The sequence below is a fragment of the Lepus europaeus genome, chromosome 13 (assembly GCF_033115175.1).
Source record: "Lepus europaeus isolate LE1 chromosome 13, mLepTim1.pri, whole genome shotgun sequence".
NCBI lineage: Eukaryota > Metazoa > Chordata > Mammalia > Lagomorpha > Leporidae > Lepus > Lepus europaeus.
The window spans coordinates 10,177-121,895 of NC_084839.1; the positions used below are offsets into that span (position 1 = coordinate 10,177).

A 111,719-nucleotide genomic window follows, 5' to 3' on the forward strand; every position below is an offset into this window, starting at 1 on the left:
TCCCATGCGGGTGCCAGAAGTTAAAGCACTTGGGCCATCATCTACTGTTTTCCTAGGTGCATTAGCAGGGATCCAGGTTGCAAGTGGAACAGTGGGACTCAAAGTGCACTCATGTGGAATGCTGGCATTGCAGGCAGTGGCTTAACGTCGTGTACACAATGCTTTACCCTGCAGTTCCGGTTTTGACTTCTCTGAAATCCCTTGTTGCTTATGATCTCTTTAAAAAACAACTTTTGTGCAGTCATAAAAGTATATATTCTTTTTGGAGAGTCTTTAGTAAACATAAAAAAGACCTCCCCGTAACTTAACCACTAAATATCTGGTAATTATCTTGTACTTTTAACTATACATAGACATTGTAGATGATACTGGCTATACAATGGTATTTTTATATGTGAACAAATCACTCACTCATAAGTTTGTTGACCATTTATTTTTAATTTAATTGTGCATTTCCTGAGTTGACTGTGGTAATGTATATATTTATTCCAAATCTGCTATTAGAATTACTGTGAGAGCTGGAGACACATGCATAGTCTGAGAATCTAGGAGAAAACCAAGCTCACGCTCTGGCTCTTGCAAACTCTCACTCAGCCGTGGCCTTCTCCCACAGAGAATGAAGAACAGGCGACTTGCCCATGCCGTTGTTGTAAAGCTCGAAGGAGACACTGCCCATGGGGCTCAGCAGTGTTTGGAAGGTGCTGCAGGCCATGTCCTCCTGCTGTCAGATCCCCAGAGGCCCTTCTTACAGGGGTTCCCTGTGCTGCGTGATTCCTGTTGTTCAGTGAATTCCTCTATCGGTCAGCTTTTCGTTATTACAGTGAAAGACCCAAGGCAGGCCAGTTCATAAAGAAAAGACGCTTACTTTGGCTCCCGATTCTGGACGTGCTGGGTCTGGGGCTTCATGTGATGATGGCCCCTAGGTGGCAGCACTCTGAAGCAGCAGGAGCATCGTATGCAAGAAAGGAGGAGCGCACGTGTTTGTGTCCGTGGGGTCTCTCTGCTTCTTGTGAAGCCACCAGGATTCAATCATGGGCCCACCCCAACACCCTAATCTAAGGATGTCACCTCCCAATGTTTCCACCTATAAACAACATAATTTAAATAAGTCTTCACTCTTAGTATCATTCACATAAGACTTTGGGGGTTAACTGCTTGAGTATGGGGGGACAAGTTATAATCAAACCATAGCATTCCCTACACTCTTTTCTTTGTTGTACGTGCTCACAAATAACGTAGAAATGGTATCATTATGAAATTAAAGGTGAATTTAAGAAGGATAATTTTTATTCTCTCTGAAATTTGTACTCCCAAATCCAGACTGTGAAAGGAGTGAAATGCTTTGGAGTCCAATACGTCACCACAATCCCGTTAGTGTGGGTGGGGACAGCGAAGGCTCAGGGCTCTGTGTATTTGTCTTCTGTAAGCAACTGTTTCTTCTTCAGAGCTCCTTCCTCATTTCAGCTGCTCTGTCCTTTTGGGCGCATTTGAGCTGCTTAGCTACAGCCACCTGGACACCATGTCTGTGCACACTGTAGGTCACTTGATGCCATGGAGCCTGCTGGATTGAGTGCCTCTCTTCCAAGAAACAGTGAGAGACTTCCATTGTCAGGGTCTCTAGGCTCCTGTCAAGTCAGATCATAGTTGAGTGTTGAGTGCTATCCAAGCAACATATCCCCTTCACCCTCCTAATAGATCCCTGAATTTCTCAATCACATGGTCTAGAACATAGGGTTGAGGCTGGTTGGCTCCGTCTCCCCAGCACTATACCCTTTTATTGGCAGAATTACGTATTTCAAGATGAGCACGTAAACTCAGCATCGGTCATGTGCTACACAACACCCCTTGGTCTCCCCAATGGATTTGCAGATGAGAGAGTGACTCAGGTTGTTCCCATTGGAGTGAAATATGAGCCTCACTGGGTGATTGAAATAGAGTGTGCTTGCTTGTGCTCCACCTTCGATAAAGAAGAATGCGGCCTCAGAAATGGCCCAGAGGTTTTGCCTCCACAGAGCGACTCTAACTATGGAATCTCGGAAAGCAGAGCAGAAACTGGGGAAGAAGCTGAGTTCTGAGTAGCATCCGCGAGCCTCGCTGCTCAGACCCATCCTGAAGCCTGACCTTTTCCTGAACTACCCAGGGATTCAATACACTCCCTTCCTTGTAACTAGAGTTTTGGTTTGTTGTTGCTGTTGTTTTTGACAGGCAGAGTTAGACAGTGAGAGAGAGAGAGACAGAGAGAGAGAGGTCTTTTTTTGTTGGTTCACCCCCCAAATGGCTGCCATGGCTGGCGCGCTGCCGCCGGTGTGCCGCGCCAGGAGCCCGGTGCTTCCTCCTGGTCTCCCACGCAGGTGCAGGGCCCAAGCACTTGGGCCATCCTCCACTGCACTCCTGGGCCACAGCAGAGAGCTGGCCTGGAAGAGGGGCAACCAGGACAGAATCCAGCGCCCCAACTGGGACTAGAACCCAGGGTGCTGGCACCGCAGGCAGAGGATTAGCCAAGTGAGCCGCGGCACCGGCTGGAGCTAGAGTTTTAATTATTTGCATCTGAAGGCATCCTGGGAAATTGATGTTCATGACTTTGAATTTGAGAATATTTACACAGTGTTTCTTTCATGGTTGGTTTAATCAGCTTAAGGACGCTTTAAGAGTCACAGGAAGGATCAATTGTGAAGAAACTGACAGGACTTCAGGACATCTCAGTTGGTAGGGAGTTTTAATTTAATGGGGCACTGTAAAAGGCAGACAGAACTGATGGTGGTAGTGACCTAAGGCAGTTGGGGAAATCTTCACTTTTGTTTTCTTCTTTTAATGATTTACTGATTTATTTGAAAGTCAGAGTCACAGAGGGAGAGGGAGAGACAGAGAGAGATCCATCTACTGGTTCACTCCCCAGATGACTGCAGTGACAGGGTTGGGCCAGGCCAAAGCCAGGAGCCAAGAGCTTCTTCCAGGTCTCCCTTTTAGGTAGCAGGGGCCCAAGCACTTGGGCCATCTTGCACTGCTTTTCCCAGGCCATGAGCAAGGAGCTGGCTCTGAAGTGGAGTAGCAGGGACATGAACTGGTGCCTAGATGGGAATGCTGGCACTGCGGGTGGCAACTTTACCTGCTAAGCCTAGCACTGGCCCCAAAACGTTCATTCTTAATGCAGAAACTGAAACTTGGGTGATAAGCAATACATAAGGAGGAGGGGATACAAGGATTAGGCTGGGAAGGACACAGGAAGAAAATGAAACATGAGGACCAGGAACACACCCCATTCCTTAGCTCAGAACTCACCTAGGACATAGAGTCAAGAGGAGCTTTGACTGATAGCAGAGAGGTTAGATGACAATGCAGACTGCGAAGCGCACCACTGATCACTGCAGATGCTCTTAGTAAGTATCCATGGGCCGTGGGAAACTACGTACACCTCGAGGCATACCTGGGAGGAAAGATTTTTTTCTCTATCCTTTTAGGTTCTTTGGTAAAGCATAGGATTAAACTGGCTCAAAGCAGCTTAACAGGAGAAACACATGAAAGTTTTATTTCATGTTAAAATTTTTGTACATACATAGACTTTCATGTAGAAAAAATAAATACCCAAGAAGTAGATAGACTGACAGCTTATATATAATAAATTCTGGAGATGTGATGCGATGAAGTGAAAAGAAGGTTTGGGTCAGAGTGAAAAGTTGTGGGAAAGTAATGAGAGAATGAATGGAGGAAACAGTGAGAAGTCATTTTAGTGGGTTGGTTTGTGCAGACTCACCTCAGCATCGCATTCTCTTCTCTCTTGAGAAGAATGCTCATCTATTTCTGGTACAAGGAGGGACTTTTCTCACAGGAAATGTATGCCCCCGTTTAGATAGAAAGGGAGAGGTCAGAGAGCCCCTCCTACATCTGTTCTTTCTCAAGTGCCTTCAGCTCAAAATACTCAGTACGACAAAGCAGCGAATTTGGAGACGTTCTATTCTGATCTCACTTCAAGGAAGGAGGGAGTTGCAGCAGTGGTCACTCCTGAAGGTGAAGGGTGATAGGATGATGTGCCTTTATCTGAGCCACACAGCTCAGAGAGACAGTTCTCTCTCTCTCTCTCTCTCTCTCTCTCTCTCTCTCTGTCTCTCTCTCCTCTCTCCCTCCCTCCCTCCCTCTATCTTTCTCTTTCATTCTCTCTCTCTCATTCTGGAAGACGCAAAGACACATTTCCTGTAAAATAACACTGAATAGTAGCCTGAGTTAGCAGCTAAAATTTAAAGGCAGAATGGAAAGAAAAAAAGATAGAAACATAGGAGTAGGGTAAGAGAGACAATAGAAAAATGTAAATGACTGAATGCAAAAAATGAAAAGGCGACAGTTTTATGGTTAGGACCAAAGAACCCTGGGAAAGCAGTAGGCCAGTGGCCTCGAGAATATATTTAACCTAAGGAAAGTGGGGTGGCTCGTGGACCACAATGGATAATGCCCTTTTCTCCCCAGGTGTGTGGGAGATTGCCACCCGGCCTGGCACTGAGTTAAGGAGAAACTCAGGGTGGCCCACAGTTCAAGGGGCCTTGCTGGCCACAGGTGTTTGGAGCAGACTCTCTCGTGCCCAAATGAGGGCAGCCTCACAGTAAAGCTGTGAGGCCCTACCCCTGCTGCAACACTTCACAAAGCAGCTGGCTCCCATGCGCCTGACCACACAGTGAGCCTGCAGTAGTGAAGACAGTTGGGAGGAACCGCTGAGTAGGGAGCTTAGGAATACAGTATGACCCCGGACTGGAGCCTATGCAGGACGATTTAGGCCCTGACCTGCATTAGTAGTAACTGATAGGAGAAAGGAATTGACATCCTCCAGCGTTCATGTCCTTGCAGGTGAGCTGACTTGTGGCAACCCTGAACGTTTATCTCTCTGCCTCTGTGTATTCACTGGTGGTAATATTAGTCAGCTTGAACTAGAAGAGACCCTCTTTCTGGATTTGTTAGGAGGGTGCCACGTTTTGCCATAGATAAGGGAGGCTGTTCCTGCAAAACTTGTGTGCATGAGGACCATGGGCACATGCACCTCCACTGCACCCCAAGACCACAACCTCTAGATTACAATGTCTTAAAGATGGTGGGAAAATGAAATCAAAGCATGAGACTGTGGGAGGCATGTGTACCCACCATCCAGTGGATTCAAGCCTGAGGCTGTCTATTTTTCGGTAACTCAATTACCCTGAGTTGTGGGTACCCCAAAGTTAGAATAGGCCTAGAAATAGATCTTCCTCATCATATTTCCTAGAGTAAATAAAAACCTAACAGCTGATGATGGGACTCTGGTGAATATTTTTAAGAGGCAAAGATATAAATGATTATTTCATGAATCATTTGCAGTTTGATATTCTCTCACAAAATTATTTCCCCAGTAAAGGATGTGCACTCACTCCTGGGGAAAACATTTTGAAGCCAGATTAACACTCAGGAGCCTGTGATGTAGCTCAAGGAGTCTTCTGAATTACACTGTAGACCTAAACATCTGCTGGTGATGCCCAGAGATTACCTGTGCTGCTTTTGGGGCCCTTTGTATGGAAGGGGAGTGACTTCACCCCTTGGGGAGCAGCCTCTGCACTTTCAGCTGCAGGCCAATATGGAGACCTGGACTTCTGGTTGTCTGGCCTTCTGTGGGGTCAGGCGCTGGTGATGTGAGTCTTCAAGGGAGATGTCAACTCCTAGAATATGGTAGGGATGAACGACCAGCTTGTGCCTCACACAGTGAGGCTGGAGGGCACCTTGAGTCCTAGAGACAGCTGTGTCCTTCTGGGTAATCAGCCATTCCAAGTTGTTGAGATAATTCTGGGAAAGCCAGAGCAGGTGGCCTGCCCTGGAGCATAACTGTCCACCTGCAGGATTCAGCTCAACCAGAATGTCCATCAAGTCTCTACTCTCAGTGCTGCACTTGTATGTGTGTGTACCTTGGTGTTTCCAGCCCCACACAATTTGAATAAAGACTACATTATCTCTGTCCAACTTAGTATCGTAGCAAAGACACTCAAAAGAAGTGCTGAGTCCTTGAAACCCTACTTCAGTGCAGGCCCTGCTGGCACACAGCCAGTGTCTCCAAGGAAGTGGGAGGCACCAACCCCAGAATTTCAGCTCGATATTAGTAGGTTAAGGCATAATGGAGCCACTTGAACTCCCTTTATTTCCTGAGGAACAACTTTCACATGTCCTCCAGGGGCAATGAAGAGTCCTTAGAGGACCACTGCCAACTGCACTTTATTGCTTAATTACTGTACCTGCCACCCATTAATTACTGGGATCCAGTGTGGGCCTGTTACCGCCCACTGAAAGAGGATGATATGCAACAGCCTGAGCGTCGCTCTCCTGATTACACATAAATTCTTTTCTGATGCTAATTGAGCATGGAGAAGCTAGAGGTGAATTCTTGGCCCTGGGAGTGGGAGTGCTGAGGGGATGGGTAGGGAACCTTGAGTGGCTGCAGGATGGAGCTTGTCCTCGTGACCTCTGCTTCACTCAGCGATGGTACCGTGGGCTCTCGGGACCTCCCACAGAGGGAACAGTTCCGAGTGCAGATCCACCAGAAATGAAATTGAGATTGCAGACATCTGCACTCCCATTTCATCACAGCATTATTCACCATGTCTGTGATCGATAAATGGGTGAAGAAAATGTGGTATTGGAATACCGTTCAGTCTTACTGAACACACTGCAAGAAGCCAGCAGGTCAGGCAGGCACGGACCACTGCTGCAATGTGGACTGTGGTCTGAGGGTTGCCTGTAGCAACAGTCCCTTCCTAGTTAAGGTGACTGCTGCCAGTGCTTACAGGGGAGCTGTGGGCTGGACAGCCAGAGGCTGTCCATTGCAATATGGACTGCAATTCAAGAAACATACTTGTAACTACAATGTTTTCTCCATTAGGGTGATTTTTCTATGGTCCAACAGGTTTTCCCAGATAGAAGATTTTCATTTCTGGGTGGAGCTGGGCAGCTGATATCGCCTTTAGCTTAGAGACTGAACCAAATTACCCGGGGCGCCCTCCATGCCCCCCCTCCCAGTGCATCAACAAAGACAAATCTTTGGTATTTGGGCAAAGGTCTCATCTTCTGTAATTATTTTGCGTTGGGCAGGAGCATTGCATTGACCCTGCCTAAGACTGAAAGTCTGCCAGAGTCCTGGCTGCAGAGACCCCGTGGGTGGTGGAGCCTCAGAGAGATGTCTGCCTGTGCCGTGCAGAGGCCTGCAGGTGGCCACTGTGAGCCCTGAAGCCAGGGTTCTATGCATCCCTGCCAAGGTGACCTGAGGTTCTGCTCAGGAGATGGAAAACACTGGCCCTAGCAGCCTTTGGGTGCTATTTCAAGATAAAAAGTTAATTCTTTTAGGAGTCAGCCTTCCCAGTCAGAACTAAACAAGGACAGCAGAGAACACAAGAGATTTCCCCAGGAAATCAGAACGTGACAAAAGGAGCAGAGCCCACCAGAGATTACCTTACAAATCATGACCGACCGAGGGATCAAGCTGAAGCACAGTATTGCCACTTCTGTTACAAGACCGCCCATTCGCATAGTATATACTGGGGCTAGACCAAGGAAAGCCAGGCATCTCTCTTTTGGGTCTGGGGATTAAGTTGATTCCAATTAAAGCGATTCTGCTGTTCTGAGGGGCAGGGAAAACGGTTCCACTTCGGTGGGGGCGTCCTGCTCACCCCAGGGGAACTACTGGCACTTCCTTGGCTTAAAAGAAGGCCCAATGCTTCCTCAAGAAGGAAGGCCCCTGATGCTGGGGGTCAATTCAGGTCCAGAAGCAAAGAAGACCTGCCTGTGGAGTGCCAGGTCTCAGCCAGGATGGCTCTTGATGAAGCGTCAGCCGGCAAAGGAGGGGGAGCAGTAGGCGTTTGACCTCTGGGAAGGACAAAGGGAGTCAGCAAAGGCTGAAGACGCGGCAGTGCCGACAGACACCAAAGCAGCTTCAGATCTGTGCTGCCTGCCCTGGACTTCCTGGACCTTCCTGTTCTGCAAAGGGAGACACTTAACTAAGACTGTGGCCTGGTGAGCACTGTGTGGGGCAAAGGCGGTACCAATGTGACTTTACCTCTTCTAGCTGATTCTCTCTTAAGGGGAATGAACCAGCATCTCTGAGAGGAAGAGACACAAGCTGTTCTCTGCACAGAAACTTGCTGCCAAACAAAGAGGAGAGCAACCCATAATAACCAGGGGATACTGTCCAAGCACACTGCCCCACTCGTATTGACTTTGTTACCAAGGAGAGAAATGGCTCCCAAAGCAGTTAATCCTTTTTGTTTCCAGAGAAAGGAGGAGACTGAAGCCTAGGGCGTGTACAATGCTGATTATCCTCTGCAAAATGCTTTATGAATCAGGTCTTGTTTTCAGTTGTTCCAGGCAATAAGGAAGCCTCTCAGCCTTGGGAAACCCTCTGCATGAGGCCCAGACGCTGTCCCGAAGTGGTGCCCTGGTATGGCTCCCAGATCCCTTCCCGGGACTCTGATAGTGGGAAATGATGAAATAGAAGGTGAATATCAACATACCAGAGAAATGTAACAGCCAGAAATCAGAGACTCCTGGGAGAATGCATTTGGAATTTCCTGAGTAACTTCTCTAAGACCCCCACTAAGATCCAGGAAACCCAGGCCTTCTACCAACAGCTCTAAGATGACACAGGTTGGCGTTCCTGGGTAGAACAAATTCAGGAATATTTACCAACAATTTTTAAAAACAGAACCGACCAGAACTTGAAGGCTGTGGCTTGGTTTCTTTCTTCACTTCTCAGTGCATGTTATACAAGTTGTGCTGCTAACACAAGACTGAAGGTGGGGCTATCCACCTTCCAGTAAGCATTTGTGGGAGAGAAAGGGGCTCGGAACCAGGGAACAGGGGTCATGAGGGCAGCGGGCAGCACTGCGTGTGGGCACTGCCAGGGAGCCACTGAGTGAGCGGATGTCACGTGTGCTGGACAATGATTCGCAGACCAGTTCTCTCCGACTGGCATGCTGTTTAACCAACTATGTTAATGCTTAATATTTGGAGTATAACAAACGCAGGGAAAGTCACACCATGCCTAGTCTATGTGTGACAGGATAAATTTACAGCCAGCTACGAAATCTCAGAATCAAAGGAAACATTTGCCTTGCAAATGGGTACAGCGTGTAACCCTGAGTAAGGAAGGGCTTTTCAAACATTGGGGTTCCCACTCGCTGGCAGGGGTGACTCCCCACCAAGCCTTCCAGTTTACGTGGTTCTTCTCTTTCCTACACCGAGATTCGGGATCCAGAATTGTCTGAAAACTAAAGAGGCCCAATTTGCCTCAAGTGGAATGACTAGTTTTACAGAAATGTTGTTTATGGATTACAAAATTGTTGAGCAGAGAAAATACTCAAGGTTTCTTCACTTGAGGTGACTGAAGTCCCCTAGACTTTGCTAGGGGATAATGATTCTTGGTTTGGATTATTTCCCATGTCAGAAATTCTGGACAAAACCCACCTGAGATGAAAAGGTTAGGTTAGGGCTGCTACTTCAGCGACTCTTGTTTGGGTGTGAAGCCTCATTGTGATGTTCAAGTAGAGGATTAACCATTTTAGGTTAACCATTAATTAACCATTCAATACGGTTTGTGTGTTGTTGGGAGTTTGACATCATAATGGATTCAGCATCTTGCTTATTTCAGGGCATTTTTTAAAAAGCCTTGCTATCTCTTTTGGGAAGAATTACAGAAAAGTGCCTGCAATTACTATTGTACTATGATTGTACAAAATGAAGCTTGTTGAATTTAAAATGAACCTGAAAACCTGTTTCTTGTTGTAGGACTTACTGTGGAATCTTACATTTATGATAAAATGGGAGTCACTGGGTTTTTGTGTGTTTCAGTATAGCTTTTTTTCAACTTAAAAATTCTATTTTTGATGCTCCTTAGGACAGCCTTAAAATATCATCCTGAAATGGAAATACTTGAAATGCCAATCCAAAATTAAATGAAGAGTACTTCTTAAACACGTAACACAGGACAGGTGCCATGGCGCAATGGGTTAAGCTGCCACTTGAGACACCTGCATTTACTCTCAGAGTCCTGGCTCCTCTGCTTTAGATCCAGATTTCTGCTAATGAGCCTGGGAAGCCAGCAGATGATTTCCCAGGTCTTGGGTCCCTGCCACTAAAATGGGAGACCTGGATGGAGTTCCTGGCTCTTGGCTTTGGCCTGGCCCAGCCCTGGCTGGTGTGGGCATTTGGGGAGTGAACCAGTTTATAGAAACTCTCTCTCCCAGTTTTTGTCTCTTCCTCTCTACCTTTCAAGTAAATAAATCATTTGAAAAAAGTAAGTGTGTAGCACATGTGTGTTAGGCTAAAACAAACAGAAACAACCCACCTTTCTTCTGCATTGGACTTGCGGTAAAAGTCAGTCACTCGCGTCCTGACCATCTACAGGATGTGGCATTACCCTGATGGATTTTTGGGTAGAAAGTGAATTTTTATGCCATAGTTATAACAATGGTGATAATAAGTGCTGTCATTACACTGAAAATTTCAACAAAATCCAAATTTCAACTACAATTTGGGAGCAGGGGGAATTGAGGTTGAATCTCCCAAGAGGGGTGGCAGGAGGCCTGAGGGGAAGGTGTTTCTACAGGAACAATGTCCTTGTAACTTACTGGACACAGAACAAAGCCTTCTGATCATAAATGAAGTGATATTAGAGTAGGAATGAAGTTTTCACTTAACCATGAAATGTTGAACATCATGCAATATTATGTCTTATGATATTTATATTTTGAGACTCTAAATATAAAAATTAGCTTTTGTAAATAAAATAAAAATCAAATATGCAGCCTATATTTTGGGGTTTGGAAGAGTATTAGATAACCTCAGAGGATTAAACAGTTAGATAACCTTGGGAAAGTCAACCCATTTCTCCTGAGTCTGAAGACAAATACAATTACAACTACTCTCCCTGTGTCATGATCTAGTGCATTTCAAACTAAACAAAAAAATACTCACATGTCAAAGCCTGTGTAATTGTGTTCTGCTAATGCTAGGGATTATCTGATCTTAAAATAATCAGGTGAAGGTTTTTGCTCGCACCAAGAGTAAAAAGCTACTTGTACGTGTGAATGAGTTCACTAAAATGCCAGCAAAGCAGTCGAGAGAACAGTCATGTAAAGACGGGTTGGACATGCACACACGGCACTGAACATACAGAAGGCTTCATGCAAGGGAATGGGCTTGAAAATGAATCGGGCCTCACAGTGGACCAACTAAAGTAATTAGCAGTGAATCTCATGAGGAGGATATGGGAGTTTTAGGAAGAAAGTTTTAGGAAAACCCAGCAGTAAACACTAAGCCTCCATTAGCTCCCAAACAGTTGCCCTGGGAGCACCTAACCACTTAGTGAAGCAAATGGTTTTTTCCCCATTTGTCCACCTACTGAAGCTCAGGTGCATCACAAAATGGCTGTAGGATGTTGGACAGGTAACTCATCTTGACTTTTTGGGGGGTGTTAACTTTTATGTGTTTATTTTCATTTTACTTAAGAAGCAGAGAGGAGATGGGAGAGAAAAAGAAAGAAACAGGCAGACAGAGAGTCAGAAAGATTTTATCTAGTGGTTTATTCCCTAAATGTCACAAAAAACAAGCCTGGGCTAGGCTGAAGCCAGGAGTCAAGAGTCAGGAACTCAATCCAGGTCTCCCGTGTGGGTGGTGGGGACCCAAGATTTGGACCATCACCACTACTTCCCAGGTGCATATTAACAGGAAGGTGGGTCAGAGTTGAAATAGTGAGGACTTGAACGAGGCACTCGGGTACAGGATGTAGGCATCCCAAGTGGCTGTGCCAAATGTCTATCCTCAACTTGACTCTTGATTTCCTCCTCTATATAACAGAAATAATGGTAAAACCTGTCCAGATTACCTCAAAGATGTGAATCAAGATCAAATGGGAAACTGAATATACAAGTCTTGTAAATTATAAATTTCTAAATGAGTCATGGTATCATTGCTTTGCCATTGATGTCCTTTAATAGCTTCTAGATAGTCATATAATCAGCAAGTCCCACAATGCTTCTTCAGAATTCCAGAATGTAGCTATGGTTGTGTTGCTCAGGAAAAAAAAAAGTGCTTGTTCTCTTCCTCATTATCTATTTTGAAATTCTAACCCTAACCCTAACCCTCATCTCACTAAACCATGATGGTGAGGGGACGCACCACAGCTTCTGCCCCTGCTGAAGGTAGTTTCTCTGTTGAAGAATGAGAAAACAGAGCTGATTAGCAGGCACCCATTCCAGAACTGTGAAAGCCAGAGGAGCTCCAGAAAAGACCATGGGGATTGATTTTGGGTGTCAACTTGATTGAGGGATTCCCAGGTGGCTGATAACGTGGTATTTATTCTCAATTATTTCATTAACTATTCTCAATGCTTCGGTAGGCATGGAGTCCATCTCCCTTCTGCTGAAAGGAAACCCAAGAAGTTTGGCCTTTGATTGGAGTGACCCCACTGCCCCAGGTGTGTCTGCAAAGCTGTTTCCACAGGAGATTGGTGTGTGAGTCAGTGGACTAAAAGATCAGGCCTCAATGTGGATGGGAGCCCAGGCACAACAAAGGGCAGGGGATGCTGACACTGCAGGCGGCAGCTTTAGCTGCTACACCACAGTGCCAGCCCCTTTATTCCTATTTTTAAACCACATATTACCTTACTTAAAATTACCAACACAAACTGAACCATGTGAGCCTTGCCTGTAGTATGAAAGTTTGCTGCTGCCTTGAAGCTTCTCTGTGTCTGAGAGGTTGGGACAGTGGTGTCACCTGTGTTGTTCAGCTGGCATGATGTGAGCCCTTCAGGAATTCTCCGAGTAGCCTCGTGTTATCAGAATCCAGCTCAGATTTGGGTTCTGATCTGCTCAATCAGTATATGCCCTTGGGGAGTTATGAAATCCTCTGGAACATTCTGGTTGGCATTTAATTTATTGTATGAACTTGTCCAGCAAGGGTGGAGCAGACTTTGGAGCCTGGCAGATTTGGGTTCAAACTCTCAACTCTTCCGCCTTAATGGTTCTTTGATCGGGGCAAGACACCGCATCTTCACACCTTGGCTCCTCCAGGTGGTTCTGGGGCTACCTGGAAAACTGATGGGAAGCACTGCTACGGAGGATGCTGCAAGTGCTGGCTTTCCCAGTGCTGGCTGTCACCTTCTGCCATTCCCATGGGGTGGGGGTTGGGGTAGGGGAGCAAGCCTCTTCTGGCTCCCGAGCCAGAGCCTTCCAGGCCTGAAGTTTGGCTCCTTCTGTTTCCTTCATCAGAGAAACTTCTTAATAGCTCTCCTTAACCCCAACCACATGGTCTTTCCCACTAACACGCATTAAGCTGCCCTAATTTAGGGCAAGAGTAGTAACAGCAAACCAAGCTTAAAATTCACATGTGCTCACCATGGTCTTGGCATGAGCTTACTCAAAAACAACTGAAGTGTCGTCAACATTGGGCCATCCAGACACTGGTGAAATAAGGCTCCCTCTCAGGCCTTCACTGACGGCTTTCCCAGGATTCAGTGCTAGAACTGGAGCATCCCAAGCAGGGACAGCTGGTGAGTACTAACGGCTCCTCCTGAAGGCAAGGCTTTTGGGGTGAGAGCTGGACAGCGGAGGGGTCTGCCTTCCAGGCCATGGCGCACCTGGCAGCTCTGTGAGCCCGGGCCTCGAGTTCCTCCCCTGCCACGAGAGGACTGAATTCTGTGATTTCTGACATCTGTCATCCCAGCTGAACGAGCCCTTGGGCCTCTCTACATGCTATTTGGCACTCCTTGGCACCTCACACACACCTGAAAGGGAAATTTGGGGTCACTTTGGATGGACCCCCTTTCTGAGCTGTGGGTGCTCCAGTTTTGGTTTGAGAACAGGTTCTCCTAACACCACCCTACCTCACCTGACCTGGGCCCACTGGGTGTCTCCTAGGGTGTGTCTGAGAGTAGCTCCCAGAGGTCTCCCAGTGAACCAGAATTCTCCTAAATCTGAAAAGTGGATTCTTTCCAAAATCCAAAGGAAGAGCAGGAACTTACCTACAGCCTCCGGGTGAGGATGCAAGAAAAGTCCTGAGGTCTCCTTTGTGGAGGGTCTCAGCGCTCTGCAGTGAAGGGCCTCCGGAGTGGGAAAAAAGTGCCATTTACAATCCCCAGGTTCTCTTTTTCTGTTGTTTCTTTTCTGTATGGTTTGGACTTTGGGTTCAACTTATGGTTTACACAGATTGGCCATCAAGTATATAGCATGAGCCAAAAGGATTCCAAGTTCATAAATCAGGCTCATAGAACCACTCACCACTGTTTCCTTACTTGGCTTGTTGGCCTGCCTCTCCTTTCACCTGTGTCTACCACCTATCAGTCAATCTTCCATCTATCACCTACCTAGCCATTCCTCTCTGTCTCTCCCCACCCTGTCTCCTTACTTAGTATCTTCCTCCTCCCTATAACGGGAGCCCAGTCATGGCAGGGAGCTTGGTGAACACCCAGGATCTAGTACGGTATTGGGCTCAATGTACAGAGTGAATTCTACCTGCTGTCGTCAGTGATAGCCTTGACTCAAGTCACTCCTGCTAAGAAGCATAATGGTTTTGACGCCACAAGGCAGACAGCATGGGTTTGGGTTTACTCAGTTCTGTAACCTCCTGTTCTGACACTTGTAATGAAGAGCATTTCTTACCCTCAAACTGAGTATCCCACAGGGTGCACTGAAGTCAGGATCCAACTCTGCCCATGACTCTCTGGTCCCATGGCTCAGATTCTCACTTACAAAGGAAATCGATATTCAATTTCAACCTAAAGGTGAACAGTCACTAGTAGTTTAGTTCACTCTCCCCTTCAAGAGCATACCAATTTTCAAGGAAAGAACATAAATTCAACCGGCAATTCCAGAATCTGAGGCACTGCAGCAGACAATGATGAAGACGTTTTTGAGCAAGAGCACATTTTCTACATTTTTATGTTTTCTCCCCATCAACTGCTCCCTGCAACATCTGAGACCAGTCAGGAGATCCTGGTTGAGAAGCTCAGCTGTCTTCTCATTCAATGTATCCAAGCTGGAACATTTAAATGTTAGGTAAACCTATTTAACCCATCAATGATCATGCAAAGTTTAAACAGTGAACCACTGTATAACATCTCACTGCTCCTGTTCGATTGATTCTTCCAAAATGGTAAACAAAAGGGAAGACCTCCAGTTTACCCAAAGAAGGACAGTGCAGCAGCTGCTGAACCCTGCCATGGGAGCTGCACCACACGATGTCTGGACTATTTCTGTACAATCCGTGTTGCTCAAGGAAGTACAGAAGCAGGGGTTCATTCTCCTCGAGAAGCCTGTCTGCGGGTGCTCTGGAAGTTCAGGCATCAAGCCACTCAGCACTGAAAGTGAAGCCAGCCTGGCTTGTTCAGTGCAGCAAAAGACGAGGCTCCCTCCCTGCCTCACCACCACCTGGTCCACAACCACACATGGGATGCTGAGCAGACACAGGGATAAACCTGAGCTACGTAGAGTTTGCCTGCAATCAATGAGTCAATAGGAAAAACTACAAATGTGTCTCATTTTGGTCCCTGTGCCTTTTCCAATGACAATATGAATAAAACATGAAAAAATACTTTTAAGCAAAAGACTGACGAAACATTAAAGAATAACAAAGGGTTAAATATTGGAAACTACTGCATTCCATCTCCAGCAGTTGGCCACTTCAGGCTGCTGGCCTTGGTCCAGACTTGGAAAACTTTGTTTCTGCTGATGATCTGACAAGGTCATATTTAGGAGCAAGGAGAAAACAAGGGATGGAAGTCAGTATACTTAGCAAACTCTTGCTTCAGAATTTTTTCTCATTGTTTAAAGTCACAAATCAATACTCACAAATGATAAAAATATATTTCTTTAACACAGAACATATTATATTACACTCCAGTTGCAAGTAGTGTGTAGAAAAACACTCTGTTTAGAAACTGCCATTATAACCATCTGGGCCTGATGTTTTATGGCATCACCAACTACAGCAGTGACCTTTGAGCCTATGGAGGAAGGGCAAAGTTTAATAAAGCTTCCATTTTACTCCACTGCCAATGGTCAGCAGTTTAGAAACCATATATATACATATAAATACGTGTACACACACATACACACATACCTACAGACACATATATACACACAATTACACACACACGAAACAAGAACACTTTCTAGTACATGAATGCCTTTCAGCAAAGCTGGGCTAACCTGTATCCACACCTTAGTGAAAAAGACTACTGTCAAGTTATTTCCCTTCCTTTATCAATCTTTCTTTCCATTGTGTTTAATCACATTATTTTATATGCTATTCTTTCATGAACAATACAAGTATTTTGCAGCACTAACTCTTGTTTACCCTTGAGGACTGAGCTACAGAGTTTGTTTTGTCTCAGTCACTCAGAAAACCACGTAATTCAGACCCAGGGAAGAACTGTGACTGATAACAAGGCACTGTGGATCTGCAGCCACAGTATGAGTCAGGACAGAAGGAAAGGATGGGCAAGTTGCTTCTTCTGGGGTCTGGCACCACTGTCCCGTTCTCTGCGTTCCGTCTCGGACACTTACTCCCAGAATTCACTGCAACCGAACTCCTGTGCCACCACTGAAAACACAAATGCTTCTGGAAGACCTGATGGGTTTAATACGGAAACTAAGGTGTTTCTCATCTATTCTGTAAGAGTTGAGTCTGCACCATTCTGATCTCAGGCAGCAATTCCTCCTGTTCTCAAAGTGGAAGGCATTTACATATAAAATAATGGGAGTCCTGAAAATATGGGAATAAAGATTCTTTAAAAACTTTTGACATCATCTTTTTAAGGTACATGCAATACAGGGGACAGCAAATAGCAGCATTCTTATGCAGTAACTGAGGAACACTTCTTAGAGCAGGGAATTTGCTGTCTTGATACGGACTGAAAGAGGTGCACGTGTCAGCCAAAAGGCCTTCCGAGAACATGTGTCTGAGCTGATCTGGGAACAAATCATGACTACTGAATCTACAGAATGGCAAACACTCCACTGGCAGGGAGAAGATGAAAGTTCAGTTAAACAAGACATGCAGAAAGATATGAAGGGGAAAATGACTTAAAATTATACCAGTAAAAATTAAAACTATATGAAATAAAGTAAAACTCTGTGAAGACTAGCAACTGTGTGAAAATAAATACTTTTAACTCAGAATCTATTTTCATAGTGAAATAGTTACAAAAATAGAACATGAAACAATACATGAATATATCAAAAGGGAATGGTTTTTAAAACATTTTAGCATTGAGAAATCCATCTCCTCCATATTCTTCCAATAATTTTGTTCTTGACGCAGCTCATTTTGATAAACCACAGCAGCCTTTGGAAGCCTGCTGGGTAACAACTTCCTTTGGGTTGTCACTGACACAAAATTTTTCTCAGGAGTTTCTCGACCTGAAATCTGGGTACCCTGGGTGTCAGGTACAAGACCCTAATCAGGGACACAGGGGCGCCCTCTGGACATTCTGTCCCAGAGGCTCCCTGCCAAGAAGAGGGAGCCGGTGCCAAACAGGGGCTTGCTGTGTGCTCTGCAGAGACCTGAAGAGACCATGGCGCAGAGAGGAGCTTCTGCCCCCAGAGCCACATGCTCTGCACAAACCAAGGCCCCTCCCTTTTCTGGAAGTTGGAAACCAGGGGTCTGTGGCGTGCATTCCAAAGGCACTGTCAAGGTAGAGTGGCTGCTACTGATCAGACAGAGCAACTCCAGGATTCTCCTGGCACCATTCAGGGAACTGTTTTCTTCAGGAGTTCCTCACCTCCAGCTTACCACTCAAAGGGTGCTTCCACATGCCTGCAGCCCTGTGGCAAGTGCCACTAGCAGGATGAGCTCCCAGCCCTCAGTGATTTTAACAGTGATTTAAGCTCATAAAATACAAGATACTTAGTTACAGAATTTGGGAACTAACTAGTCTACAGTGCAGCCATCCTCTGGAGGTTGGGCCTGATCATGATGTGTCTCAGTGCGTGTTTGCTCTTTGTTAGCGATGGTATTTAGGTGGAATATACCTTCTCGTGATTATAGAGATTTGACTTAAATGGTTTCAACCAGTCCTGGATGGCAAAAGGAGTAAATACCCTGGCATTCATGCTGGTTTTTATACTTTTAGACTTCTTTTAAAAAAATAATAAAGTGAGACACTGTTAAAATGCATCATTTTGTCAAAAAGCCCTAAAAATATCTCTAAGAGCATTCCCTTTTCCGGCTGCACAGGGAAGCATGGCAGGTCCCCCCCCCCCAAACAAGGTGCGCCTCGCTCCACGCTTCAGCTGTCAAAGACCAAAGCTTGGCTGGTTTTCAAGGTCTGTGCTCCCATCTTCTCTGTGGTATTTCAAGCCTTCTGTAATCACTTAATATTGGCCAGTGGAGGCGTAATTTCCAGGAAGACAGCAATCCTGTGCACACTGGACACACGGCCCATGACTTCAAGTTGTCTTCTGGGGAAAGTTTGCTTGCTGAAGAATAAGGAGAAAACAGTAGATCAACCCAGAGTAAACAAAAGTTATGGAACCAAGTAGTATACTACAAAATCTGGCCCCTGGAATCTTTAGTACATTTTCTGCATTTTAAAACTCCTCCACTTTACATTTTAAATTTTAAAAGCAAGTCAGTAGCTTCATTGAAGTCAGGTATCATCTGGTTTTCTCTAGCACGAAAAGGCCCATCTCCCTGCAGTCTTTCTAAAATTCTTCTTTGCTTCCAATAACTTACGGGGCAGCAAGCTTCTTTAGATGTTGGCAAGGCCAGTGCTATTACCACAGAGCTGGACAACAACGTAGGAAACAAGGCAGACAATCTAAGCCAACCATTCTACCCTTTTCTATCACTGCTATCTCCAAAAGGCCAGATGCCGGCCAGCAGGTAGGAAAGGCGGTTTGGGGTCCCCTGCAACTTGTTTACTAAAATGTGCTCCCAGCTGGTAACTCAGAGTTCCCAGAACAGTCACAGAAGACAAGGGGAGAGAGGCTGGTGTCCCCAGTCCATTTGTGCTGTGCGCCCACAACATCTTTGCAGTTCAGTCCTACAAGCTTTCATTGGGCTTCTACAGGTACTCCTTTTATTTTTTATTTTTATTTGAGAAGTAGAGCTACAGACAGAGAGAGAGACATAGAGAAATGTCTTCCATCCACTGGCTCACTTCCCATATGGCTGCAACAGCTGGGGCTGGGCCAATCCGAAGCCAGGAGCTAGGAACTTCTTTCAGGTCCCCCATGTGGGTGCAGGAGCCCAAGCACTTAAGCCATTTTCCACTGCTTAAAGCACTTGGACCATTTTCCACTGCTTTTCCATCCCATAACAGACAGCTGGATCAAGTGGAGCAGCCAGGACATGAACCGGTGCCCACAGGGGATGCTGGTACCCAAGGTGGAGGCTCAGCCTACCATGCCAGAGCGCCAGCCTATCCTGTTTGTTTTTTTAATCAAAGAACTGTGAAGATCAAAGAAATGTCAAATATCTGAATATTTTTGCCTCGAAATTAAAAAATGTTTATTTCTAATTAGCCTAAAGGACAAGTGACCATTCTTTTAGATCGGTATTAAAATTAACAACTTATATATTCTATGCAAATGACAGAAAACCAGGAAGACCTACATTTTGGCAGTCCTCAAATTGATGAATTTCATGAAGGACAGAAGTGGACTGAAAACCAGCGGACAGAAGAGCAATTCTTGTGGATTATCCTCTGGGAAACAGAAACCCAAACCACCCATGTGTGACAGTGCCTACTCCTGGGAGCCCAGGGGCTGGGGTGAGTTCCGTGCCTCATTCTGTCTCCTCAGGTTGGAGAAGCAAACATTTCTACTCCATGGGGTAAGAAACGCATGAACTTGCTGCTTTGTTCTGAATGGGATATTTTAATTATAATTTATAAATCTCTATCAAGGGGACAAGAAGCTTCATATAAAATATATTTGTGTTCTCTTTTACCTAGCCTACCTTTGTCCATCTTAAATTTTCCAAAATTTTACTGAAATTCTTAAGTGAATCCTTAAGAATTTCAACACAAATGTCCTGGTAAGCCAGAGAGAAAGCAGAGCTTGAATCCTTGCTTCTGCATCTTAGAAGTTACCAAAGAGGTTCAGAACAAGGGACTCCAGTGAGAAACACTGGGGGCCCTCACTGCCAGGCCACCTGCAGGGAAGGGCTGGTGGCCTCAGGCCCTAAGCCCAGGAAACAGCAGTGTCTGAAGGTGGTCAATTGTGATGGGGGCTGTAGAAAGGAGCAGACCCAGCCCAGCAAGCTGGAGAACCCTCAGGAAGCTCACTTCCTCCTCACAAGCCCCTAGCAGTGGGCACTGGAAGCCTGCATTGCAGGTTCCAAGAGTGCACATCATGGGGTATGTTTTGGGTCCAAGAGAGTATGGTGGTAAAGCAAACCATGTGCTGGTAACTGCCAACCCCAAGCAGAAGCCAGGACAATGTGAAACAGCTCATAGGCAGCTGACACTGTCCCACTTGGGACCAGCAGGGGAAAGGTGAAGGCAGAAACTGCCTCTGTTCTGCAGTGGCACCCTCCAACCCCAAACCTGCTCTCATGTTCCCTGTTCCCTCCTGTTTCAAGAGTTCTCACAGACTAACAAACCCCTGACATTTTCCATAGGTTCAAGCCTAAAATGGCATTGGAAAGGTTACATCACAGATGGAACCCTAAACTCTTCCAGGTCACCTCTCTGGCCCTGGAGTACTGTAGACTGGGGTGGGTCTGGGAGGGGGGGTGCTGTTTTTCTTTTTATGTTGCCAGGTTTTATTTCACTTTGCAGTATTGCTACCTCACCACTAGTCACATCACCAATGCGCATGCACTCTGGCTACCTGGAGGGAACTGATGGACAAGTTTCCAGCTTCAATAGTCTGACAGACACAGAACGCAGATGCACAGAATATAAAACATGAAACGTAGAAGTTGGAAACCATCTCCAATTTCTCTTCCTCTTACTACAAAGCCTGGCCTAAGGCCCAAGAGTCATTTGCTACTCAAGAGAGGTCCAGATTCGGGCTTGAGGCTCTCTCTACCAACCCTGTCCTCCAGGGACCACGCTGCTCTCCAGAGCTCTCCCTCCCACTGCAGGGGCTCCATGGATATGCCTTTGTCAGCAATCTCAGATCCAAGAGACAACCCGTAAGAAATACAAATTAATGTTGTTTCTCTAAAATTTTGAGTACCTATTTATATTCTTTGGGGACTCAGGCTAGTGGAAAATGCAAATCTTTGAAAAAGTATCAGGGAAAAATTGAATCTGAGCTTTCGGAGTTTAAGAAAAACAACGCATTCACCTCTCATTACCTTTCACTTCTGTACTAAGGCCATGGCCGCTCAGAGAAGTTATTGGGGCTTTTTTGTCCTCAAACACAGGTGAGAGTGTACAACATCCCCTGAGGCACTCTCGCCACAACTCCACAGGCTGATACTACGCCGCATTAGTTTATCTCTGCAGGCTAAAATAACTTCATGTCACCTGTTTTAAAATATTTTAGCAAGCAGTCACTGAAGGGTAAGAGAAGATTACACATCCACAGAGAACCCTGGCCAGGTGCTTCAGTGCCTCCTGAAGTGCTCCTCCCACAGGGAGGTTTGAGCCACAGAGGGTAAACTGGACAGAGGAGGAACAAGGCCAGGGCCACACAGCACAGGGTGACTCCAGCTCACAACAGCGGTCAGGTATTTTATGAAGAACCAGGGAGAGGCCAAAGGCTGCAAATACAGAGAAATAATCCGGAGGCAGATATGCCAGCTACCCTGGTTTGATCACTGAATTATGACACTGCACCCCATCAATATGTACAATTATTGTGGTCAACTAAAAACAAACATTAAAGTAAAAAAAGTCACATCAAGCAAGAGCTCGAGTCGGTTCTGTGCGACTGGTTGTCCAGAGGAAAGACGCTTCCTTTCTGTATTGTCATCAGAGAAGCCGCACGATCCTAACTCCCCCAGTTAACAAACTGGAACTCTCAAGACAGCTTAAATAAAGTGTGGAATGAGAATCTTCTCTTGATAAACGAATTTCAAATGCTGACAAGCAGGTGCAGACTCCATGGAGGGGCAGGCGTCTCCCTTTGTGCTGGAGGGGGGCCGCTGGCCTGGTTCGCGCGCTGAGCAAACCACAGAGTGATCGTGGTCACAGGACCCTGGGATGCAGGAAACAGCAAAGCGGGGATCGCAGCTGCTTGCCGACAGTGCTTTGGAACTCCGATTTCTGCTATTTTCTCTTCTAAAATTTTTTTATTAATTTTTAAACTTTTAAAGGTGAACACATTTCATGGATTTCATATACACGTATTTAAGAACACAGGGATGCTTCCCACCCACCCCCGCCTCCAGGCCAACCTTTCCGGGAAGGCACAGGCGCACACTCAAAGGCTGAGGCGCAGGGCCAGGTCTGCAGCGGAACCTGGCAGCGCAGCGCTTCTGCTCTCACCGCCCTCCTATGCCCGGCCATCTGGCCAAGCCCCTTCCTACCTGGCACGCTCCCGGTGCGGGCGGTCACGCCGGCCCCTGCAGCCTCTGGCTGGGGGTCTCCCTGGCCTTGCGGCAGGTGTACAGCCACTTGATGATGCGTGCGTTCCTCTCGATGACCGATGTGGTGCTGGGCACCTGCTCCATGAGCTCCTCCTGCAGCCCGTCGTCGTCGCCGCTGTGCCGCGAGAAGCCGCTGTCGGAGGTGGCGACGCTCACGCTGCGCACTTTGAGGGCGACGCGGTCCGAGCCCGCGGAGAAGTTTTCCCTGCCGAGGGCCTCCACCACCTCGGCGTCCAGGCCACAGTACCGGAAGAAGGCGTCGCACTCGGCCCTGGCCGGCGAATAGAGGGAGCTGAGGTCCGACTGTGAGCGCTGCAGTCCCCGGCGCCGCGCCAGCCGCAGCTCCAGGCCCGGGGGCGCATCCGCGACCCGGGAGGGCACTGCCGAGGGCGCGCCGGGGGCAGGGGGCGCGGGAGCAGCCCCCGCGGCGGATTTGGGGGTCGCGATGGCCCCCTTGCCGGCAGCTTGGCCTTCCTCGCCCGCGCCCAGCGTGTCCGCTGGCGCCTGCACCCTGTCCTTGCCCGGCCCAGGGAAAAGCTTCTTCACCAGGCCGCCCCTGGAGCCGTCGGCGCCCGGCCCTCGCACGAACTCGCACTTCTGCCGGTAGATGACCAGCGAATCCGGCCGCAGCGGTTTCCGCGCGATCGCCCTGCGCACCACCGGGGCCTGGGCGCGGACCGGGGCCGCGGGGGCGCTGTCCCGCGCAGCTGCCGCGTCGGCGCCACTGCCCTCGGGAGCCGGAGCCCCGCGCACGTACTTGGCACGGTCGGCCGCCAGCCTCTCCACCGCGCTCCTGCGCGCCGGCCGCGCGGCGCCCGGGTCCCGGGGCAGGAGCCGCTCGGCGGCGGGCGCGTCCGGGGCCGGCAAGGCGCGCATCCTCGCGGGGCCGCGGCGGCCGGGGTAGCAGAGACGCGCTCCGGCCTCGGCTCCCGTCAATCCCGGGCCGACTCCGAAGTCCGAGGGGGACGAGGGCGGACGCCCGGGGACGCGGCGGCCAGGTGCCAGCGGGGCGAATCCGCGTCTGCACGGACGGTGAATCACCGGAGGCCCGCCTCGCCGGCTCCTCCCGCCCCTAACCTGCTGCCAGGTCCGCCCCGCCTCACCTCCGGCCCAATGCCCTGCCCCCTCCTCCTGAGGGGTACCGCCCCGCACCACCTGCCAGGTGCCCCAGCCCCAAGCCTCTCACCGGGCGCCGCCCACCGCCTCACCACCTGCTACCAGGTTACGCCTCCTCACCTCCTGTGGGGTACCCCCGGACCTTGCTCCGAGGCCCCACCCTCACCTAGCGCGAGGTCCCGCCCCCATCGCCCCCCCTCCCCGACCTGGCGCCCCGTTCCCCTCCCCCGCTGCCGGCGGAGCCGGAGCGCGCTGGGCGGGGCAGCCGGACGCGGCGCGGGGGCGGGCGGTTCCGGGCGTAGGAGCGGGAGCGGCCGTTCTCTGAGTCCTTGAGGTGGCTGCCGGGCGCCGCCGCTCCGGGCGGGGCGGAGGTTTGTGGCCTTTTAGGTCCTGGTGTGGTTCCGAGCGATGGCAGAATTTGTTCCTGGAGGCAAGGCCTGACCGCAAAGGGACGTGGTTTGAAAGGAGGCAAACCGCGGCGGATTTCAGGCGGACAGAGACCCGGGACCCAGCAGGGTCTGGCCCGGGGCCGGGGCTGCAGACAGCCAGCCAGACCCAGGGCCTGGAGCCCCAGTAACCCAGCCAGCGAGGGGGGCAGGGGTCACCAGGCCCAGGATTGCTGAGTGTTTGCAAAACTTTTCCCCTCCAAAGTTGGGCCATGGACTGAAGACACTGCCAGGCTCAAAGGCCTTGGGCATCCTTGGGCGGCCGGCAGGTGCTGCCCAGGCTGGCTGGGATTGGTGTCCAGAAACACAAGCGGCCTTCAGACCCTGGCACGGGGAAATCGCGTGGGCTGGGGTCCTCGAGGGGGCTCAGTCCAGTGAGCGACAGGACACGGCCAGAAACTGCCCTTGTTCTCCTGGGAACTGGGGTGAGCCTGGGTCCCCAAGGCCACGTTCTCGTGCACGGGTGACTGATGCAGGGTTTCTATTTTGTCACCTGTGAAATTTCTGCTTTATAGCCTAGAACACTCGTGACTTCGTTGTGAGCACTCAGAAACTGTTAACCTTGGCTGGGCCTCTGGCTGTACATAGAGCCAGAGCTGTTGCTCAAGTGATGAGGTTGCTTCCCTAAGGGGCTTTAGCATTGCTGCTGGTACAGGACAAATCTTCAGAAAATGTTATTTTTTTAAAAAATATTTATTTATTTGAAGGTTACAGAGGGGGGGTGGGTCTTGCTCTTCCTGGTTCACTCTCCAAATGGTCGCAAGGCCAGGCCTGAACCAGGCTGGAGCTAGGAACCAGAAGCTTCATCCGGGTCTTCCACTGGGTGCAGCTGCTGAGCTCTTGGGACATCCTCTGCTGCTTTCCCAGACCCTAGCAGGGAGCTGCATCAGAAGTGGAGCAGCCAGAACAAAAACCAGTACTGGGATGTTGGCATCACAGGTGGCAGCTTTACCTGCTGGTCCGTTTTTCCTGTTTTGATGAGAATGGTTATGAGTTAGCTTTTTGTCACCTTTTGAATATGATTAGTCAATCTGCATATGAACATTTAAATACTTAGAATAAAAGTAAAACTATAAAGCTGTCAGACAAAAGTAATTATATGTGTGTATTTTTTTTAAGATTATTTATTTGAAAGAGCTACACAGAGAGACAAGGAGAGGCAGAAAGAGAGGTCCTCCATCTACTGGTTCATGCCCCAGTTGGCTGCAACAGCCGGCCAGAGCTGCACCAATCCTAAGCCAAGCAAGGAGCCAGGAGCTTCCTCCGGGTCTTCCCATGCGGGTGCAGGAGCCCAAGGACTTGGGCCATCTTCTGCTTTCCCAGGCCAAGGCAGAGAACTGGATCTGAAGTGGAGCAGCCGGGTCTCAAACCGGCTCCCATATCCCATATGGGATGCTGGCACTGCAGGTGGTGGCTTTACCTGCTGTGTCACAACGCCGGCCCCTATGTGTATACATTTCTCATTTCTATCTCTTAAGACACTAAATTTGCTGGGAGGTGAAATTGACATAGAAACGTGCTGACAGGAGAATTGTCCAGATTTTTCCTGTAGTCCACTCTAGAGTCAGCTTTGAGCCTATTTGCTGTCTGACATCACTCTTCAGAAATGTTACAACTCCACTGGGTTCTGCGTCTTGGGTCCATGAAGATTAGGCACAGGAAGAAGGAAGTGTGAGCCTCAGGGAGGAGGTTTGTTAAGCAAAAGAGAAAGCTTCCAGGCAGGGCAGGCAGGGGTCACAAAAAAGGGGTGCTGTCAAAGAAGAGGTGGTACCTAGGAGTTTTTGCAAGGGGAGCTTTCCCTGACTGGTTACTGTGTTTGCCAATAACCTCTGGTACTGGGAACTGGCCACTCAGAGCAGCTGCCAAAGTCACCTTTTCTGAAGAGATATGCTAATGAGGTGAAACAGGTGCTCAGAGGTCAGAGCCACTAAGAGATTAGAGCCCTTGTGACTGCCTTTGCACAGGGAGTTGCTAGAGTCGCAAACAGGTCTTCAATGGTCGGGCCTTTGGCTGCTGCAGCCTCATCAGGCAATTCTGGGGACTACATTTTTCTTCCCTGGGGCGCCTGTCCCTCTCTGCCAGTCTGTATTAAGTACCTGTCTCCTGTGATTCAGGCATTTTGCTCCAGGAATTTAACACAAGGAAGATGTGGACACAGCATGAGGAGCCCCTCTGTGCAACAGCAGGAGCGTGGGAACTGGAAGAGGTGTGAGCTGCCCACAAGGTGCAGTGCCTCAGCGTCACTGGCAGTCACACTTCCTTGGGTGTTTCATGGGGCAGTAAATGGTCGTGATGAGTGCAGTGGTGTGAACATAGTAGCAGCCCTTAGGATGTGGCCCAGGTCCTAAGGGCTGTAGTCAGAATGATTCTCACAGTAGCTGAGTTGAGTTGTCTTTCCCTTCCCCATCTTGTGAGCATGGTACATGAGACAGTGGATGGTGTACAGGCCAGGGTCAGGCTGTAATGCCATGCCATTTATAGCTGACAATGCCTGTGTCAAACCATTAACTAGTTTCCACTTTAATATAATATATATTGCTAGATACAAGCCACAAAACAAATGGTTATTGTTAGGAGTTCCTTAAAATAAAAAGCTGGAGAGCTATTGATATTTATATATAGTAAGTATAAATATTAAATACTAATATATAAGTATAAATATTAAAAAGAGATACAGGAGAATATACACTGGGATTATTTTCATTGATTCATTCAAGTTGCTTCGTTAATGGGAGGTTGCAGGGGGCTAAGCTGCTGCTGCAACATTGGCATTCCATGTCAGAGCATCAGTTCAAGTCCTGGATGCTCTACTTCTGATTGAATCCCCTGCTAATGTGCTTGGGAGGCAACAGAGGATGGCCTAAGTGCTTTGACCCCTGCACCCCTGTGGGAGACCTGGAGGAAGCTCCAGGCTCCTAGCTTCGGATCAATCCAGCTCTAGTCATTGAGGTCACTGGGGAGTGAACCAGCTGATGGAAGACCTCTTTATCTCTCTCTCTCTCTCTCTGCCTCTCTCTAATTCTGCCTTTCAATCAATCAATCAATCTAAAAACAAAAAAGACAAACTCAGTGCAATTAGAAACAAAGTTTCAACGTTTTCCCCCCAAGGAACTTAACAATTCAAAAAACTCCTTGCATAAAGAGGCGCTGCAGTGTCTGGCATGGCAGTTGGCACCTGTACAAGGCTTCTGAGTGCTTGAAATGCAGATAGTCTGAACTGAGATGTGTGTAACATTTTATATTGAAGGAATGGTATATATTGGATTGAATAAAACCTGTTATTAAAAAGTAAAGATAAAAAATGGTCAAGAAATTTTTAAAATTACAATACAGAAGAAGGTTTTTTTATAGTAAATACCAGAGTGTGATAATGTTGTAGAGACAAACAAATAGATCAGTTAAAAATAGCCTCAAATTAGAACTACAGGCGGCATGTACCATCAGTGGGTGCTGTGGTGTGACCACATCCCTTAAATTATCCTGTGTTGGAAACCTAATTCCTCAATGGGGCCATGTAGGGAGGAAGGTCCAGTGAGTGGGGCTGAGCCTGGGTACAGCCCTCCTGTGGGGGTTGCCATTCCTGTGGGGGTGGGCTGGCTGTCCAGGGAGTTTCACCGTTTTTTCCCTCTTGTGCACACACCTGCTCGCCCTTCTTCGTTCCACAGGTTGAAGCAGCATGAGACCCTTGCCAGACAGGGCTGTCCAGTCTTGAACTCACACCCTCCTGAACCCTAAGCAAAATAAAGCCCTTTTCTTTAAAAGTGAGACTTCTATGATATTCTGGTATATCAGCAGAAAATGGACTAAGGCAATTGGGAAAAGAATCTATCATAGGGGCTCGGTGCTGTGGCGCAGTGGGTTAGCACCCTGGCCTGAAGTACCGGCAACCCATATGGGCGCCGGTTCTAGTGCTGGCTGCTCCACTTCCGATCCAGCTCTCTGCTATGGCCTGGGATAGCAGTAGAAGATGGCTCAAGTTCTTGGGCCCCTGCATCTGCGTGGGAGACCTGGAAGAAGCTCCTGGCTCCTGGTTTCAGATAGGTGCAGCTCCCACCGATGCAGCCACCTTGGGAGTGAACCAGTAGATGGAAGACCTCTCTCTATGTTTCTACCTTTCTCTGTAACTCTGTCTTTCAAATAAATAAAAAAAAATCTTTTTTTAAAAAAGAAACTATCATAAAAGTGATTTAGGGACAGGTGTGTTTCTGAATGGGAAAATAACGTGTTTCTTTCACCAAATACTGATGAATTACAAACCTAAATGTAAAAAACCAAAACTTTATAGCAAAAATAAAACATCCAAAAACCTTTAAAGAATAAAATTTCTTACATGTGACACACTGTAGTAATAATAGAAGCTTTTGATGCATTTAACAACATTACAGTTTAAAAAATTTATGCATCATGAAGAACATGTGGTAACAAGGAGAGCTGCAGACCGGGAGGAGACACGCTGTGCACATCCAAGTGGTAGGCGTCAGGGTTCGGTTTATCTAAGGGATTTCTACAAGCCACATAGGAAACACAAATATCACGCTAGTCAAGGTACAAACAGGCAGCTCAGGGAAGAGAAATCTCAACTGACAAACACATAGACGACCTTCAGAATAATCAGATTTACTCAAACAGTGAGGAGATGTTTCCTACTCATTTGATGGACACAACTTTAAGAAAATGACAAAACAGTTGATTTAGGGATAGAGAAATGGAAGAAAGACTGGCTTCCCCCGAGCAAGAAGAACTACAGCCAACACACTGGAACTTCACTGCAGCTCGGGATCTTCTGGGTTTTCAGCCTTCAAAAACAAGAAGCCAGGGGCCGGTGCCGTGGCTCACTTGGTTAATCCTCTGCCTGTGGAGCCGGCATCCCAAATGGGCGCTGGTTCTAGTCCCAGTTGCTCCTCTTCCAGTCCAGCTCTCTGCTGTGGCCCAGGAGGGCAGTGGAGGATGGCCCAAATGTTTGGGCCCTGCCCCTTCGTGGAGACCAGGAGGAAGCACCTGGCTCCTGGCTTCAGATCAGCCCAGCACCGTCCACAGCGGCCATTAGGGGGGTGAACCAATGGAAGGAAATCCTTTTTCTCTGTCTCTCTATTTCACTGTCTATAACTCTACCTGTCAAATAAACAAAGCAACAACAACAACAACAAAAACAAACAAACAAACAAACAAAAAAAAGAAGCCAATTCCCTAAAATACTCTGAGGAGCTCCTGGCTTCATTCCCTACTCCAGCTTCCTGCTAATGTGTACGCAGGGAAGCATCAGGTAATGGCCCAACTGCTTGAGTTCCTGCCACCCACATTGGAGAGCTGACTGCTTTGGTTTCTGCTTTTGGCCTGGCTTAACCCAATTCCAGCTGTTGTGGGCATTCAGGAAATGACCCAGCAGACAGGAGATGTCTGTCTGCCTGTCTCTCTGCCTTCAAAACAAATTAGATAAATAAATAAATAAATCTTTTGAAAATGGCAAAACAAAGTTATTGAATTTTGGTTTCTGTAAAAATGAGAACTACTTACTTCTCTAGATCAATATAACCCTAACCCCCAAAGATTACACTGCATTTATGCACCAATATTAAATTGGGCTGTTTTCTAAATGCAATAATTAATTGAACAAAATAAAACCAAATCCAAAACAAATCCCTGAAAACTTAGATGAAACCCAGCTACTGAAACTTTATCAGGTTATGTTACAGAAAACTCAGCAAAGCCACAGATAGTACTGACCTTGTCACCTTAACTTTGTGACAGTAGCTCTGGACAAGGATCTTAGAAAGTTCTCTTACTGATGAAAGAGAGTTATAATTTCTGAAAGGTATTCCTATCTTTTTTCATTCTTTCTTTCTCTATTATTTAAGAAGCATGAATCTTGAGTATAAAATTCCCATGCATTACTTATTAATTATTTTCCCTCTTTGAGCTGAAGTTGATGGTGGTGATAATGGTCAGTTCAAGTGTCTAAAGGCACACGTTAGTTACACTGATACCTAATTATTATTATTAAGCTCCCCACAAACTGGGAAGGTTAACACTTCCAATATGGGGTCATGCAGTCTGCTGTGGAAGGAGTGGTGATGCGTGGAGACTGGCACCATGCAGCTGAATACTCTGTGCTGCCTACCAAGACCAACGGATCTTTCAAAGTGGAGAACCCTCAGCTGAGCATGTGAAGTCATATTAAAATGAAACTATGGTTCACATTCCAGTGGACAGAAATGACAGACAACCATTACCCAGAACACCTTCCTCTGGTTAGGAAACATCAATGCCAGAGGCTCATCATGATGTTCAGTGTCTAAGTATTTCATTTTTTTCATGAACTTTTTCAAGTATACTCATATAGTTAATGCAGTTGTGTGGCCAGTTCTAACCAGCTGTGTGACTTTGTGTAGGTAACACTTTTCCTGGGTTCAACTCCTCATTTTCTTTTTCTTTTTTTTTTTTTATTTTTTGACAGGCAGAGTGGACTGTGAGAGACAGACAGAGAGAAAGGTCTTCCTTTGCCGTTGGTTCACCCTCCAATGGCCGCCGCGGCTGGCACACTGCGGCCGGCGCACCGCGCTGATCCGATGGCAGGAGCCAGGTGCTCCTCCTGGTCTCCCATGGGGTGCAGGGCCCAAGCACTTGGGCCATCCTCCACTGCACTCCCTGGCCACAGCAGAGAGCTGGCCTGGAAGCGGGGCAACTGGGATAGGATCGGTGCCCCGACCGGGACTAGAACCCAGTGTGCCGGTGCCGCAAGGCGGAGGATTAGCCTAGTGAGCTGCGGAGCCGGCCAACTCCTCATTTTCAAAGCAGAGTTTCCCCTGCAAGATACCTTGGGTCTGTTCGGCTCTGTTTAACATCCTGTGAAGAAAGTGTTGTCGGGTCTGAAGGGTAGTGTTTCTATAGCTCTCTAGTCCTTAGGAAAACATACTTCTGTGTTAAAGAAACTCACAAAAAGACTTCCATAAAGCGAAGTTTCAAGTGCTGCTCTGTTTGTTGGTGTTTGCTAAGCCCCATGTGACTCATCCCCTCTTGTAAAGGCTTGTCAAGAATGACAAGGCTCTCTTGACAAGAGACTGGTCCTACATAGCTTTTTAATTTAAATAAACATTACTTCTTCTGTGGATGCAAGCTGGGCAAAGAGGTAGACAGTAAGGGAAGAGCAGGAAGGAGCAGTATGAACCAATAGCAAAACTGGGCAGGAGTGGCTGCAGACCGTGCAGTACGCTCTCAGGTGTGTGTGGTGTCACCACAGAGGAGGCAGGGTGCTCTGCCTGGGGCAGGCAGCTTGGGAGCAGTGCGTCTACCAAAAGAGGGCTCCCAGCCTGGCTTCCAGTGTAGTTGAGATCCCCCAAAGTAATACCAGGCATCTAGGAACTACTTTCCATATTTTGAAAAAAGTTAATTGGAAATTGTCCACCTGTGGTGCTTAATAGCTTTCTTAGCTTATCCAGACCATCAGAGCCCTGGGATGCTTTGAGCCCATGTTGTGAGACCCCTCTGTGATAATGGGGCAGAAACATAACCAGACACCAGGAGGCCCAGCCCAGCAGCTCTGTGACAGGGGCACCTCTGACTGTGTCCTGTTTATTCTGGACAAGACATTCAACTGTGGCCAGCAGGCAGTGTGGTTTGGGTGCTGAGAAAGAAGTCCCTCGAGTAGCTTGGGACTTCACAAGGAGGGCAAAAGGCTTTGCTGAAAATAACTGCTGGCACCTGCATGAGAGTGACATGGGCAAGACCTCGGCAGACAGCAATTCCCAGTTCTCTACACGGTGTTCTTCACATGATACTGAGGACTTTGTTCTGGCGTGGATGCTATTCTTTCAAGAGACAGAAAATGCTCTGGAGTGCGTCCCGTGTGACCTCTGCTGCAAGGCTGGCCCCTTGTCTCCGGGTTTTCACTATTAGTCACAGAGAGTTCTTGAACTTTGATATTTTCTCCTCATGCAGCCACTCTATGCGTTGGTTCCGGTGCTCTGATATTTGTTGGGTACCTTCTTTGTTAGTTCTGGAAAGTGGTGTTTCTTAAAAAGAGAGCTTGGCAAAATAGAAGGAGGCACTGGACAGCATAGGAAATAAGGATGACCACATGCAACAGTGGCTCCTGAGGTCGGGCTAGGCTGAGGTTCAAAATGGCAGGAAACAGGGTTCAGCTCAGGTATTTGTATAGGGAATGCCACAAGATGATTGGGCCCTAAGTCGAATGGGGTAGATATTACCTCAGGCCCTAAATCAGTCATTGTAGTGCTGGCTTCCCGAGTAGTCCGGAAGCCTTTGCAGGGTGTGTCAGCAACAATGCCTGGGGACCAGGCCTGCCACCATGTTAGGGTGGCAGGCTTGGGAACGCCCTCTTAACCTGTCCACTCTATGAGTAAAACTTGTGTTAGGACTTTGAAGGAGAGAGAACTTCTACGCTGAAGAAATCCATCTAACTTTGTTTGCTACAGAACTTCTCAGGCCTACTCGGGAGCCAAGGTTGAGCTTGCCCCTGTGTCACAGCTGATTAACCCCCTGCAAATCCCTGCTGTGGGCCTTATTCAGGGAGAACAAGGCGATTCAGCACATATGCCTTTCTAATGGTTAAGAAAGTGGCAAAGAAATAAAATGCTTGGGAAATTCTATATTTTCCACACATTATCTCATTTCTTACAACAGAGACATCACTGTAACTCATTAGTCATTTTAACATTCTTATGCCTACTAAAATATCGCTAAGCTAAGCCCTTTCCTCTTGCTGATTTTCACAAACTTACGGAAAATTCATTACAGTAATAATGAGGAAACTTTCCTTTCAGTAACTTCAACATTGTCTCTTACTCATCACTTTGAATGACTTCAGTCACCTTTTTTTGAACCCTCTCTAGTTTTCCACTCTCTTGCTTGTAATCACTCTCAGGCAGCCTTGAAGTTCAAGCAAAATGAGTCAAAGGAGAAAGAGACTTCCTGGTGCTGTGGAAGTTGCTGAGTCACCGTCCCTGAAGCTGCAAGCTGTGGAGCCGGGACCTGCCAGGTGCCACTGCAGGGGGACACTGGGTCTCCCAGGGCGGCTCTGGTGTCTCTGGGGGCTCAGAAACTCCGTGAGCAGGAACATCGCTCAGCCAGATTCTCAGTCCTCACACAGAGCCCTCAGAAACATCGTGGGACATCAGGTAGGATGGCCAAGTGGCACAATTGTTCATTCTTAACAAGAATCCAGTGTGCTAAACCTTCACCCTTCAAATGGTGAGGTTTTAAGCTGAGTGAAAGAAACATTGGTTGTAGCTGCAGTCACCCTTTTGCAATTCTCTCTACAAAGCTTTAACGGCACTGTGTGTTCGTGCCAACCTCCCATGAGTATGATTTGCCGTGCACAATTGGCAACTCACTAGTCACTTGTTCTGGTCTTGCTCTGATGAAGCAGATGAGGGTTCAAGAAACTCAGACCATGTCAAGAATCCTGACTGTGCTGTCTGTGGCTGTGCCAATCCATGGAGGGGCTCTTAGGGAAGGGCAGTGGATTGACATGTTTCCTGGTGTCTGAGTGACAGACACCCAGTGTGATCCAGCAGGGGTTCAGTCTGTTGCACTTGAGCTATGCCGTACCCCTCTCCAGTCAAAATGACTAACAAGTTTCTAAAACCAATGACTCAGAACTGCTTATTAAACAGGAAGCCAACTAATACATTACCTCTACCAAGGGGTATTTTCAGAGATAATTTGAAAGTTTAGTAATTTATTTTGTACTTTTAGCAGGAAGTTTATTGATTTTTTAAAAGATTTTTATTTATTCATTTGAGAGGTAGGGTTACAGACAGTGAGAGGGAGAGACAGAGAGAGAGATCTTACTTCTGTTGGTTTACTCCCCAAATGGCCTCAACGGCCGGAGCTGCGCCGATCCGAAGCCAGGAGCCAGGAGCTTCTTCCGGGTCTCCCACTCAGGTGCAGGGGCCCAAACACTTGGGCCATCTTTCCAGTCTAAGTATAGCAGAGAGCTGGACTGAAAGAGGAGCAGCCGGGGACTAGAACCGGAGGATTAATCCACTGTGCCACGGCACCGGCCCCAAAGTTTATTTATTTTTAGGAGTAGGTTTTCTTAATAACCAAGCAGAAATAGCCACACAGATACATTTGCTCCAATTTCTGGTCCCATGTAGCAGGTTCTGATGAATCGATATAAAATTTGGAAGAGGACATGGTTTTAAAGTCAGGGGGTCTGGGCCAGATGCTGGCTCTGTCGCTGCCCAGTTCTGTGGCTTGATAAAAGTGAATCCCCTCGTGGTGCTGTAAAGTCTGGTCACACCTTGCTCGCCTGGCTGGGGACAGAAAGGACACACTTGAGGAGGCATGTGTGGCCATCCAGGATGGAGAGGACACATGTGAGGAGGCGTGTGTGCCTGTCCTGATGGTTAGGACACACGTGAGGAGGCGTGTGTGCCTGTCCTGATGGTTAGGACACACGTGAGGAGGCATGTGTTCCCATCCTGGATGGTTAGGACACACGTGAGGAGGCGTGTGTTCCCATCCTGGATGGTTAGGACACATGTGAGAAGCTGTGTGTAGACATCTGGGGATGGAGAGGACACACGTGAGGAGGCATGTGTGCCTGTCCTGATGGTTAGGACACACGTGAGGAGGCGTGTGTGCCTGTCCTGATGGTTAGGACACACGTGAGGAGGCGTGTGTGCCTGTCCTGGATGGTTAGGACACACGTGAGGAGGCGTGTGTTCCCATCCTGGATGGTTAGGACACATGTGAGAAGCTGTGTGTAGACATCTGGGGATGGAGAGGACACACGTGAGGAGGCATGTGTGCCTGTCCTGATGGTTAGGACACACGTGAGGAGGCGTGTGTGCCTGTCCTGATGGTTAGGACACACGTGAGGAGGCGTGTGTGCCTGTCCTGATGGTTAGGACACACGTGAGGAGGCATGTGTGCCCAACCAGGATGGAGAGGACACACATGAAGAGGCATGTGTGGCCATCTGGGGATGGAGAGGACACACATGAAGAGGCGTGTGTGACTGTCCAGGATAGTTAGGGCACATGTGAGGAGGCGTGTGTGCCCAATCAGGATGGAGAGGACACACGTGAGGAGGCATGTGTGGCTGTCTGGGGGTTGAGAGGCCCTGTGTACATGTGGGAGGCTCTGCAGAGTTGGCAGCTTCTTTGCTGGGTTACCTCACCCCAGCACACACACTTTGCTCGCTGTGCCTCCCTCCTTCCCTCAGTGTAGAAACTCTGGGGTCTCCAGCAGCAAGCCTGTGTGTGATGAGAGCAACTGAGGATGTGGGTACCATGTTGCTGGCCTCCTCCACAAGACTCTTAGGGAAGATCTTCCCTGTGGAGTGGTTGGAAGTCAACCTCAACAACCACCCTGTTTTCCCTGAGACTCTGCAGGTGATGCTGAGGTCGCCAGTCTGGTTTCTGATTGTGCAGACTGGTACTGGCTTTCATCCTCACAACTCCCTTTTTTGGTGCTGGGGGACCCTTGGGCTCCAGTGGGGCAGAACTTGTCTCCTTGTACCATGAAAGAGCTGCATCAATTGATTCTTAGAATTCTAGTTTGAAAAGAAGACAGGAGTGAAATGGTGCAGGTGGAAACTTCTCTGTCAAACATTTTAATTTCTAGAAACTGGGGCTGTGCGCTACTGTAGATTGCTGATTCAGCGCAATCGACTTTGCTGCCTCCCTCACTTCTCTACCATCTCTTCTTGCAAGAGACCTCAGGGTAATGTGAGGTCTTTTAGTTCTCGTCTGACATGTATTTCCATTATGATGCCTGATGCTAACAGGCCCAGAGTAGGATAGGAGAGAGAGATTATGTAAATACACTATGTGTAGACACACTGAGAGGCTGTATGTGGCTGCCAGTGGCCAACCCCAAGGCAGCTCCTCTGTCCTGAGTCTGCTGGGCCCATGTGTCCTGGACACCACAGCCTCCTCCCTTCACCTGACTGTCAAGTTGCTCTCCTGAGAGCAGGGGAGCCATTTCCCCTGAGTTCTGCTCCAGCATGCTCCTTCCTCCCTGCTGCCAAGGACCCCAGAACACTTGTCAGCATCCCACTGGAAGCTGCGTTGCAGCTCAGCTGTGCGTCACAGGCAGATTTGCTGTGGAACAAGCAGAGCCATCACTAGCCCTCAGTCAGTGCTGATGGCCTTGGTTCAGAGAGTGCCAGCAGGCGGCTTCTGCAGCAAGTCAAACTCTGGACCTGGTGGTTAAAAGGTGTTGTTGCCCTTCCCCCTCCAACTCAGACCATCACCATTCTCGAAACCAAGAGTAGGGAGGGGTGCCCAGCTCTGACCCTCATCCTCCCATCGTCTCCTGTGGTCCCAGCACTCTGCTCACAGCAAGTGCGATCTCAGGGTTCTCAAGGAGGAACAGAGAAGCTCCCTGGATAGTCTCTGACGTGTTCCCCAAGTCTAAGGTGCATGAACCCTAGCATTTTTAAAAGGCCCTAGAATATCCCTGGAGAGCTCATGTCCTAGGGGCAGGGAGCAGTGTGGTTAAGAAGCTGGCCAGTCTATTCCCAGAGGAAACGGGTTGGGGGGACCTGTCCAGTAGGTTGTGAATGACATCATGGGCCAACTGGGCCAGTGTGGACACACGACCCCATCTCAGCCTGGTTTACATCACACTGGCTTTGAATCCAAGTTCATCACTGGCAAGTGGCTCTATCTCTGTTACCTAGTTCATTAAATGTGTGAAACAGGAATAAAGGAAAGAGCCTCAAAGCTCTGCTCAGGGTTACATGAATGAGTCTGAAAAACCCGAGGGTTTGTCTGCATGTGGTCAACAACAGTTAGTTATTGCTTTTATTTATTTAGAAATATTATTTAATTTATTCAAAAGGCAGAGTGCTAGAGAGTGAGAAAGATCTTCCATCCACTGGCTCACTCTCCAAATGTCTGCAGTGATTGGCTGGGGCTGGGCCAGGCTGAAGCCCAGAGCCAGGAGCTCCATCCAGGTTGCCCATGTGGGTGGCAGGGGCCCAAGTACCAGAGCCATCTTCTGCTGCTTCCCCAGGCCCTTAGCAGGGAGCAGGATTGAAAGTGGAGCAGTTAGCACTCAAACCAGTGCTCTGATGAGAGATGCTGTCTTTGTAAGCAGCAGCTTAGCCAACTACACAATGCAGACCTAGTTACTGGTTTTTAAAATCATTATTATCCTAATATTACAGCAGAGGAAATCAAAATGAAGCTCACAGGGGCTTAGTAATTTGCACAAACATGCATCAAGAGAGTATCAGAGACAGAACTGAGTTCTGGTCTGTGCAGCGTAAAAGCCATGGTTTCTTCTCTACCTCAGGCAGAAAGTGATTTTTCCCTTCTGCACAACCTTCATTGTGCACTCATGAAAGGCAGACGGGGAGGGATGCAAGACAACTGTATATTGAGGAGCTGCACTTGTCTCAGCCACAGAAAATATCAGAAAAACAAAGCAAGGCTTGTGTTCTCAGGGGACTGATTGAGAGAGCTTTTCAGTTAAAGAACAGAATAGCAGGGAGACATACCGCTGCTGCTGACTACTGCCACTGGCTGCACCCCAGGACCTACACTACTGGGTGATGCCATCTTGCTGGGAAGAGGTAAGAAGAAGGTACTGTGGCTGCCAGCACCAATAGCTCTAACCATGGGAGAATTCCACAGTCCCCACTGACTTCCAGTCCAGCTCCTTGATTGTGCACTGGGGATGCTTGGGTGCCTGCACCCATGTGGGAGACCTGGAAGATGCTCCCGACTCCTGGCTTCACCCTGGCCCAGGCCCAGCCTTTGTGGCCATTTGGGGAGTGAGCCAGCGATGGAAGAGTCTCTCTCTCTCTCTCTCTCTCTCTCTCTCTCACTCTCTTCTCTCTCTGTAATTCTGCCCTTAAAATAAATAATTTTTTAAAAAATTGAAGTTAGATTCCATATAAAACGATCAACTCAAGATGAACCAAAGACTTAAATTTAAGACCTCAGACGATGACATTTCTGGAAGAAAATATCAGAGAAGCACTTCAAGACACGGGTGTGGGTGGTGACTTCCTGGATAGGACCTCAAAGCACAGGCAACAAAAGCAAAATTAGACAAACGGGATTATTTCAAACTCAGAGGCTTCTACACAGCAAAGGAAACAATTGAGTGAAGATATATCTGACAGAATGGAAGAAAATATTTGCAAACTGCTTATCTGACAAAGGATTCATATCCTATATATATCAGCAACTCAAAAAACTCAACAACAACAACAAAAACAACCAACCCAGTTAAGAAATTGTTGGGAATGGGAGGAGCTGGCACTGTAGCATAGTAGGTTAACCCTCAGCCTGTGGCACTGGTATCCCACGTGGGCACCAGTTTGTGTCCTGGCTGCTCCACTTCCTATCCAGCTCTCTGCTATGGCCTGGAAAAGCAGTGGAAGATGGCCCAAGTGCTTGGGTTCCTGCACCTGCCTGGGAGGCCCGGAAGAAGCTCCAGGCTCCTGGCTTTGGGTCGGTGCCGCTCTGGCCATTGCTGCCATCTGGGGAGTGAACCAGTGGATGGAAGACCTCTCTCTGTCTCTCCTTCTCTGTCTGTAACTCTGCCTTTCAAAGTAAATAAATAAAAGCTTTCTGAAAAAGAAATGGGGAAATAATCTGAATAGACAGTTCTCAAAAAAAGAAATATAAATAGACAATACATGAGTGAAAAAAATGCTCAAAATCACTAGTCACCAGGGAAAAGCAAACACAAAACCATAGTGAGATATTACCTCACCCTGTCAGAGTTTGTGGGAATGTAAATTATAGCAGCTACTGTGAAAAACAGTATGGAGATTTCTTAAAAAAACAGAAGTAGACTTGCCATGTGATCCAGCAATCCCACTACTGGGTGTAAACCCAAAAGACATAAGCACAAGGTATCAGAGAGATACTTGTACCACCATGTTTACAGCAGCATGGTTCACAACGGCCAAAATATGGAATCAACTAAGCTGTCCATCATCAGATGAACAGACAAAGAAAATGTGGTATATACACATAATGGAATATTCGTCAGCCTTAAAAAATAATGAAATTATATCATTTTCAGCCAAATGATTGGGACTGGAAGATATGTTGAATGAAATAAGCCAGAAAATACTGCATGTTCTCCCTTACATGAGGTACTTAAAATTTTTTTAAAAAGGGCCTGAGCATATCAGTTTTGCAGGAAATACAGTCTTTTGTCAAACTTTCTTTTAAATATTTGTCCACCAAATTGACAGGAATTATATACTACTACAGCTTTAATGATTTTGTGACTATTTTAAAATTGACTTTATGAGAGTGAAGTTGAACATATATGGTGCACAGTCCATGCCTATTTTCATGTTGGACTATGGTCTTTTCACTTCATTTGTTGAGCTCTTTATTTAGGGGAGGAATTCTTTGTTTAGTGACTATAATGTAAACTAAACACATGTTATCTTAGGAAGTTAATAAATAAAATATTAAAAAGAAAGGAGGGGCCGGTGCTGTGGCATAGTGGGTAAAGACGTCGCCTACAGTGCCACCATGTCCTGGCTGCTCCACTTCTGATTCAGCTCTCTGCTATGGCCTGGGAAAGCAGTAGAAGATGACCCAAGTCCCTGGGCTCCTGCAGCTGCATGGGAGACCTGGAAGAAGCTCCTGGCTCCTGGCTTCTGAACAGCTCAGCTCTGGCCATTGCAGCCATTTGGGGAGTGAAGCAGCAGATGGAAGACCTCTCTCTTTCTGGCTCTATGTGTCTCTGTAACTCTTTCAAATAAATAAAATAAATATAAAAAAGGAAAGAAAGAAAGGAGATGGACTCACTGTAAAACACTAAGCCAGGCTGCTGTCCCAGCCCCGCCAGGAAAGCATGGGGTGGCAGAGAACGCAGTTCACTTGCCCTGTGCCCCAGTGGGCATCAGTGGCTGATCTAAAATAATAATGTGCTTTCAGGGAGGTTTAGCAGACCCTGCAGGTGTTTGAGTGGAGTTACTCCATGACCACAGACAGGAGCTCGTGGGAGTGGTCTTAGCAGAATTGTTACTGTCCAAGAGAAGAGACTGGGCACATGTTGAAGGCAGCAAATGGATCTTGTTCTGACTCCCGCAGCAGGGGGACCCCAGTGTAGACTGAGCTCTACCCCCACAAAGACAGGTGACTGAGGTTTTTAAATGGAGGACAGAGAGGAACCAAAAACAGACTAAGAGGAAGCGAAAAGAGGGGACAGAAAAGAGGCTGGGAGTCCCTTCAGGGACCAACAGAGGGGGCTGTATGGACGTGGATACCTACAGAAGGCACAGTGGGAGATGAATGAGAAGTTTATCTGGGGTTTGGGACTGGGCACATCTTCCAGCTCAGCTGAATTGGGTCACCTTTAGGGACACAGGCTGAAGCATAGTCAGATCTCTCTGAAGCCGTGTTCACAGCACAACCCCCAGAAACCTGGAGTGTGTTGTGTCGTCTCCTGTTGCTTCTGTGACACCCACATGTACTTTGTGATTCGAGGTAGCACACACGTCTTCTCTTACAGCAGGCTGGGGCATGTCCAGCCCGTGGGCTATCTAAGGCCTACAGAATCATGTGGTCTGGCCCTGCGAAGGCCACTGCAGGCGGGGCTTGAAATTCAATAAATCTATATATCAGGTTAATTTTTAAGTTCATACTTTTGTATGGCTTGCGAATGATGTTATAACTATGCAAATGGCCCTGGGTGGAATTAAGGTTTCTCAACACTCTCTTGCAGCTCTGGAAGCCAGGGCTATATAAAGGGTTCCTGGGCTGCATTCCTTCAGAAGGCTGCAGGGGGAGTCTCCCTGGGGGGTGGGGGGGTGATTTTAGCTTCTAGAGGCTGATCCTTATCTCCCAGGCCCTCACTCCAGCATCAAAGAAAGCCAGTGCTCTACTCTCCTGTTCGGCTGGTGATTGGACTTCTCAGACGTCTGTGGTCAGCCTCTGATTGGTGAATGGCTTGTGGTGCTGCTGGCTGGCTCCCAACTTTGGGGCTCTCAGGCTGACCTGCCTGTGCTGGCTGCCTGTTCCCCTTGGGCTCAGGTGCACATGCATCTCCTCCCTTTGATTCAGTTGCCCGGGGAATGCTCTCAGCATGGCAGAGAAGCAAGAGAGGTAGCAGATCTGCTGGCTGTAGTCTGCTGATGCTCTCTCAGCTGCAGGGAGTCTCAGGGCCCAAGGAGGGGAAGGGGCCTTCACCTACTGCATGAAAAGAATTGCAGTCACAGGCACAGAGTCAAGGTGCAGTGAGAAGTGGATTGCACTATAAGCACCAACAAAGTACTGCAGTGCACATCCTGAGTGTTGTAGAAATTAAATACTTGATGGAGAAGTCTACATGCACTAATTCTTGTCTTCCTTGTGAATTAGTATAATTCTAGTAACTAGTTGATATATCAATATATCTGACTTTTAAAAAAATATTTATTTATTTATTTGAAAGAGTTACAGAGAGAGGAGAGGCAGAAAGAGAGAGAGAGACACAGACACAGAGACAGAGAGAAAGAGAGGTCTTCTCTCCGATGTTTCACTCCCCAATTGGCCACAATGGCCAGAGCTATTCCAATCTGAAGCCAGGAGCTAGGAGCTTCTTCCAGGTCTCCCATGCAGGTACAGGGGCCCAAGGACTTGGGCCATCTTCTACTGCTTTCCCAGGCCATAGCAGAGAGCTGGTTCGGATGTGGAACAGCCCGGTCTTGAACCAGCGCCCATATGGGACGCTGGCACTTCAGGCCAGGGCATTAATCTACTGCACCACAGTGCCAGCCCCTATATCTGACTTTTAAAAGGACTGTGAAGAATGTCTCTGCAACACTGGCACTGGCCTCAGTGATTTCTTTCCTGTCCTCTTTCATACAAACCTGGAAGCATATGCACCACTCTCCACAGCTCCTTGGCTGGGTTTGCTGGTGCAAGATAGGGCTCACAAATACAGCGCCTCCCAGGCAGCACAAGTCTGTGTTGTGTAGCTGTTTGCATGCCTATCTCTGCCCATCCTCACTGCTGCCACACACTCAACAGGAATACTTGTGGGCATTAATGAAGTATTTGAAACTGTAGCTATTATACTACATTACTACCTATCTTGCTTCCACACAGCTCACCTTGTAACCTGGCATCCAGAGATGTGTTATGTACTTCCCCAAGCTCTACAAAGCCATCTGTGTCCCAAAGAAGCAAGGCAGCACCTACACAGGGGTGGACAGTGCAGCTGGTTGGACACCTGGCATCGTCTCTGTGCTTAGTTTTGAAGTCCGCATGTTACAGCTGATGCAGCCAATGCACTAAGATGTTACAGCTGATTTGAGCCCCAATAACTTACTTTGTCCATGAAGTATGAAACAACTGAACAAACTGAGTAGGCAATTTCAGCAAAAAGACATTTACTGAAAGGAGCAGAGAAAGAGCTCTCAGGAAAGCAGCTGGGTGAGATCTTTCAGAAGAAAAAAGCCCCAAAGAGAGGTGATCTTGGGGTTTTGTGCCCCTCTGGAAAGTTTGTATAAGGTCATTTAAGAAAAGCGGTTTTTTTGTTTTTTGTTTTTTGGTTTTTTTTGGATGACCATATCCTGCCTTCTTATCTCTCATTTCTCCAATTTAGTTGTGACTTCTAAGGGACGGAGAACAAATTCTGTCTGTTGGGAAAAGTTGTTTGTCTTTACTGCACTCCCGTGTCTGGCCACAAACAACTCCAGCCATGTGGCCTTCTGGGAAACCTTGGCGCCAACGCCCGCTTTTCTCCTGACTAACCAATGACTTTTTAATGTCTCTTTTATTATCACAGTTGCTTTTTAGCTCAGGCTGGTTTCCAAGCTAGGCTAAGAAAATGTTTTACATTACAGGAGGGGCCCCTTTGTTCTCTGTCTTTTTACCATTTACATCACACACATTAATCATCTGAATGGAAAATCTCTGAGTGTTCTAACCAGTACGTCATTGTGGCCACCACTAAGCTCTCAAAATTGAGGACAATCACACAAGTTCACTCCAAATGCTCCTCTGCTATGCTTTTGGAAAGCATGCCAGTTTGGTCTTGGAAGCCACTTTTCAAAAAGGGAGATTAGTTCCCGAGAGTGTCCCTGCTCAGGTTGATTGGGTTGAACACTGTGCAGTGTGGAGCAGCTGCTTGCTGTGATATCAGAACCCTGATGGCACTCACACACCTTGTTGGCAGGTGGGGTGCTCACGGTCTGTGGGTTGTGCAGCCAGGTCATCTGGTTTAGTACTCAGAGCATCATCTCACCTGTCACCACTCCTTGTTATGGAAAAGCCCCTGATTATTGATAAACCAACTAGATTTAGGTTCCTCCAAGCAAAGAACCAACAGGAAAAGCCCTCAACATCTTCCTCAGTGACATAAACACACGTGTGCTCTGTCCTTTCATCTGCCACTTTAATGAGCTCGGTGGTCTGGATTCAGACAGGAAACATGGTGTGGGTGGGGTGGTCCTGCATGTTGGTGTATTGGTCCATGGCACCTTTTTCCTTCCACCATTCTGTTAATGTCTGTACAAGGACTTAGTTCTAATTATTGAAATTTGTACATGATTCTGCCAAGAAATATATCACTGTATCGAATGCAGGCTTTTAAACCTAACTTTTGTCATGAAATGTTACACACATGTGAGAAAGTATGTGAAAAAGGAATGTATGGTTTCATGTCTTAATACATGGACACTAACGTAATGTCCACCCAGTTCAAGAAGTGACATGTTCGTGTGTGGCCTTTGTGGCCTGTCTCTGTGTTCCTGTCCCCAGCCACACATCACCAGGGCACCAGGGCGCCAGGGTGCTGATCGCTTGCTTCAGGAGACGACATGTCCCGAGGGGACCCTGGGCTGTCCCAGCAGCAGCAATGCTCATGGGACTTGGCTGGTGTGCAGCAGGGGAGGTTCCAGGAACCACAGCTCTGCAGAGGCCCTCTCTGGAAGCAGGGACAGTTTTATCTTGTCTGGGAGGAAGGAGGACTAGACCGGGGCTGAAGCTATGACCTATAAAGATGCAGTGACCCTCGCCGTAGCCGGGAGAGGGGACACCTGGTGTTCCGTGGCATTGCCAGTGTTCATGCTTTCTCTGTGTTCCACGATGACCCCTGCAGGTCTTGGTCCGTAGCTGATGCCAATGTCCTCTGGGTTGTTGGGGTCCAGGGCAGGAACCCAGAGCTGGCTCCTGGGGGTCAGGGTGGCTCTCGCTGCTCAGGGATGAACCAGCAGCTGTTGTGCTATTGGAAAGAACTTTTTGGAGTTGAGGGAAGGAAAGTGTTAGAACTGTCTACCAGATGATGCTGGGTAACATTTTTGATCTCATATTCAAATCGAAGTATTTTGCATCTCCCTAGGTCAACATTGAACAATTATTTTCTTTTCCTTAATTTTAAAAATTATCTCCAGAAGAAAGCATTTAAATATTGAAGAAATTATTTTATTTTAAATGGATTATTGCAACCTTTCTGGTACATATGTAATAATTCTTCACGACTTTTAAAAGGCCTGCCTCTGCTTTGCCTGGGTAGTCATCTGTGGTGAAGGGGAGAGAACAGTGAGGGGGCGGTTTCGATGGTCAGCAGGACAGGTATCAGGAGCTTTGCCTCAAAAACGTGGAAGCATCTCGTCTTCACCCCCGTGGTGGCAGGCGGCGCGGCCTCCTGGAGTTGAGGTGCCTGGTGGGCACTGGGCTTGGCTTCTGTCTGTGATGAGGGATGGTGAGAGAATTCCAGGGACAAACAAGGCAGCATGGAGAATGTGCTGTGAGTTCTTCATATTATATGGTTTTTCTAAGTTTCATATAAAAATTGATTCTTGCCATGATTTTGTGTAGCACTCATTATTTGAACTAGGATAGGAATTTTAACCTCACAGAAGTTGGATGATTAGCCCAATTTCATTTGATTTATGATAGAGGCAGGAAGGCAGGAAACCACATTTCATCTTTCTTTTTACTCTATGCATATATATTCTCACCATTCTGCAACTGAATTTTTACAGCCTAAGTGCTCAGAATTTTTCTCTGGGAGAAAATTGTGTTTTCTTTAAGAGTTCCATTTGCTAACTTTTCTTTAAGAATCTCTTTTTCTTAAAGAATCTCAAAGCAAAGAAGAATCCCAAGGTATGAAGGTGAGAGGAACGAAAGCATTGATCCCTATTGGCACCCAGCTGTGGCTTCTGGTCGGAGGTCGCTGCTGTGTCGGAAGCGAGGTCATCAGTGAACGGATCTCTGTGGAATCAAACGTGGCTGTTTCTGGGCCCTGGCTTCTCAAGTTGCAACAGCTTCTCGGGTCCTGCCAGTTTTCCTGGCATTTCCGATGAGCACGGGCACCTGTTTTCCTGTTATTAGCTATTAGAGGAAATCTGAAGTGGAGAATCCCTAGGCACTAATTAAAGCAGGAGAAAAATCGGCATAAATCCCAGTTATTACCCTCAGAGAACACTCGTGTTTGCAAAGCAGACAGCGCACTTTCCTGCCCCTGTTTGGCCATAGGTGGATGCTGCTGTGGAGCTGTGGAAGTGGGGAAGGCAGGAGAAAGCCACAGACAGACAGGGATGCTGGACACTTCTCCAGGGGCAGAGAGGGTGAGGCCACATGACAGTGCCGGGGTTCCTCACTGTGGAGCAGCAGGTCTGAGCACGGAGCCTAGGACCAGCCTGGTGCTCACCAACTAGGCCGGGGTTGGGGGTTAACTCCCCAAAGAGTTTTTCTAAACAGAAGTCTGTATATTTATGTTTGTAAATATGTTTATTCACATATTCTATATATTTTGATAAAATGGTGATTTTAGTATCTCCTCTACTGACCATTGTAGAGGACCATAAGCTTGTCTGATTGAGCCTTCTTTCAATTTTTCATGTATTTACATGTATTTCATGTATTTACATCAGTAAAAACATCAACTGTAAAATGAAAGGCTTAAATTTTCAAATTGCTAAGGTTTTCTTCCTAACTCAAGTTAATACACACGCATGCACACACCTGCACGTGCACACACACATGCTTCTTCCCCTCACCCCATTCTCTGGGCGTCTGGACTCTGACATCAGATCACAGACGGCCCAACAGCCTTCCATCATGCAGCACCTCTGTCTGGAAAATGCACACATACCACTCTTCAGTTGTTTTTAAAGATTTATTTATTTGACAGAGTGACAAAGGGGAGAGACAGAGAGAAAAAGAAAAATCCACTGCTGGTTCACTCCCCAAGTGCTCCCAAGAGCCAGGGTTGGGCTACACTGAAGCCAGGATCCCAGGACTCAGTCCTGGTCTCCCACATGAGTGTCAGGGACCTATGTGCATGAGCTGTCATCTGCTGCCTCCCAGGTGCATTAGCAGCAAGCTGGACCGGACATGGGGCAGTGGGGACTCAGACCAGCATTCCAGTGCAGGATCCCCTGCACCACAGCCCCTGCCTTCCTCGGGTTTTGAGAATTTGCTGCTATGTATTCACACATTGCTTCCCAAGTGCTGAGTACCTACTACTTGTACTAAGTACTATATCACTTCGTACTAGGTATTAATATTCTGGATTTACAAAGTTGGAAACAGATTAAACAGCCAGTTAGTTCCCAAGGCAGGACTACAGCTGAGGCTTTTGTTACCCCAAGGGCTATGAGAGCACCATTTTACTTGCTGCTATTTCTCCAAAGATTCTATTGATAAAATGAGATGTTTAAAATGTTTTCTTTTTTAAAAAATTATTTATTTTAAAGGCAGAGTTACAGAGAGGCAGAGGCAGAGAGAGAGAAAGAGAGAGAGAGAGAGAGAGAGAGAGAGAGAGATCTTCCATGAGCTGGTTCACTCCCAAAATGGCCACAATGGCCTGGGCTGTGCCAGGCTGAAGCCAGGAGCCAGGAGTTTCTTCAGCGTCTCCCACATGGGTGCAGGGGCCCAAGCACTTGGGCCATCCTCTGCTGTTTTCTCAGCCCATTAGCAGGCAGCTGGATCAGAAGTAGAGTGGCCAGGACTCGAACGAGTGCCCATAGGAATGCCAGCGTTGCAGGAGGTGGCTTTACCTGCTATACCACAGCACCAGTCCCAAGATATTTACAGTTTTCTAATACCCTTTATTCAGTTAAAAGACAAGAGAATAGGATCTTTGGAGAGTAAATGCTGTCTGGCTACAGGAAAGAGTGTAGGAAGGTTTTTAGTACTGTGTGATGTCTGCAAATAGCACCTGTTCTGATCCATAACATCCGAGGCTATGTGTTTCCCGCACTACTGCTTTAACCAAGGAAAGTGCTACAACCTAGGTAGCTATAGTTGCATAGATAGATAAAAGCTTGAAGAAGAAAAATAGGACCCCAGGGACTGGTATTGTTGCATAACAGATTAAGTCGCTACCTGTGATACTTACATTACAAATGGGCATGGGTTTGTGTCCTGGCTGCTCTACTTCAATCCAGCTCCCTACTACTGGCCTGGTAAAGCAGTGGAAGATGACCCAACTGTTTGGGTCCCTATACCCATGTGGAAAACCTGAATGAAGCTCCTGGCTCCTCTTTGGCTTGGCCCAGTCCTGGCCATTGCAGGAGTAAACCTGTAGATGGAAGATTGATATATTTCTCTGTCTCTGTCTTTGTCTCTCTCTCTCTCTCTCTCTCTCTCTCTCTCTCTCTCTCTCTCTCTCTGTCTTACCCCCTATCTCTTAAACTGGACTTCTAAATAAATAAATAAATCTTATAAACAAATAGGACCTTGATCCTTACTCTGTCCATTACTAGCTATATTCCTATGAGCAAGTCTGCTAACTTCTTAGAATTGTGGCTCTGTCTTTAGGACAGATGGTGGACCCTTGCGTGCTTACCTCCCACAGGCAGGTGACCATGCTTTATAAAATGCAATGCTCTGCAAACATGAAGTCGCCAATCAGGGTAGGAGGCGTTCCAAGCAATGATTCACCAAAGCTGAGTTGACTTGAAACAAGAAATATTGTTCAGGGAATGGGCAGGGAAAGAATGTTATAGGGGTCCCATTATGGCCCACAGGACTTAGATGTCCAAGGAAAGAGCCAGGGTAGTTGGAGCAGAGAGCATTGTGGCAGCTAATAGTTAAGTTCCTAAACAGAATCAGCTAGAATCAGCTTGAGGTGGGACAGTAAAGCAGGACTGTTATTGACAAAGTCCCAAGCCAAGATTGTGACTTGAAAAGTGTCGGTCAGGGCTGGCATTGGGGCCCAGCAGGCTGAGCTGCTGCCTGTGACGCTGGCATCCCATATGTGTGCCAGTTCAAGTCCTGGCTTCTCCATCTTGGATCCAGTTCTCTGGTGAGGCAGCTGGGAAAGAAGTGGAAGATGGTCCAAGTGCTTGGGTCCCTGAACCCACATGGGAGACCTGGAAGGAGTTCCTGGCTCCTGGCTTAGGCCTGGCCCAGCTGTGGCCTTTGTGTCCATTTGGATAGAGAATCAGCAGATGGAAGATTCTCTCTTTCTGTCTCTCTCTCTCTCTCTCTCTCTCTCTTTCTCTGTCCCTGTAACTCTGCCTTTTGAGTAAATAAATCTTTTTTAAAAAGTGTCCCATCACCAGTACCAGAGCCAGGTGGAAATCATTGTGGAGAAAGCCAAATTGGCAGGAACAAGTCCAAAGGTAGCAGTTGTGAGAGCTGGAACACAGTCTTGGGTGCAGGAGGCCTGTGAGTTCCACTTCACAGCTCCTGGGCCGTGTGTGTCTATTTCTCATGTAACTGCAGCCTGCTTGTTCTCACAGGGCCATGTTCAGAGACAGGGCAAGGCCCAGGTTCCGAGAGTGAACGGTAGAGAGATGTCTTGTTTTTGAAGACTCTCAAGCGGGGATGGCCCTGAAATTCCAGCCCATTAGGATCTGAGGGGCCAAAATCAAGAGCCTGCAAAGATGATTGCAACAGAATCTTCAAGAACCTGGGAGCCTTAGATGACAAAACAGCAATGAACATTCTTTGTCTGATGCCAGAACAATTGGTAAGTTCTTATGTCATTACATGATGTTGATATTTGTTGCCCTTTAGAAAAGGAATACAAATGTATGCATGGTTAAAATACTTTTGTCTACACCCTTTTTATTAGTGATAATAATAGTTCCTTCATGAGGCCAAGTGATTTATATCCTATTTTTGTTAGTTACAGAGCAGGAATGCAGGTTATTGTCCACACAGACAAGATGAAGACATTTCTCTATGGACTTCTCTGGCTAAATACCATATCTTCAGACAAACATCTACAGATGTATGAGAATGAAAAATTTAACATTTTCACAAGATCTTACTTTAAAGCACTCATGAAACATGCATATATTTTGAAGTGATTTTCTATTCTAAAATGAAATTCCCATACATTATTTAGTAGAACTGCTGTGCTTGGTAGGAATATGTTTGTTTATATATAGTGGGGGGGAGTTGCTTATATAAAATAGACATTATTTCCTCATATTCGGGAATCTCAGGCTTCCCTTGTATTTTATTATATTTTTTATTTTAAAGACTTTATTTATTTGAGACATAGAGTTACATTCAGAGAGGGAGAGACAGAGAGAAAGGTCTTCCATCTGCTGGTTCATTCCACAAATGGCCGCAATGGCCAGAGCTGATCTGATCTGAAGCCAGGAGCTGAGGGTCTTCTTCTGGGTCTTCCATGAGGGTTCAGGGGTCCAAGCAGTTGGACTATCCTCCATTGCTTTCCCAGGCCATCAGCAAGGAGCTGGATCGGCAGAGGAGCAGCCAGGACTCGACCCAGCAGCCATATGGGATGCTGGTGCCGTAGGCAAAGGCTTAGCCCACTACACCACAGCACTGGCCCCTCTGTTGTATTTTATAACAATGATGGTTTCCAAGTTTACATTTCAGCTGTTTTGTGGAACACTCCTTCCTTTAGGGCTGTCTGATGCTTCTCCCTCCCGTGACTCAGCTTGTGATCCTTGGCTGGAACACCACAGAGGTGAGGCTGTGTTTCTCTCAGTACAGCTGGGGGCAGGGGGTTTGTCCTGTCGGTGGCATTGATTTCAATTGTTTTCGAAGGTGTTGTCTGCTAGCCTTCTCCAGTCAGGTTATTGTTTTTTCCTTCAAGGACACTCAGCATTTTGTAGCACTACCCAAATATTACTCATCAGGCTTTCAATTTATTCTTTTTTTATATACATATGAATTAGTGGCTTCCCATTTTATTCAATAGGCTATAATTTGTGGGTTTTCTTTATGCTCAGGTTATCTCAAGTTTGGTTAGTGGGAGACTCTGCTCTGACTTCTGGGTACTTTTGACTTGTCCACACTATTCTTTGAATACTTTCTGACACAATAAAATTTCTCACCTTCATTTTGTTTTCTCCCTACCTCAGACCTGAAATCAGTCACTTCTCTAAAGAGAGTAGTTGCTGTTTAAAAACTGAGAACTGGATGTCGATGTGCTCAGTGCTCTTGTGATGTTGCTGCTCCTGCACCTCTCCATGGACAGAGGGGCAAGTGTCTACCCGCGTCTGCATTTGTTCCTGGCTGTGTATTGGAAGCTGTGAGTCCATGCAGGTATCTTCAGTTCCAGTCCAACACCACAGGACTCATTCCTGCTCCCTTTCAATAGCAATACATCTGTCCTCTGGTAGAGATTAGGATGCTCATAGATTTCTTATTCATTCAAATAGTTTCTCTTCACCACTCCTTACTTCCCACTACCCTAACAAGATAGATATTGAATATGTAACTACACATAGAACCAAGATTATGAGCATCAGAAAGCAGTTTCATATGGAAGAGTTCTATGTAGGGGCTGGCATTGTGGTGCAGGGGACAAAGTCCCTGCCTGCAACGATGTCTTCCCAAGTGGGCACTGGTTTGTGTCCTACCTGCTCCACTTCTGATCCTGCTCCCTGCTAATGGCCTGGAAAAAGCGGCAGAGGATGGTCCAAGTGCTTGGGCCCCTGTCAACCATGTGGGAGACCCAGATGAAGCTCCTGGCTCCTGGCTTTGGCCTGACCCAGCCCTGACTGTTGTGGCCAATTGGGGAGTGAACCAGTGGGTAGAAAAATCTCTCTCTTTCTCTCTCTCTCTCTCTCTCTGTAGTTCTGCCTTTCAAATAAATAAATAAAAAAAAGTTATATGGTATGAAAAGGTAGACATAGTAGAACAGTCAAAATTTAAGGAAAAAGTAGAACATTACATTGGAAGAATAAGATCTTATTAATTATCTTATAGCTACTAGATGATAAAGGGAGAGATGAAGGGGAGAAGTTGTTGCTAATCTCAAGAAGCTCAACATGGAGATCTGGTGACTGCCTCCTGCACAAAAATGGTGGCTGAGTTGTTGCCCTGGGGGTTAGTGTAAAGTAGGCAGCAGAGAGGAATCATTGTTTTGTTTAAACATGTATGCTGAACAAAAGAGAGAAGCATAATGCAGTAGCTCCCGGAGCTAGGGAGGCTCGGCCCCTTCGGATTTCATCTCAGGTCTGCTCCATTCCCCACTAGGATCGGCTACACTTCCTGGCTCTGTGCCTGCCCATGCATTGGTGCCCCCTTGCCTCATGGTATATATTAAGTCTTTGGCCAGGAGACAAGGAAGTTACATCTTTTTATCACTTCCTTATCAAACAGAAAAATGAAGTAACTGAGAGCATTTCTGAAAATGAAAGCCACGCAACAGGAAGGTTGATTTACAGAGCTCTCAAAGTCATCTGCCGACCGCGAAACATGCTTTCCATATGGCAGTATCTACAATAAATTACTCTCCCACACTTTGGATCATGCTATAGAGGACCTGTTTAAGTTACAGCCTATCAAAATTTTTAATATCCACTGTGTATGGTGTAGCTCACACACGAATTACCTGCTGCACTTACTGAGGATTCTTAACATTCTTTGTATTTGAGCGGAGATTGGGCCAGAGATAAATTACATTATTAAGGTATAATTAAGAGGCAATAAATTGACAAGTCTTAAGCATGCAAGTGGATGATTTTTTTAAAAAAAGATTTATTTATTTATTTGAAAGGCAGAGTTACAAAGAGGCAGAGGCAGAGAGATCTTCCATTCACTGGGTCACTCCCCAATTGGCCACAACTGCCAGAGCTGGGCCGATCCGAAGCCAGAGCCAGGAGCATCTTACAGGTCTCCCACGTGGGTACAGGGGCCCAAGTACTTGGGCCATCCTCCATTGCTTTCCCAGGCTATAGCAGAGAACTGGATCAGAAGAGAAGGAGCCGGTTTCAAACGGGTGCCCATATGGGATGCCGGCACTGCAGGCGGTGGCTTCTACCCACTACGTCACAGCGCCGGCCCTACAAGTCTATGATTTTTGACAATTGTATATAGAAAGAAAGCAACTCTGAGAAGTAGATGTAGAACATTCCTATTACCCAGCAGGTTCCCTTATGCTCCTTCCAGTCAATCGAAGGCAAATATTGTTCTGAGTTGGGTCTGGCTCTGTGGTGCAGTAGGTGTGTCCTGGCTATTCCACTTCTGATCCAGCTCTTTGCTAATTCACCTAGGAAAGCAGTGGAAGATGGTCCAAGTGCTTGGGCCCTTGCACCCATGTGAGAGACCTGGAAGAAGCTCCTGGCTTCGGATCAGCTCAGCTCTAACCATTGTGGCTATCTGGGGAATGAACCAGTGGATGAAAGACCTCTCTCTGTGTCTCTCTCTCTCTGTCCGTAACTCTACCTTTCAAATAAATAAATAAAATCTTTAAAAAACAGTGTTCTGAGTCTCATCACTATGATAATTTTATCTTTCTGAAGTTTCATATAAATGGATTCATGCAGCAGAAGCACTTCATGATTGGTTTGTTTGTCCCCACAGAATTCATCTGTGTTTTAGGGGCTCATTCATGCTACTGCAAGAGTAAATAGTTAATGTAGTTTTTATTTATTTGAGGTATAGAAATAGAGATAGAGAGATTGACAGGGGGAAAGAGAGAGAGCCAGCACCCCCATCTGCTGGTCACTCTCGAAATGCCTGCAACAGCTGGGGCTGGGCCAAGGCAAAAGCCAGGAGCCATAAACTCACTCCTGATCTCTCACAAAGTTGGCACAAACCTAGTTACTTGAGTCATCACCACTGACTCCCCGGCTCTGCACTGGCAGGAAGCTGGAGTCAGGAGAGTGAGATGGGAGTGCACTCTTGTGAGAGATGGGGGCGTCTGAGCCGCTGAACTTGACAACTGCTGCCGATGAGCCCCTTCATGTTGCTGATACTGTTCCACGGAGCTCAGCGTGCAGTGTTCGCACTCCTCCTCTTGACAGAGCCCTTGACTACTGTAAACAAACAGTCTGCCAGCATTCTCATACAAACAGTTTTGAGGACATGCGTTTTCATCTCTCTGGAGCAAATATCTAGGACTGTAATTGCTCTCTCTTGGAATAAGTATATTCAACCTTAACTTTATGAAAAACTTCCAAAACAGATACCAACATATTTATGCCATTTTAAAAACAAAATAGGAATTGCTCCACAAACTTGCCAAATTTTAATGTTGTCATTTAAAAAATTTATACTGCTTCTGGTTTTGGTACCACTTGGGACATCTATAAAATTCGCAGTGTTTTTTTTTTTTTTTTTTTTCCCATTAGTCTCCTTGAGCAAAACAGCAACACTAGTGCATTAGCTGAAACTGGTTGTTATGATCAGAACTAACTTTATTTTTATTATGTAGCAGCAATCACCTAACATGTGCATCCCAGGTGTAGGGGACCCAGTAAGCAAAGAACTTGCTCATGGGAGGATCCAGGGCATGGAACATGGTGAAGAGGAATCAGGATATCCAGAGGGACAGATTTGGAGACTGAAGGGCAGTAGCCAGGGCTCCATTTCCTGCCTGGCCCATCCCGTGTCTGTCTGCACTACTGCTCCCCATTCCTCTGTCTTGGAGATGCTTTGGCATTTTGACCAGGGGATGCCACATGCAGTTTGTAGCTTCTGACCCAGAAGTCAGACCACGGTATCTTGTAAGTACCACTGCTTTTTAATGAGGACAGTGAGAATATTTTCTTTGAAATGAGGAAAAACAGAGTAGCTAGTTTGTTGTGTGTCAGTCCTCATAAGGTCTTTGAAGGAGCGTCCCTTGCCTGTCTCTCCAGGCCCAAGCACAGCCCTTCCCCAACAATTCCCCCTCTCCATGATGCAGATCACCTGTCCCAGGCCAGCTGCTGGGAGCAATGCTGTGTCCTACTGCCCAGGGCTTCCCCAGGCCCTTCCCCGCTTGCTGGGGTCTTCTCAAGGGGCACACTCTCTGTTGGAGCTAGCCTGACCTCCCCAGACTGTTTTTTCCCATTTTACTTTCACTTGATACAGGGATGAGTGTCTTAATTTCTTGGGTTTTTTTTTCTTTTTTTTTTTAAGATGTATCTATCTATTTGAAAGGCACAGTTTACGGGGGGTGGGGGAAGACACACAGAGAGAGAGAGAGAGAGAGAGAGAGATCTTCTATCCACTGGTTCGTTCCCCAGATGGCTGCAATGGCCAGAGCTAGGCCGATCCAAAGCCAGGAGCTTCATCCAGATCTCCCAGGTGGGTGCAGGGGCCCAAGGACTTGGGCCATCCTCCACTGCTTTCCCAGGTGCACTAGCAGTGAGCTGCACCACGTGCAGCAGCCGGAAATTGAACTGGCATCCATTCCCTTCTCTGCCACAATGCTGGCCCCAAGTGTCTTAATTTTTATTCCAGATTCTTTCCTCACACAGAAATAAGAATTCTAAGTGCAGACATTGTAACATACACAAGTAGGAATAGGGTTTATTGAACAATGAGAGAAAACACACATTCACTCATCAGTGTGGGCTGCCCCACACAGAGGAGCACCCAGCATGACTGAGCTGGAGGGTTGCCTGTGAAAGAGAGAGAGAGCTGCACTCCCTGGCGTGGTCTGTGGCAGAGACCTCCGCCCTGTTCCCAGCCTGTTTTTCTGAGTAGGTGGTGGTACCTTAATAGAACACACACATGGGTGGGGCCCTAGCACGTGTCCTGGTACTGGAGAAGAAGGTACATTCGAGGAAGGCGGGCGTATCAAGCCCACAGTTAAGGAGATAAGGTGACACAGCTGGGCTGTACTGCCTGCTTGCCCCATATCCCACCTGTATTTTAGCCATTTTGTGACCTGAAGATTCTGAGACTTTTCAAATGTGTCCCCCAGCATAGATTGGGGGTTCTGTGGACAGGTGAGTGGTGGAATGGGCAAATGCGCTCATGTCTGTGACTTTCAGGTGACGTTGTTTTCTCAAAGAAAAAGGACATGTGATTAGCACAGGAGGCGAGTCATGATGCAGTGGAAAGTGGGGAGTGACAGAAACTGGTGTGGGAGTTTCCCTTTTTCCCTGGGCTAGAGCAGCAGAGTGGAAGACAGCAGAGGGGCCAGCGCTTCTCCAAATCCAAGCACCAAGATAGAAAAGCCCACCAAAGTGTATATGGAATCTCAGGGGACCTCCAGACAGTCAAAAAGAAAAAAAAACTTGAAAAAGAGCAAAGCTGGAGGACTCACACACCCTGATTCAGAACTCACTGCAGCGGGACAGAGATTGAAAGAGTGAGGTCCTGGCATAAGGGCAGACAGAGTCGAACAGGGAGCTCAGAAAGCACGACCAGTGAGTGCGAAAATTGTGCTAAGATCGTTCAGTGGGGAAAGGGAAGTCTTTTCAACACGCTTGAGACCCTAAGTTAGCTCAGAATAGATCAAAGACCCTAATGTAAGACCAAAAACTCTAAATGTGATCAGGCCATGGGATGCAGCCTCCATGGCCGAGGATTGCGACTGCACACAACAGGCCCAGGGGAGTTGTGCACCACTTCCGCCAGGAAGGACGCAGGGAAAAGGCTCTGCTTGTGAGCAAGAGGCAGCTTCACGCCGGACCTCCAGTCTCCAGCAGCAGGAGAGGCAGAGTTTCCCGGTTCATGGTGTTCTGCTGCAGCAGCCTGAGCTCAGACACTGCCCCCTCTCTGCCTTCCCTCTTTGCAGCTGCTACTCACTCAGAAGCCCCTTCGCTAAGATCCTGAAGGGAACACATCCTACTGTGTTCTACTACTTCACTCTGATTTCTTATTCATACAGCAGGTGTTGCTAGCTGGCGTGATACTGCAGTCTGCCTGCTGACATTCGGGACAGCCTGCCTAAGATACAGGAAGGTAGGAATTGCTTCTTACTCACTGCACCACCGCAGCAGTCCAACAGTAACAGAAAAGTGCGGGACGACCTGGATTTTCCTGCTTCTAGAGACAGCCCCACCCTGTGCCGCAGAGAGACCCCAGGAATGCAAGCATTTCTGCTTCCTTCATCTGGATTCCAGAGGCTTTTGCCACCCTACTAGTGATTGTATAGGGTCTGTCCGTTTCATTCTTGGCTGTGTCTAGTGCCTAGAGCTAACTATGATACAAGACTTATTTTCTCTGTTTAAAAAAATTGAAGACTTAACAAATCTGAAAACAGAATTAAAAGAGTCTGGTGGATCCCAACCATAATTAAGGAAAATAGTGAAGTATCTTTATGCCAAAATGAAGCAAAACCAGCTCCTAGTTGTCATTGTGGTCCATGATGCCCTGGAAGTCTCCTTCCTGCCATTCCTCCACCAGCATCAATCCCAACTCTTTTTTTTTAACATTTATTTATTTACTTAAAAGTCAGAGTTACACACAGAGAGAAGGAGAGGCAGAAAGAGAGAGAGAGGGAGAGAGAGAGGGAGAGAGAGGTCTTCCATCTACTGGTTCACTCCCCAGATGGCTGCAATGGCTGGAGCTATGCCGATCCGAAGCCAGGAGCCAGGAGCTTCTTCCAGGTCTCCCACGTGGGTGCAGGGACCCAAGGACTTGGGCCATCTTCTCCTGCTTTCCCAGGCCACAGCAGAGAGCTGGATCGGAAGTGTCACAGCCTGGACTCGAATCAGCGCCCATATGGAATGCTGACACTGCAGGCGGTGGCTTTATGCACTATGCCACAGCACTACTCTCCCCCCTTTAATTCAAATTGGCAAACTTCCCTTCTGCATCAGCTGGTTCATCAAGTGATGCTTTCGGGTTAGATTTGGTGAAAGCAGCAATCAACTAAAGAGCCATGGGAACTGGAGAAAAGCAAAAACAAAAGGCAAACTTGTATTGTTAATTTTGAAAGTATTTTCAAAGTTTCAGAAACAATATGCATATTTTTTATTTTGTTTCTAAAACTAATCACCTAAAAAGTTACCTAGATTTCCACTGTGCTATATTCTGGAAGTTTAGGGATTTACCTTTTGTGCTTAGGACTCTATATAGTCCACTAGGAGTTAATTTTTTAAAAATATTTCTATATTTATTTGGAAGGCAATGTGGCAGAGAGAGTGAGGAAGAGACAGAGAGAGAGACAGAATATCTTCCACCCAGTGTGCTCGTTCACTCCCCAAATGGCCACAACAGCTGTGGTTAGGCCAGACTGAATCCAGAAACCTGAACTCCATCCAGGTCTCCCACATGGGTTGTAGGAGCTCAAGCACTTGGGCCATCTTCTCCTTCCCATGCACACTAGCAGGGAGTTGGATCAGAAGCAGAGCAGCCAGGACTTAAACTGGCTCTCCGATAATGGGATGCCGGCATTGCCAGTGGGAGCTTACCCGGCTATGCCACAACACAGGCCCCACTCGGACTTAGTTTGGAAAAGACTACCCTTTCTCCATCGAGGGACACAGTTACTTTTCTTCCTTTGTCAAAAATCAGTTGACTACGTTTGTCAAGGGCCGGCGCCGCGGCTCACTAGGCTAATCCTCCGCCTGCGGCACTGGCACACCAGGTTCTAGTCCCAGTCGGGGCGCCGGATTCTGTCCTGGTTGCCCCTCTTCCAGGCCAGCTCTCTGCTGTGGCACAGGAGTGCAGTGGAGGATGGCCCAAGTGCTTGGGCCCTGCACCCCATGGGAGACCAGGAGAAGCACCTGGCTCCTGGCTTCGGATTGGCGCAGTGTGCTGGCTGCAGCGCGCCAGCCGCAGTGGCCATTGGAGGGTGAACCAACGGTAAAGGAAGACCTTTCTCTCTGTCTCTTTCTCTCACTGTCCACTCTGCCTGTCTGCCTGTCAAAAATAAAAAAAAATTAAAAAAAAGAGTTTACCTCTGAGGGGCCGGTGCTGTGGCGCAACAGGTTAATGCCCTGTCTTGGAGCTCCGGCATCCCATATGGGCACTGGTTGGAGACCCGGCTGCTCCACTTCTGATCCAGCTCTCTGCTATGGCCTGGGAAAGCAGTAGAAGATGGTCCAAGTGCTTGGGCCCCTGCACCCGCAAGGGAGACCAGGAAGAAGCTCCTGGTTCCTGGCTTTGGATCTGCGCAGCCAGGTGTGACAGGCCTAAGTCCCAATTCTGCAGTTTGATGTACTCCTCGGGCTGCTACCATATTTGCATATCCGGAGCAGGAAAAGTGCCTGCTTTGTAGGTTATGGAGAAGATGAAGAAAGAGTTTGCCTGCCTGTCACCTGGTTCTCTGTGTTACAGCTGGTGTTGCTATAACTATAAAACTAACACTATTAGGGTCTTTTGGTCTATTCTGATCTTTTGCCTAGATGATTGCTTTTAAGTTAAAAATAGTAACTGAATATTTGTTTATACAAATTCTGTTAGGAGAAAGCAGTGTGACCACAAGCTGAGCTATCATATAAGTTGTTTTGACACTTTTTAGGAAACTTTAAAGCAAAACTGCTTCTAATTGTTTATCTGATTTCTTTGTGGTTGGAACAGCAGGCAGCTGCGTGTTATCCCTGATTAGCAGTTCAAATAAAGGAGTCAGTGACCCAAAGAAGGAGAGGAGGGGAAGGGAGAAGTAGGGGACAGAGGGACAGAGGGAAAGAGAGAAATATTTAATTCTCTTACTCTAGTGTTTATTTCTGCAAATATTGTTTCCTTGTCTTTTTCCTTGTGCTAACAGTCAGTGCTGTAAGAAGCTGAAAAGCTGTACAGGAACCACAAGCTGTGTCTTAGCTTCCTTGTCAAGGATTTTGCAGAAGGCAGACATCTTCATAGTCTTATTAGTGACTGGAATATCTGGCCATCACGTCTTCAGAAAGCCACAAAAAGCTTTTGTGTGGTGATTTGATTGGCCCTTTGACGTTCAAGTTCTGTTGTCTTTTGATAAAAGAATACCCACAGAAAAGTCCTATAAACCCTGCAAGGTGAAGGTTACTTATGAACTGACACAAACCAACGCTGGCTGGGCGAGGATCCAGCACAAACAGAAATTCTCACAATTAGGGGAAAGGGTAGAGTCTGTATTTAAAAGCTGGTTATATACATGTGATTGGTGTATACTTTAAGGTAATGACTTACAGACTGAAGCCAACCTATCCACGTACTGAGCACTCTCCCTTCCTTAATTCATCTTGACTTTTAGGCTTAGTTCGAAATTGCTAAGAAATTAGCAAAATTGATGATTTTTTATTGCTCCCTAAAAGCAAATCTGATGTGCTTTAAACGCAAGTGTCCATGGTGAAGCAGGGTCAGATGTCATGTTTCCTGGTGTCAGTCACTGACCATTTCCACAGTGATCCAGAGCACTGAAACCAAATGCAGAAATCAATGTTGTAGTCACAGGCAGGTCTCTAAATTGGGACTATTGAGATGCATATAGACAAAACATCCATGTACCTGGTTTGAAAATATTTGCAACTCTGCATTTGTGTTCAGATTGTAAAGAGTTTGCGCTTCAGGCCTTGTTGGAAGAAATGCCGCAGGACCACGCCGCAGAGACACAGGGAAATTCTGTTGATTCTGACACTTTGTATAATTCTGTTTTTCAAAAAACCACATTATATAGTATTTATTTTAAAAAGCAAAATGTAAAATATCTCTAGCTTCATCCATTTTAAATATCTTTTTCTCTGCACACAGAAAATTCTGTGAGCTTATAAACAAAATTTGGAACCGCTGGTTCCTGGGTGGGGTTTTATGGGCTTCTATTTGTATTTTGTGTATTTCTCAACTTTCATGAGGATGTTTCACTGTTTGAGGAGGAGAAACTGCTGTATCCCAGGTTTAGAACACCCCAGGAGTGCACTGACATGACCTGCTCTTGCACGAATCATTCTTTATCCAGCATGGAATCCTCAAGTGTTGGAAACTTCTGCTAATTACTTAAAAAATTTACTTACATCTTATTTGAGTGGCAGAGAGATGCAGAGAGCTCTTCCATCCTCTGCTCCACTCCCCAAATGCATGCAACAGCAGGAGCGGGGCCAGGCAGAAGTCAGGAGCCAGGAACTTCACCTGGTCTCCCCAGTGAGTGGCAGAGATGCAAGTGCTTCGGCCCCACCTGCTGCCACCAAGGATGCACATTGACAGGAGCTCGATCAGGAGTGGATCGGCCCCCTGACATGGGACACAGGCATCGCCAGTGGAGCTACTGTGCCAAACACCTGTCCCTTTTGCTCATCTTTATCTTCTTATCTGATCTGAGGGCACCATGAGGTATCTAGTAATCTAAACCTCATATGCTTATTAACTTTGAGATCCAACTTTAATAATGGATACATAACGCTATTCTCCTTGGATGAAATATTAAACATTTTTGATAAAAGTTACTTTGATTTGAGCCAAGAACTATTTTGTCTGAAGCTCATCATCATGTTTTCATCTTGGTGAACATGGAGAACAAAGAAAGGAGCCAGTGTTGTGGTGCAGGTGCAGTCCAGCTGCCGCTTGCAATGCTGGCATCCCATGTCACAGTGCCAGTTCAAGTCCTCACTACTCTGCTTTCCATCAGCCCCCTGTTAGAGTGCCTGGGAAAGCAGCAGAGGGTGGCCCATGTACTTGGGCCCCTGCCACCCATGTGGAAGACCCGGATGAGGTTCTTGGCTCTGGTTTTGGCTTGGCCTGTGCCAGCCGTTGCAGCAATTTTGAGAGTGAACTGGTGGCTAGCAGTGTGGTGCAGCAGGTTAAGCCACCACTTGCAATACCAGAATTCCATATGAGTGTCAGTTTGAGTCCCAACTGCTCCACATCTGATGCGACTCCCTGCTAATGCACCTGGGAAGGCAGCAGAGGGTAGCCCAAGTGCTTGGGCCCTTGCACCCATATGGGAGACCTGGATGATGGAGTTCTTGACTCCTGGCTTCAGCCTGACCCAGCCCTGGTTGTTGTGGCCATTTGTGAAGTGAGCCAGCAGAAGGAAGCTCACTCTCTCTCTCCCTCTTTCTCCCTCTCTCCTTCTAACTCTGCCTTTCAAATAAATAAATATTTTTTAAGACAAAGAACAATTATAAGATGAATGTTATTTTACATATATTCCTAGGACATAAATAGCCAAATCAATGTAAGATGTAGATTTAGGTAAATAAATGAAACCCTGTAAATATTTTTTTTAAGATTTATTTATTTATTTGAAAGTCAGAGTTACACAGAGAGAGGAGAGGCAGAGAGAGAGAGAGAGATCTTCCATCCGATGGTTTACTCCCCAACTGGCCGCAACGGCTGGAGCTGCGCCAATCTGAAGCCAAGAGCCAGGAGCTTCTTTGGGGTCTCCCACGCGGGTGCAGGGGCCCAAGGACTTGGGCCATCTTCTACTGCTTTCCCAGGCCATAGCGGAGAGCTGGATCTGAAGAGGAGCAGCCGGGACTAGAACCAGCACCAATATGGGATGCCAGCACTTCAGGCCAGGGCATTAACGCCCGCGCCACAGTGCCGGTCTCAAAACCCTGTAAATATTGGCCGGCGCCGCGGCTCACTAGGCTAATCCTCCGCCTTGCGGCGCCGGCACACCAGGTTCTAGTCCCAGTCGGGGCACCGATCCTGTCCCGGTTGCCCCTCTTCCAGGCCAGCTCTCTGCTGTGGCCAGGGAGTGCAGTGGAGGATGGCCCAAGCCCTGCACCCCATGGGAGACCAGGATAAGCACCTGGCTCCTGCCATCGGATCAGTGCGGTGCACCGGCCACAGCGCGCCTACCGAGGCGGCCATTGGAGGGTGAACCAACGGCAAAAGGAAGACCTTTCTCTCTATCTCTCTCTCTCACTGTCCACTCTGCCTGTCAAAAAAACAAAAACAAAAACAAAAACAAAAACAAAAACCTGTAAATATTAAATAGAATAGAAAGTTGCTAAAATGTGTCAGTGTCCATGTTAATGATCGTTATCATATTAATTAATCTCCTCTGACCTCTTCCTGTCCCTTTGGTTTGGTGTTTGTGTTCCACCTGCTTCACTGGACTGTCCTCTAGCTTAGGATTCATGTGAGCAGACAACTCTTTTGGTGGAAGCATGGAACAACGTTTACACTTCAATAAATCCAAAATATATCCATGCTGTTCACACTCCAGCAAGAGGAGCTCTCTTTTGTACAGAAATTTGCTGACTGGACATCTCCCTCCTTCCCAGGGAAGACCTTGGCTAAATTCCCAGATGAAAATGATTTGTGACTAAAGCTTACTTAGACTGGTTTCCCCTTGTCTGCAGCCTTGGGAGAAAGATAAACATCCTGCCTCCTCCCGATGCAGCTCTCAACATGTTTTGCTGCCATAGGAGAGGTGTAGGCTTGCTCAGGGAGTGCTGGGACTCTGCACTTTCCAATGCCATGGATTTAAGGGTGTGTTGTTCAACCCAGTGAATGTGACTGTGCACCAGATACCAGGCGTTCCAGGTAACATCCAGTCCTCGTTGTCCCTCAAAAGCTTCGCAAAAAGGCACTTGCAATGCAAAAGTAAGACAGAGCTGTGCTCGTCAGATTGGTTGGAAAATCTAAAGCAAGAAACGCTGGTACTGTCTTGCTTGTCTAGAACATGTAGCGACTATTTCAGTGTCAGCCTCATAACTGCAGGGCTGTGTCTGCCTCACTCCCACCTGGCTTGGAGAGATGCTAACTGAGCCTGTGTCAAGGAATGAATGAACTGTGCTAAGACTGATTAAGGCTGGGGTATCCAACACCGTAGTGTCTGTTTCCTTACAGGGCAAAGATCCTGAATTAAAAGCAAATGGAAACAACTTCAAATAAAAATGAAGTAACACAACAGCAGACCCCAGGTCTCCTTTTTCAAGGGCACTTTCTTCCAATGTAGCCTTTGTGTATAGAAAGACAGATAATAGATGACTAGATACAGGATCAATAGATAGGAAGCTAATAGATAAGTAAATCAAAACATAAAGGGGGGGGGATGAAATTTCATGTTGTCAACTTGGGTCGCTTAAATCTTGGTGTATGACAACTAAACAGAGCATGACAAGGGTTAGAGCAAGCCTTCCACCTGAGGGCATCAGATGGGATTTGCACAGGGTTACCAGCAATCCAAGGATTAGTTTAAAGAGGGGGGAAGAAACCACCTGAAAAAAGAAAAGCAGACATTTCATAAACTGACCTCTTCTGCCCCTATGCTCTCAGAGAAACTCAAGTCTTTCTGGGTCAGAAACTAGAGCTCTCCTGGAAATTCCTGGCAGACTCGGGCTGAAGCGTGTCTGTGTTTCTGCAGCATGACAAGGAGACGTGCACGGCTGAGACTGAGGGGCTGAAAGGGGGGCTGAGAGCTGCGTGTGTTCGGGAGCCGGGGTTGATGCAAATTCCACAGCGAAATTATGACTTTGATTTGGCTCTTATTCAGAGAGAGGAGCCCTTGGCGTCTGAGCAGAGAACCGAGGCTCTGGTCCTAAGTCATTCAGGGATGACTCTGGGGACACCAGAGCAGGGATACCAGCCGGCAGCTACTACAGCAACTCCAGGTGAGGTGTGTGGTGCTGCAGCTCTACAAGGCGCTGTGAGGTGGAAAGGGAGCCTCAGTACAGCTGAAAGGGTTCGCTGTGGGTTGTTGCGGGTGGCAGCACTCAGCCTCTGAGGTGTCTCTGCCTCCCTGCCTGTCTTTGCCCCAGGGCTGCTCGGTACACCCCGTGTCTTCCTCCTGGTGCGGCCCCTCTGACGGAGCCCTGACTTCGCTTGTGGCACCTAAGTTCTATCTTTCTTCCCCCCACCAAATAGCATCTCTCCTCCGCCTCTCAGTCTTCACAAGTTTTATTTTTTGGAGATCAAAAGTGACTCTAAGTTTCATCAAAGAGTATGTTTCCTGTACTTTTTTTGGTTATTATTCTCTATATTTTGGGGTTCTTTTTCAAAAAAAGAGACAGTATCTTTATTGTACCCTCTAGACACTAAAAAACTAGAAATTACTCAACAGTTATTTATTGCTGATCACACTAAAAAGCAGTCTTTATGTGTATGTTCAAAGGAAAGGGAGAATACGAGAAACACAAAATCTGATGAAATACAAAACCCCACTGTATCCATTGGAAAATGGTCTCTAGTATTAACTACCATGTGGGTTTTTTTTGTTTTCTGTGGTTTTTTTTGTTTGTTTGTTTTTTGCAAAGAAGCTGCTTTGTGCCTGCAGTGATGTAGGTAACCATCAGCCAGATCCTGCGATTGTCCAGACAGAATTCTTCTCCTGCCTGTGACTGCAAGGAAACAGTGCGGTGCACAGGGGTTGCTAGAGTAGGCAAGCAGAGATTTACAGACCTGCAACTCCCCAGCCTGTGTTCGCTGAGCTTCCTGAAATTGTTTGGTCAGATACTTGCCTTTAGACATGAATTTTCGTCTTTGACATAACATGGATGAAGGCTATGGGCGTTAGAACCTCCCTTTCCTTCCTTACCCATACCATCTACTCTAATGCTACTGTCTTCAACAGTTGCTGCAGCGAAAATTATTTCAAAGTTGAGGAGTGGTTGCACGTTATGGAGCACCAGGTTCAGGCCAGGCTGCTGCAAAGAGTTTTTGCCTGCTCATCACACTGGGGTGTGAAGACAGGTCTTAGGCATACAGGTCTTTTCTCTATTACTTATTAGGCCTACTGAGATTTACAGAATTTTAGGCTTAGATCAGAACTCAGAACTATGCCAAGTTCATATCTCCCACATAAGATAATCATTAATTAGCATGCATATATTTTTTGCAACTACCTTAAGAAATTCAAAACAGCATCCAGTTTGAAAGTCACTGACATGGGACAATCCTGCCACTTACAGGAGCCAGCATCACCGATGCTCAGTCGTCACACACTGGGGGATGCTCCACTCATCCTGCTGGCCATGACCACCATCTTTCTTTGTCTTTTTAAAAAGATGTATTTATATTTCTGAAATGGAAAGTTACACAGAGAGACAAAAAGACAGATCTTCCATTCCAAATGGCCACAACTGGAGCTAGGCCAATCCGAAGCTGGAGCCAGGAGCTTCTTCCAGGTCTCCCGTATGCAAGGCCCAAGCACTTTGGACCTCTTCTGCTTTCCCAAGTGCATTAGCAGACAGCTGGATCAGAAGTGGAGCAGCCAGGACTCAAACCAGCGTCCATATGGGATTCTGGCACTGCAGACAGTGGCTTAACCTGCTGTGCCACAGTGCTGGCCCCGGCCACTACCTCTTCTCATTCATCAGGAGGTAGCCTGCTGTCACAGGACTTGCTAAAAATTACAAACACACTCACATTTCACAGGTAATTAGTGGCAGAGTTGAATCCTCCCCCAAGTCTTTGTGCCACGAGAGCAGCCATGTACCTGCCACCTTTGCTTTTGCCCACTTTCCACAGGAAGTTCTGTTTCTTTGATCTCTGGTGACTAGAGCAAAACCTGTTCAAGTCTTTTGGACAGCTCATTCATGTTTCTGGAAGAGGAACAGTATCTTACTCCTGTGCTTCCCAATAATTTGGTTCTGTGTTCCTAACTCATGTGGCTTATAAACTGCAAAACCAGTGACACGAGAGAAAAGTAGCTGGTTTGCAGCTCATGCTAGGAACACCCATCTTGCATGGGGCGGGGGTGGCTTCTCCCACAGCAGAGCAGAAAGCTGACCATCAAAGGGAGGAGATCCTATTCCTGGTTTGCCCCCAAATCCTGGTTTCTGTTGTCTGAGGCTGGTTATTAGCAGAGCCCCTCTTGCCTGAGAAGTGTCCACATTGAGGTACCAGCACACTATTGATAGGGCATTTAGAGAATATCACACTATTTTTTTTAATTTTTATTATTTTTTTAAAATTTTTGACAGGCAGAGTGGACAGTGAGAGAGAGAGACACAGAGAAAGGTCTTCCTTTGCCGTTGGTTCACCCTCCAATGGCCGCTGTGGCCGGCGCGCTGCGGCCGGCGCACCACGCTGATCCGAAGGCAGGAGCCAGGTGCTTTTCCTGGTCTCCCATGGGGTGCAGGGCCCAAGCACTTGGGCCATCCTCCACTGCACTCCCGGGCCATAGCAGAGAGCTGGCCTGGAAGAGGGGCAACTGGGACAGAATCCGGCGCCCCGACCGGGACTAGAACCCAGTGTGCCGGCGCCGCAAGGCGGAGGATTAGCCTGCTGAGCCATGGCGCCAGCCTCACACTATTTTTTTTAAAGATTTATTTTATTTATTTGAAAGACAGAGTTACAGAGAGAGGTAGAGACAGAGAGAGAGGTCTTCCATCCACTGGTTCACTCCCCAGATGGCCATAACAGCCAGAGCTGTGGCAATCCGAAGCCAGGAGCCAGGAGCTTCTTCTGGGTCTCCCACATGGGTGCAGGGGCCCAAGGACTTGTGCCGTCTTTCCACTTCTATCCCAGGCCACAACAGAGAGCTGGATCGGAAGAGGAGCAGCCAGGACTAGAACAGGCACCCATATGGGATGCCAATGCTTCAGGCCAGGGCATTAACCTGCTGTGCCACAGCGCCGGCCCCAAGATGTCACACTATTTACAGGATATTTTGAATATTTTTAGAATCTACCGCCGCTGACCCCGTAGATGGCCAGAGGGTCAGACATGAAGTGAAACAGACTGAAGTGGCTTCTCCCCTTGATGCCAGAACTCACACTAACAACAGTGCTGGGTAGCCAGGGGCTTCCTCCAGCTTCTCTCTCCATGAAAGTCTCTCTGGGGTATGTATGTGGGTGAAGAAGACAAGTTCCTGAAGTGTGAAGACTGCTTTTTAGTTCAGTAGACCTGTGTTCCCTAGCTAGAGTCCTTAGTCAGGGCCTAAGGGGACAAGTCCGACATTCACAGCTGTCATTCACTAACACTTGTCACCGGCCACTCAGTAGCCACTCGAGATATGCCGAGTGTGAACCCTAACAGTTGTCCTGTGAGTGGATGAGACACTGAAGTAATTCTGAGCAGTAACTTACCACAGAGCTGTCAATAAAAGAGCCAGGATTTGGACAGGGAGAGAGAGTGAAGAAATGGAGCGGTCACAGAGATTGAACAAAAATGCACAAAAGTGGAACAGAACATTGAACGGCCAATGCCTCTGGAAGGATGAGCATCAGGGCACTGTTGGGGAATTCAACACTCCTTCAGTTAACATGGATCTGATTTCATTGCATTCCAGTGGTGCTGTTAGACTCTGGGGCTCTCTGTAGAAGGCACTGCCTGCAGCCCAGCAGCTCCGTGACAGGACACCTGGTGAGGCCATCACAGCCCACAGTGCTGAGTGTTGCACACGTGCAGCACAGGGGCCATGTGGAAGGCCACCGGGGGGCCCTGCAAGAGTAGGATGAGAACAGTAGGCAGAGGGAGGAAGCAGGCACAGTCAAGCAAGCAGGGTCATCAACCTCTAAAGACATGGAAGGGCCAGGCCCTGTGGGAAAGGGGTGAGGTGGGCCTGCAAGGGGAGGACACTAGTATACAATCTAACAATGTTAGATTAATAACCAAAAGGAGATCAAATGCATTTTCAAAAACCTGCTCAAATTGTGGGTTGCAATCTTCTACAGGTGGATGGTGTATAAACTGAGGGAGGATAGTGTGTCCAGAAAAGGCCAGTCCAGAAGAGTCCACAGGGCTGGTGGCCATGCAATTGTGAGGTTGCAGTGACAGGGCCGGCGGACATGCGGGGAGGAACCTGATGGCCAAAGGGACAGGAGACATGTATGGTGAGTTGCATTTTTCAAATTCTTCTCCCACATCTCTGCCAGTTTTAGCAAAATGCCTCTAAACTACCTGATAATAGAGAATTCCAGAAGGAAGAGAGATATGTATTTTCATTTCTCCCCATTGTTGGTTCTTAAGAAAGTGCAAGGCTCCTGTTGGATCCAGTGTTGGAGTTTCCATGTCCGCCATTGGTTCTGCACAAGATTTGCACTGAATTCTGTTCCACCCTTGGGCATGTTCTAAATCTCCCTCCTCATTGTTCCCATTGGTAGAAGATTACAGGATTAAACTGTTCCTCTAATGACTGGTGCATAGTAGGCATTTTCAGTTTTAGCTATTGATGGGTGGGCTCTGCGTTCAACTACTTGTTTCTGTTGCAGTCACCACTGCCTTGGTGAATTAGTTCTCTCAACATTGATCTTGGCACCAAAACCGTCAAACAAAATGGCAATATATCTCCATTAGTCTTTGCTCAGTGTCGTGCTGGGTGCAGTTTGCTGAGTGTTAATTTTATGTCAGTGCATTGTTTGATTGAAATAAACAGGCTCTGTTCAAAGGTTAATAAAGGCTTATTTGGGGTCAAAATATGAGTGATGCAAACCCAATGACATTTAATGAGTCTTGCAAAGTGTTCCAGAGTAGTGAGATTTTGGTCAGACATGACAGTAAATTTTCATTATTCAATACATAGAAGCATACATTGGCTCAACCCAATAAGGTGGGCATTAGGTGAGTGGGGACAAATTCTCACAGGTTGGAGATTTTCTTTCTTTCTTTCAAAGACAGAGTGATAGAGGGACTAGACACACACACACACACACAGATCTTCCATCTGATTCATTCCCCAAATGGCCACAATAGCCAGGATTGAGACAGACCAAAGCCAGGTAATAGGAACTCGTCTGGGTTTCCCACTTGGTGGCAGGGCTCCAAGCACTTGGGGCTTCGTCAGCTGCCTTCCCAGGCATATTAGCAGGAAGCTGAATCAGAGCTGGGGAGCTGGGACTTGAACTGGCTGTCTGGCAAGGGATGTGAGTGTCACAAGCAGTGGCTTAACCTGCTGTGTCAAAACGCAGCCCTAGAGTTGCCTTTCTTTAGAACATGGTTGGCTAAAAACATCCTGAGAAGGAGGGCACTTGTGAGAACAGGGAGGGATGTGTAGACAAAGAGCACAGGAATTCACAAGGCTGCTCCAAGTGGCCAGGACGACAGGCCCCGTGTGGACAGCACCTACGCCAGACTGAGCAGGTGGACGATAAGCCTGAGTTCCATCTGGACACTCCTCAGAGGGGCCTCCACATGCATGGTGGGCATATAAGGGCAGTTCGTGCCCAGCGTTTATCTGTCTTACTGGAAACCTCAGACAGTGGGCATTTGCGTTTATTCTTATACTTCCTCTACTTTTCACAGATTCAGTGATGGAGAAGGAAAATTATGGAAAATAGTGACAAGAATCTTGACTTTAGGACTTGGTTCCAATTCATTCAAAAATGAACTTCTAGTTATTTAATGAACTTGAATGTTGAAAATACAAGTCAAACACTGCCTCAGAATGGGCATGGGTTTTTTTTTTTTTAATTTTTGACAGGCAGAGTGGACAGTGAGAGAGAGACAGAGAGAAAGGTCTTCTTTTTGCCGTTGGTTCACCCTCCAATGGCCACCGCGGTAGCGCGCTGCGGCCAGCGCACCGCGCTGATCCGATGGCAGGAGCCAGGTGTTTATCCTGGTCTCCCATGGGGTGCAGGGCCCAAGGACTTGGGCCATCCTCCACTGCACTCCCTGGCCACAGCAGAGAGCTGGCCTGGAAGAGGGGCAACCAGGACAGGATCGGTGCCCCGACCGGGACTAGAACCTGGTGTGCCGGCGCCGCAAGGCGGAGGATTAGCCTAGTGAGCCGCAGCGCCGGCCTGGGCATGGGTTTTGAAAACAAACTCACTGGGTGTGTGAAGCTTCAGGGGACCAGACAACCCCATCTTCCTTCTCAGAAAGAGTGTGACCAACAATGTTAGCAAATTCCTGACAGTTCAGCGTCCAGGAGTCAGCCCTGGAGTCCAGAAGTGCCTTGACCCTGGCTGCAGGAGAATTCTCCCTCCACATTTGCAGAGGAACAGAGCTGTGCTATCCCAGGTAAGACTGTTCCCCACACCAGAGCTTACAACAGCCCAGATTAGGGTTTTCATAGATGTATTTGCAGGAAATGCATTCCAGAAAACCACATTGCCCATTTGGATGATAAATTACGTACTCAAATGAGGTCAAATCGCAAATGTTGACCATACAGTACCAGCTACAAGTTTTGAGGCCTGAGGCTGTCAGACCCAATGATGTATTTTAAAGTCTAAATTAGGAATTAATGGGGCCTGGCACCGTGGCACAGTAGGTTAATTCTCTGCCTGCAGTGCCGGCATCCCATATGGGTGCCGGTTCTAGTCCCGGCTGCTCCTCTTCCAATCCAGCTCTCTGCTATGGCCTGGGAAAGCAGTGGAAGATGGCCCAAGTGCTTGGGACCCTGCACCTGTGAGGGAGACCCAGAAGAAGCTCCTGGCTCCTGGCTTCGGATAGGCACAGCTCCAGCTGTTGTGGCCATCTGGGGAGTGAACCAATGGAAGGAAGACCTCTCTCTTTGTCTCTCTCTCTCACTGTTTGTCATTAATTAGAAATTAATGAAAACAAGTTAGGTTTTGTGCCCTCTAGAATGTCACTCATATGCGTTTATAATTCCACAAGGGTTTTGGTATCTTACTGATGTCAGGAACATGAAGAAGGACGAGAAGCGGACACCAGCCTTTGTCAGGGTGGCCAGACTGAGGAAGACATCCCTCAGCTCTGTCACCTTGGGTGCTGTGTACCTCAAAGCATTGTTTGAATTTGACCATCAGTCCTGGGGATGGAATTGCTGGTGTCACCACTCCAATGGTACCTGAGCATGAGTGCTGAGGACCTGTGGCTGTTGTCACCACTCCGATGATACCTGAGTGTGAGTGCTGAGGACCTGTGACTGTTGTCACCACTCTGATGGTACCTGAGCATGAGTGCTGAGGGTGTGTAGCTGTTGTCACCATTCTGTTGGTACCTGAGTGTCAGTGCTGAGGACCTGTGACTGCTGTCACCACCCCGATGATACCTAAGTGTCAGTGCTGAGGATCTGTGACTGCTGTCACCACTCTGATGGTACCTGAGCATCAGTGCTGAGGACATGTGATTGTTGTCACCACTCCGATGATACCTGTGTGTGAGTGCTGAGGGTGTGTGACTGCTGTCACCATTCCGATTGTACCTGAGCACGAGTACTGAGGACCTGTGACTGTTGTCACCACTCCAATGGTACCTGAGCGTGAGTGCTGAGGGTGTGTGGCTGTTGTCACCACTCTGATGGTACCTGAGCATGAGTGCTGAGGATGTGTTACTGTTGTCACCACTCCAATGGTACCTGAGCATGAGTGCTGAGGACATGTGATTGTTGTCACCACTCTGGTGGTACCTGAGCATAAGTGCTGAGGACCTGTGACTGTTGTCACCACTCCAATGGTTCTTGAGCATGAGTGCTGAGGACCTGTGGCTGTTGTCACCACCCCGATGATACCTGAGTGTGAGTGCTGAGGACCTGTGACTGCTGTCACCACTCTGATGGTACCTGAGCATCAGTGCTGAGGACATGTGATTGTTGTCACCACTCCGATGATACCTGTGTGTGAGTGCTGAGGGTGTGTGACTGCTGTCACCATTCCGATTGTACCTGAGCACGAGTGCTGAGGACCTGTGACTGTTGTCACCACTCTGATGGTACCTGAGTGTCAGTGCTGAGGACCTGTGACTGTTGTCACCACTCTGATGGTACCTGAGTGTGAGTGCTGAGGACCTGTGACTGCTGTCACCATTCCGATTGTACCTGAGCATCAGTGCTGAGGACATGTGATTGTTGTCACCACTCCGATGATACCTGTGTGTGAGTGCTGAGGGTGTGTGACTGCTGTCACCATTCTGATTGTACCTGAGCACGAGTGCTGAGGACCTGTGACTGTTGTCACCACTCTGATGGTACCTGAGCATGAGTGCTGAGGATGTGTGACTGTTGTCACCACTCTGATGGTACCTGAGTGTGAGTGCTGAGGACCTGTGACTGCTGTCACCACTCTGATGGTACCTGAAAATGAGTGCTGAGGACCTGTGGCTGTTGTCACCACTCCGATGATACCTGAGTGTGAGTGCTGAGGACCTGTGACTGTTGTCACCACTCTGATGGTACCTGAGCATGAGTGCTGAGGGTGTGTAGCTGTTGTCACCATTCTGTTGGTACCTGAGTGTGAGTGCTGAGGACCTGTGACTGTTGTCACCACTCCAATGGTACCTGAGCGTGAGTGCTGAGGATGTGTGACTGTTGTCACCACTCTGATGGTACCTGAGCATCAGTGCTGAGGACATGTGATTGTTGTCACCACTCCGATGATACCTGTGTGTGAGTGCTGAGGGTGTGTGACTGCTGTCACCATTCCGATTGTACCTGAGCACGAGTACTGAGGACCTGTGACTGTTGTCACCACTCCGATGATACCTGAGTGTCAGTGCTGAGGACCTGTGACTGCTGTCACCACCCCGATGATACCTAAGTGTCAGTGCTGAGGATCTGTGACTGCTGTCACCACTCTGATGGTACCTGAGCATCAGTGCTGAGGACATGTGATTGTTGTCACCACTCCGATGATACCTGTGTGTGAGTGCTGAGGGTGTGTGACTGCTGTCACCATTCCGATTGTACCTGAGCACGAGTGCTGAGGACCTGTGACTGTTGTCACCACTCCAATGGTACCTGAGCGTGAGTGCTGAGGGTGTGTGGCTGTTGTCACCACTCTGATGGTACCTGAGCATGAGTGCTGAGGATGTGTTACTGTTGTCACCACTCCAATGGTACCTGAGCATGAGTGCTGAGGACATGTGATTGTTGTCACCACTCTGATGGTACCTGAGCATAAGTGCTGAGGACCTGTGACTGTTGTCACCACTCCAATGGTTCTTGAGCATGAGTGCTGAGGACCTGTGGCTGTTGTCACCACCCCGATGATACCTGAGTGTGAGTGCTGAGGACCTGTGACTGCTGTCACCACTCTGATGGTACCTGAGCATCAGTGCTGAGGACATGTGATTGTTGTCACCACTCCGATGATACCTGTGTGTGAGTGCTGAGGGTGTGTGACTGCTGTCACCATTCCGATTGTACCTGAGCACGAGTGCTGAGGACCTGTGACTGTTGTCACCACTCTGATGGTACCTGAGTGTCAGTGCTGAGGACCTGTGACTGTTGTCACCACTCTGATGGTACCTGAGTGTGAGTGCTGAGGACCTGTGACTGCTGTCACCATTCCGATTGTACCTGAGCATCAGTGCTGAGGACATGTGATTGTTGTCACCACTCCGATGATACCTGTGTGTGAGTGCTGAGGGTGTGTGACTGCTGTCACCATTCTGATTGTACCTGAGCACGAGTGCTGAGGACCTGTGACTGTTGTCACCACTCTGATGGTACCTGAGCATGAGTGCTGAGGATGTGTGACTGTTGTCACCACTCTGATGGTACCTGAGTGTGAGTGCTGAGGACCTGTGACTGCTGTCACCACTCTGATGGTACCTGAAAATGAGTGCTGAGGACCTGTGGCTGTTGTCACCACTCCGATGATACCTGAGTGTGAGTGCTGAGGACCTGTGACTGTTGTCACCACTCTGATGGTACCTGAGCATGAGTGCTGAGGGTGTGTAGCTGTTGTCACCATTCTGTTGGTACCTGAGTGTGAGTGCTGAGGACCTGTGACTGTTGTCACCACTCCAATGGTACCTGAGCGTGAGTGCTGAGGATGTGTGACTGTTGTCACCACTCTGATGGTACCTGAGCATCAGTGCTGAGGACATGTGATTGTTGTCACCACTCCGATGATACCTGTGTGTGAGTGCTGAGGACCTGTGACTGCTGTCACCATTCCGATTGTACCTGAGCACGAGTGCTGAGGACCTGTGACTGTTGTCACCACTCCGATGATACCTGAGTGTCAGTGCTGAGGACCTGTGACTGCTGTCACCACCCCGATGATACCTGAGCGTGAGTGCTGAGGACCTGTGACTGCTGTCACCACTCTGATGGTACCTGAGCATCAGTGCTGAGGACATGTGATTGTTGTCACCACTCCGATGATACCTGTGTGTGAGTGCTGAGGGTGTGTGACTGCTGTCACCATTCCGATTGTACCTGAGCACGAGTGCTGAGGACCTGTGACTGTTGTCACCACTCCAATGGTACCTGAGCGTGAGTGCTGAGGGTGTGTGGCTGTTGTCACCACTCTGATGGTACCTGAGCATGAGTGCTGAGGATGTGTTACTGTTGTCACCACTCCAATGGTACCTGAGCATGAGTGCTGAGGACATGTGATTGTTGTCACCACTCTGATGGTACCTGAGCATAAGTGCTGAGGACCTGTGACTGTTGTCACCACTCCAATGGTTCTTGAGCATGAGTGCTGAGGACCTGTGACTGCTGTCACCACCCCGATGATACCTAAGTGTCAGTGCTGAGGACCTGTGACTGCTGTCACCACTCTGATGGTACCTGAGCATCAGTGCTGAGGACATGTGATTGTTATCACCACTCCGATGATACCTGTGTGTGAGTGCTGAGGGTGTGTGACTGCTGTCACCATTCTGATTGTACCTGAGCACGAGTGCTGAGGACCTGTGACTGTTGTCACCACTCTGATGATACCTGAGTGTCAGTGCTGAGGACCTGTGGCTGTTGTCACCACTCTGATGGTACCTGAGCATGAGTGCTGAGGATGTGTGACTGTTGTCACCACTCTGATGGTACCTGAGTGTGAGTGCTGAGGACCTGTGACTGCTGTCACCACTCCAATGGTACCTGTGTGTGAGTGCTGAGGGTGTGTGACTGTTGTCACCATTCTGGTGGTACCTGAGCGTGAGTGCTGAGGACCTGTGACTGCTGTCACCACTCTGATGGTACCTGAAAATGAGTGCTGAGGATGTGTGACTGTTGTCACCATTCTGGTGGTACCTGAGTGTGAGTGCTGAGGACCTGTGACTGTTGTCACCATTCTGGTGGTACCTGAGCGTGAGTGCTGAGGGTGTGTGACTGTTGTCACCACTCTAATGGTACCTGAGCGTGAGTGCTGAGGGTGTGTGACTGTTGTCACCACTCTGACTTGTGTGTCAGATAGCAGTTATTATTGTGTTACTGATCTCACTGCCCTGAAAAGTGAGCATGTTCATACCTGAGCATCTGTTACTGGCTGTTACTGTGAGCATAGCTCTGGAAAGCAAACTTGCTGCATGGACTCTTGCATTGTTCTTGGTTTCCTAGACTTGAATCAAGCCATGTCCACCCACCTGCAGAGACAGCAGGGAGGCTCTGAGGACTTTAATGCCCCTGAGGCAACTCCAAGTGAAGAAAGTCCCTGGGAACCTACCTGGCCACAGGACACAAGGTGGACAGCACTCATCACAGCCAGGCCAGAGGAAGTGATCAATAGAAGGCAAGCATTTGATCACAGCCCAACCAAGTTTAAAGAGAAATATTTACTGGAGCTAAAAAAGGAAAAGTTCTCTGTGTGCTCCTCTACTGATATGAAGGAATGAGCACCAGCAATGTTTTTGAGCACAGCCAGCCTCCCCCGCCACCCATCCTGGTTGGGGAGTGAGAGTATTCATGAACACATCGTGAGTAAGAGCCTGGCACACAAGCTAAACTCCCTTATTTTGTTTTGGCCAGAAACATATCATTTAGCAAGTGTCAACTCTGGCAGTTGCTTTTGAAAAATGTCTTGGAACTTTCCATGCCATTTAGCACCATGACTAAAATGGGACACACAAAGTTAGGCAACAGGAGAGGCGAATGTGTCCTGGTGAGAGGCAGACTGCACAAGGGTGAGCTGGGGAACCCGGGGCTTCTGCATGAGGTGTGAAAGGAGGCTCCGCAGGGACATTTGGGGGGAGTATTCCATCAACTGTTCTGACAAGAAGCAAATAGGTCTTGGGGCCGGTGCTGCAGCACAGCGGGTTAGGCCACCACCTGCAATGCTGGTATCTCACATGGGAGCCAGCTGGAGTCCTGGCTGCTCTGTTTCTGATCCAGCTCCCTGCCAATGCACATGGGAAAGCAGTGGAAGATGCTCCAAACACTTGGGCCCCTGTCACCCATGGGGGAGACCCAGATGGAGTTCCAGGCTCCCGGCTTCTGCCTGGGCCAGCTCCAGCTGCTGTGGCCATTTGAGGATGAACCAGCAGATGAAAGATATCTTTGTTTCTTCCTCTCTCTGTAACCCTGCCTTTCAAATAAATAAATAAATAAAAGCAAATATGCATGAAACCACTTGAATAATTTGCATTTTTATAACCAATCTTGGGTTTCTAGAAGGTGAGAAGATCCTCTTATTCTATTTAAACCATTTTTAAACTATTAGCTTTTCTTTTTAAAAATGTATTTATTTATTTGAGAGACAGTATTAGAAACAGAGAGAGGGAGAGACGGAGAGAAAGGTCTTCCATCCACTGGTTCATTCCCCAAATGGCCGCAATGGCTAGAGCTGGGAGGGTCTGAAGCCAGGAGCCAGGAGCTTCTTCCAGGTCTCCCTCATGGGTGCAGGAGCCCAAGCACTTAGGCCATCCTCCACTGCTTTCCCAGGCCATAGCAGAGAGCTGTATTGGAAGTGGAACAGCCGGGACTTGAACCGGCATCCATATGGGATGTTGGCACTGCAGGCAGAAGCTCAGCCTACTTCACCACAGCTCTAGCCCCAGATTTTCTTTTTTTTCTTTTTTTGAGATTTATTTATTTTATTTGAAAGGCAGGGTTACAGAGAGAGGGAGAGAGAGAGAGAGAGAGAGAGAGAGAGATCTTCCATCCACTGGTTCACTTCCGAAATGGCCACAATGGCTGGAGCTGGGCCAAACCAAAGATAGGAGCCAGGAGCTTCCTCTGGGTCTCCCATGTGGGTTCAGGGGCCCAAACACTCGGGTTATCCTCCGCAGCTTTCCCAGCTGCACTAGCAGGGAAATGGATTGGAAGTAGGAGCAGCCAGAACTCTAACTGGTGCCCACATGGGATGCTGGTGCCATAGCATCGACCCCAACTGTTAGCTGTTCAAAAAGATTTATTTATTTTATTTTATTTGACAAGCAGAGTTATGGGGTGGTCAGGAGAGGGTAGGAGAGAGAGAGAGAGAGAAAGAGAGAGAGAGAAACATGAACTTTCACCTGCTAGTTCAGTCCTCAAATGGCTGCAATAGCCAGGGCTGGGCCAGGCCTAAGCCAGAAGCCTGGAATTTCATCTAGGTCTCCCATGTGAGTGCAGGGGCCCAAACACTTGAACCATCTTCTACTGCTTTCCCAGGCACATTAGCAGGGAGCTGGGTTGGAAGTGGAGCAGCTGGGACTCTGACAACCAGATATGTGATGCCAGTGTCACAAAATGTCCTGTTACCAACAAAGTCTTCCACAGTGACTGTGACAGTAATCATAGTCATGTTACTGAATTCTCACCTGGGCTGGGCACTGCACACTGGATATAAATTGCTTCTCATCCTCAGGTTTCTTCTTGTGCCTGTTTTGAGGCAGTGTAATGAGTGATTAGAAGTAGAGATATGCAGAGAACTCAAATTCTCCTCCAGTCATTTACTTAAAATCTTGGATCTTCTGCTTTCTCACTGCAACATGGGGAAAATAATGATCCTTACCTCACAGCATTGATGTCAAGAATAAGCTAAAAAATTGCAAAGCACTTGTAAAATATCCACTATCAGTTCTCAGTTACAAGAAAACTGAAGCTGAGACCACGTGCATGACTTGCCCAAGAAACATTGCCTCTTGACCACCCCATAGCCCTGTGAAAAGGTGACCTTGGATTACTTCAAGTTAGAAATTGCTTGATGAATGCGCTAGTGTCTCTTTGAGGTCAAGGACCATGTTTCATTCATGTTTCCCTGAAAACCATCAGAGAGCACCAGAGAGGAGGTAGATGTTTAGTTGAGCCTTGTTCTGTGTTGGTCATGGAGGAAAGCATTATGGGATACCGACAGCAAAACAGGGTTGTACTCCTCCTGATGGTGGGAACTGAGGGCAGCAGGATTTGCTGTGGCTTGGCTGTCAGCAGGATTCAGGCAGGATTCACCTGTCCCACCGTGACATTGTGGCTGTCTATACATTTCTCAGTTGGAAGCAAGTTGTGCAGGCTGCAGAGACAGCCCCTTCATAGAGACTTTTTTCTATTTCCATGTTGACAAGAGGCTCCTTTCTGCTGACTTAGGTTCACATTGTTAATAGCTAGAGACAAACGAGCCCTCTGCTCAAGAACCACACAAAAGGTGCAGCAATGGCTGAGGGCAAACTCACCTGGATTCCCAATGAAATTTTGTTACTGATCAATTTCAGGACTTTGGCAAATCCCTTGGTCATTATCAATAAAAGGGAGTTTAATCTGTTTTCTTTAGAATCTCTTCTTACTTGAAGAATTGTTAGAGTGACAGCTTTCTGGGCATACCTACCAAACAGGTGCAAGGCATTGAAGAATGCGTGGCCACAGGTGCTGAGTTACCCAGAGGACTTGGTGGTGGCTCTCACTGCAGGGCCCCATTATGAACTCGGATCTTAAGGGTGCTCTTGAACAAAAATATTTCTGCCCTTCCTATGTCTTTGGATTTGATGGAATTTTCTCCAGGTGTAACCTGAGTGTAATCGGAATGTGGATGTAGACTACATGACTCATTAGGACTTCATTTTTAGGGTCAAAGTTCAATTGGGGAGCTTCCCTCTCTGGATAAATCTTTCTTAAAGACAAAAAATGCTTTATACTCACTGTATAACAAACCTGTTTTGTGACTACATCTTGAGGAATTGCTAAAATACTGCTATTCCATTTTACTCATAATAGACTAAAATACTTAAGGAAAGCACATGTTTTGGTGCAACTTATAAGTGCAATGCTTCAAATTCTTACTGTACCAGAAATCTTTAACAGTTTCATTGTGTGTGTGTATAGTTTCCCACATTCAAAACACAATTCTGCAACAAAATCTTCAAAAATCATAATACAGCAGTGATGCTTATATTTCAAATGTGCCTACAAAATATTCTTCAAATAGCAACTTAGTGAAATTAATTTATCCCACGACAATAGTTTTAAAAAAACAATAGTTTTTTTTTTTAAAAAACCTACACAATGTACTAGATGCCTTTCCTACGTTGCCTTCTGTGCATTTTACAGCACTGTGGTGGGGTGTAGTCACTCCCCTCTATCATTGAGGAAATGGAGTCTCCAATACATGTGCAGCTGGTCCTGAGGGCGGGAGTGGCGCCGGGGTCTCCACGCGTGTGGGATCCCGAGTCTGGCAGCTTCCCCTCTCCATGCTGCCATCGAGGACTCAGACACCTGGCACAGCCAGGATACAAACAAGTGTGTGACGTGGCACTTTCTTCTGGGAGCCTGTGGGCGAGCCTGAGGAATAACAGATCAATATACTTCAAGTGTTACATAAACAGCAGGTGGTGCACAGAATCAAGAATCAGGTGAAATTTGGTTCTGAGGGGTCAACATCACTGGGAGCTCACAGACCCACAGGATTCCACAGAGCAGAGCAGAAGGCGGGCCGAGCGGGCACTCTGAGCACAGTGAGGGGGAAGTAGAACCAGCCTGGTGGATCCAGAGTGGAAACCAAACATGTCTGCTGATTCAGAAAGTTCATGTTTCGAAGTAGGCAAAATTTGGATAGTAATGATCGGGATTATAAACCAGGATCCTGGAGGCTGCTTTGAATCCACAGGTGTTCTTGTCATGGCTGATACACTATGTGAGTACAACTTCTAACATCGGATTCTCTTTGAGCAGGATGGACCCTCTCTCCTTTGCCAAAAGTCCCTCCCATACTTTTATCTTGTACACCTGGCCAACCTGGGCATTGCTTCACTTACCATCATTCCTGGGAATAAAATACCCATGACCTTACCTACCCTCACACTTGGTCAGCTTAAGGATGACCTCACCTGCTTGTCCATTGAACAGCTTAGGCATTGCTTCATGTTCTGTGTACCTGGACAACTTAGCTACTACCTTGCCCATTTGTGCACCTGGGCAACTCACACATTATAACTGCTTTTATCCTAAGGACAGTTATTTTGTGATCCCTACATAGTCATATCAGTTGCCATCAACAGCAACTGATAACAGTGTTAGAAGATATTTTGGCAATCACCTACAGGAATCCTAACAGTCATCATCATCTTCAGATCTTACATTTGATTGATATTTGCTATATACAAAATATTTCCACTTATTTCTTTCCCAGTGTAAGAAATGAACTTCCTTTCTCTCTCTCCTTTTTTTTAAATTTTATTTTATTTGAAAGGCAAAGTCACAGAGGCAGAGACAGAGAAAGGTCTTCCATCCACTGGTTCGCTTCCCAAATGGCCACAAAGGCCAGGGCTGGGCCGATCCGAAGCCAGGAGCCAGGAGCGTCTTCCGGGTCTCCCACATGGGTGCAGGGACCCCAGCACTTGAGCCATCTTCTGCTGCTTTCCCAGGCCATAACAGAGAGCTGGATTGGAAGTGGAGCAGCTGGGACACGAACTAGCGCCCATATGGGATGGCGGCACTACAGGTGGCGGCTTTACCCACTACACCACAGCTCCTGCCCCTGAACTTCCCCTCTTAATATATTTCAGAAAAAGGAAGTTATATTGTTCTCTATACTTTATTTTCTGTTCTTAGTTACTATGTAGATCAATATTTGGTTAAATTCAAAGAATGAGAAAAACCACTGTAAATTGGGGGTAAACGTGTCAATTCCAGGCTCCTAACAGCAATGTTTCTTGAATGATTGAATACATGAATGAACTGATAATGAAACAGTGAACAAATGCTTACAAAGAGAGCCTGATTTCAGCCCAATTTCTGAGGCTGTGCCTTTTCTTTGGACAAGATGGAAGGAGCTCAGGATGGTGGTGCAGTATAGGGGAGGCCAATGGTCCAGGCTGGGCGGAAACTTCCAGGGCTTTGTTTCTGCTGAGCAACGATGAGGATGTTTGTAAAATAATGTTGATGTGAAATTGAGAGAAAAAGTAAGTAGCAGTGACAAGAATTGAGCAGGACACGGAGGACTGGCCCAGCTCTCTGAGAACCCGGGGGTGGGTGATGGCAGCCAGAATGGAGAGGTTGACGTGGGCTGGTTCTGAGGAAATGCAGGACAGGCTCTGGCTTCATTTCTTGTGGCATTTTGTGGTCCATAGGACCTTCATGTGAAGACATGGAACACACAGAGGCAGAGGATATGACTGTGGTTAGAAGTTTGCATTAGAGATCTATTTTTGGGAGACAGGGAGATCATTTCCAAACCCTAGCACTTCTTATCTTCAAATGGAATCCTAGGGAGGCAACAGATGAGAGCATTTTCCGTGGCCCATATCAACTTCATTTTTTTAAGTAGGTGGCTAATAAATCACTCTGAACTCCAGCACTGTCAGGGGAGTCTTCTGTAGGGCCATTTAGTTCACTAAATGCGGCTGATGTTTCAACAGATTATGGGCTGTTTGCTGCAAACACCAACAAGACAAATCCAAAAGTTATAGCAAAATGGCACCTCAAAGAAACATTACTTCCTTGTAACATCACAAGCAAGCACAGGGCAGTTTATATTGAGTAATCTCATTTTGAGCAGAGGCACATGTATAAGTAATTTGATTGGCTAAGTGAATCTGACTATATCAAACATCCACTAAATAAGAAAGCCCTATATAAAAGTTGGAACATTTTAATGGAACAAATTAAACGGGACATTTAATTTACCAGGAGCATTTCCCTGGAATGGAGAGGGTAGCTCCAGGGGGCCGTGCCCTTCCCCCAAGCACTTGTGGAGAAAGCATCCCAGTTGCAGGCCGCCCTGAAACGGAACGCACAGTGAGGCTGCTGCTTGTCGCCCGCCTTCCAGCTCTGCTAGAGGTGGTTTGCTCTGTGCCCCCAAGACTTTGTAGAAAGTGTCTTGACCTTTGTGACTCAGGGAGGATAAGCCGGAAATCGGGAGGCAGATGAGGCCTCATAGCTCTGGGGGTCCCCCACTGCGTGCTGGGGGTCTCCCCTCTATACTCCTAGAGTCTCCCCCTATTACTCGGGGTGTCCCCTCTGTGCCCTGGGGTCTCCCCTATGTGCCCTGGGGGGTCTCCCCATATGTGCTGGGGGTCTCCCCTCTATGTGCTGGGGGTCTTCCCTATGTGCCCTGGGGGGTCTCCCCCTATGTGCTGGGGGTCTCCCCTCTATGTGCTGGGGGTCTTCCCTATGTGCCCTGGGGGGTCTCCCCCTATGTGCTGGGGTTCTCCCCTCTGTGCCCTGGGGTCTCCCCACTGGGTGCTGGGGTCTCCCCTCTGTACTCTGGCAGTTTCCCCTCTGGGTGCTAGGGGTCTCACCTCTGTGCTCTGGGGGAGTCTCCCCCCATGTGCTGGGGGTATTATACAATACCAAAAGGGTGATCCATGAAGGAAAAATGGAAAAGTGGAGCTGCACTGAAATCAAACACTTTATTCTTCAAAAGGTTCTGTGAAAAGAATGGAAAGATAAGCCACAGGCTGTGAGAAAATATTTGCAAAATATGTCTGATTAAGGATTTATATCCCAAATATGCAACTAACTCTTAAAATTCAACCATAATAGACAGCCCAATTAAACATGGACAAAAGTTCTGAAAGATATCTTGCTACAGAAGACAGGCAGATAGAAAACAAACATACGGGGGACATGCAGCATGATCTGTCCTTAGGGACTGACAGTTGAGACAACCACGAGACAGCACCACATGCCTGCTAGGATGACCCATTCCACAGGACTGACAGCACCAGCACCAGGGGGGCGAAGAGCTACAGGAACGTTTTGCAGAATCGTCTCATCCCATGACTGCACTTGTACTTAATTACCCAGTGCGTTGAAGAGCTATGCACACACAAACGTCCACAGAGGTGTTCATAGAAGCTTTATTTACAGCTTCCCCAAACCAGAGGCAACCTTCAGTGGGTGAGGGGACGAACTGGTATCTTGGACACAGGAAAGGAAGGAGCTCTGATCCACAGCAAAGACACAGTCTGCTTGGACAGAGCCCAGCATAGAGAGATTCCAACTATGAGGTGCCCTGGAGCAGGCAAAACTACAGAGTCAGGAAAACATCAGTGGTTGCAGGGGGCCGAGGGTGGGGGAGGAACAGGCGGAGCAGGGCAGGTGCTTGGAGCAGTGATGCGGCCTGTGTGGTTGTGTCTGTCTGTCACACGATGTCTGACACGAAGAGGAAACACTCATGTCAACTGTGGACTCTGCTAATAAAATAACTTTCTTGAAAAAAACAAGATGGTGCGGTTCAGTTACCATCTGCTTTGTGGAATGAGGGTGGCTCCTTACATGGTTGTTGTGAGGGGAAAAAAGCTGAGAGAACTTAATAATTGAAATAATTAGGTAAGCAAAAGTGATTACACAATGCTCTCATCTAAGAATATTGCTTAAATAACGAGTTCTTCATGTTTACATTTGAACTAGACGTGCACGTGCGTGAGTGTAATTTCCCTGTAACTGTCCCTAAAAAGTGACACCCGTGGACTTCAGGGGGTCCCGTGTCAGCCTCCAGAGCAGAATGAATATCCCCATTGTGAACTTCATCCAGAGTCAGTTAAAAATTCCAATAAAATAACTGATTTGGGGCTCAACCTGAGATTTTTCCCCTCCTGGAAAACAAAGATCTTATGAAGCAAAGGTCTTTATCATCCCTGTCTGAAGCCATGGAGTCCACAGTGCCATCTGCACTTGCCACGGTGCTTCCTGCAGTATCTGAAGCCTGACAACACGAAATCCAAATCCTCATTCTGCCATCAGTGACCTGAGGAGAGAAGACAGGACCGGCACCCTCTCAGGACGCCACAGCCTCTGTTCACAGACACGCTGGGCGGTGAGGCCGCTGAGCCTTCACAAGCTCAGGTTGCTGCATCTGTAGCATGAGCAGCTTGGGACTTCTGTGCTTTTTAAAACCATTTTAATAGGAAAAACCCTTCTTTATTAAGCAAAAAAGAAAACCCAAAAATTAGTAAAGATATTCATTTTATTAATACAAATATTTTTCATGAATCTAATTTATATGATTTAGTCTAAATAAGCAAAATGAGGTGATGAATTGATTTTCTATCTGGCTAAGCTTCCTGCTAACTTTCTTATGTTCCTTTGGGTTTGTACTGTTGATAAATCGCGATGTACACAGACATGTAGTTTCACAAAGTAATTTGTTTAAAATATCTACCTTTGTAACTTTGAGATAGATTTCCTGCTACTTCTCTTTAAAGGTTCTGATTTAGTTACTACTGTTCCACATCTTAAATTACCAGGAGGAGCTAACCCTCCTCACCTTCCTTATCGTACAGGTGGAAGCTGGGAAGGGGACAGACACATTTTTGTGTGGCAAACTGGTCATCAAGTCATAAAAAACTGGCCAAGTGGGCCTTGTTTTGCATTTAGCAGAACGTGATAATTTTCATGAGACAGCAGTGGTTCCCTCGTGTAGTGTGACGTGGGGACTGTGGTCCCGGAAACCACCTACAATTTCCATTCGGTGGCACATGTGTGTGGGGAGGTAGGGAGATGGATTCCTTTCATGATCACAGAGGAAGACATGGGTGCACCGGATGCCTTTGATGATGTCATTGTTGCTATAGTTTGTTACACATCTGCATGTGCTGGGCATGGTTTTCCAACCTATTTAGGGGTTGGCATTCGGAGCAGTGATGGCATCCTCATCCCATATCAAGGTGCCCGGGTTTGGATCCCAGCTCCACTCTGAATTCCAGCTTCCTCCTAATGCACACCCCAGAGGCAGCGGTGGTGGCACAAGTGGTTGGGTCCCTGCCACATACATGGGAGACCTGGGTGCAATTCCTGGCTTCTGGCTTCCATCTGGCCCAGTCCTGGAAGGCATTTGGGCAGTGAACTAGTAGATGGAAAATCAATCTCTCTCTCTCTGCTTTTTAAGTAAATGAAAACAAATGAATAAAAATTAATAAAATCTTAATCTTAAAATTAAATGTTATAGGTTGAATTGTTAAAGAAATTACTAACTCATGTGGTGTTCCTGGGCCATTTGCCATTCATTTTCCCAAGGTCCAGATACACATCTGTGAATAAGGACTCTGCAATACACACACACACTCTCTCTCTCTTACACTCTGAATTACACAGACACATTCACACACTCACATGCACTCACACACACACACATACACTAACACACAACACTCTCATATACACTCCCAGTTACACACACACACACTCACATACAGCCACACACACCCACACTGACACATACACACATGCACTCGCACTTATACACACATACACTAGTACACAACACACACTCTCACATACACTCCCAGTTACACACACACACTCACAAACACCCACACACACCCACACTGACACATACTCACATGCACTCACACTTATACACACACACACTAGCACACAACACACACTCCCAGTTACACACACACTCACATACACCCAGTTACACACATATGCACTCACACTTACACTCATGCACATACACTAACACACACACTCTCAAATACACTCCCAGTTACACTCACACTCACATGTGTTCACAGTTATACTCACACACATACACTAACACACAACACACTCTCACATACACTCCCAGTTACACACACACTCACATACACCCACACTCACACACTCACATGCGCTCACACTTACACATACACTAACACACAACACACACACTCTCACATACAGTCTGTTACACACACACTCATATACACCCACACCGACACACATATTCACTCATACACTAACACAACACACATACGTGCATACACACACGCACATTCTCAAACACACATTTTTAGGGGTTTAAGAGGGAAAATTGGGGGGCATTTGATGAAGAGGCTAAGACAGGGCTCCGGCATTCACATCCCATACTGTGGTGCCTGGTATGAGTCATGGTTCTGCTTCTGATTCTAACTTCCTGCTAATGCAGCTCTGGGAGCCACCGGTGATCCCTCAAGTACCTGGGTCTCAGCCACCTTTGTGGAGACCTGGAGGAAGTTCTGGGCTCCCAGATTCCGCCTGGTCCAGCCCTAGCTGCTGTTGACATTTAGGAAGTGAAGCAGAAAAGATTCTCTCTCTCTCTCGCTCGCTTTCAAAAGAAATGAAAATAAACCAATAAATATTACAAAGCAAGAATTTGTGAGGACAACTGTCAGGCTTCTTTGCAGGGAGGTGTAGGCTGGAGCAGACAAAATGACCTGGGGGTTGCTTAGCAGAAGCGAAGTCGCCGCTGTCCCGGCCCAGGTCATCTGGCCCCCAACAGCAGGGGCAGCAGTCCCGGCCCTCAGTGCCGAGGGGCCCAGCGCTGGGACTCCGCCCCAGGTCCCGCCGCAGCGTGGGGAGGGCCTCGCTGGCCGGGCCCTCGGCCCGCTCGCGGGCGGCTGGCTGCGGCAGTCGCCGGCGGTCAGGTGCGGGTCAGGTGCGGGTCAGGTGCGGGTCAGGTGCGGGTCAGGTGCGGTCCCGGTTAGGAGCCGCCATGGGGTCCTCGGGGGTTCCGTCCCGCGCGGGGCACGCGGTGCTCACGCCGCTCGGACGGGCGCCGAGACAAACACCCGTGAGGCGTGAGCCGCGCGGCCCTGCCTCAGCTCACTTCGCAAACTGCTGGCGCAGACCGCCTCAGGGCCAGCCGCGCGCGATCCCGCCGCGTGACCGCCGGGCTCCGGACCGGCCGCACGGGGCGCCGCAGTGTGGCGCGTGGCCGCACGGGGGCGCCACGAGACCGCCCGCCCGGCTCCGACGCCCCAGGACCCCGCCCCGCCATTTCCAGGAAACTCAGTGAGAGGTGCAAACTGCCCCCAAAGGCTCGGCTGCGGGCTGTCTGCAAGTCCGTCAGGCTTTGCTCTTCCCGCGGTAGCTACCAGGTGAAGCCTTCCCGTCGTAGCCCGCGCCCCCTGACCGGCCAGAGCCTGCGGTGCCGAGGACGGCGACCCCTCCCCAGGGGCGGCGCCGGGCGGCAGCACCGGAGCCGGGGCCTCCCTGCGCCCGGGCCGCTGCCTGTCCCCGTTCTCATTCGGGTTCCCTTTGCCGGTGACTCTCCGTGGGCTGTTCCGATGAAAGGAAATCACTAGATAGAATGATTTCTGAGAAACCCTGCAAAATAGAACTAAAAGCATTTGTGGTCATTATTCACTGGTGATGTTGGGGTTTCAGCCATGTGAATAAATCACTTTGGTGTATTTTAATTTAGGTCAAATATCAGAAATTTCATATGGCCAACATAATTTCAAAAAATGAAACAGAAAACAATTAATTCAATATGTAGGTCAACAACTAAGGAATAAGAAAGGACTGGATTTCATAATCACATAATAATATTCTTTGTTATTGAGCTTTAAAGCTTATAAAACACATTGATATATGTTTTTAATTTTATCTTTAAACAGTCTTTAATTATTAATAAACCTGAGCATTCTAACTGTTGACAAGTCCAAGAGCAAACACGTGAAGCTGCTTGAATATGACTTTTTTAAAAAAGGTTTATTTATTTATTTGAAAGTCAGAGTTACCAGAGAGAGGGGAGGTAGAGAGAGAGGTCTTCCATCTGATGGTTCACTCCCCAATTAGCCACAATGACCGGAGCTGTGCCGATCTGAAGCCAGGATCCAGGAGCTTCTTCCAAGTCTCCCACATGGGTGCAGGGGCCCAAGGACTTGGGCCATCCTCCACTGCTTTCCCAGGCCATAACAGAGAGCTGGATCGGAAGTAGAGCAGCTGGGACTAGAACCAGCGCCCATATGGGATGCTGGCACTGCAGGCCAGGGCACTAACTCGCGGCGCCACAGCGCCGGCCCCTTGAATATGACTTTAATCCAGCAAGGAACAGGCAGAAAAGGGCAAACCTTGAGCTCTGCCTTCCGTTTCCCTTGTGGGTGGAGGTGGAGCCTCAGAAGGTGCAGAGACACAGCCACCAGGGCTGATGGATGGGCAGAGTGGGCAGAAGGGGGACGTTCAGGTACAAAACCACCTGACCCAGAGCTGGGGTTGCATGGACCATGTGAGACAGGGCACTGTGTAGACAGGACATGTGGAACTGACCAGGTCAGTCGGGACATGGACCCCAGGCAGATAAACTTGCAGCGTTCCAGATGTGAAGCAGCCAAAGCCCAGACAGCTGTGCAAATGTCTGAGTGAAGAAACAGAAAGGAAAAGCTCACTTTGCGAGATGTTTCTGGAGAGCCTGTGTCGCCCCAGCCCAGCCAAGGGTGAGCAGGCTGCCTAGGCTGCTGGGCAAGGAGAGTGGCCAGCGGTGGGGCCATGGCCCTGTCCACTGACTAAATCCATTCACAGCAGCCGTGCTGCTCTGTCCAGCTCGGCTCCCTCTAGGGCCACAGGGTGTGTCTGTGGCTCCTGCACCTGTGTGAGGCCCCTGGGAAACGCGGGAGCAGCTGCGAGAGAGAAAATGCTCTCCAGCAGCCTGGTCCCCCAAATTATAAATATTCACGCGAAAATTAAAGCACAGCAAAACCCAGAGAACACGCCGCAGTCAGCACTTGTCCCAGCAAGCACAGCAGTGACGGCCTTGGGCATAAAACGTCACCTTGGAAGCTGACAGAATTCCCTTTCCCTCCGCACACTCAAGCCTCCTTCACACCAGAGCTTCCTGGGAGAAGAGGGTAAGCTAGGTTTTCCTGATGTGCCAGGAATAGGTGCCTGGCCCCTGCTGCCTCTAAGTTACTTCTACGTCGACCCATCCTACCGCAAGGGGGCGATCGCCACTACGGGCCAACTCTGCAGGGCCCGATGCCGGGGTGAATGGCCTACTGCTGTGTGGGTGCCCAGCACTGGTGCCACGTTGCTCGGGTCACCAGGGCAGCGTTGTGGTGCCTGAGTCCCATGTCAGAGTCTCCGGGATAGCATCCGGCCTCTGCTGTGACTCAGCCGCCTGCTGAGGTGCCCGGCAGGCAGCCGGGGTGGCCCAAGCGCTTGGGACCCTGCCACCATGTGGGAGACCTCATTGGAGTTCTGAGTTCCTGGCTTTGGCCTGGCCCAGATCTGGATGTTGTGGCCATTTGGGGAGTAAACCAGTGGATGGAAGATATTTCTCCCTCCCTCTCTCTCCGTCTCTGTGTGTGTGCCTGTGTGCGCACACGTGTGTATGTATGTTGCTCTGCCTTTCAAATAAATAAAAATGAATTAACAATTTAAAACGTTAAGAAAAAAAGTTTTGGTCTTGCATTCCAGCCATTGCCTGATCACTTCAAATTTTTCATTCTGTGTGAATCTCTGGTCTTTAAAATTTTCTATTTTGGGAAAGTGAAAAAGTAAAACTAGTTGAAGTTCTGCTTCATCTGCCTCCCACACACACACCAAGAAAGGATTCCAGCCACCCCTGTAGCCACGGGCACTGGTCATTCTCTGTGTGCTGTGCACAGTCCACTCTGCCCGCTTCCAGCCATGCTTGGCTCCCAGCCACCCCTCCATTCCGAAGTGACCAGCGCCACAGTCTGCTCCGCGGGGTTTGGGGCCTGTGCGTGGGCCCAAGCCGGGCCACAGAGCGCACGACCAGCCCTGCTGCCACAGGCGGTGCTGAGCTAGAGTGCGGGCTGCTTCAGGTGTCAACTCCACAGCCTTGGCCTGGGGTGGCCGAGGCGCGCAGGCTCTGTGGGAGCCGAGAGCAGCAAAGCGCACATCGAAGCAAGTGTTCCCCAAGGAGCGGCCACCCTGCAGCCTCAGCCTGTGAGCCCCCGGGCACCACCTTCTCCTCTGGAAATGTGTTTAGATTTCACAGATTTTTGCTAGATTTTGTTATGTAAGCTTCATGTACTGAAAAGTCTTAATTAGAGATTTTTAAATGTTGAGTAAAGTGTTCACCAGTCTAGTTTGTGATATATATAATAAACCTGTCACATAATTTATTTTCTTTAAAAACAAACCTCTTTCACAAATTGCCCATGGAACTTTTATTTGGAATTTAAGGTCCTTCGGGGCTTAGTGTCACCTAAACAAAATTCTCCAAAATGCTAGGGCCCTTTCTGGGCGCTGTATTCCTGCATTTCCTCAGCTGTTGGAAAAACAGATTCTTCTGGTCCTGGGAGCTCAGATGCCTGCGGGTGCCAGAATAAGATTTCATTACTGAGTCATGAATTCCTCAATGCAGTGGATCACACAAAGCAGACACACTTCTGACCCTGACATTTTGACCTGCAAAAGGCCTCAAGAATTTCCGTAGCAATCAAGGCTGGGATGTGTGTGTTGGTGGGGTCTCGGTGGGCAACCTTGCTTCCCGGGGTGGGAGAAGAGCCCGGGCCTCAGAGCTGGGTGTGGCCAACTTGGACGTCACCTGGGCCTCTCAGGGAGCAGGAACACTGCTGACCGTGTGAGAGGTGTGCGGCGCCACCTGGAACAAGTCTGACCCGATTCACGCCCGAGGGCCTGGGTTGGGGCCGCAGCCAGCTGCCGAGCCTGGGGACAGGGAGGCTGAGAGCATCAGGGCCAGGTCCTGCTGGTCCCTGGACTCTGCAGCGCTTCCTCCCGTGCCTCCTGAGGTCTCCCCCAAGATAAGTGGCCGTCACCACCTCACTGGTGGGAGAGAAGGGGCTTCCTACCCCCTGTCAGCCTGTGGGGCCTCCTGGCTCTAGAATTCTTCAGATGCTTGCAGAATAAGAGAGCAAGTGGGTTGAACTGAGAAGCGGAGATTGACAGCTGTCTCAGAAGTGGGGCCTGGCCCGCGCAGCCCGGTTCCCACACTGGTTCTTCCTCACACAGCAGCAGGCTTGTCCTTACACACGGAGCTGAACCAAACCACGTTAGTCCAACCGGGTAAATGGACAATTGGGAAACCCACATAATACAACTGTATAAAGCTTCTTTTGCAAGTTTATAGGAAAATACACAAAACTACAGGTCGTTTAAAGAAACGTGCATATTACTCACAAATATTCCCGGCTTCCTTCTGGGGAAGAGGAGCTGTTATGAGGAATCTGGGTGGGAGCTGCTCCAAGGGAGATTAACATTCCCGCTGAGTAATTCATCAATAGAAATGTGTCTCTACCATAAATATTTAAAAGTATCTTGGTTTTGGTTTTTGTTGCTTTTTGTTGACAGAAAGATCACATACTCAGACTGATTTGAGAGGATATGCTGTGACCAAAAAAAATACCTCTTTACCTTTCACTGGGAGCCTTGTCGGAGTGGGTGGGCAAAACTGATTCAGTCTCTCACAGGGACAGCCACCGAGTGGCTCCAGCATCCCGTGTCTCATGTCCACGCTGTCCCCCGAGGGTGACTGAATGTGACAGAAGCCGTGGAATCTTCCTTGCAAAATGGCTTTTACAGAGAAGCCCCTTCTCTGCTGGCACCAGGGGAGCAGCTTCGGCCTCATGGCCCTGGCGCCTCCGTGACCACGGAGTGAGTGGCCTCGGAGCAGATCTTGCCTCAGGCCCCCGGGCACCGCCTGACCACAGATCTGTGCATGCAGATGTGTTGCTGTTTTAACCGCTGGGTTTCGGGCAGTTTGTTACGTGGCATCAGTGACAGACAAGCTGCTCGCCAAATCCTCACCTTTAAGAACATCCAGGGCAGGCAGATGGCGCAGCAGCGAAGCCTCCACTGGGACATCCGCACCTCACACCCCAGCACCTGCTTTGAGTCCCGGCTACTTGGTGCTTCCAACCCAGCTCCCTGCTCAGTGCAGGGAGGCAGTGGGTGACGGCTCAAGTGCCTGGGTTCCTGACACCCATGTGGGAGACCTGGATGGAGCTCCAGGCTCCCAGCTTTGACCTGTCCCAGCCCAGGCTGCTATAGACATTTTGGGAGCGAACCAGTGGCTTTCTGTCTCTGTCTCTCTGCCTTTCAAATAAAATAAAAATAAATAAAGAAAAACTAAAAACAAAAAAAAACAAGAAACAAAACAAACCCCACATCTGCGTGCCTGTGTCAGTACTGACGAGGGCTGAAGTGACCTGTGCCAACACACAGCTCTCCAGCAGCGCAGTCGTAGAAGCACACAGAGGCGGCCCAGGCCAGGAGGGCAGAATGGGGACGGTCGGGAAAGGGCCCACCGAGAATCCCAGTGATTCCAAGCTTCGTCAAAATGAAAAGTCACCCCTAAGGCCTTTGTAAAAGCCCAGTGTAAGAAGGGATTGGGGCTGGTGCCGCGGCTCGCTAGGCTAATCCTCCGCCTGCGGTGCCGGCACACCGGGTTCTAGTCCCGGTCGGGGCACCGGGTTCTGTCCCGGTTGCCCCTCTTCCAGTCCAGCTCTCTGCTGTGGTCTGGGAGTGCAGTGGAGGATGGCCCAAGTGCTTGGGCCCTGCACCTGCATGGGAGACCAGGAGAAGCACCTGGCTTCTGGCTTGGGATCAGCGTGGTGCGCCGGCCGCAGCGGCCATTGGAGGGTGAACCAACGGTAAAGAAAGACCTTTCTCTCTTTCTCTCTCTCTTACTGTCCACTCTACCTGTCAAAAAAAAAAAAAAAAAAAGGGATTGGGTTAAAATGGTAGAAAAAGAGGTGAAAAGTATTAGCAAGCGAGCTTTTATTTCTCAGTCAGATAGAAGTGCACAACCAGCATGTGGAGCCAGGAGGGACCGTGGCCTGCACAGACAAGGAAATCATGGAGACAAAGCATAGCCTTTCCCTGCAGAGAAGCAGCTGGGTTTGGTTTGGATCACACGCAGACAGCCATTTTCATGAACAGTGTCTCTGTGTTCACAACCAGGGCCACAGGCAGCTCCCTCTGTGCCCTTTGCCCCCATCTGAGGGGTCAGATGACCACAGACCCAAGGCCTTCAGAAAGAAAAAATTTGCACCTGAATGCACATGTGAGTAGCCTCTGCTCGCATTGCACTGGGGACCGGGAACACGCAGGAGTCGCCCAGGAGGCTGTGTGCAGGCGGGGCCTGGCAGCCACGGGTCCCACACCAGCGCCCAGGACCTGGACGACTGCAGTTCCAAAGGCAGCCTCTCAGGGATGTTTTAGAAACCTGTCGTGTGGGGAGTATTTATTGCTACTGATGTTGAACAAACCCGTGCCACTTGTAAAAGAAACAGTGTGATGATACATACATAAACACTTTAAAATAAAGCCTTTTACTTAGTATTTTGAGAAAATTTTCTGGGAACCTAGGCGCCACAGGAATGCTGCAGACACAGGACGCGCATGGGGCAGCAAAGGTCTGGAACAATTGTTGCGCAGAATGAGAAGGGGTTCAGCAAACGGGGGCATACGGCATACTCTGCAAGAAAGAAAATAATGTGTATGGACACTTTTTAAACACTGAAAAAATCTTAAATTTAAAAACTAGAAAAAGGGTGGAGGCTGGTGCTGTGGTACTGTGAGCAAAGCTGCCGCCTATGAAGCCGGCTTCCCTTGTGGGCACTGGGGAGTCCCAGCCCTTCCGCTTCCGATCCGGCTCCCTGTTAATGTGCCTGGGCAAGCAGTGGTGATGGCCTCACATCCTTGGGGCTCTACCACCTCTGCGGGAGACTCCGTGGTGCTCCTGGCTCCTGCCTGGCCACTGTGGCCATTTGGGTTGTAATCTTGAGAATGGGAGATCTCGCCCTCTCTCTCCTTCCTTCTCCATGTGTCTCTAAAAACATATAAAAACTGGAATGTACATGTTATCTCAACCATTTTTAATTCACAGAAAGAGTTGGAGGAAGCACCATGGCTTCCTTATACATCTAAGTATTCCAAGTTAGCCTGTGAAAGTGTCGGAGTCACGTGTTTGTGCTAAGGTGATACAGTGACGTAGAAAATTCACTATCTAACTGGAGAAAGGGGTTTGGGTCATCCAGTGTTCTCTTTAATAATTAAGGTCATTAGGAGGATACACCAGCTGTGTTAAAAGATTTGTAAACCATCGGTTCCAGCTGCTAAAGTTGTCAGCAGGGGAAAATCAAAAAGAGGTTTCATGTTGTCATTTTAAAGAACATGTGCTCATGCCAAAATTCAAGAGCAATTACTTAGAAAGTTTGTTTTTTTAAGAATATTTATAAGTGACCTAGAAAGAAATGCTTTAGTTTTATATTTAGAGTACAGTACGCATGTCAAATATAATTAAAATAACACTGAGCTATTGTTTTACAAATTGTATCTGCATGTGGGCTTCACATCACTTGCTGATAAGACTTTACACCAGAAATAAAGTTTAAATTCCTCCGAAACATCAACATTTTCCCCGAGAGTCATTTGTGTCCTGAATGTTCAGCCTTTTGGCACTATCCCGACTGTGCCCACACAGGTCCAGCGTCCGGCCCACGTGTAGTACGTGTGGCTGGGAAAGGAAAAGCCTTGAGCAGCCAAGGCCGCTGCTGTGGGAAACCCGGGGCAAGGATTCCTGTGGAACGTCAGGGACAGTAGCGCCGTCACCTCAGAGAACCACAAAGCCAGGGGTGACCGTGGCAGTGGGGGCTGGTGACACTGGTGCCCAGTGGGCCTCAGGCACTGCCTCTACCACAGTGTGCAAGGGTCCCCCCCCCCCAAAAAAAAAAAAAAAAAAAAAAAAAACAGAATTCCTCACTTCTCACTTCACAAGTGTGCAGTGCCAAGGCTGAGAAATCCCGAACTAGGTGAAATCTCGGGATCCGTTTTCCTGTTTTGTTTTGTAGACTTGCACCCAGATTCTAGGCAAAGCCATCACTTGCGGGGAAAACACACCCCATACTTCTTCATGGACCTGAGTTAATACGATTTCAAAACACACAGCAGAAACAGAAATCTGGTTTAAAATGGGCAAGGGACATAAATAGACAATTTCCCACAGAAGACAGACAAAGAGCAGCAAGCACACTTTAAAATGCCCACCACCACTAGGTATTAGAGAAATGCGAATTAAAACGATTTACCCCTTATGCCCATTTGTATCAAAAGAAGGAAAACGACCGGGGTGGGGGGAGGACATGGAGACCCGACTCCCGTGCACAGCTGCTACAGAAAACGGTCTGGAGACGCCTCAGCAGATGAAAGCTAAGCCAACACCTGACTCTGCCTCTGCGTACGGCTGCAGAAGAGTTCAAAGATCAGAGGAGCATCTCACGCCTGTGTTCACATGTGGAGTGGGTGACGGTAGTGATGCCCACAACTGAGCTGAGTCAGCCTCACAAAGGGGCTCCAACACACGGCCCCCAAGGACGTCAGGCCCGTCCCCAAAGACGGACAGGAGCGCCCTGTCAGGTAAGGCATCCAGCCGTCAGACGCAGACACAGGAAAGAGGAGGTGGGCGCCTCGGCCGGGGCAGGAGGGAGGGAAGCAGAGCCGAGCGGATGCCGTTTCAGCTTTGCAGAGAGAATACACTGGAGACGGTTCACGACACGCGGACATGCAGACACGCGGACACGTGGACACACGGACACACGGCCAGGCTGGGTGCACCTGCAGCGGCTGTGACGCTGGCTGTCCTGACGTGACTGTGACGGCCATAAAGCCGCATCTCGTGTCAGGACGCAGCTACCAGGCCAGCAGAAAACTTACAATGCTGGGTTGAACTCTCACAGCCAAACTGAGGGTCCTTTGGTTTCCATACCAGGACCACGTTTGTGCGTCTGTGTCTGGCGGCCCGTCCCCACCCCGTCCCACACCCCAGGCACTGCAGGGTCCAGGGTGTCAGGTCTGGCTGTGCAGGGAGGTCCTGGGACTCCCTGTGGCCGTCCCTGAGATGGACAGAAATAAAGGAAGCCCGGCAGCACTTTCTCAGCAAGGGGTGGAGAAGGAAGAGGTGGGCCCAGGCCGCCCACTGTGTGCCATGGCTGCCTTCACGCTCGCCTCCTGGGAAGAACCAGCTCCCCAGTCCCAGGTAAGAGGCTGGCCCGCGGGTGCTGGCTGCTGTTGGTGGTGGGTTCAAGTTGCTCCCACACCCAAGTCTGCCCTTTTCCCCGTTTCATCGAGGGCCTCAGCAATTTCTCCCCTATAACCACAGGGCTGAAGCTTCTGTTCTGAGCAGGCAGGAGGAGACCCTAGAGCAAGCTACACGCAGACGCTGAGCTAGGCCCGCCTGGTGTGGCCCCCACTGTGCTCAGCTCCACAACAGCCTGAGTCTGACACTGGGGCCCCAGCCACCCCCACCCTGTGCCAGCTGCAGTCTGTGAGGGACTCGAGGCCTTGAGGCCCAGCCGCCCTCACCCAGGCTCAGGCAGCCCAGCTGCAGGAGGGCCCCAGGCCAGCTCTGCTCCCCAGACGCTGCTGCCCCTCAGGAGGCTCCTGATGCCGTCCAGTCCAGGGAAGGCAAAGAAAGACGCAGTTCTGTAGCCCAAATAGACAACATCCCCCTCAGTGAATAACAATGCAGGGACCAAGCAGAAGACTCCTCTTAGAAATGTACCAAGCAAGGCCAGCGCCGCGGCTCACTTGGCTAATCCTCCGCCTGTGGCGCCGGCACCCCAGGTTCTAGTCCTGGTTGGGGCGCCGGATTTTGTCCCGGTTGCTCCTCTTCCAGTCCAGCTCTCTGCTGTGGCCCGGGAGTGCAGTGGAGGATGGCCCAAGGGCTTGGGCCCTGCACCTGCATGGGAGACCAGGAGAAGAACCTGGCTCCTGGCTCTGGATCAGTGTGGTGCGCCAGCTGCAGCGGCCATTGGAGGGGTGAACCAACGGAAAAGGAAGACCTTTCTCTCTCTCTCTCTCTCACTGTCCACTCTGCCTGTCAAAAAAGAAAGAAGGAAAGAAAGAAAGAAAGAAGAAAAATAAAAAAATGTACCAAGCCGCCGCCTCCAGTGCCAGCATCCCATGTGGGCGCCGGTTCTATTCCCAGCTGCTCCACTTCTAATCCAGTGGAAGATGGCCAAGTGCTTGGGCCCCTGCACCCACTCTGAGCACTGGGTTGGAGACCTGGGACTCAGCATAACCAGAAAGGTGTCTGTAGCACCCTCTGTGGCAAACCTGACTCCAGGGGTCTGCTGTTGTGCAGGTCAAGAGTCAGGAGCCCCTGAGGCCCTTGGGAAGCATTCGCCACACTCTCCCCTCTTGGCCCAGCCTCCCTCCTGAGAGAATAAAATGGCTGCTCTTGGCCCAGAAACCCAGGCCCATCCTCACGGTGCCCCGGCTTCTGCTGGATCCAATCTTTGGATTTCAGAACTGGGGCTTTTGGGACCCCAGAGGCAACATGCACTGGAGCCGGGAGGGACGCACTGTGTTTAGGAAGTCACGGGGACGATTCTGGAAGGGTCCTGTCTCTCCTCCACTGTGGATCCCTGCAGGATCTCCCCTCTTTCTCGCCATCCTCCTCCCCTTGGAGTTCACAGATGCCATTTCGAGCTCTGCCAGGCAAGCGCTGGCCACGCCGTCTTCCTAGAAAACCAGGGTCCCACAGGCAGATTCAGACTCCTGAGCTCATCTCAGTCACGGATCCCAAACCTCTCGGGTTTTCCCTTATTCGGCACTTTAATTCGTCCTCTGCTGAGGGCCTCCCTGGTCTGCAGGTGGGCAGAGTGGCGGGAAGTGAGGCCCTCTCTGTTACTCATTGTTTGTTGTCATTTAGGGTTTGGGTAATTCTCAACCCACGTGGTATCAGAAAAGCCACAAATCTGGATCTGGTGAGGCAAGTCGCACTGGGAGAGAGGGGCAGGAGGCTGAGTGAGGCATGGGGGCAGCACCTCACGTGAGGCGCTGAACTGCAGCTGGGTGCCGGGGTTCGTCCCATGGGCAGCAGACAGCAGGCTGCGCTCGGAGACTCAGTCTGGCCCTGGTGTTGCAACAGGAGCATCCTGGGTCTGTTTCCCAGAACCCAGAGGTGGGGGATCCCTCACTTTCCCCCCTTTCCAGAGTCTCAGGGTGGGAAAGCAGCATCACCAGCGGTCACCAGAGCTGTGTGTGGTCTCAGAGGGACGCCTCCTGGGCACCGGTTCCGTCTGTCCCGAGTCTGCAGCCTTGTGTGGCTGGCTCAGGTGCCTCATCCTGGCATGGCACCCTCTGGCAGGCATGATTCTGAGACCCTCCTGTGGGACAGGTGCACTCACCTGGCTGAGATGGAAGCGACTCTTTTTGGGGTCCAGACAGAGACCGTTAGGTCTTCCTGGGAAATAACCCTTTTGATTCTAGATTAACTGCTTTGCAGCTGTGTGCACAGTTCAGGAACTCAGTCTTTCTCAACTACAGCCTTCGCAGCATTTTACATTCCTGTGTTCCAGCGCCCTGTCAAACACTGCTGACCTCTGCAGCCTGGGCCGCAGGCAGTGCTGACTTCGGGGCAGGGATGATGAGGGCTGCCCCTCGGTCCTTGAGGAAGAGCAGGGAGCCCTGGGGGTTCAGTTACCTCTGTTGCATAAAAGGCTGCTCAATTTTAATGATTTAATGCATGGTGTCCCCTGATTTGGATGGTTTCCAGCTAACCTGATTCAACACTTTTATCACCTGCTGCCCACCTGTGTCCAGGAGTCACAGTGTAGCCTCAGGGAAAGGCTGTATCTCAGGAGCCCTGTTGTGATTTCCCTGGAGAGAAATCTTAGCTCCGGCAAAGGTCAGCAGGAGCAGAGCCAACACACGCTTTTACCCTTTTGGAGAAGTCAGCGTCTGCTGAGCTCTTTGTGGCTGGGCTATTACGACTGATAGTAGGCAAAGAAGACAGGCACTCGGACAGACGAAGGCTCAGCACACAGCCCAGCACCCGATACGCAAAGCATTCTCACTTGTATTTCCCTGCCTCTAAACAGAAGTGAATTTTACTCCACTTCTGCCATACTGCTGCAAAGCTGTGTGTTCTGAACAGGATCTGAACACCGTATCATAAGCACCGCCTGTGGTGTCATCGTAATGTTAATGGCTCAGAAATATTTCCGTTTCTCAACGCTGATGGGTAGGGTGTCAAGTCGGCTGTGAACGCAGTATAGATACACTGCAGTGGAAGAGCACCACTCCAGGCTTTGGAGTCAGTGTTACCACTCTTGTGGCCAGCACCTGCCACCTTATGATTCACATACTTTGAAATGGGGTAATACGTTAGAACGAAGCTGCTTTGTCTGTTTCCAGTTGGAGGACATAGGTGCTCCCCTGCATGTGGCTGTGTGCTGGCTGGCGGGTGCAGACACCCTTCTCCAGGCTCACCCCTGCCTCCCCCTGCATCCTTTCCATGTTCTTTGTTTCTTTTAGATGGTAAGCATGCAATTGCAAAAATACATTCAGACCCAGGCTGCCCTTTTTGGAGGGAAGGGTGAGGGTAGTGTCCCTCTTCTGTCTGTGGGCACAGAGCAGTGCAAACATTTTAGATAATAAGGGGAAAACACTAAAATGCTGAAGCCCAGTTGGTCCTTCAGTCTGAGGCCGTTTTTGAGTTCCTCTACTGTGTACCTTCCTGTATTTATATGTTTTACTGCATTAGTTCAGTTGTGGAAAGATGTGCTTCTGTTTGGTTCACCTGATGTGCATGCTGACATAGACTCTAAGAGAGTGAGGTGTGGGATGCAGCCCCTGTCCACCTGGGCCCACAGTCTTGAAGTGGGGACTGACAGGGCCACCATACAGCAGATGTGCAATGGGGCGGGCAGGCCTAGTGCTACAGATTCCAGGGCAGAAAGATGTCCGGGGTGACTTCACTGAGGGTGAAAACAGACTGAAATCTGGATGAATGTCAGTTTTTATGTCTTTGTGATGCAATGGAGTCACTTTTACCAAATATTGCTTCTAATGCATTTTCTAGATCCTGACAAGTGCCAAGAGTGCAGACAACTTCTGTTTAGCACAAGTAGGATAATCCATCACTTCATCAATTCTCACACCCCTACAATTCCCACATCCTTAATTTTCTGCTGCATCCATGGAGCCTTGAACAATAGCTAGCACATAGTAAGCATTCAATAAAAACTTGGCGACTAAATGGATGATTGAATGGCCATTTAACATAACACATTCTTGTATTACACTCTGAATGTGCAGAGGCTTAATATAGAGGGAGAACATTCTAACATGGAAATCAGAAGATTTATTGATGCCCATTTTTGAATCACCATTTTTTCAGTAGAAGTGGATTTTAGGACACAGGACATACCAGTTAGCATGCTAAGCTCTGGGGATTCTGTGGCACAGATTCTATCTTCTGAAGGAGCTCACTGTTGTCTGCTAAGAGACAGCGAGGTAGAAACAAGCATATGACATACAGTGTGCAGGCTCAGACTGAGCAGGCTAGCTCCAAAGGACCGAGCACACGGCCAGCCCTCAATAAATTGATGTTAGGGCCAGAAAATATTCAAGAGGATCTGGAGCAGTGACCCCTGAGCTTACAGCCCTGTGGGACACCCACAGAACTTCCAAATTTATCTTCCATTGTGCAGGCCAGTGGCAAAATCCACACAGGGCATTGCAACTTGACTTTAAGCTAGAACCTGAGCATCCAGTCTTGTTTGCATGTGTTGATCCTATGCCAACCGAGTTTGATTCAGAAGTGTTCTGTGACTAGTGACAATAACATATCCAGTAATGTTTCCTGAGCATTCATTATGAGCCCTGCCTTCAATAATGCACAGATGACACAGGTGCATTGCCTTACCTATTTCACACATGAGGAACCTGAGCTTCAAAGATGATTAGTCACTCATCTACAGTCACAGAGCTGGTAGGCAGCAGTGCAGGGTCCAGCCCCAGGCCTCATGTTTGACCATGTTGCTGAGTACTCTATTCAGAACCTACTGTGCTGACCTAGACTGATGTGAATATACATGACTTCAGAAGCTTAGCACCACTAGTGGGAACCACAGATCGCTTGGGTCTTGTGGCTGACGGGGACCGCAGCCAGCTTAGGGACCAGCGTACCCTGCAGAGCTGTGTCCTGTCGCTGATGAGAGGTGTGACATCGAGAATCAGCCATGTTTCTTCACCACTGAGGTTTGCACTATACTCACCTGATTGTGAGGTTTACATGAGTGATTTGGAAAGACAGTACTTGGTAAATCAGGAGGTCTGACATATACATGTAATAATTTTCTTTGGTCTAAATGAAAGAATGGATAATTTTACATGTTAAAGAAAAAAAATCATTAGTATTTAACTAATGTAATTACATGAAATTAAAATATTTTATTGATTTTAACTGAATTAATCACATTCTTCTTAATATGATACAAATCATACTGATTTACTCTGTGACCAGTGGGAATTTTCAAGATCAATCAGATACTAAACTGGCTATGCAGAATTTCTCTGAATGAAGAGGAATGCATTTTTCATGTGCAAAAACCAGATGAAGTCTTAGATGTGGGCCAGCACTGACAGATCAAGAGGCAGTGTGCACAGATGAGAAGAGAGCCACTGCTTGAGATTCAGTCCTTTTGTTTCACACTTGCATCAAAGCCTAGGTAGCTTTCCCGGTGGCCAGCCCTCAGTACTTGAGTGCAGGAGCCCAAGGACCACAAGTGTGGCCAGCGGAGTCCCCTTCCTCAGCTCCCATTTCTGGTCCTGTGCTGATGTGGCCTCACAAGATCTTGCATCTGAAGACAGCTCTATTTGCACTGCTAATAATAAAAACACAGCAATGGTATGATGTAGATGTGCATGGAAAGGCCAAGCACGGAGCTCAGTCTGCAGTCCTGAGAAGCTGTGGCCCCTGAGAATGTAAGAAGCAAGCACTGGGGCTCAAAGGCATTCAGCTGGCACTAAAAATACACATTTTGGGGGCTGGTGCTGTGGCATAGTGGGTAAAGACACTGCCTGCAGAGCCAGCATCCATATGGTCACCGGCTCGAGTCCCAACTGCTCCACTTCCAGCTCTCTGCTATAGACTGGGAAAGCAGTGGAAGAAGCCAACTGCTTCGAAAGGTCTCATCAAGAAAGACAAGAAAAGAATGAAGACTGTCAGATGGCAGAGAAGAAGGAGCGCTAAGTCACTGTGGGAAATTTGATCAGATCCTGGAAGAAAAGGAGGACACTTGTTTAGAAAACCACAGAGGCAAATACCAGCTGTAAAGCACTGTTCAGTGTTTATCCTGGTTCCCCTGGTGGAAGATACTTTAGAAATCTCCCATGTTACCTCTGAAACTTTTGTAAGTCTAAACTTGTTTCAAAATTTAAAACAAAGTCACTATTGCAATTGGATTTCAAGTGTAAACAGTTTTTCAAAGTGTGTATTTTTTTTAAAGATTTATTTATTTATTTGAAAGTCAGAGTTACACAGGGAGAGGAGAGGCAGAGAGAAAGAGAAGTTGTCCAACCGCTGGTTCACTCCCCAACTGGCTACAACGGCTGGAGCTGCACCATTCTGAATGCAAGAGCCAGGAGCTTCTTCCAGGTCTTCAACTCAGGTGCAGGGGCCCAAGCACTTGGGTCATGTTCTGCATTCCCAAACCATAGCAAAGAGCTGGATTGGAAGAGGAGCAGCTGGGACATCAACTGGCTCCTTATTGGGCAGAGGCTTAGCCTGCTACGTCACAGCATCGGCCTCTCAGTGTCTTCTTATTGACGGTGTCAACGGTGGTCACCAGGCAAAGGAAATGCCTGTGACCATCTCACTGGAGACGCATTTCTCCCCTGTAATTAATGAGTACCTTGGGGGAGGTACTCTGAAGCCTTGTGAATATCATGTTTGTAAACATCTGCCCACTAATTTTGCATCCATAAGTCAACTTTGCCTGCAATAATTATGACAGGTGTTCTAATGGCGACAGTAATTATCTTGAATTCTTCTGTAGGAAGAGCTGCTATTCCTCCTCCCACCCCTTCATTCATTTATCCACTCACTTATGTATTTAGATCAGTGGGGGCTCCTGGATAGATTGAAAAAGAATGTCTTCACTATCCATGTTGTCAAATTATTCTCTCTGGTCCCTGCAGGTCTTTCCTGGGCACTTTCCACGCCTTTCTAGCCCTGTCCTCACTGCCCCCATCCCATACTCCAGCTTTGTCTTTCCTCCTCCAGCCCCGTTCCTTTGTCATGCACTTATTTAGAAAAGCAGAGTGACAGAGAGGGGGAGAGGTATACCATCCGCTGGTTCACTCCCCAAATGCCTATAATGGCTGCAGTTGGGCCAGGCAGAAGACAGGAGCCAAGGACTTTATCTGGGTCTTCCAGTAGGTGGCCGAGACCCAAGTACTTGCGCCATCACCTGCTGCCTCCCAGGTACATTAGCAGAAAGCTGGATCTGAAGCCAGGAGCTGCCTAGAACCCAGGCTCCTGGATATGGGATGGTATTGGTATTTAGAGGTCACTCTAAGGGCACCTAACAAGAAGGTCTAGGAGATGCGGCTCATTACTGTGAGTGTCCTGCCTTCTGTGAGTTCATGCAGATGCCTAGTGCTTACCCTGCTTTGATGCCAGGCTTATTCCTGTTTTCCTTTTCTGTCAAGAAGCCCAACTCCCACCATCTATAACGCTGTGTGTCCAGCTGAACCAACACAGGGCACCTGCATTAAAGGCAAGGACTTGTGGACATGCAGGTCTGGGGCTGGAATCACTCAGGACCTCGCCGGCAGGGGAGAGAAGCTGTTGACCCTTGGAGCCGGTGGGGCTTTGCTGTCACGTCACCATCACACTCCTTAACACGTCAAAACTCTTGCTTGCAGCGGGGGCTCCAGAGACACGGGAAGGGCCTGCTGTCTGGGCTCTTCTCACCCGGAAGGCGACCAAGCTGCCGGACGTGGGCCCCCCCAGTCCACTCCCCTACTGCCGGCCCCGGGCCAGGCCCGGCCTGGCCCCTCAGGAGCCTCGGACCCCGCGGGGCAGGGCGCAGGCCGGGGCCACCCAGCTGTGTGCGTTAGGCAGGGAGGGCAGGAGCGCCACAGCAGCACAGCCAGGCCGGCGAGATCCGTGCTCCAGCTCCTCCCTCAGGGACCCTCGCTGCCAATTGCGATTGCGCCTGGTGTGCTCCAGCTGCCATCGCGTTTTGCGCCTCTTGCTGTGTGACTGCGTGACTGACTGTGTGACTGTGTGGCTGACTGTGACTGGCTGCCTGCCTGTGTGACTGTGTGGCTGACTGTGTGACTGACTGCATGACTGACTGCATGGCTGACTGCGTGGCTAACTGTGTGACTGCGTGACTGTGTGACTGACTGTGTGGCTGACTGTGAGACTGACTGCGTGGCTGACTGCGCGGCTGACTGCGTAACTGTGTGACTGCGTGGCTGACTGCATGGCTGACTTCATGGCTGACTGCGTGGCTGACTGTGTGACTGCGTGACTGTGTGACTGACTGTGTGGCTGACTGCGTGGCTGATTGCGTGACTGACTGCGTGACTGTGTGACTGTGTGATTGACTGCATGACTGACTGCATGACTGCCGGCGTGTGAGCCCTGGCAATGGCGATGACAAGTAGCAGCTGTGGGCTTAGAGTCGGGCTCTGGCGAGGGGCAGCCTGACGTCTATGTGCCTCGACTGCCACGGTGGGGTTTGTGGAGCCGCAGCTGCCTCCTCATGACAGCTGGGCCGTGTGCGTGTTCTGGGTGGGGAGGACTTGCGGGGCTTGGAGGAAGTCCTGGCTTCTCTTTGTCCCGGTTCCGTACGCCAGACTGGTTATGGCGATATTCAGAATGGCTGAGTGTGAGCTGCAGGACCTCTGCCTGGGACAATGAAGTTGCAGTGGAACCTAGTTGTCTTGACTTTGTAACCTTCCTAGTTTGTGGCGCTGCATTCTCAGTTTGTGTTTGTCAGATACAAGCCCCCCAAATTTAACTTGAGAAATTAAACTAACAACATGTATTTGCTTCTACATAGCATCATGTGCTTCGTAACCGAGAGAAGAGCAGACAAACCACGGAACTGGCTTTCAAGCAGCTTCGTCGATGATCTTCATGGACTCTAAAGAAGAGCATTTCTGTCTGGGGAAGCCAGCCTAGGAATCTCCGGAATCAGGGACGCCGCCCTAAACCAGGTGCCCAGATCTGCCACAGCTCTCCCCAAACGTTTTACCCAAGCTTGAACCACTGGATGCGCACTTTCTCTCCCTCAAATAAATTTTAAAGATTAAGAATGCAGTATTCTGCCCTTAAAAATGACAACATTCAAGGCCATATTACATAATTCCAATGGCCAATGTTTCTATGTATTCAACAGGAAGTGGATGTTTGTTATTGTAAAACAACCTGTATGCTTTTACTTAAAATGCTCCACAACCACATTTTATCTTTCAGGGTGCAGATCTCAGTGGCATGCATGGAATTAAAGCTTGGAAAACATACATCTTTAGTTTTTTTATTCTTAAAATTAAGAATTCAGGACATATATAGCAGCTGATTCAGTGACTGAAGATTTTAATAATTTACATGTATTCTTAAATGTTCATGCCAAAGTATTTTTTTATTTGACAGGTAGAGTTATAGACAGTGAGAGAGAGAGAGACAGATAGAAAGGTCTTCCTTCCATTGGTTCACTCCCCAAATGGCCGCTATGGCCGGCACTGTGCCGATCCAAAGCCAGGAGCCAGGTGCTTCTCCCTGGTCTCCCATGTGGGTGCAGGGGCCCAAGCACTTGGGCCATCCTCCCCTGCCCTCCTGGGCCATAGCAGAGAGCTGGACTGAAAGAGGAGCAGCTGGGACTAGAACCCGGTGTCCATATGGGATGCTGGTGCCGCAGGCGGAGGATTAACCAAGTGAGCCATGGCGTCAGCCCCCTCTCCCTTTTTTTTTTTTTTTTTTTTTTTTTTTTTTTAGTTTTTAAAATTTATTTGAAAGGCAGAGTTTCAGAGAGAGCGATAGACAGAGAGAGAGAGGTCTTCCATATGCTGGTTCACTCCCAAATTTTGGCCTCAACGGCCAGGGCTGGCCCAGGCTAAAGTTAGGAGCCAGATGTTTCTTTCAGGTCTCCCACATGGATGCAGGTGATCAAGCACTCGAGCTGCCCTCTGCTGCTTTCCCAAGCCATTAGTAGGGAGCTGGCTCAGAAGTAGAGTAGCTGGGACTTGAACTGATGCCTATATGGCATGCGGGCACTGCAGGTGGAGGCTTAACCAGCTACACCACAGTGCTGTCCCCTCTGATGTTGATTTAAAAAGATTACATTTTGCCTTATCCTAACTAAGCTATTAGAAAGCAATGTACTTTATGTGACAGTTACATATTTTTTCTAATTCATTCAAAAATATTGACACATTAAAAATTTTTTTAGATTTATCTATTTGCAAGACAGAGATAGATAGAGATAGTGAGAAAGAGAGAGAGAGTTATCCTCCGTCTGCTGGTTCACTCCCCAAATGGCTGCAACAGCCAGGACTGGACCAGACCAGAGCCAGGAGCCAGGAGCTTCTTCTGGGTTTCCCACATGGGTGCAGGGGCCCGAGCACTTGGATCACCTTCCACTGCTTTTCCAGACACATTAGCAGAGAGCTGGATTGGAAGTGAAACAGCCAGAACTCAAACCAGTGCTCAAATGGTATGCCGGCGCAGGCTTAACCTGCTACGACACAGCACTGGCCCTGATGCATAAAAAATTGAACACATTAATGGAAAGTTCCAGAATGCATGTTGTTGAATAAGTCAGCATTTTCCCCTTCTGGACATTACTGAAAAGTGACATAATTAACCTTTTAAATGAGTGGAAACTTCATTATCAGCAAGACGAGGCCGAACACTGCCATAGCCTTCAGTGTCCACGTAAATTCCAAAGGTTGTCAGTCAAGGCTGGGGTGAGTCAGTCCTGTGGGGAGGACTGGCAGAGCTGGGGGTAAGGATGTAGTGAGAGCACCCCAGGTGGACAGTGAGGGCTGCACCCCTACAGGGTGGTGAGCTGTGTTTGTAGACAGAAGAGAAAAGGAACCCTGCGTTGTGAGAACCACACAGCAGGCATCTGGAACCCTGCTCACAGGAAACTAGAAAATGCAGATGCTGCCTGACTTATGATCGTTCTACTTGGGATTTTTGGACTTGGTTGGTGCAAAACTGATATGCATTCAGTAGAAATTATTCTTTGGATTCTTAATTCAGGACTTCTCTCGGGCTAGTGATGTGCCATCTGACATGCCCTGGCGACCTTGGGCAGGGCCATGAGTGCAGTTTCCAGGCAGCCCCCAGGTCGCAGGCTGGACATCACTGAAGAGTGACATAGATAATAGTCACCAGGGTGCTCTGCTGTGTGCTCTGTTGCCAGGCTCCGTGTTCTGGAGGTTGGGTGTATTAGATGTACTTTCGACTTAGGGCACTTTAAACTCACAATGGGTTCATCAGGACCTAAGCCCATCTTCTGTCAAGCAGTACCTATACTGGCTTAGAAACCCCAATTTATTTATCATTAGAAATATAAAGGAAACAGAAATCAGGAATGGAAGGAAGGAAAGGAGGGAGGGGAATCGAGGGAAAGAAGTGGAAAGAAGGAAGGACAAAGGGAAGGAGGGAGGGAACTGTTTCCCAGAATAGATTCAGATTGCAACTGCACACATCGTCCACCACAGAAAGCAGGGTAGCGATTGCTGCTATAAATGGCGATCACAGAGAAGACATGGCGAGGCAGCAGAAGGAGACAGCATGACAGAGAAGCCAGAAAGTTAGCAACCAGCTCACTGTGAGGGACACAGCTCCAGGGGGAAAGCTACTGCAGGAAACTCACCAAACAAACCAACAAGATGAATTAGAAATAAAGGTTGTTATGGCCTGAATCCTTGTGTCTCCCGAAGGTTTTCTGTTGAAACCTGATCCCAAATGTGGCAGTGTCAGGAGGGGCCTTGGGGGACTGATGATGGATTAGAGCACTCATGGCAGGGACCCTGAGAGATCTCCCCCACCCCCACCATGTGAGGACGCCCTGATCCCAGCGTCCCAGCCACCACAACTCTGAGAAGTAAGCATTGTTTCCAGGTCCCTGGCCTATGGTACTTTGTTATAGCAGCCTGGATTTAAAAGCCTTCCATTTGCAACAGTAGATCAGATTTGATACTCCCAGTGCCCATTAAAATAGAGGGCAAATATTGGATTTTTAAAAGCAATGCTGAGCTGGTACAAAAATTAAGAATGCAGGGAGGTAACCCCGTGAAAGCAGGAGTCGCTGGGGCAGGTGATGTCCACACCTGGCTGGATGCGGCCGGAGTCTGCTCTGAAGGCTGCATGCACATAATGGGAGAGAAACAACCTTGTCTGGGTGCCTTGGAACTGGCTGGGCTGGGATCGTAGCACAGCGGGTTGGAACGTCTCCTGCAACACCAACATCCCACGTTGGAGGACCTGAGTCCCGGCTGCTCCATCACTGAAAACTGAAACCCTGACAACAAAATCTAAACTCTGCAGAACATACAAGACAGCAGACTGGACACATGGAGGTGAATCAGGAAAGTGGAAGTCACATCTCAGTAAGTCATCCAAACAGCACAGTGAGAGAAAACACAGGGGAGGGCAAGAAACAGGGTGGTCAGACTGAGTCTGCAACACATGTTTAATCCGAGTTTGGGAATAAAAGGGACAGAATAAGAAAATGACTATTTTGAGAAAGTTTGCTTAGAATTTATTTTCAAAATTGTTGAAAAGGCAGCTCTTGGGTCCAGGAAACCCAATGAATTCCTAGCATAACATGAGAAAGGATTATTTTTCAAAAATAATTTAAATCTTATCTCTCCCACATTCATGAAAATTATCTCAAAATGGATCATGAACTTAAATGTAAAATATGAAATTTAAGATGCAAAACCATAGGAGAAAATTTTGGGTAAAGGTTTCTTAGATGAAGTGGACATCACTGAAATGCCAGTGAGGGAATGAAGACATCTTTCTGAGGCAAGTGCAAGCCCCGTGTCTGGTAAAGATAGCTGGTCCAAAGTATGTAAAGTCTCAAACTCAACACGAGAAACAGACAGACCAGTATATATGGGAAAACTGGACCATTTGCTAAGGAAGACAGATGGCAGACAAGCACTTGAAACAGTCAGTCATTGGTGATATGAAAACTAGAACGGAAAATAAAATTAGTATCAACTGAGACGCCACTTTGACCCTGTTAGAGTGAAGAGACTGACAACCCTGCCAGCCTCTGGTGCCAGGCGGCTGGGGGTAAGAAAGTGGAAAACACCTGGCAGCTTTGCACCACTCCCCACACCTTCCATTTCTGGCACTTGCCATGTGAATGCCTGTAGGAAACACCTGTGCCCTTTGTCTTGTCTGTCTCTGGTGAAGGGTAGAGATTGTGGCAATCAGGTTGTGAAATACTACTTGGTGAAGAAACCAAGTAAATGATCCACAAATTGTGCTCTACGGACAAACCTCATGGTGGTTATGTGGATTATAAGGAGCAGGCCAGAGAGTTGTGCAGACGGTGGCAGGCTGCACCCTCTTAGAAGCTGCACAAGTGCTCTGACAGAGACTAGAGGTCCCCTGAACAAGAGGAGACCAGAGAGGTTGTGGTGGGGGATAGGGCATTTACCAAAGTCAGGAGCAGCTTTGGGCATGCTTCAGTGTTTTTTTGTTTTGTTTTGTTTTATAGTAATGGATTCTTTCATGCACAGGTCACCAAATTGCATCCTAATTTAAATGCATGGAGTTTCATGTCTTCTACAGCTGGCATTAGCCAGCTATTCATGACTGTAAGCAGCTCTCTCAGGCTACAGGTGAAGGAAGGCGGTTTATTCTGACTCATGGTTTAGGAGATTCACAATCCAAGATTGGCAGCCCCAATGGCTCATCCATCTGGTGAGACTGGAGGGTGCTGATGGTGGGGAGGGCTGCACGGTGAGCCAGGAAGCAGAGAGAGAGGCTGGGCCCCACTACAGATTTTTTTTTAATGATTTATTTATTTATTTGAAAGGCAGAGTTAGGGAAAGGCAGAGGCAGAAAGAAAGGTCTTCCGTCCACTGGTTCACTCCCCAGTTGGCCACAACAGTTGGAGTTGCACCAATCTGAAGCCTGGAGTTAGGAGCTTTTTCTGGGTCTCCCGCATGGGTTCAGGGGTCCAAGCACTTGGGTCATCTTTCACTGCTTTCCCAGGCCATAGCAGAGAGCTGGATCGGAAGTAGAACAGCCAGGACTCGAACTGGCACCCATATGGGATGCTGGCACTGCAGGCGGCGGCTTTACCTGCTACACCACAGCGTCAGCCCCCTACTAGAGATTTTATAACCAACCCTCTCTGGAGAAACAGCTTCCCAGGGAGCAGCCCTCAGCACCCTCCCCCCCCTCCCAGATAGCATCATTGGATCCACGCCCGCACCCCCCCCAACACCTGCAACCCGTGACTCGTGACTCTGGGTTTCAAGTGTGCCTGAGCTCTGGAGCCCCAGCTCCTGGGCAAGGACATGCCTTTGAAAGGATGCAATCCCGGGTAACGGCTCCAGATGGAAGAAAAAAGATGCAGAACTGAAAAGCGAGCAAACATGCTGTCGAATACCATCACTATGTACAACAACACAAACTACAGTTGATTTTAGGAGGGAGCTTGAGAAATTAAATAGAAGGTAACAATCACGAATGACTACCTGGGGCCTCCTGTGTGGGGAATTTTCTGGCTTATTTGCAGGTGGAGGCTCCAGAGAAAAGTCTGAGTTTGCTTCTCCTCCTGGGACCCTGCTCTCCCTGGAGTCCTTTACAGAGAAGCTGGTTCTTGGGCAGACGACAAGGTCAAACATCCTCACTGTGCCAGGGGCTGTGGCCTTGACCTTGACCTTGACCCAGAGCCCTGTGGGGCAGCCTCATCCAGTGCAGCGCCTGTGTCCTCCTGCAAGTTCAGCTCCATTTGCTGACTGCATTTGCCAGCAATGGCTACAAAGACGACCAGGGTTGCTCCCGGCCTCACAGTGGGCAGGTGCTTTGTCCACAATGCCTGTGGCAGAAGGAGAGGAGAGGGTGCTGGGTGGAGACTCACCAGGAGGTGCTCACCTCACAGGGCAGAAGAGTTCTGACACAACACAGGGAGACATGGGTAGCCGTCCCTTGTCCTTGCTCTGGGTAGTGGCAGATCCTAGGACAATTTTCGTTGCATCACCACGTGAACTTCACACAGCACCGATAAAAATATTTCCTCCTTCTCTGGGACTGATCAAATCGATCTGAAGCTCTGGTGAAAATGAAGAGAACAGCCAGCAAAACCCTGCAGAGAAAGGAATCCTTAGCCAGACCTCAATTTAAAACCTTTCTGGAAGTCTCAGCGTCCCACCAGCCCTGCACAGGGAGACAGCAGAGTCCAGAAACTTCCATGGCAAACGGGAACACCTCAGGGAGTGGCAGCCATTGGCAGTGGGCGCCACCCAGAGCACAAAGCCCTTGACCGGCTTCAAGCACCCCTGAGAAGCACTCTCCACACGGTCACCGCTGGGAAGGGTCATCGCTCGCATCGCAGAAGGAAGGTGGCCACCCCTCAACAGAGAACCCAGCAAATGGAGAAGTAGTAGCCCTCTTAGCCATTGGCTACACACGCAGATTGAATGTGCACCCTCGCCTGCAGCCACCTGCTGAACCTGAGCTGTCCTGGGGTTGCTCCCAGGAGGCCACTCAGCACGCCAGTCTAGTTTTTGGGAGAAAATATGGACAATCTTGTGAGGGTTCTCATCCAGAATCATGCTGCGGTGGTCCATTTGTTCAAGTTGGTTCTTTTGGGGGTGTCTTCCTCATACAATTTTTAAAAATGATCTTATTTACTTCCCAGTATTCAACATTTTCAGTGGGTTGTAAAACCCAGAATATATTACATGGTATGCTTGGTAGATATAAAAGCTATTAACTTCTGTATGAGGGTACTTCAAAAAGTTCATGAAAAGCAAAAGATAAATTTGTGTGATCTTGAAACCAGGCATAGTTTTGTGATGACGACGACCTGTGTTTCTGTGAGCATCCTGAAGACCCATCTGCCAGTCTCCTTATCACCTGGATGGAGCACCTTTGCGCTTTTTTTCTCACTTGCCTATTGCTTGGCTTCCCAAGGTACAGACCCATAATCTGAAAATAGTGTGGTTTTGACTTCTGAATTTTTTATTTTTTCTTTTTGCCTTGTTATTGACTGACTTAAAAATCTGATCCCAGGTGGGTTTTGCTGTGTTAGGCTAGCACGATGAAAATATTTGGAAGTTGTT

At 48.3% G+C, this 111,719-nt stretch overlaps 1 protein-coding gene and 1 long non-coding RNA gene across 2 annotated transcripts; one reads left to right on the forward strand and one right to left on the reverse strand.

Annotated features, from left to right (window-relative positions):
• Nucleotides 1–14,887: 14,887 nt before the first annotated feature.
• Nucleotides 14,888–23,562, reverse strand: FAM110C (family with sequence similarity 110 member C). Its single transcript, XM_062208895.1, has 2 exons — nucleotides 22,474–23,562; nucleotides 14,888–18,467 (listed from the first exon to the last, which is right to left on the reverse strand). The coding sequence occupies exon 1, from the start codon at nucleotides 23,407–23,409 to the stop codon at nucleotides 22,498–22,500; it is 912 nt and encodes a 303-aa protein (XP_062064879.1). The 5' UTR covers nucleotides 23,410–23,562; the 3' UTR covers nucleotides 14,888–18,467; nucleotides 22,474–22,497.
• A 9,529-nt stretch (nucleotides 23,563–33,091) lies between these two features.
• On the forward strand, nucleotides 33,092–50,501 carry LOC133772984 (uncharacterized). Its single transcript, XR_009867840.1, has 4 exons — nucleotides 33,092–33,229; nucleotides 48,727–48,956; nucleotides 49,866–49,928; nucleotides 50,326–50,501. It is a non-coding gene; the product is annotated as an uncharacterized LOC133772984 (long non-coding RNA).
• The last annotated feature ends 61,218 nt before the right edge of the window (nucleotides 50,502–111,719 follow it).

Excerpts from the sequence above, each read along its gene's own strand:
- FAM110C (XM_062208895.1), bottom strand. The coding sequence starts at position 23,409 with ATGCGCGCCTTGCCGGCCCCGGACGCGCCCGCCGCCGAGCGGCTCCTG.